Consider the following 120,496-nt stretch of genomic DNA (forward strand, 5'->3'; position numbering starts at 1 on the left):
TTCCAGGCGGCTCTGGTATTCACGTGGAGCTCTCAGCCGGACCTGTACTAAGCCCTCCCAGCGCTAAAGGCCTAGCTGCGCAAGCCTGTGGTTACCTCAGCTAATCTTAGAGCAACTCTGCTGAGGGCACTGCCTGGGTTTTGTTCTGATCTCTCCAAGGTCACAGCAGTGGGATGGGGCCTGGAATCCAGACAACTTCAGTCTTCTGCCCATTGCACAGCAGTTGCGCAGGTCTCTCAAGAATAGCGAGGGCCCCAGCTGGTCTATCAGGGCCTGATCCCGATGCCTGGTAGTCGGGCCTCAGAAAGGAAGGCTCTCCACACCTGACTGTCAGTCTGGCATCCCTCCCAGCACCCTGGGATGAGGATCATCTTCCCCTAGACAAATGAGACTGAGGTTCAGGAAGGAGACCAGGGCTCCCTAGACCCTTTGCACTTCCACACACCAGCACACTGGACTGCCAGCTTCTGCCAACAAAAGGTATTTCTAAAATGACCATCTATTTCCACCACCACTTCCTTCATAAAGCAAAAGTCCCCTTTAATGCCAAAACTGGGACAGGGAACACAATGGCAGACTAAGTCCTTGAAAATGAACAAGTAGCGGGGCAGTGGGGGTGCACACCTTTTATCCCAGTTCTCAGGAGGCAGAGGCGGGCAGATCTCTGTGAGTTCGAGACCAGCCTGGTCTATAGAATGAGTTCTGGAACAGCCAGGGATACGCAGCGAAACCCTGCCTCAAAAAAAAAAAAAGCAAAAAAGAAAGAAAGAAAATATATATAATCTTTGCAGTTATGTTTCTCTTCTGTGTAAGTCACAAACAGGCATGGGAAAACTGTGGTCCTTGTGGGCACACAAGGGATTTTGTGGTGTTTGCCAGGCTTCTGTCTGCTCTGCCCCTACAGGTAGTCAAATGCTGGAGTCCTATACATCCTCACTGTCCTGGCCTCAGGAATCCCCCTAGTCCCCTCCGTTCACACAGCTCATGACCTCCTCTATGACCTCAGTTCCCTTTGACTTGAGCCCTGCCGGTGACAGGCTAGTTCAGAGAAGTGTCTTGTCTGTCCACAGGAAGAGAACAGGCATTGATTCTTGACAGGTGCCATGCCATGTCCATACACTTGGACTGAATTGGTGGAGCGGTTTGCTTGAAAACTGTCAACACAGTGTGGTGGTTCACACCTGTAATCTCAGTATTCGGGAGGCTAACACAGGAGGGTCATGAACTCAAAGCTAGCCTGGGCTACATCGCAGTTCTTTTCTCAAAAAAAATTACATTAAGCCAGACATGGTAGCTCACAACTTTAATCCCAGCACGCAGGAGGCAGGGGTAGGTGGATCTCTGAGCTTGAGGCTAGCCTGTTGAGTTCAGCCAGTGTCACAAAGACCCTGAAAAAAATTCTACAGTCCTGGCTTCCATTACCCAGCACTGACACATGCGGACTGTTGCTTTGTGTGACGATTTCAACAATGAACACAACCAGTACCCAAGTATAGACACTATTCTCTGACTTGCCTCTTCTACCATGTAGGAACTGGTTCTTCTGCATTTAGCCTCGTGACAGCTACGTGGATCGCCACTTGTTTGCAGCTGGATGAATACATCAGTTTATCCTTTTACAAGACAGTGAACTACCCCACCCTCCTGCCAAATGCTGCGTGCCATGGTGCACACCAATAGTCCCAGCGTAGGCTGAGCCAGGAAGACTGCTGTGAGTTCAAAGCCAGGCTGGGCTACAGACTGAGGCTGTCGCAAAGGAACCAAAACACCAACAATTCTATGAGTTCTCACGTCCTTCTCAGAGCACCCACTTTGAGATAGGTCTGAAAGAGAGGGCACAACCCCAGACCGACCAACACATGGGCTAAGCTGTTGAGCAATGAGCGAGAAGCGTGATGCAGAAGCAGTCCCTGCACCTGGCCCCAGGGCTGCCCTCCACTTCCCCATTGTGTGGCTTCAGACCTCTCCTCTCTCCTCCAAGAGCCTCCCCCCACCCAGCCACCCCAGACCCTTCCCTGGGGCCCAGCCTTTCTTGCTCTGTCACCAGATGGAACGCCAATGTTTCTGACAGCCTGTAGCCCTGTCAGCTGCACCGCTGGTCTGCACCGCGCAGTTCCAGCTGTGACCCACTACGTTATCATGTATTTCCCAGTTCCCGAGTGTGCTCTGACCGCCTCCACCTGATCCGGACACTATAGGGCATTCTGGATGACGCAGCTTATTATAATCCATGACAGTTTTATATGTGTCCACCCATGCCAGGTCAGAGGCAGCCATCCCCAAATCAGGAAGAGGTGGCATGCTGCTCCTGGAGACCTCCTCCCTTCCCATGCAGTGATGACAGTAGTATTCCCAACACACCCACTCTAACCCAGTCCTAGTGAGCCTCCAATCCCAGACTTGCTGGAGAGAAGGTACCCTCGGAAGGTGGGCTTCCCCTCTCCAGTCACTGCCATCAAATCACACTTCCTGCCTGCTCCTAGACATGCTTAGTTGTTGGTGCATGGTATTGAGAAGGACCAGAACTGCAGACTTGGTAGCAGTCTGAGGTTCCTGGCTAACTCCTTCCAGATGTGTTCACCTGGCCACAGGAGTAGCAGCAGAGGGACCCGGTGGAGGGCTGATGTAGATAGATAACCCTTTGGAAGAGGCTGTGCTGAGCCGTGAAGTCTTCACTTCCTCTGTTCACTGTAAGTTCCCAACCACAAGTGCCAAAGCAGAGAAGCAGGCAGCACGCGACCTGACCCCAGCAGCCGCAGCCAGAGCGCCAGCCTAACCATGTACCTTGAGGTAAGTTCTGCTGCTCAGCTCAGCTACGTTACAGTACCAAGTGGCCAAGCTTCTGTGCCAGGGACAAGTCTGGACTGGCCCACAGCCCAGGCAGGGACACCAGAGAGTTGAGGAAGCCACATGGAATGAGTGCATTACTGGGATTTAGGAACCCAGCCTGGCCACTAACCACAGGCATGTCTCCTGCCTCTGTGGCTTGGATGCCTCACCAGCAAATGTCACATTGGAGAGACTCAACCTTGGTGATCTCTAGCTCGGAGACAGTTTGGGATGAGGTGAAGGGTGAAGAGGATTCGGGCTATCCAGGGAAGTGGAATACCCACATTGTTCTAGCTACCTAGGAGGCAGAGGCAGAAAGCTCACTTGAGCCCAAGAGGTTGAAATAAGCCTGGGGAGACCTTCCTACTGGGGAGCTCAGTGGGTGCCGACATAGCTGCACAAGCCTCTGGGTAGGGGACGGGGAGTGTACATGTGTGCATGGTGTGCGTAGGGTGCACAGGGGTTTGTAGGAAAGCCTTCTGTGAGTCCAGGAAGCTGGGGTCTCCAGATAAGGGCTGAGGGGGGAAAGGAGGGCCAGGGACCTGAAGATGAAGTGGGGAGGGATCACCTGGGGAGGCAGGTGGTTTTGATCCCGGTGTGGCCACAATATTGAGGCAGACAAGCCACAAGAGGGAAGGGAAAGAGAATAGAAGGCTCCAGACCTGGAAGGACATTCCTCCTGCTGCAAAGGACACCTGGCTTGTGTGATCATCCAGAAAGGGTCTGGGGGTCGCCAGCCTTTGAGACTACAAGTCACTGTTCCAGTAGGTGGAGTTAAGGAGGAGTGGGCCCGGGAGAAAGAAAGTGACAGCTCAGGGTCTGACCCTGACAGAGCTATTGCTAAGGGAAACACTCATCAGAATAAATGACAAGGCACAAAGGGGCAAGACAGTTGCCAGGCCTTTACAGAGAATGGCCTCCCTTCCCTCTTTCCCCTTCCTTGGGCAGGTTAGTGAACGTCAAGTGCTAGATGCCTCGGACTTTGCCTTTCTTCTGGAGAACAGTACCTCTCCTTATGATTACGGGGAAAACGAGAGCGTCTTTGACTCCCCGCCCTGCACACAGGACTTCAGTCTGAACTTTGACAGAGCCTTCCTGCCAGCCCTCTATAGCCTCCTCTTTTTGCTGGGGCTGCTAGGCAATGGGGCTGTGGCTGCTGTGCTACTGAGCCAGCGCACTGCCCTGAGCAGCACAGACACCTTCCTGCTCCACCTGGCTGTGGCCGATGCACTGCTGGTATTGACCCTGCCGCTATGGGCAGTAGACGCTGCTGTCCAGTGGGTTTTTGGCTCTGGCCTCTGCAAAGTGGCAGGTGCCCTCTTTAACATCAACTTCTACGCAGGGGCCTTCCTGCTGGCCTGCATAAGCTTTGACCGCTATCTGAGCATAGTGCATGCCACCCAGATCTACCGCAGGGACCCCTGGCTACGCGTAGCCCTCACCTGCATAGTTGTCTGGGGACTCTGTCTGCTCTTTGCCCTCCCAGACTTCATCTTCCTGTCAGCCAGCTATGATCAGCGCCTCAATGCCACTCGCTGCCAGTACAACTTTCCCCAGGTGGGTCACACGGCTCTGCGTATCCTGCAGCTGGTGGCCGGTTTCCTGCTGCCCCTTGTAGTCATGGCCTACTGCTATGCCCATATCCTGGCTGTGCTGCTGGTCTCCAGAGGCCAGAGGCGCTTACGAGCCATAAGGCTAGTGGTGGTGGTGGTGGTGGCCTTTGCTGTCTGCTGGACCCCCTATCACCTGGTGGTGTTGGTGGATATCCTCATGGACCTGGGAGTTTTGGCCCGAAACTGTGGTCGAGAAAGCCACGTGGACGTGGCCAAGTCAGTCACCTCGGGCATGGGCTACTTGCACTGCTGCCTCAACCCACTGCTCTATGCCTTTGTGGGGGTGAAGTTCAGAGAACAAATGTGGATGCTGCTCATACGCCTGGGCCGCTCTGACCAGAGAGGGCTCCAACGTCAGCCATCATCTTCACGGCGGGAATCTTCATGGTCTGAGACGACAGAGGCCTCCTACTTGGGCTTGTAACTCTGGAGTGAAACTGTAGCCTGTGCCACCCAGGTCCTAACCCATGCAGGTTCTTCTCCTCCTTGTGGCTGGGCTAGCTCTGACTCACACAGAACGTCGCTGCTGGGACCCACTGGCAGCCCAGCACCTCCAGGTCTCCCGAGAACTACTCTCCCAGCTGCCTCAGCTGCCACGCGCCCATCCTGCTATTTCAGAGCTAGCTGCCTGGAGCACCACTACCCTTTGAATTCGAATTCGGCAAGTAGAACTCAGCCTTCCCTGTGTGAGGGGAGTGAGAGGTGATGCACGGAGAGGGCCAGCCCTTGCTCGCCACTGAATGTGCCTGTGGTCCCCTGCATGTCAATATCCGCGCACTTTTATGCCTAAAACTCTGCTTCAACTTGCAATAAACGAGATAATGAGGACCAGGGTGTATTGCCAGTCATCATTTGGGCGGGGTCTGACTGGGCTCAGGAGTGCACTTCCTGCCTCATCCTGCCTGACCTAGAGTCTACCTTTTTGCCCTCCTAGGCTCTGCTGTGCCCTCTGCTGGACCCCCTGTTGTCTTAGTAAAGCTGCTAGACACCCTCATGGGCTTGGGTGATGGCAGTGAATAAGTCTAGGGACACTTTGGGGCTACTAGACATCAATAAGCCATAACTCCTGAGTCCCAGCAGCTCCGGCCAGCAGGGAAGGCGCAGTAAAAATGAACAAATGCCAATAAATCTATGCTACAAAGCAAAGGGGTGGCACACGCTGAGTCCATGACTGAGCTTAGTGGCAAGAGCTGTCTGGCAGAAGAGAGGGCAGCAGCAGAGGCAGAGAGGCTGAAAACAGCAATGCTTTGGGGAGTTGATAAGTGGTTTAGCTACGCCAGATGTGGTGGTACAGAACAGTGTTTGGGAGTCAGAAGCAGGTGGATCTCCATGAATTCAAGGCCAGCCTGGTCTATAGAGAAAGTTCCAGGCAAGCCAGAGCTACACAGGACTGATGGTGATGAGGCTGTAGGATAGCCTGGGATAAGGCAATGGGATCATAGGCCAGTCAGAGAACCTTGTATTGCTTATTTGGGTAATACCGGATCTTACTGGGGAGAAATAGGCTTGGGAAAAAGGTGGGGAAAATGGGGCTGAGGAGATGGTTCAGTTGGGAAGAATGCTTGCCGAGCAAACACGAAGACCCAAGTTCAGACCACCAACACCTTTGAAAAAGCTGGGCATGACCAAGTGTGCCTGTAACCCCAACACTGTGGGGTAGGTTGGCTGCCTGCGGGCCTGGAGTTGGGGGAAGATATAAGCTCCGGGTTCATGAAGAAATACGGTGGAGAGCAATAGAGCACACCCAATATGCTCCTCTGACCTTCACATACGTGTACACATGTACACACACACACACACACACACCAGCAACAGAGCCTGATGGTTTGCTAGCAGTAGTTAGCACATAGCCACCAAGAAGAAATGGTCAATAGGAGCATTTTCCATGTCTAAAGCGAAGTGGAAAAAATAACCAGAGCAATGGATAAGGAAAATGTGGTACATTTACACAGCGGAGTACTACACAACAGAAAAAAATAATGACATCTTGAAATTTGCAGGCAAATGGATGTATCTAGAAACATCATATTGATGGGCGGTGGTGGCGCAGGCCTTTAATCCCAGCATTTGGGAGGCAGAGGCAGGCAGATCTCTGTGAGTTCGAGGCCAGCCTGGTCTACAGAGCTAGTTCCAGGACAGGAACCAAAAAAGCTACAGAGAAACCCTGTCTCGAAAATCAAAAAAAAAAAAAAAAGAAAGAAAGAAACATCATATTGAACGAGGTAACCCAGACCCAGAAAGACAAATATCATATTACTCATAGGTGGTTTTTAAACATAAAGCAAAGAAAACCAGCCCACAAACCACAATCCCAGAGAACCTAGACAACAATGAGGACCCCAAGAAAGACTTACATAGATCTAATCTACATGGGAAGTAGAAAAAGACAAGCTCTCCTGAGTAAATTGGGAGCATGGGGACCATGGGAGACGGTTGAGGGGTAGGTGAGAAGAGGGAGGGGAGCAGAGAAAAATGTATAGCTCATTAAAAACAATTGAAAAAAATAACCAGAGCTTTCCAGAATGGCAGGTGACAGGGCTACCCACTGCACATCAGTCCTCCCAGTCAAGTCACAGATGTGCCATGACCCTCTGTGACAGGCTGGACTTTGTTTGAAGCTGCAGATATGCTAGAGCCCAGGAGAAAAGGAATGGAAGCAGTTAGCTGGGGAAGTTTGTCCTACGCTATATATGCCTACAGTCACATCTAGTCTCGGTGCTCCAAAGACTACTCCATCCTTCTACAAAATGAAAAGCAAGAGGAAAATGTTAAAATAATATACCCTGCTTATTAAAGTATCAGTAATGGTACACTGATAAAGATAAGCATTATTTGTAGCAGGCCTCAAAAACTGGACCCCTCAAGACATCCGTGCTCTAATCCCCAGAACATGCGATCAGGTCACTTTACATGGTAAAAGGGACTAGCTGTGCACTGTGGTACATGTCTGTAATCCAAGTACTTGGGGCAGGAAGAGCAACAATACAAAGCTAGCCTGGGAGACATAGTGGGTTTGAGACTAGCCTGGGGTGACATAAGGAAAGTCCTGTCTCAACAACCAAACAGAAGCGTGTGGTAGTATATACCTGCAATCGTAGCTTTAAGAGGCAGAAGCAAGAGGATGTCTGTGAGTCTGAAGTCAGCCTGATCTACCTAGTAATTTCCAGACCAGTCAGGGCTACAACACCGTCTCAAAAAAAAAAAAAGCCAACAAACATGGCAAAGGGGAACTGAGGTCGCTAATCTGTGACCCAACTGATTTTAAAATTAGATTTTGGCAGGTCATAGTGGTGCATGCTATAATCCCCAGTATTTGGAAGGCAGGCAGAGACAGAACTGGGAGTTAATGACCTACCTAGGCTACATAGCGTCCAAGGTCAGAGCTGAGCCAGGTGGGTAAGCAGATGAAGTTACTTGTCACCAAGTCTGACAACCTGAGTTCAATCCCTGGGATCCACAAGATAGAAGAGTACTGACTTCCAAAATTTGTCCTCTGACTTTATATGTGTGCTATGACACAAACATGGCCCCTCCCCCACAATAAATGTAATAAAATTTTTTTAAAGAATTCAAGGGCAGCCTAGGCTATATGAGACCTATCAAAAATAGTAATAAATAATAAAAATAATAATGATAATAATGGGCTTGAGAGAGGGCTCAATTTGTGAAGTACTAATCATGTATGTACAAGGAGCTGAATTTGGTCTTAGCAACCACATAAAAAGTTAAGCATGGTGGTGTGCACTTATAACCCCAGTCCTGGGTGGGTGGTGACAGGAAGAACACAGTAGCTTGCTGGTCAGCCAGCCTAGCCGAATTGGAAAGCACTACAACCACATGAGACACTGTCTCAAAAAACAAGGTGGACAGCTCTTGGAAATGAAACCAAAGGTTTGTCACTGGCTTCCACGTGCATATACACATGTACACATGTGTTCCAAGAAAAGCGCGCGCGCGCGCACACACACACACACACACACACACACACACACAGAGAGAGAGAGAGAGAGAGAGAGAGAGAGAGAGAGAGAGAGAGAGAGAGAGAGAAGAATTCTCTAAGTGGACCCCAAGTCTCTAGAAGTGAACAGAAAGTAAAAAAGATGTTTTGTCTCAAAGAAACTGTAAGTCCCAAGTCCCGGTCTCTGGCCTCCATCTTTGGAGACCCTGTCCTTGTGCCCACCAAGCCTTGACCCCTCCCTGGAGGAGTGTCAAGACAGCCTGCCAAAATCTTGACCACTCTTCCAGTCTACTTAAACTGCTTCCTCAGAAGGTCCCCTGGTGGTCTCTCCCCCACACACCGTGGTCATGTTCACGGTCTCCCGGTCGACCCCCCCCCCCCGTGGCCACCTGCGAATGCTGGAATCCCATTAAACCTGGATATTTTTAATTTGGCTTGTTGTGATTTGGCTTGATTGAGATTTTTGCATTGGCAGAGAGCTCACATTAGGAAAAATTCCTAACAGAAACCTTGAAACGGGTTGTGGAAGGCCTCTAGGTACTGGAAAAGAAATGGATTTCCAGAAGTTCCCATCAACACCTTAATCATAATCTAGGTGACTCATCCTAGATTCTTGACCTTATTATAATATAATAGAATATCCGTGCTGCTCTAAGCCACAAGTTGGTGGGCATTTTCTGTGGCATTCACAGGAGTACATACACTAAAACAATGTTGGGTCCTATCCACACCCTCAATAGCTCCCAGAGATAGGCAGTCTGCTCGAGCACTTGAATAGGAGAGCTGGAATGTGAGATGGAAACATTTATTTTCTGAATGATTGCATGCTTCACTCAAATCCATGAGCAGCTGGAATTCATGAAGCAGGCTGGCTCCTCACACCCGAGGAGGCATAACAAGCTAGCAGAGTACTCACTACGAGCCACTTACTCTGTTGTTCTCACTGCTCTCCCTCCCAAGAAACAGCCTTTTCTTCTGACTCATTCCAAGTTAAAACCCAATGTGGATCCAAAGGGCTTCGAGTATTGTCAAGAGCTGTATGGTTAGCAAAAGAACTCTTTATTAAGAACAATCATCAATAATAACAAATCAGAAAACACATTTAAACCCCAATACATAAAACCTTACAGAAATAGTTTTCTAGAACTTCTTGCCAGTAAAGGATTTGGCTCACATAACTATATTCCAGGCAAACCTTAAGGATTTGCCTTTTGTTTACTGGCAAAATAATCCTTGCTGAGTCTTTTCATCACATTCCCATGGCTGATTCCTGCCGTGCCGTTAAACACGGCTCTATAATTCTCCTGCACATATTTGGCAAATGGTCTCACATAGGGCACCATGGGGGTTCCATCCTTGCGAAACAATGGCAGCAAGACCAGATGCCCTTTGCATCTGGCACAGATGAAGCGTTTAGTGTTCAGCGATCTGGTGTAGCGGCCAATCCTGGGGAGAAAGGAGATACCACAGCACAATAACAAATTAATCACGACCCCTCAACAGCAGCTCCAACTCCTCAGCTTTATGCTCAAAGCAATTTTCTGTGAGTTCTGAGGAGCCCCAGGCAGCAGCAGAGTCAGGCCAGCTCAAATTCAGGGAGATAATGGAGAAAGAGAACGCAGAAATAGTGAGCTTGACTCCTTAAATTGGTCCATAGACTTACTAAAGATTGATTTGGTCCTGCCATAGTTCAAGGCTACAAAGCTAGCTCAAGACTAGCATATAGGCCGGGCGGTGGTGGTGCATGCCTTTAATCCCAGCACTCGGGAGGCAGAGGCACGCGGATCTCTGTGAGTTTGAGACTAGCCTGGTCTACAAGAGCTAGTTCCAGGACAGGCTCCAAAACCACAGAGAAACCCTTTCTTGAAAAACCAAAAAAAAAAAAAAAAAAAAAAAGACTAGCATATAAAACTTGCCAGGAGCCTGTTTCAAAAAGACAAAAACAAAAATCATAAGAAAGAGGGCTGGCCAGGCAGTGGTAGCCTTTAACCCCAGCACTCGGGAGGCAGAGGCAGGCGGATCTCTGTGAGTTCAAGGCCAGCCTGGTCTACAAGAGCTAGTTCCAGGACAGGTTCCACACCCTGTCTCAAAACAAAAAACAAAACAAAAAAGAAAGAGAGAGAGAGAGAAAGAGAGAGAGAGAGAGAGAGAGGGAGGGAGGGAGGGAGGGAGGGAGGGAGGGAGGGAGGAAGGAAGGAAGGAAGGAAGGAAGGAAGGAAGGAAGGAAGGGCCGGGTGATGGTGGCACACGCCTTTAATCCCAGCACTCAGGAGGCAGAGGCAGGCGGATATCTGTGAGTTCGAAACCAGCCTGGTCTACAGAGCTAGTTCCAGGACAGACTCCAAAGCCACAGAGAAACCCTGTCTCAAAAAACCAAAAAAAAAAAAAAAAAAAGGAAGGAAGGAAGGAAGGGAGGGAGGGAGGGAGGGAGGGAGGAAGGAAGGAAGGAAGGAAGGAAGGAAGGAAGGAAGGAAGGAAGGAAGAAAAGAGGGCTGGCTGATGATATGGCTCAGGCAGGGGAGCCATGTAGTGTTTGCCTGGCAGCCATGAGTCCCTTAGCTCAATTCCCAGTACCAGAAAAAGAAAACAAACAGCTATTGGAGGCTGGAATAACAAAAGAATTGGGAAAAATCTGAAAAGGCCTTACCTGTATTTGCACAGCATGCATTCATAATAGATCTTGTAGTGAATTGTGTAGTTATGGCAACGGGTGACCTTAGGCAGTTCTGGGTGTACGGAATTGCATTTTTTAGCATAATATTGCCATGAGATACCATGAGAATCCCGGATGCCATCAAGCAGCCAGGAGGCTGCATGGCATAGTTCATGGATCAAGGTGTCCCGGATTCGATCTTGAGAGAGAAATGAAAAGAAACTGTCAGCACTAAAATGAATTTTCTTCTGATCTACTATCCCATAAGCCCTTGACTTTCACCCCTACCACACACAAGGCTGTCTCACAGAAGCACAGTCAGCTGCAATTGTTGCCTTCCCAGGATTCGGAGAGTCAAATTTCTACTCACATACAAGCTAGTTTTGGTTTTGACTGCTTCTTAAGTGGTCAGGTCTTTGGGGAGCAGCTCCAGCATGTTCATCCTTTTGTGGGACATTGCTCGAAATGTACCTGGACGAGGCTTGCTTTCTTCACACTTGGGACAAAGGTGGGCTCACAGGTATGTATGGCCATGAGATTTGGTGAGCAGAAGTTTGGGGTAAGAGAGAGATCTGAGCTGGGTTCTTTTATGAAAAAATTAATTACATTTATTTATTGTGTGTGTGTGTGTGTGCGTGCACATACATGCGCATGCATGTGGGGACCAGAGGACAACTTGTGGAAGCCAGCTCTTCCCTTCGACTATGTAAGTCCTGGAGAAGAAACTCAGATCAGCAGGCTGGATGGCCCTGAGCCTTCTCACCCCCCTCCCACACACCCGGGAGCTAGACTCTTAACAGCTGACTAAATTTAGAATTAGAAAGGCTATTTAAGTCCATACATGACCTTTAACCCTAGCACTTGAGAGGATGAAACAGGTGGATGACCCTGGGTTAGAGATCAGTTAGCATTATATGGCAAGATCCTATCTCAAAACAACTTTGCTTTGTTTAAGTATTTTTTTCTTACTGATTTTTTTTGTTTCTTTGTTTTGATTTTAGTTTTTTGTTTTCTTGTTTTTTTTTTTTTTGAGAGAGAGAGAACACAGGCAAACATACATAAAGGTAGGTGGGAAGAGTTGGGGGAGGGGAAAGAACATGATCAAAATACATTGTATAAAAATATTTTTTAATTAAAAACAAAAAAACCAGCAGCCCACTTCTGTAATCCCAGCACTGAAAGGCTGAGGCAAGAGGACTCTACAAGTTCAGGGTCATCTTGAGCTATATAGTATGAGGCCAGCCAAGGCTACACTAACCTGTACCCTCACCCTCCCTACCAAAAGGCGACCATTCAAAGCTGAGTTGGGGGGCAGACACCTGTATGTAGTTCCAGTTACTCAAAAAGCTGAGACGAGAGGTCTGCTTGAGTCCAGGGGTTCAAGACCAGCCTGGACAACATAGCAAGACACCATATCAGAAACAAGACAAAACACTTGATTCTAAAAATCTGTTGTCGCTGCTATTCGATGGCATACTACTTACACGGCATGTGTGAGGCTATAGTCTCCAATATGGTGGGAGCATTCGGGAGAAGTCAAACAAAATGTAAGTAATGATTGGATCTACAAAACCACGGGCTGCCTTTTGAGAGCCAATGGGCAAAGAATGGATAAACCATGGGCTAGCAGCGAGCAGTGAGAAGCCAGATAAACCACATGAAGCAGGAGCAGACTACCATGGCCTTGAAAACCAGGCTCTGAGCAGGAAAGCAACATAGTAGCACACACACACAAACTGAGGGAACAGAAGGAGGGGATAAGTCACCAGACTTTGACAAATGAAAAACTGTCTGGCTAGAGCGGGCATCTTGACCCTTGGCAATTGAGAGAATGGAGACCTGGCTTTGGCAAAGGAAATGTGCAGATGGGCCTGGAAACTACGTTGAATTCCTAGGAAAGGTGAGCCATCTAATAATGATGTCCTCTAAGCAACATACAGAATGCCTACCCACATGGAAATGACAGTTCAAAGCTGTGACATAGGTTGCCGGGGATGAGTAATTTAACAGATCAGAAGGACAGGGTGCTAGGGTAAATCCACCATAGTCCTGGAATCACCTGCAGAGTCGCAGACTTTCGGAGAAATTGAAATCTTAGCATAGCGCTGCCTCTTGGGTTGTTGTATCTCATGGGTAGTGCATAAACCAGCAGTCCGCAGCATCTTTTTATTCCAAATGATTTCTATTTTCTCTGGCAACTGAAAATGAAAAGCAAACAAAAGTATCAGAAAGCAGTTCTAAAGGTTTACTTTTTTTAAAAAATGTATGTGTATGTGTATAAGCCTGAGTTTATATGTACCACATGTGTACCAGAAGAGAGTGTCAGGTTCCCTGGATCTGGAGTTATAGAGCAGTTGCAAGCTTCCAAGTGCATGCTGGGAACCAAACCTGGGTCTGTTGCCAGAGCATTAAGTGCTCTTAACTGCTAAGCTATCTCCCTAGAAACAACTCATATCAGAAAATAAGAATAAGAGTTTTTCTCCCTCTGAGAAAAAGTAAGAGGACATGCCAATGTGGACGAGGGAAATTTCACAAGGCGCCACCCCTAGATGAAACGCCACAGGCAATAACTGCCCTACAGAAATAATCAGTTTTCCAGTGATGAACTCTTATTGGCTATACAATCCCAAGAGGTCTGCTCTAAACACATAGGAACAACACTAAATGGACTCAGTAGGTTTTACACATAGCCAGGCGGTGGTAGCGCACACCTTTAATCCCAGCACTTGGGAGGCAGAGGCAGGCGGATCTCTGTGAGTTCGAGACCAGCCTGGTCTACAAGAGCTAGTTCCAGGACAGGCTCCAAAACCACAGAGAAACCCTGCCTCGAAAAACCAAAAAGAAAAAGAAAAAAAAAAAGGTTTTACACATACTACACACACACACACACACACACACACACACACACAAAGAGGTCATTAATTTGAGAAGTGGAGATATAGGAAGAACAGGGGTGGTAGAAATGACACAAAGATAGTAGTCACATATGAAATTCTCAAAAAATAAAAACAAAGTAAGAGGAACTGTCTCCTACATTCTTGGCTCTGAGTACATGAGTTGCTGAAGAAAAATTTATGCAAATAAAAAACAAATCTAAACATTGAAGTCCTGGGAATGACAATTAATAGGTTAATCAGGACACAAGGAAGGAGATTTTTTAAGGCCACACAAATGTAAGGATTTTGTGCACAGATTCATGGATCCAAGAAGGGGGCAGTCAAGGAGAGAAGTACAAGCCTATTGAGGTAGGCAAGCAGCTGCTCAACTCAGAATGCTTTTGGGTTCCACTCATGTGCTACAACATTGCTGGCACGAGGGAGGGTACCAAAGGCTACAGAACCTTCAGGATATAAGAATTCCCTCCACAAAGCCTCTTCAGCAGAAGACTGTAACACTGGATTAAACAACAACAAACAATCTACCGGTGATGGTACAGCTCAGGGGTAGGGTGCTTTCCTCACATGCAGGAAGCATGGTAACAAATAAAAGAGCCCAAAACAAACAGGCAAAACAAGTGGCCAGAAGGTCTCTACCTCTGCATTTTCTAATCCAGTCCATACCACCAAGCTATTGACAGATGGATGTCATTCAGCAGTAGCTTCCTGTCACACATTCCTGTGCACTGGTTCCTACCAATTTAAACTTAACTTCTCCTAACCTACTTGCCAAGGCCATCGAAGACCAGACAACAAGAGCTTGCTGTGCCTAGGCCCTGTTCTAAGCACTTTATGATTATGGAAATATTGCAGTCTAATAGTAACTCTGAGGTAGTAAGTAGAATGGGCCTGAGTTCTGTACCATGGATTCAACAAACTGCAGATCAAAAATGACTACAATTTATTACATAAATGTACAAAACTGTCAGATAATAAAAAATGACAAAACATGCATCTGCTAGAAATATACACAGAGGACGAGCAGAGGACATTTTATATAAGGGATTTGAGCACCTGTAGATTTTGCCATTTGTTGAGGGGTACCAGAACCCGTTCCCTGCAGGCACACAAAGATGACTGCACTATTATTGGCCTCATTTTACAAGAGACATGGGTAAAATGAGGCTAAGCAACTCGTCCAGCTCCTTCTCATCATCTTCTTTACCTTACCACATGTCCTTTCCCTGCTGCCGTTCTCAGTACAAACCATTTTTTAAGGAGCAGGAGCCTCATGTCTTTCAGGAAATCCTATTTTCTGACTTCTCAGACTTTTCAGTCATTCTCCCTGTGCTAATCTCCTACTGTAATAGCCATCTGCTCATATATACAACCCAAACAAGTTCTCTCTCACACAAGCATTCTCTCTCATGTTTGCTAAGTCCAAAGTGCCCCCCCCCAAATACGGCAGCGCTGGTGACCATGTCCTAAACAGAAGGACTCTAACTGGGTAAACAGACGATTATTGGGTAAGAGCATCTAGTTCCTGATTAATCTGAACAGCTTATATCAGCACAAAGACCACTACCTGCTGACTATCATAAAATCTGCTTGCTTTCCCACTGTTTTGCTTCTCTCTGCCCCTCTGAGAGAGAGCCTTGGCAGTTTGGCCCCCAATAAGTCTTTCTTTTCTACCCATGGAGTGGTCCAGGTCTACTCAAACTAGCACAGCTCCAAGACATGAAGTAGACATGCTTAGTACAGCAGCCAAGCATGCTGGTGTACAAGAGGTATTCAATAGAAACTTAGTCGTTGTTTCTACCTTTCCATCAAAGACAGTGTGGTTAAGTAGTGCGTAGATTTTCTGAGCCAGTTCTTCCTTATTGTGCTTGAAATTCCTTCCAGAATACTCTTTTAACTTCTCAATGTTATTCAAGAAACATCCAGGAATTTTGCACATACGTTTCCTACAAAGGTAAATTCAAGTGAATTTTTCATGGCTAAAGAAATAAGAGAAGACATGCATAAAGGTCTAAAAACTTGCTGTTCTTTCCTTCCGGCTCATCATATATTAACATTTATTTCCCAGGCTCCATTCAGTGTTTCTCTTTACTTTTGGCACACATTCTCAAACGTATGAGGCCAGGTTTCAACCTCAAGGCTAATAACCACACCTACAGCTTCAGTCTCTGATGTTTCTGATTTTTCATTTATTCAATGTAAATTCCCAACAGATTTATGAGTCTATCTTTAGCCTAACAGGCTCCATAATGAAAATTCTGTCACAACTGACAGAAAACCTTGGAGGCATTTTGAATGCATTTTCCCTTACCCTGTGTTCAACTGGGATGTGAACTGCTATCTTCTGACTGTGGGCTCTCCCGGACAGCATCTGCTTTGCAACTCAGGTTCACCTCTCTCATCAAGTCCTGCCTTCCCCTTCATACAACAGCACTCTCTAACTACCAGGCTCTTTTCATTCTAACCCAGTACCCACTCACCTCCAGATTCATTTTGTTTCCTTCTGGCTTTTCCTTGACCAGCTGGCCTGGTATTCAAGGCCTGAGTCAATGTGATTCTAGCCACTGTTTCTACTCTGCTCAAAGTGGGCAGCTCAAACATTCGCTGGAGTGAATGGGGATTTCCCATTGTTGTGCTGCGGCATCAACTCTTTCCCGTGATACAGAGTGACCCATCTCTGCCTTTCCTGAGAACCACCAGTGGCATTTTAGTATTTGCAAAGAACCTCTCTTTGCATCATATCATTGTTTGTTCCCATCTCTATCTTGCAAATGAGGATACTAAAGCTCAGGTGTCTGACCCAAAAGTCAGAGACAATGGATCTTCTGACCCAAATCCTCAGTCTTTCCATTAAACCATGATTGGGCCAATGCTCAATTACTACTGATGTAAATAGAAGTGGGTTTTTTTAATTTGCTTTTTAGTGTTTGGTTTGTTTGGGTTTTTTTCTTTTTTCTTTCTTTCTTTCTTTTTTTTTTTTTTTTTTTTTTTTTGGTTTTTCGAGCCTATCCTGGAACTAGCTCTTGTAGACCAGGCTGGTCTCGAACTCACAGAGATCCGCCTGCCTCTGCCTCCCGAGTGCTGCGATTAAAGGTGTGCACCACCACCGCCCAGCTTTTTTTTTTTTTTTTTGGTTTTTTGAGACAGGGTTTCTCTGTAGTTTTGGAGCCTGTCCTGGCACCAGCTCTTGTAAACCAGGCTGGCCTCGAACTCACAGAGATCCGCCTGCCTCTGCATGTGCCACCACCGCCTGGCTTTTTAGTGCTTTTTTAAAATTTATTTTACATCGCGACTGAAGTTTCCCCTCCCTCTTCTCCTCTGCCCCAATCCACTTCTCCTCTATTTATGTTCAGAAAGGGGCAGGACTCCCATGGGTATCAACAAATCATGGCATATCAAGGTAAGGTAAGACTAAGCACCTTTCCTTGTATGAAGTATGAAGAACAGGCTCCCAAGAGCTGGCCAAAGTGTTAGGGACAGGTCCTGCTCCCATTGTTAGGAGTCCCAGAAGTAAAGCAAGCTACACTGCTGTGGAATATGCCTTTACACTGTGTGAATATATGTCACTGTGATTGATTTAATAAGGAAGCTGACTGGCCAATAGCTGGGCAGAAAGAGATTGGGCTAGAGAGCCAGACTAGGAGACTGCTGGGAGGAAGAAGGGGAGAGCCTGGAGTCTTCAGCAGAGACAAAGAAACAACATGAGCATGCCATACTGAGAAAAGGTACCAAGCCATGTGGCAGAGCGGAGATAAGAAATACAGGTTAATTTAAATGTTAATAGTTAGCTGGTAACAACTCTGAGCTATTGGCCAAGGGTTTCCAACTAATATTGAGTCTCTGCATCAGTTATTTGGGAAACAGCTATGAGACAGGAAACTCCATCTATACTACACAACTGTAACATATATGTAGAGTGCCTAGGTCAGTCCCATACAGGCTTCCTGGTTGTCAGTTCAGATTCTGTGAGTCCCTATGAGCCCAGGTAAGTTGTTTTTGTGAGTTTTCTTGTGATGTCCTTGACCCCTCTGGTGTCTACAACCCTTCCTCCTTCCTCCCTCTGGAAGTGTTTTTTTTTTTAGGAGATAGGCTCTTGTCACATAGGCAAGGCTGGAGCCAAACTCGTGGGAATCATTCTGCCTTTTCCTTCTAATTGCTAGTATTTACCATATGTGCCATTATACCTGGAGGAGGCTTTTAAAAAATTATGGCTAGAACAAACCACAACCAGATAGAGAAGCCCACAGAGCTAGAAAAATGAACTGCCAACACAGTGAGTTTGGCTTCACAAGCTCACATTTTTGCTTTAACACTAGATATGTATCAGCAAAGGCAGATGACAACCACTACCATCTGTCAGATGCAGCAGAGAATGGGACCTCCGTGTCTACTCAGAGAAAGCTAGCCTTTAGACTTATTAGCAAACTTTTCCTCAAAGTTTGTGCACCCCACATCCAAACTAACAACAAGCAGCCGAGACAAGAGCTCCGGGCAGCAGTGCAGGAGGCTCTCAGAGAGATGGAGTACAGGAAGATAGTGGTAAAAATTCAAACAGGCTAGTCACCTTCAGATAGGGTAGTGACAGGACACCAAGAGGCAGCTTCTCCTTTCTTCTGTCAGTCTCTAGCAAAGCAACCTGGCTCTTATCAAAACAAGCATCCCTACAGACAAAGCAGCTTAAACGCATACATAGAAACTGAGTGTGGTGATGCATGCATGCCTTTAATCCCAGCACTTGGGAAGCAGAGGCAGGCAGACTTCTGTGAGTTCAAGACCAGCCTGGTCTACAGTTACAGGACAAGTTCCAAAACTACAGAGAAACCCTGTCTCAAATGCTCCCCCCTCCCCTGCAAAAAAAAGCATATAGAATCCAGAGATGAAGCCTTGTTGATAGGGGATCCAAGAGCACACGGTAAACTGTCTCAATCATCTCAGCTACCCAAAAGCACAGGGACACAGTCTTTTTTCTCAGATCTAAACTGACCTCCCCTACCCAATGCCTGGCATACCTTTCCCCCTTCCCCTCCCTGAAGACAATTTTTCTCCCAAAATATAAGCTTAAGAGTATCACCAAGCTGAAGTAGTCAGTTCATCCCCAAGCACCACAAAACAAAAAACCCACAAAAAATCAAAATGCTTACACACACACACACACACACACAGATGCTTCTTCAGATATACTTTCTCTCTTTTTTCTTTTTTATTCCACCAAGACAGGGTTTCTGTGTGTGGCTTTGGCTGACCTGGAACTCTCTATAGACCAGGCTGGCTTTGAACTCAGAGATCTGCGTTCCTTCTCTTAAAAATAATTCAGCTGTAGCCAGGCAGTGGTGGTGCACACCTTTAATCCCAGCACTCAGGAGGCAGAGACAGGCAGACCTATGAGTTTGACCAGCCTGGCCCACAGAGTGAGTTCCAGGACAGCCAGAGCTACACAAAGAAAGCCTGTCTTGAAAAACAAAAACAAAAGATAATTCAGATATAAGTGTGCATTACCCCTGAATGGAAGTAAAGCAGGAGATAAAAATTGAAAATCCTATTTTGAGGGGGAAAGTGAGATTTTAAGAATAGAAATGAGAAAATGTAACAACTTCTAGCTTAAGTATTAACATGTCTTTGACTCATACAATCACTTGTTTTTAAGGGCTTCCTGTGACTCTTAAAGAACTCCAAATAAACTGGGCAGTGGTGGCGCATGCCTTTAAACCCAGCACTCAGGAGGCAGAGGCAGGTGGATCTTTGTGAGTTGAGGCCAGCCTGGTCTACAAGAGCTAGTTTCAGGACAGGCTCCAAAGCTACAGAGAAACCCTGTCTCGAAGAAAAACAACAACAAAAACAAAAAACTCTAAATAATCTACTTCACCCTAACCTTTTTCTCTGAGTCAAGGACGCTTTGAAAATTCACAGGATAGCATTGATGCAGCTCAGTGACACAGTGCTTCACAGCATGCTCAAATCTAAGGACTCTAACCCCAATCCTGTCTAACAAAACAAAACCGAAGAATACACACAAAAGGGGAAATGTGTTCATGGAGAAACCTGGAAGTCATTTTTAACTACCTTCTCTTCGAACTCAAATCAAAAAGTAGGCTTTCTCCACTGTAATTACTTTCTTCGTTGCTTTTTGAGATAAGAGTATCAGGTAGCTTCAGTCTGGCCTTGAACTCGATTTGTAGAGGGTGGCCTAGAACTCCTAATTGTCCTGCCTCTGCCTGCCAAGTGCTGGTATTAATGTGCCATCACATCAACTGTATTGGCTTATTAACTACAAACTGATGACCATCAGGCTGTGTCCAGCCTAATACATATTTTGGCTAGATATCCATCTTTGTCCTGATTTTAAGGACGAATGAAACTTTAGAGGCCAGAGCTGCTGTGAGGATGAAGGAAGCACACTCTGCCAGGTAACTGCTAGAATTTAAGTAGAGCACACAGGCCTGGTCCTTTGGCTGGATGGCTGGGGGTAGAGGGGTATACCATGACAACATACAGGACCAGAAGATGACCTCATCACTCTGTATGTACATGCCCACTTAGGGTCAGAAACTTTCATCTAACCAGACTCCTGTTCATTCCCTTGGAGTCTCTAGTATCTCCTGGATACTGGAATCAAATCCCATGCAAGTGAGTACTTTAGCAGTGCACATATCCAGTCTTTGCAACTTTCAACTTTTGCTGCAATGGGTTTCTTCTGTAAGGCCCCCAATTTTTTTGTCCACTATCAGTTAAAAAAATAAATAGTTGATTGTACCCTGAACATCAGTACCATCAAGCAGAAAGAGAAGCTCAAAAAGAGCTCTTCTAAGCTGGGCGGTGGTGGTGCACGCCTTTAATCCCAGCACTCGGGAGGCAGAAGCAGGCGGATCTCTGAGTTCGAGGCCAGCCTGGTCTACAAGAGCTAGTTCACAGAGGCTAGGTTGCACAAGCAGCTATGATGCCTGTATGGTGTACCCCATATATATCCCCAGCAGCACCTTCACCTAATTTGCATGTCTAACCTTGCCTTTTGCCTTCTTCCAGAACCCACGCACGGCACCAGTAACTCCAGCCAGAGACTTCACTCATTTTATTTAACAAATTTATTAAACATCTGTTACATGCCACTCACAAGGCTCTAGAGAATAAATCATTAAGAGTCCTCTTATGAACAAACTACCAAGAGGACAAATTTGGCAACATGTTACAACACGAGAAAAACTCCAAAACTGGGAACGCAGGATGGAGGAGTTAACTTGTGGCTGCATAGAGGACTTGACAATTCGAGTAGTGGGGGCATGTCAAGGATGATGACCCAAGATATCATAGGGACAGGAATTCAGGGGAAAAGCACTCCATGGGGACTGAACTGTAAATGTTAACATATTGGAGCATAAGATGGACATGGGAGCCCCCACCCCCATTTGCAGAAAGATCCTTTTTACTCGTGTGTATGTGCCCTTTTGCCTCTGCGTTTCTTTAATGGCATGCATTTGGCAGGTTGGTCTGATGATGTGGGCTCATCAGGGGGACTAGACTCTGCAGAGGCACTTGGCAGACTGGGCACATCCTGTGAGACTACCCGACGCCGTTTCCTACGTGATTTAGGTGGAGCCATGCATATAAATCTATTCTTTCTTTTCTTTCTCCTTTGTTGGGCCAGCAGAGCGGCCGCCTTTCTCTCCTTGGACTCTTGGGCTGTAACAATTTGCTGGAGCTCTGGCTCCAGCTCGGGCTCAGGCTCAGGCTCCAGCTCGGGCTCCGGCTCGGGCCCAGGTTCGGGCTCCGGCTCGGGCCCAGGCTCGGGATCCTGCTCTGGCTCGAGATCTCCCTCTGGCTCTGGCTCGAGATCTCCCTCTGGCTCTGGCTCGAGATCTCCCTCTGGCTCTGGCTCGAGATCTCCCTCTGGCTCTGGCTCGGGATCCCCCTCTGGCTCGAGATCCCCCTCTGGCTCGAGATCCCCCTCTGGCTCGAGATCCCCCTCTGGCTCGAGATCCCCCTCTGGCTCGATATCCCCCTCTGGCTCGATATCCCCCTCTGGCTCGAGATCCCCCTCTGGCTCGAGATCCCCCACTGGCTCGAGATCCCCCACTGGCTCGAGATCCCCCACTGGCTCGATATCCCCCTCTGGCTCGAGATCCCCCTCTGGCTCGAGATCCCCCTCTGGCTCGAGATCCCCCTCTGGCTCGAGATCCCCCTCTGGCTCGAGATCCCCCTCTGGCTCGATATCCCCCTCTGGCTCGAGATCCCCCTCTGGCTCGAGATCCCCCCCTGGCTCGAGATCCCCCTCTGGTTCTGGCTCTGGATCCCGTTCGGGCTCGGGCTCAGGCTCAGGCTCAGGCTCAGGCTCCTGCTCTGGCTCGGGCTCAGGCTCGGGCTCGGGCTCAGGCTCGGGGGGATCCCGCTCTAGCTCAGACTCAGGCTCCCTCTCGGGCTCCGGCTCAGGCTCCAGTGGTGGTTGTTTGGAACTTTTTCCAGGGGCCCCTATTTCACAAACATCAGCAGATGAAGTAGCCCCAAGAACAACACAATCAATTTCTTTTTCGAGAACAGGCATTTGGCACTCATCACTAGAAACATCTTTTTTCTGCTCAGAACCCTTTAAATTGAGACTGTCATCTTCATCATCGATAACAATTACTTGAGACTTCTGATCGCTGGAGCCCTTAACGTTAGAAGACTCATCAGAAGAAGACTCGTCAGAAGACTCATCTGAAATTCAAGAGACATCTATAAATATACTCCTTCTATCCAACCCACTCTGTATATATACAGACATCAGCAGGTTATTGAGCACAAATTAAAAAAACTGAGTGTTTGGACATTCTGAATCACAGTTAAAAATTATACTTATAGATTGTTTTCCCTGTATTTTGTGTTTTACTAAGAGTAATGACAGATAGATTAGCAATGAAAGTATTATGTATGCTATGCCCACTTTAAAATCACATTGTCTAAACAACATGAAGTACTTGCTCAGTTGTTCCTAAACACAAACCTGCTGCCTTGTGGTTCACAGCAAAATGTGGGCAATTACATCAATAAAGTGGTATTTCATTTATATCAAGCTAAAGTTCTCTAGCTTAAAAAACTTCTTTATTTAGTCCTATGACGTAGCTGGACTTTTGGTGATTTCTACCTTATACAAATAGTGTATAGAGTAGATAGTAGTTGGCACCTCCCCCAGCTCCAGTCTCCACCAAGCTGGAAAGAGGACTGAGCCATGCCTCTCACCCTCTCCTCTTCCTTGTCATACCCACCTATAAAGGATGGAAGGAGAGGAAGATGGAGGAGTGGAGTCTAGGCAAATAGAACCCTAAGGCAGCAGAAGAGTTGCAGCTGTGTTAGGAAACAGATCAAGGTGAGGAACCCAGCCATAGTTGGGCAGTGGTGGCTCAGGCCTTTAATCTCAGCACTTGAGAGACAGAGGCAGGTGTATCTCTGTGAGTTTGAAGCCAGCCAGGACTGTTATACAGAGAAACCCTGTCTCAAAAAAAAAAAAAAAGAAAGAAAAGAAAAGAAAGAAGAAGGAAGCCAGCCATATGACATCCAGCACATAATGAAAAAAGAAAGGGGGGCACTGGCCTCAAGGTCATTATAAACTTAAAAATGTGCAGAGTCAGATCCTAAAACTGCCACTTGTGCCAAGGCTTCAGAGCAGTTATTTCTCTAAGCAAAGATGATACTTGCCTTCACTGCTTATTTCACAGATCTTAGATCTCTTTTCCTCATAGAGAGAGTCAGAGTCTGAGTCAATCACCACACAGCTAAGTGATAAGGTGGAAAAAAACAAAAGAAAAATATGAGCATAAATATTCTTTCCTTCTGGGCAGTTTCCATATTTTCTACAATAAGCAGGATTACTTGTTAAGTTTTGGTTGTTTCCTACTACACTAACGCTATTCCCCTTTATTGGAACTACAACCTTTCAATTATTCCAATTACTCTATACACCTTTCCCCTTTCTTACAAACTTCCCAAAGGAGGCGTCTGTCAGCTACGAAAAGTAAACTGGGTCTTGTTAGAGTGCAAGTACTCAAAATAGTTTTGGTGGCAGGGAAAAATTCATTGGGAGCTTATCATTCTTCAACTCTGAGATGAATTTGTGTAAGAGAGCCAAAGAGCAAAGGTTCTCACTGACCCCTTGTCAACTTGACACAAAGATATCACTGGTAAGATAAAACCTTTCCTTTCTTGTTCATCATCAAGATCACACATTAATAAACATTACAATATAAACATTACAAAATTTACAAGTCCCGCAGTATTTAAAATTCCAAACACTTAAAAAAATTTTAGTATCTTTAACATATCAAATCTCTTAAAATCCGAAGTCTTTGTAAATTTTCAAAATCTCTTTACAAAGTTCAAAGTCTCTCAACTGTGGCCTTCTGTAAAAATCAAAACTAAGCACTATCTTACTTCAAGAGGGAAGAACCTTGAAGAGGGCACAGTCACAATCTAAATAAAGCAAAACCAAACTCCAACTGTGTAAATAATTCAATGTCCAATATCTGGGTTCAAGTCACGATCTTCTGGGCTTCTCTAAAGGACCACTTTTCTGGCTCCACCCACTATAGCCCACACAGATTGTCTCCTAAGATCAGGACGACTTCACTCCACTACTGTTGTTCTTGGTAGTTGTCCTATGGTACTGGCATCTCCAAAATGCGGAGGTCTCTTGCTGCAACTGTACTTTCACCAATAGCTTCTCCTGGGCTCTCTTCAGGGACTTCAGCCCTGCCACACAGTGCCAAGTCTCAGCTGCTCTCCACGATACCTTCATAACTTCAAAACCAGTACCACCTGGGTGACTCTTATACACTACCAGGTTCTGCTGCCAACACAAGGTACAACCTAGGTCACCTCTGGAGTACCACTTGTGTGTGCTAATTCTGAGAAAACACTTCCCACAAGATTTCACCTCAACAATGGTGTGTTCTTAATCACTGCTCATTTCTCAGCTCTAGTTGTCCAGCATCAATTATCCCAAAAAAAAAGCAAAGGTTTTTTTTCACTTTAGTGGTTTTGGTATCTTGATAATCACAACCAATTCTTCCACACACAGATTCTTAACAGAAGATACGTTTAACAGCCCTAATGAGAGTCTTTAAGTGATTTCCAATCTTCCCTCTGGAACTTCAAAAACCACACCTCCATCATCTGCATTTCTCTCAACACTAATCTTCCAAGTTCCCATAGAACATTTCACTAGGCTTGAACACTCAATGAATTTTCTGGCCCCGAAGTTCCAAAGTACTTTCACAATCGACCCCCAAATGACATGGTCAGGTCTGTCATAGCAATGCCCTACCCTGGCACCAATTTCTGTCTTATTGCTGTGATGAAGCACCATAACCAAAGCAACTTGGGGAGGAAATGGTTGATTTGGTCTATACTTCCACATCAACGAAAAGTCAGGACAAAAAGTCAAAGGAGTTTGGAGTCCTGGAGGCAGGAGCTAATGCAGAGGACATGGAGGAGTGCTACTTACTGGCTTGCTCATCATGTTTTTTCTCAGCCTCCTTTTTTATAGAACATAGAACCAACAGCCCAGGGATGGCACCACCCACAATGAGCTGTGCCCTGCCACATCAATCACCAAGAAATGTCCTACAGGCTTGCCTGCTGCCCAATCTTATGAAGGCATTTTCTTAGTTGAGGTTCCCTCCTCTCAAATGATTCTAGCCTGTGTCAAGCTGACATAAAATTAGCTAGCACATACTCTTTAGCCCAAGATATACTGGAACTCAGAGAAACTCTGCCTCAGCCTTCCAAGGGCTCTGATTATAGCCACAAACCCTCTGTATGATATACTTTTTAAAAAGTCATCATTGTAGGGGAAGTATATAGTGTGTGTGGGTGTGTGCATGTACCACAGAACACAATTGGAGGTTACAGGACAACTTTGTGAAGTCACTTCTCTTTCACCTTTACATGGATTCTGACGATCAAACTCAAGTCATCAGGCTTCTGTGGCAAGTACCTTACTTAACACAGTGATCCATCTCCTGAACATGAAACATTTTTGTGATGAATGAAAAGCACTCCAAATACCTGTTACTATATTTTTTTGTATCCATTATAGATACCAAGGCTAATCTATTTCTACTGTACATGATCTCTCTCTCTCTCTCTTTTTTTTTTTTTTTTGGTTTTTCGAGACAGGGTTTCTCTGTAGCTTTGGTGCCCGGCCCGGAACTAGCTCTTGTAGATCAGGCTGGCCTCGAACTCCCAGAGTGCTGGGATTAAAGGCGTGTGCCACCACCGCCCAGCTGTACACGATCTCTTTTATGCTGCCAAGTTGATGGGCCTTTGCTATCCTATTTACTACTCTAACCTTAAAGAACCTTTCTTTGAGGCTGGGTGGTGCACATGCCTTCAATTCCAGTACTCCGGAGTCAGAAGCAGGCACTCACGTGGTAGCCTGTAACTGGTTGTAATTCTGGTTCCAGAGGGTCCAACAACCCTCCTCTTGCCTTCATGGGTACAAGGCACACATACATAACAACAGGCAAATGTTTATACACATAAAGATAAGTATTTTTTCTTTTTAGAGTCTTTTTCCTGGGCATGGTGGCACATCTTTAATCCCAGAATTCAAAAGGCAGAGACAGGTGGATCTCAGTTTGATGTCAGTCTGGTCTACATAGTGAATTATAGGACAGTCAGAGATACATAGACTGTCTCAAAAAAAAAAAACTAAAAACTAAATGGCTTCTCTTAATTTCTAGCACAATGTCATCCTTTGGTTCTCACCCGATTTCTTTGCATTCCTTACTCACTTCTTTTGCTACAATTTACTGGGCCAGATCATTGAAAGCTCTAACTGCTAGGTTAAAAACCTTGATTTTTATATGATGAGCTATTTGAATTGGGCATCAATATAATTTCAGTACACTCAGCATATTCACCTAGAGGCAAGATGCAGACTAGATCACAGACAAAACGTCTTTTTGACTGATGGAGACTAAAAAATCATGGTTCAAAGACATTTTAAAAATCAAACTAACTGAGCATGCATTTAATCCTAGCACTTAGGAAGCAGAGGCCACAAGTTCAAAGTCAACCTTATCTACATAGTAAGTTCCAGGTTAGCCAGGGCTACATAGTGAGACCCTGTCTCAAAAAGCCAAAAACTAGCCATGTGTGGTGATGCATGTCTTTAATCCCAGCACTCAGGAGGCAGAGGCAGGCAGATCTCTATGAGTTAAAAGCCAGCCTGGTCTACATAGTGTTTCTGGAAAACCAGGGCTACATAGTGAGATCAAGTCTTAAATAAGCTAAAAACTATAAATAAATAAAAGCAACAAACAGCTAAACAGTTAAAAAATGGCCCAAGACTAGAATCAGATACTTTAAAACTGGTTATAAACTCAAACAACCATCGTGATTCTGTAAGTACCATATAGTGTTTATTCTCAGAGAAAATGAAATGTTTACTCTTAAATTTTCTTACCCAGAATAGTGGATACTTCTGATAGATAGATAGATAGATAGATAGATAGATAGATAGATAGATAGATCGATCGATCATGTTTCAACAATTCTCCTTACCTGGCTCCTTTCTGTGGCAATTTAGTCACAGCTATAAATCAAAAAAAGAAAAAGCATTAAGAAGCATGATAAAACCTAAATAGCTCATGTCTTTTATTCCTGAAAAACAATTTATAAATTAGAGCTAGTAAAATTTACATTTTCCCAAAACTGGGGACATAGGTCAGTGGTAGAACATTTGCCTACTACACCTTGGGCTCTTTGTCCAGCAATGGAAAGAAGGTCAAAGAAAGGAAGAGGGGGAGGAAAATAGAAAAAAATAAAAGAATTTATACCCCCAAGAAAGACTGAGAGGAAATAAAAGATGACCCAGGAACCAAAAAGGAGTAAACAACACATTAAACACACACACAAACACGAAGATCTACTCTTGACACCAGGGAAATAACTTCAACAACCCAAAGAGAACAAGCCTAGGACCAAATCAAGCTAAGTATCCCAAACCTCATTTCAGTCATCTACAAAGATGCTCGATGTGCATTACTGTGGAAAGAGCGGGCTACTTACAGGTTTTGCTGCTGCTGCTGGCGCTGCTGCTACTGCTGCTGCTGTTGCTGCTGCTGCCGCTGGCGCTACTGCTACTGCTGCTGCTGCTGCTGCCACTGCCGCTGCTGCTGCTGCCACTGCCACTGCCGCTGCCACTGCTGCTGCTGCTTGAATCCATGTTAAGAATATAACTGGGGAAAAAGAGGCTTTTACAGTGAGGGCTAGGGAGGCAGAAGCAGGAGGATCTCTGTGAGCTCGAGACCAGCCTGGTCTACAAGAGCTAGTTCCAGGACAGGCTCCAAAACCACAGAGAAACCCTGTCTAGAAAAACAAAAATAAATAAATATAAAAACCCTGAACCTAATCTTCGGCAAAAAAAAGAAAAAAATAAAATGAGGGCTACCAATAGCACAGGCCATATAATATCAAAACTCTCCAATAAATGCTAAAAACAAGCAACTTCTGAAATGCAAGGGCATAAAATACTTTTAAGAGTTTATGTGCACTGGATGGTGGTGGTCCACACCTTTAATCCCAGCACTCGGGAGGCAGAGGCAGACAGATCTCTGAGTTTGAGGCCAGCCTGATCTATAGAGCAAGTTTCAGGACTGGCTCCATAGTTTACTGTCTCAAAAAAAAAAAAAAAACAAACAAACAAAAACAAAAAAAAAAGCTTTCATGTGTCCAGGTTGGCTTCAATAGCAAAATAATAATCTATTACATTAGATACTGAGGTGGCATTAAACCCCATGTAATATAGAACAAGACCTTGAAGTTTTTATCCTCCTGCCTCCTCCCTCTTGAGGATTGGGATTACAGTAGTATGCCTGCCATGCTCAAGTTTATGCAATGCTGGTGACTGAACCCAGAGTTACATGCATGCTAAGGTAAATACCAACTGAGCTAGATCACAGCCCCTATATGCACTTCTTTTTAAAAAGATTTTTATTTTTTAATTGTATCTGTCTGTCTGCCTATATGTGACTGCAAGTGCCTGTAGTGACCAGAGATATTAGAACCCTCTAGAGCTTGAGTTACAGGTGGTTGGAAGCCATCCAACACTGAGTTCTGGCAACCAAATTTGGGATCCTTTAAAGAGCAACAGGCACTTCTAACTGCTACAACATCCTTCTCAAGTCCCTATATGTATATATAACTGTCATCAAATGTAAGATGTGCAAATTTCAGAAATATGGAGATATTTCAGAACTGAACGGTGAAATAACTTGATTCAGACCTCTCCAACTATGCTAATAACAGTCTGCTGTAAGCCAGCTCACCTAGACTTTCACAAGACAGGCTCTTGAGCAGTAGTTATAAAAGAACTGTTTCTTTCATAGGACTACTGTAAAAAGTAAACCAGAAAATGGCTGTCCTCTCTCTTCTCTACCCCTATGGTACTACCACTTCTGCCCATCACATTTTCTTACCACAATTCACTGTAAATGCTTATATACGTATCAATCTGCTACCCTAAACGGGAAGCAACATAATTAGGAAGTATTATGTGTTTACTTTTGGTCACTACAAAGTCAGAATAACTGATGCATCAATATCAAGGAGTGGTTCTAAAATCAGGTGGCTCATGTATATAGTCTCAACACTTGGGAGGCTTAAGGAGGAGACTGTCACAAGTTCCAGCCCAGTCACAGCCATCAGAGAATTCCAGGTCATTTTTAGTTATGGAGAAAGAATATTGTCACAAGTTCCAGGTCAGCCTTTAGCTATGGAATGAAAAAAAAAACAAAAACAACAACAACAAAAAAAACTTAATACTTTTTTTTTGGATTTAAAACTTTTTTTTAAAAAAGTGATTAAAAATTTTTAAAGTCTAAAAAGAAAAATAAAAGTGATCCCCCTTTTTATTTATGATCTTCTAATCTTCATCACAAAACCTCAAGGTTTGAAAGGTTACTTTCAAGGTTTTTAAATTTTTATTTATGTCACTGTTTGCCTATGGCACAGTTTACCCACAAAGGCCAAAAGAACAGGTTGGATTCCCTGGGGCTGGAGTTAAAGTGGTTATGGGCTACCCAATTCTGGGGTTGTAACTGAAAAAGTAGCAAGCACCCTTAGCCACTGAACCATCTCTCTATCCCTGAGAATCTTTGCCTACTAGATTCTACTGAGTACTCAATTTTCTCCAGGTGAATCTTTGCACTTCTCACTTCAGAAACCCAGATCCTCAATCGTCATCAAATGCTGGAGGTATGCCTGGTGTGGTAGCACACACCTTTCATCTTAGCACTCAGGAAACTGAGCCAAGAACTCAGTTTGAGGTCAGTGTAATCTAAGTAGTAAATTCCAAGATAGCCAGGCTATACAGAGACCATGGCAAAAAATAGAACAAGTTGAACCTATCCCAGCACTCAGGCAGAAGTAGGCAGATTTCTCTAAGTTTGAGGTCAGTGTAGCCTATAGAGTGAGTTCCAGGCCAGCCAGTGAGACCCTGTCCCAAAAATACAAACACACACACACACACACACACACACACACACAAAAAAAAAAACAAACCCAGGGTTTCTCTGTAGCTTTTTGGAGGCTGACCCCTGGAACTTGCTCTATAGACCAGGCTGGCCTCAAACTCACAGAGATCCACCTGATTCTGCCTCCCAAGTGCTGGGATTAAAGGCGTGCACCATCACAGCCCAGCATAAATACAAATTTTTAAAAGTAAAAAAAGAAACGAGATAAAATAGCTTTTTGAGTTAAAGAAAAAGAACTAGTAGTGAAATTGCTGAAGAAGATTGTGAATATTTAAAGTGGGGTATGGTGGCCCTGATCATTAATAGTAGAAATAAGGAGGCAAAGGCAGGTAGATATCTGTGTTGAGGCCTGAGAGTTCCGGACCATCCAGCTCTACATAGTGAGATCCTGTACCAAAACTTGGGTAGAGGTATGGGTATTTAAAATACTGGAACTGCTGAACTATCCTCTAGAAAGCTCAGTTTATATTCCACTCAATTCTATGGCTATAGACTACATAATGAGACTCTTAGGTCTAACCTGGGCTACAGAGTTAAAATTCTCCAAAACAAAATTCCCCAAATTATTGATTTTAAAAGTTTTTGTATTTTAGGAAAATAGCCTATTATAATATATAGTGCAAAATTCAACTATCTTTAAATTTTTCTTTTAAGTCAAGGTCTCACACAAGTTCCAGGCTGGCCGGAACTCCCTGTGTAAGTCAGACTGGCTTCAACTACTTTAACAAGCTTCCCATCAACATAGCCTTCCCAGTGCTAGGAATTACACCATACCCATTTCCTTTAAGTTTTAGGGTTTTTGTTGTTTGTTTTTTAATATCTGTGTGAAACTTATTTTGGTATAAGGAGTGAATCAAGTAAGAATTGCAACTTTTTTGACAACTTCATACACAGAAATGTAATGCACTTAGACCACATTCCCCTCCATTATCTCCTCTCATCTCCGTCCTCCTCACACAGAACCCCTTCTTTTCCTCTCCTACTTCCACATCTTTTGGGGGCACTGTATTTAGTTAGGGTTGCTTGAAAAAGCATGAGTGTGTAAACTTCAAGTTAGCAGGACTAATTCCCCAATTCCAACTTTTTTGAGTTGCTTTGTTTTTCTAACGCTAGTGATTAAACCTAGGGCCTTGAATATGTTCTAATTTGTTTTTTTTCCCCAAACAGTTCATTGACTATCAAATTGCCTGCTGACTTATCTACTGCCTCCACTCCTTTCAAATATCATTTTCACCATGAACTAAACTTTCTTTGTATTTTATCTATTTCCCACCACTCTGCTCTGTACCTCCCTCCATATTTTATCTCCACGGACTGACATACTGCAGTATTTCAAATAAGAGCATTCAAAGAATGCTGAAGAGACATAGCTATTTTAAACACCCCTGTGATCATGATGAAAATCATTTTTCCTGAGTCTCTCTGGGGGCAGCACTATCAACAATGGAGTGAAAAAAATCAAACAACATTAGATATGAATTTCAGAGTGACTTTGCAGGAATTATTCATACTCAATAATATGTTGTATGACCTGGGCAGTGGTGGCCCACACCTTTAATCCCAGCACTTGGGAGGCAGAGATAGGTGGATCTCTCTGAGTTCGGGGCCAGCCTGGTCTATAAGAGCTAGTTCCAGGACAGGCTCCAAAGCCAGAGAAAGCCGGCCTCAAAAATATATAAACTGTTGCATGCTTCATAGAATTATGAGTTTCTGGCCACTGACAAAGATATGTAAAACTCTGGAATTATAGAACCCAAGATTCTTATTTCTTTACAATTTTAAGACCAACCAAGTCCAGGCAAGTGAAATGGCCCAGCAATAAATGGTGCTTACCACGAAATTTAACAACCTGAATTTAATCCTAGGGGCCTACATAGAAGAAAACGAACTCCTCTAAGTTGTCTATCTTCTGCTCTCCATACATCCACCATTGCACATGCACATCTACACAAAAATAAATAAATGCAAGTTTTTAAGAAGATTAACTGAGTGGTTAGGTGGTAGCACACACCTTTAATTCCACCACTGGGAGGCAGAGGCAGGAGGATCTGCAGAGTGAGTTCTGGCACAGCCAGGGCTAGCAAGCAGTGAAACCCTGCGTCAAACAAAAAATAAAATAAAAATTCAAAATATTGAGATAGTAGGGTATGGTGACTCAAACCTGCAACCTCAGTACTCAGGAGGAAAAGACATGAAAAGACATAAAGATCCCAAGGTAAAGGTCAGCCTGGTCTACAGAGCAAGTTCCAGGACAGCCAGGGTTACACAGAGAAACCTTGTCTTGAAAAAAACAAAACAAGACAAAAAAAACACAAACAAAAACCCCACACAGTCCAAAATAAAAAATAAAAAAAGCCAGGGTAGGCACACACCATTAATCCCAGCCTGGTCTACACTGTTGAGTTTCAGGACATACAGGGCTAGTGAGGCCTTGCCTCAAAAACCAATAAATAAATAATTCAGAAGGCAGAAGCAGGCCAATATCTGGCCTGGTCTACAGAGTAAGTTTCAATGAAACCCTGAACTACACAGGGAAACCTTATCTAGAAAAAATAAATTTAAAAAGCCAAAGGCATGTAGTAGTTAACCCTTAATCTACTTCAAGTGCCACTTTAATGAGGCATAAAGAGGAAGACAAACCTCAATTTAACCTAGTTTTATTTCAATACGGGTCGTCTTTAATTATCAATTTCTCAACCCTTAGTCTCTCATAAGCTGCTGTCATGGCCTCACATTCGCAGGGGCAGAACTCCCCCTGCGGCTCTGGCTAAGAGACTTCCTAGTCCTCACTAGTCTGATCCTGAGAAGTGAGCCATACCAGGTCTCACGACAGGAGGCCACAGGGTCGCTCCTGCTCCCACCGGCCCCTCCCACCCAGGCCAGGCGCTCCTGCCACCCCCCCCCATCAGTCACTCTGTTCCCCGCTATTCGCCCCTGCCCACCCACTCCCTCAGGTCGCGAGTCCCATCCCCGCCATCCGCTCCCCACTCCCGCCACCGCCCCCTCTTCTGGTGTTGCGCCCTCTCGAGGGGGGGGCCCTCCCCCCGGCCAGCCCTGCCCCCAATACTCCCTCCCCTTGCAGGAAACGCGCAGCCAGCAGCCCCCACCCCTGCTTTGGTGCCTCCAGTCCCCGTGCCTCACCAGCCAGCCCCGCCCCCGCTCACCCCCCCCATTGCAGAGATCGGCTTTGGTCCCTCCAGCCCCGCCCCCGTGCCTTACCAGCCAGCCCCGCCCCCGCTCCCCCTCCCCTCGCAGCAATCGGCTTTGGTCCCTCCAGCCCCGCCCCCGTGCCTTACCAGCCAGCCCCGCCCCCGCTCCCCCTCCCCTCGCAGCAATCGGCTTTGGTCCCTCCAGCCCCGCCCCCGTGCCTTACCAGCCAGCCCCGCCCCCGCTCCCCCTCCCCTTGCAGCAATCCAGCTTCAGTCCCTCCAGCCCCACCCCCGCTTGCCCCTCTCTTACATAGCTCAGGTCCCTCCAGCCACCCCCCCCTTGCAGTCCCTGGCGGCCCACGCAGCCCACGCACTCAGCCCTAACTCTGCTCCTGCGCTCAGCCCTAACTCTAACCCTGCTGCGTTGCCACCAACCAGTCCAGCCTCCTCCCTCCAATGCCTGTGCCCTCGTCCCCCCATCCGCTGTAGTTGGCATAAGTCGACCACGCCCCGCTCGGTCCGGGTCGCCTCCGCCACTATTGGACCCTGCCCTGTCCCCACTCGGGTCCGCCAACTGATTCCCACCCCATCTCCAGTGCAGTCCCGTTAGTCCCCTCCCATTCCCGCCAGCATCTGCCACTCAATGTCCCCGGGCTTCCGCAGCTTCCTATTGGCTGCACAGATAGGGGTTCTTTCAGGCTCCTCCCCCAACCAGCCCACGGGCCTGTTTTTTGAAAAAAATTAACACAATAGCTTCCCATTGGCTGAGCAGGCAGGGATTCTCTCAGGCTCCTCCCCCCAACCCTCCGACCGGCCTGCCTAGTATTAGTGGAAAATTCTAGAAATAGCTTCCCATTGGCTGAGCAGCCAGAGGCTCTCTCAGGCTCCTCCCCCCAACCCACCCAATGGCCTGCCTAGTATTAGTGGAAAATTCTAGAAATAGCTTCCCATTGGCTGAGCAGCCGGAGGCTCTCTCTCAGGCTCCTCCCCCTAACCCACCCAATGGCCTGCCTAGTATTTGTGGAAAATTCTAGAAACACAATAGCTTCCCATTGGCTGAGCAGACAGGGGCTCTCTCAGGCTCCTCCCCCCAATCCACCCAATGGCCTGCCCAAGTTTTGTGGAAAATTCTAGAAACAGAATTGGCACTCTTCTAGTTCTAGAAACTTCCAATGAGACTTCTTCGACCCCCTCCTTCTTTTCCCCACCTGCTAGGCCACTGGTCTACTGTCCATGATCCTCAAACATCTCCCCTCAGCTCACCAACAATCCCATACCCACTTGGATACCTCCAAGTGGGTGTGCGGCCATAACACTATGTGCAGACAGAGCTGCGCCATTTCTTCCACAGCATAAAAACTCTCTATGCCGCCGTTGTCCCACCTGTCCCAGACCCGACCTCCTACCTCCTGAACCGGCCACCATGGCACCTGTTTGGAGCCAGAACGGCCCTCTTCCCACTACTCACTTGTCCCACTTGTCCCTCCATCCTCCCACCCCGAGACCTTCTCCTCAAACCCCCTCAGAGGTTTCGGTCGAGGTCTCGGCACCCCAGCCCCACCGCCATGCTGGTAACAGCTTTAAGGGGAGGGGGGACCGGAGGACCTTTATGGCAGTGCCAGGGATGGTACTCAGCTACATTCCCGCCCACTCGACCCCTCTGCCCTTTTTCTGGGGGAAAAAGGGTCTAAGGGAACTTCAGTTCCATAGTTCCCGTGTTCACACACAGAAGCCGAGGTGAACAGTCGCGGTGGCGCTTTTAACAATCCACCACACTAAATGAAGCCGCTGACCCACCTAGTCCGCCTTCTCCGTACCTGCTCCGGCGGTGTCTGGCTCCAGCGATGTCTGGCTCCAGCGGTGTCTGGCTCCAGCGGTGTCTGGCTCCGGCTCCTGCGGTGTCTGGCTCCGGCTCCTGCGGTGTCTGGCTCCGGCTCCTGCGGTGTCTGGCTCCGGCTCCCGCGGTGTCTGGCGCACCTCACAGCAGACCCTCAAAGCAATGGTCCGGTCCTGATGAAATGGCCGCCAGCACTGACACAGCCACCACTAACGGCTCCTGCGCACGTCACAGCCACAACCAATGGCTCCAGCACACGTCACAGCCACCAATGGCTCCACCAATGGCTCCGGCGCACGTCACAGCCACCACCAACGGCTCCGGAGGCGCTCCCGCGCCGCGGAGTGGGTTTGAAACGGCTGCCAGGCACAGTGCCTCTTATAAGGGACAACCCTCCCCCCACAGGAACTGACGTTTTCCCGCCTTCCTGTGCCCACCTATCACAGCTCATCATTGAGCGAATTTGCATGTTACTATGGAATCCGCATACCAGCTTCCAGAATGGAATCCGGTACTGCGATCGAGTCAGTGCTTGTGACCGAGATAGCACTTGTGACCGAGATAGCACTTGTGACCAAGTAGCACTTGTCGTATATGTGCACCATCCATTTTGGAACAATTCTCACTGCCCCCATTTTTTTTTTTTTGCCCCCATTTTGTTTTTGCGATCTGATCTATGTAGTACGGGCTAGAGTAATGAAATTACAGATATATAGCTACCATGCCTGAATTCTAATAACTTTCTGAGTGCTAAGAAAAACCAAACTTAATTCTTTAAAAAGTGAGAATTTGAAGGCTGGTTCTACTTACCTTGCTTAAATTGCCAAAAAAAATATTTTTTTTTTGGTTGTTTGAGAGAAGGTTTCTCTGTATAGTCCCAGCTGTACCCGAACTCGCTGCCCTCTAACTCATTGCCTCCGCCTCCCGAATGCTGGGATTAAATGCGCCACCACTACCGGGTTGCCCAAATCTTTTAAACGTTTATCTACCTGGTTGGTCTTCCTACTACTCTGAGCGCTGGCTGGCAGAAAGGACCATCTAGTCCCCTCAATAAAAGCAAGAGGGAGCAACGCAAAAACATCTAGCAACAGAGATCTGTGGTGCTGGCATCCAGAATTGTCAGACCCTGGAGAAAAAAAAATGGAGTACAGTTACTTTAAGCTTTTCAGTACCCATTCAAAATGCAACAAGAAAAACAAGTGCTCCAAAGCTACACAGAGAAATACTATCCTGAAAATAAAATAAATAAAGCAAACAACAAACAAACAAAAAAAATCAAACAAAAAGTACACGAAGGGGCCAGGTACAGTGGTAAACACCTTTAACCCCAGCCCATGGGAAGCAGAGGCAGGCAGATCTCTGTTGAGTTCAAAGACAGCCTGGTCTACAGAGTGAGATCCAGAACAGCCATATAGTGATACCATGTCCTGAAAAGGGCTGGAGAGATGGTTGCTTCGGTGGTTAAGAGCACTATTCTTGCAGAGGATCTGGGTTTAATTCCTAGCACCAATACAGCGGCTCACAACCACCCATTAACTCCAATTCCAGAGAATTTAAGGCTCTCTTCTGACCTCCTCAGGCACCAGTGCACACATATGGTACACTGCAATACATGCAAGCAAAACCTCATACATGTAAAAGAAATTATAAATATAAAAAATTAAAATCTAAAAAAAATGTGTACATAAGCCTCCTAGACACTGGCATGCCACACCCTCGTCACAGCTACTCAGGAAGTGAGACCGAAGAACACTTTGGGGAACCCATGAGCGTACCTAAACAACAAAAGGAAACTATTGTCTCTAAATAATTAAAAATTCAACGTTAGGGTCCAGGAAGATGGTCGAGTAAGCAAAACGCATGCTGGACCAGCATGAACATAGAGTACAGGTGTCTCTTTAATCTCAGGGCTTGGAGATAGGGCCAGGTAAGTAAGGGATGGAAGATGGAAATAGTGAACTAGAAATAAGATGGAGCATCCCAGAGAGAGAAAAAACTGACATCCATACAGAAACAAACATATATTACACACCCAAATTTTTAAAAATAAAAATATGGGGCTGGAGAGGTGGCTTAACTGTTAAGAGCACTGGCTGCTCTTCCAGAGGACCCAGGTTCAATTCCCAGCACCGGCATGGCGGCATGCAATCATCTGTAACTCCAATTCCAGGAGATTCAACACCCTCTTCTGGGCTCTGTCACCTCACGAACATACAAGCAAAGTACCCATACAAGACCTAAAAAGAAATATTAAAATTCAATGTTAACACTCTTATTTTAAGAGGCCAAACAACTAGAAAGTGGCATAGCTAGAACTCAATTGTAACAGCTCTAGTTAGTTCCAAAGTGCACGATAGATAGATAGATAGATAGATAGATAGATAGATAGATAGATAGATAGATAGATAGATACTAGGTAGATGAGTAAATGAATACAAACAAGCAGGCTCCTTGAACGGAAAAACAGTAAGAATAATAGTAACTCTCCTCCACAAAAAATGAAGATTGCTTAACGATGTGGATTAGAAGTATAGGTCAAGAATCTAAATGCTAGGTATAAGAAACATAAGCCAAGAGTGTCTGTACACGCTATACTCCCAGCACTTGAGAGGGGGAGGAGAGGTTCAAGGCCAGCCTGAGAAATGTTGTGAAATTACCTCAACAACAAAAAGCTTCAAAAAAAAGTTAGAATTCAAATTAAACCTTCAAACAGTTCAGCCAGGGACAAAGACACATACCTGTAATTCCAGATCAGGAAGCTGAGGCAAAAGGATAAATGTGAAGACAAATTTGAAGCCAGTCAGTACTTAGTGATATCTTGTCAAATACAAAATACCAGTAGGATAAGAAGGCACATGCTTATAATCTCTTTAACATCAGCACCCGGGAAGCAAAAGCAGTAAAACCTGAAGTTCAAGGCTAGCCTTGGCTACACAAAATCCTCTCTAAAACTGCAAAAGAAGTTAAAATTCAGGCTGTTCAGCAATTACACAAATTTATTTAGTCTGTTCAAGGAATTTAGACTGAATGCAGGAGCCACCAAAGGAGATAAATGAAACAATCTTAACAATGAGGGTGAAAGACAGACTTACGACTAGTTGACTTCATCCCACACTACAGAGTGGTGAGGCCAACCTTTTTCCCATACCATCTTTTTTGTTTGAGACAGGGCTTCACTAGATAGCCTGGGATGCCCTTGAATCTCTAGTGCCTACCAATTCTGTCTCAGCCTACCAGTGCTAGGATTTACAGCTCTGAGTCAGAACACACACTCTAATACTATTAATCATTATGACCCAAAGTATTCAGATTCCAACAAACATAAGTCTCATTAGGTCTTTGGAGGTACAATAACATTGTTAATTATATGAAAATTTACTTAATATTATTTGAACAGTTAAAGTATCTTATGTGTATGGGTTTTGCCTGCATGTATGTCTATGCACCATGTTAATATATATATTTTTAATTTTTAAGTGTTTTGCCTGTATGTATATCCAATCTGTGCACCACGTGCATACCTGGTACCCAAAAAGGTCAAAAGAGGGTATCGGATCCCCTGGAACAGAGAGTTACAGATTACCAAGTAGGTGTTGGGAATCGAACCTGAAGCCTCTGGAAAGTGCACCCAAAATTCTCAACTACTGAGACATCTCCAACCCCAAACATTTCCCTTTTATCTCTGAAAAAACTGAAAGCCAAACTTGTGACTGAGTTCAACCATTGTCCAGAGTGAAGGGGAAAAAAAAACTGTAAGTACCATATTAAAAAATGAGATTATATGGGCTGTACCTGTAGCTCAGTATTTATGTACTTGACATGCATAGGGCACTCTGCTTAGTCCCCAGAATGGAATGTAAACAAAGAATGACCCACACACAAAAGTATATACAGGTATTTGGGGCTCTGCTGATCCCTTAAAGAATTATTTAATATCTCCAATCCTCCCATCAGTCTTGGCAAAGAAAACAAAGTTAATTTTTTTTTAAAAAAGATTTATTTATTTATTTATTATGTATACAACATTCTTCCTCCATGTATGCCCGCATGCCAGAAGAGGGCACCAGATCTCATTACAGATGATTGTGAGCCACCATGTGGTTGCTGGGAATTGAACTCAGGACCTTTGGAAGAGCTGCCAGTGCTCTTAACCACTGAGCTATCTCTCCAGCCCACAAAGTTAATTCTTAACATCACACCTAAAGTAAGGAAACACTTCCTGGTCATGCTGTTTTGAGCTATTCAAGCATAGGCTTCGCCAGTAATACTTAACATAATGAGACAAAATACATCAAGCCACATTAAGGGGAAATCATCCATTTATTGTTTAAAGATTGCAAGACATCATCTGAATTTCTGGAGCACAATTTAAGTGCTTTACTTTTTCAATAAAGCAGAGTATAATAGAAAAAAACAAATTAGTTTCCAGTAATATCTATAACTCTATCAGAATTAAGTCTTCCACAGACATGTTACCTGGAAAGAAAAGCCTGTTACAATATGCAAAGCTTCAACCAGAGCGGCTACTTTTCGTGCCAGGAAAAAGTTCATCCCTATAGGAGGAATGATGTGCTATGTAAAATGGCCACAGATCACAACCTCAGCGGCCCTGGACGTCTATCATCCAATCCCACATTTAGCAGTTCAGTGGTTTTTCAAAGTCAGTTTACCTGTAACCATGCTGGCAACCTTTAACTGAGATTTATTCAGTTAAAAAATAAATTAAGAAATCCCTTAACTGTTTTCCTTGATTTACATTACTAAAGGTACACAGTTCATTACAATGTAATTCTGCTTCAGAATTACACGCGAGACTCCTTGCTTAGGTTTTAACTAGCAGTAAAAAAAATCACAAATTCAAGTTCTTTATTATCAACAACTTGTCAGCTAAGGTACATTCAGGCAACAGCTGCAACTACAGAATAGGTGCACTGCCTAGGTGCTTTGGAAAGACATAATCTAGAGCGCTAACAGACAAAACTGGTCAGTGGCTGGAGTCTGAGTGCAGGGGAGCAGCACAGAGTCCTAGGGCCGCCTGTTTAAGCCTCAAGCCCTCTACCCTTTTATTGAAATGCAACTGTCCTTTATTACCAAGAACTCAAGCTCCAGGAGGGCAAATGAATGTCTAACTTGTCCTCTAAACCAAGTAGTGACACAAATTCACTACTATCAAGGCTGAATCCACAAACTTAGAGACTAAGTCAAGAAGATACACACACAGTCTGAAAAATAACTGCTTGTATAGAGATGGTCCTTTCAGAGCTTTTACCTCGAAATCTGTCAGTGAACAATATTTAATATACAGAAATAACTGCAACTTACTAATCAAATATTTGAATACTTATACTTACCTGGAATTTCATTTCTGCTGAAAGAAATAGGAAGAACAGGACTCACTTTAAAAAACAAACTTTAGAAAGGAAAGTAAAAATCTCATCACACACTAACACTTTTGGAAGCAGCATAGGAGGGGCAGTCAAGGGCTTAAACACTGGTGAAATAGCTAAAAATTAGGCAAAAAAAATCTACATTATTATCAATAACAGTACCACAACTGTGCCCTTCATGATTAATATTCACTCCTTAAGAATTTTCATTTGGCACCAGATGGCATGTTTAAGAGAAACACTCTGGGATGTTTGAAACAAGACTTAGTTTTGTTAGCAGTCACAGGAGAATTGAAAGGAAGTGGGGGGAAAGAAATGGGAAAGAGGCTGAAAAAATCCTAAGTCACTGTCTAAATCAACAAAGCACTGACAGTACCAAGCATTAGGTCAGACACTAAAACGACTGATATAGGCTCAAGTGGTTTATAAAACCTATAAAAAGACTACACCAGCACGGTCCCTGTCACCCTGTCAGAGTTCAGACACTAAAACAGGAAGCAACATTTTAGTTTAAAACCTTATCTCAGAAGAATCAAGATCACTTCACGTAAGTAAAAATACCTGAAAGCAAACATTTTTAAAAGCTCCAATACCCAAAATATAAAGGAAAAAAGGATCAGAAGACTCAATCTATCCATGGAATCACGAAATGGCTGGTCAATCTCTATCTCCCTCCAACATTAAGCATCCCATGGAAGACCAAGGGAGACCAGACCTTCCAGACCTCTGCACCACCTGCTTACTGCAAAACTCTGCAGAGATTCCTTGTGGAGTAGCAGTTTCTTATCTCTTGTATCTCCCTATCATGCAGGAAGCAAGTCTGGCTGTGCTATTCTATTATCGTTATATATCATCCATCTGCAACAAGGTACTGTACAGATAAGTACAAAGCATGTTATCTAGTTCCCTTTCCCCCAGAAGGTTGAGGCTCAGGTATAGGGGTAATTCTCCCGTGCGCAGTCTTTTATTCAGGCTGACTCAGTGACTTCAACAGGCTTAATCATGTGGTCAGGTTTGTTGCCGGCTGCATAATGCTCCCACATCTGCAGATAGAGCCGCTCTAATTCCATTGTGTACTGTTTGGTGTTGAACAGAGGACTAGATATTCTCTGTTTCCAGACTTTGCCACGAATTTTCTTCAGGCTAGGTAATAAAAACAAAGAGAACCTATTTTACAAATCAGAACAAAAACTCAGAACTAGACTCTATAGTCATTTTTATGGCATAATAATATAAAAAAAAATTTTCTGCTTGGCCTAGCAACTTGACACACATATCTGGGAAGAGGGAACCTCAAGTATTCATAAGAATGGTCTATGGGCATGTCTGTAGGTCATTTTCTTGATTCTTGATTAATGACCCAGGCCAATATGGCCAGTACCACCTCTAGCAAACTAGGGGGATCAAGCCAACAAGCAGTGTTCCTCCATTTCTGCACTTCAATTCTTGCTTCCAGGTTCTTGTCATGGCATCCATTCATGATGAACTGTGATATGGATATGTAAGGCAAATAAACCCTTTCCTCTCCAAGTTGATTTCGGTCATGGATTTTAACATATCATCAGAAATATACTGAGCTGGGTGGTGGCACACGCCTTTAATCCCCGAATTTGGGAGGCAGAGGCAGGTGGATCTCTGTGAGTTTGAGGCCAATCTGCTCTACAAGAGCTAGTTCCAGGACAGCTAGAGCTGTCACAAAAAACAAAAAGCAAATAAACAAACCAAAAAAGGAAATATATTGAAAGTGAAAGTTGGCTGTCCATTGATTAGGCTCAACTCAAATGTATTCATAGTAATATCAATGCTTCCTTTCAAAAAAACAAAACAAAAAGACCCTATGGACTATGTGTATTTGGGTATATATGCTTGTGTTTGTGTGTGCATGTAAAGTCCAGAGGACAACAGCTGGCCTTGAACTCAGAGAGATCGCGTGCCTCTTCCTCCCAAGTGTTAGGACTAAAGGCATGCACCTATACCACACAGAAAAGAAAATTAATGCTTTAAACAAACACCATAAAACAAAGGGACAAATTAGAAACACTATTTCATTGAATGGGAGAGGCTCCATTTACCTTAGCATGATCCCTCTAATTTCCACTCATTTTCAGTCAACTAAGCTTTTTTTTGTGATTTTTGTTGTTGGTGGTGTTTTTTTAAAATACTATGAAGAAATGGATACTAGGCTAAAACATCTGATGCTTTGAAAGTTCTTTATTAAAGTCTAGTGATTACTTGAGAGTTTAGATTATGTCCCCTTCTATCCATAGAGCATACAATTTAATTCATCTATTTTATATCATCCTTAATTTATGACTTTATTTTGTCACATTTTCACATATAGTTTGTTCCTGGCAGTTTACTTACTATTCTAGATCAGTTCCTAGTTTCACAGCTATGTCTTCATATTCTTGTCTGCTTTTAGCAATGAGCTCAAGACATCCTAGACAAGTGAGCTGAGAAGCCGCAACTCGAGAGGCAAGAGTCTCTCCTAGAAGGTAAAAATAGTAATTGCTCATCTTAGAACTATAGGTCACATAGTCGTCATTGGTAATTGCATTTAAGTATCCACACAGTACAAGACGAGGAGGATGGTCAAGTATTCAGGCTTGAGTAAGTCCCATTTTCTATTATCCTGCCTTAATTACTTCTAATACATATAATTTCACCTTCAAAAAAAAATTTTTCACCTTCAAGTACCCCTCGACCCAAAAGAAAAATGTTAATGAATAAAGAAGGATTCAGTGATTTGTCAGCCACTTACCTGGCATAGTCACCATGGGTGTTCCTGCCCAGAGAACATCCATTCCTGTGGTGTGTCCATTACATAAGGGAGTGTCCAGACAGACATCAGCCAGCTGACCTCTTCTGACATGCTCCTCTTTCGGAGCCACAGGTGAAAAAATGATACGGTTCTGGGGAAGACCCATATTTTGTGCATATTGTTGAATATTGGGTTCTCCTACTGCTGGAAAACGCAACAGCCAAAGCACGCTATTAGGTACACGTTTCAGAATCTAAAAAAAAAAAAAAAAGAGGAAAGGAAAAAGAAAAGATTAATAGCACATCTGCCCTTTCCCAAAACCACTCAGAAAGTGCGACTGACCCCCAACACCACTGGGCATTGTGGCACACACCTATGATCCTGGCAGAACTGAAGCAGGAGGTTTCTAAATTCAAGAAGACTCTGCCATAAACAAGTGAAGAAGCCTGTTTGGGACCTAGGTCTTTTCTTTAAAAAGATGAATTAAATCATCTGAGTTACTTCTTTTCTCTTAGCTGTCCCCAGAGAGTTTGAGGACAGAGAAAAGAATTAGAAGACAAAAGTCAAGTTACTAACAGGTACAATCTGAGGCAACAATATCTGGCAGGAACTAATATAGGAAGTGGTCTTTGTTAAAGATGGGAATATGGGTGTCTTTATGTTTGCTTTTTTAACTTACATTTCTTAAAAAAAAATCTTTTGACAATTCCATTATATATTTTTGGAAAGAGTCATTTCTACCCTCCACTATTCACCCCTTCCATTTTTACTGAACCCCTCTTACCTTCACCTTTACCGTTGTTATTTTGTGTTTATGATCCACTGAAATTAATTGGGATTGCTTGCATGAAAATGGGTGAGGTGAGTTACTGGAGGATGGGCAAATGCCCACCACAGAAAAGAACTCTCCCTCTGCAAGTAGCCACCAGGGAGCGCTGAGGCTCTGTAAGCCTCTACCCCTATTTTTGTTTTTAAGGAACAGGGTCTCATTAAGTTTTCCAGGCTGGCCACAAACTCATAGACTCTAGCAACTCTCATATCTCAGCCTCCAGAGTAGCTTGAAGTACCGGCACATTTTACCATACACAGTACTTCAAATTTTAAATCCCCCACCTCACCACATTAGAAGAGTAACTTAAAAATTTGCCCAAATTGCCTAATGTCGACCAGAAGGCAGCATAAACTTCTATAAATGACCAGGGAGAAAACAGTACTGGCTTTTTAGTCACTGCCTGTTTTGTAGCTTGAAAGCAGCCATAGATAGTAAGTGTATAAACACGTGTATGTGGCCATGTGTCAAAGTTTTATTTATAAAAATAAGCAATGAGAGGCTGGTAATGTACCTCAACGGTAAGAGTACTTGCTTAGCATGTGCAAGGACCTGGGTTCCACCCCAGCATCAAAAAGTACCAAGCAACGAGCCAAGCAGTGGATTTGGCCTCCAGACCAGTTTACCTACTCCTGATTCAGAAGTGCATTTATTCAACATATCACAGAACTTCACACTTCCTTCTCTGAAAAATTTGAGAATAGACAAATTTCCAAATTCAGACTATTTCACATTTTTAAACGTACAATGTACATACATTTATCTAACACTCTTGAAGCAACTCCTTGTTTTTTTTAAACACATTAGTATCTCTATATTGAGATACAGGAATATTCATAAGCAGAATTTTTTAAAAAGTAAAACTAGCCTACTGTTAGGTAAGTTTTGGCTAAAGCGAGGATTCAGGGAAAATAGAGGCTTACTCATCCACTTCCTCTCTTTCTACATTACCCTTCCCTTTCAAACAAATAGAACAGATATGGGGAGGGGGGGATCAAGCAAGGAATGATTTCTTTCTAACAACATTAAGGTAAAATATAGCATTTCACAGTTATACAAACTCAGGGCCAGCTGGCCGCATACACTCAGTATTGTACTTCTACAAACCAGGCTCACGAGCTGATTGCAAAATAGGGCTATTGACCAATTCTTTCCTGGTTAATGTCATAGAATTGCAAGGATGTTAAATATGGATGTCCACACAGCAAGTTTTGCTATCAGTTCAGGCCAGGGGTTAGGAAACTATGGCCTGTAAACCAAGTATGGCATACAGCCAGTGTTTAGAAATAAAATTTGATATGCTAAGCCATGGGTTAATTTATATAAGTGTTTTCATTATATATACTATAAATAAAAAGGAGAGATGACTAGATTACTTATTAAAAAACTGAAAATTTCATTTACTAACTCTTTAAGAAGAAAAAGTTCGCTGACATCAGGTTTGGATAAAACACTTTGAATAAACAAATAAATGTTTATTGCATGAAATTTAAAAAAAAAAACACAAGACTGAAACCAGGCTTGGTGGTACACAACTTTAAACCTAGAACTCAAGAGGCAGAGCAGGTGATCTAAGTTTGAAGCCAGCCTGGACTACATAGTGAGTTCTAGAACATTCAGGGCTATATAGAGACACTGTCTTCAAAAATGAAAATAAATACACCAAAAGACTGGGGATACAGCTCACTGGTACAGAGCTTGCCTACTGTGTATCACACCCTGACCTTGATCCCCACACACTGGAGGAAAATACAACAACAGTAGATAAAATCAAAACTGAAGATGACTGTGGACATAGCTCAGCTGGTAGAGTTATTTGTCTAGCATGAAGGCAGCCCTGGATTACTTTCTAGCACCACATAACCAGATGTGGTGGCAAACCTGTGTTATCCCCGTACTTGGGAAGTATAAGAATGAACAGAAGTTCAGTATTATTCTCTGCTATGTAACAAGGCCAGCCTGGGATACATTGAGACCTCATCTCAAAAACAATACAAGTAGCATTATACAGAATGAGTGGATTTCATTTATATATTTAGGAATACACATGAATACACACACCATTAACAATTACTACTACTAAAAAAAGAAACACTGGGCGGTGGTGGTGCACGCCTTTAATCCCAGCACTCAGAAGGCAGAGGCAGGTGGATCTCTTGAGTTCGAGGCCAGTCTGGTCTACAAGAACTAGTTCCAGCAATGAGGACTACTGAGAACTCAAGAACAATGACAATAGGTTTTTGATCCTACTGCACGTACTGGCTTTGTGGGAGCCTAGGAAGTTGGGATGCCCACCTTACTAGACCTGGATGGAGGTGGGTGGTCCTTGGACTTCCCACAGATCAGGGAACCCTGATTGCTCTTCGGGCTGATGAGAGAGGGGGACTTGATCGGGGGAGGGGGAGGGAAATGGGAGGCGGTGGCGGGGAGGGGGCAGAAATCTTTAATAAATAAATTAATTTAAAAAAAACAATAAATAAAAAAAACAAGTTCCAGGACAGTTAGGGCTGCTACAGAGAAACCTCTCGAAAGAAAGAAAGAAAGAAAGAAAGAAAGAAAGAAAGAAAGAAAGAAAGAAAGAAAGAAAGAAAGACAGACAGACAAATAAGCAAACAACAACTAAGGAAAAGAAAGCTGTGAATTTGAAAAAGAGAAAAGGGACTGGACCTGGGGAACTTGGGAGAGAAGAAAGGGGGGGAATTATATTGGTTCTATTATAATCTCAAAAAATAAAAATGATTTAAAACAGCTGAAAATGTCACAACTTTTGGAGCTAAGAAATGAGCATAATAGTCCATAAATGAAAGAAGCTTCAGCAAGGTAGCCCAAATACATAATCTTTACTCATCAATAGGCATTAATTAATAACAAATCTACACATACTCACATTTGCCCACATCTGCAGGGTAGAAGGGTCGATTTTATATAACTGATTAAAGTTACAGTACACAATGGCATCTTCTGGTAGCCCGTACTGGGAACGGGTGGTCACAATAATGGTACGGGGAACCTCCTCTCCAGTTGCAGCTTTATTATTGATCTAGAATAACAAAAAGAACATGATTAAATTTAGAGTTAGCACTGGCCAAAGGGAATTGCAGATGTGGTTCAGCTGGTCAAGATGTAAGAAGCTCTGGTTTTGATTCAAGTGTTGCATAAACCAAGGCACAGCAGTACCCAATTATAATTCTAGTACTCAGGAGATGGGGGAAGAAGGCTCAGAAGAAGGCTAGCCTGGGCTATATGAAAGCCCTACCCCGACAAGCCAAGAAATGGGAGTATATCTACATGGCAGAGTGTTTATCTGGAATGCACAAGGTCCTGGGGTTTCATCCAACACACACACACACACACACACACACACACACACACACACACACACACACACACACAACGTCCAAGAAGGCCTCACACTATGTACAGGCTTCAGTCAACAGTAAGACTTCCCAAATGCTAAGATTAGAGTGTTGTGTGTGTCCCTATGCCTGGCCTGTTTTTTTTGTTTTTGTTTTGTTTGTTTGTTTAAGACAGGGTCTCACTATGTAGCTTTGGCTGACCTGGAACTTGCTATGTAGACCAGGCTGGCATCAAATTTGTAGGTAGACAGATTTCTTATGACTCTGAGGACAGCCTGGTTTAACATAATCCATGGCTAGCCAGGGCAACATAGTGAGAGACAGATGCAGAGAGAGAGAATAAAAAGAGTGCCATGAGTCAGTGAGCTAGCTAGAGATGGCTCAGTTCTGTAAGAACACTAGCTGTTCTTCCAGAGGACCTAGGTTGGAGCTTCAGCACCCATATGGTGGGCAGCTCGCAAGCATCTATAATTCTAGTTCCAGAAGACCTGGTGCTGTCTTCTGGCCTCCCTAGGCACAAGGCACGCACATAGTACAGACATACGTTCAGGCAATATCCATACACATAAAATATTTTTTTTTAGAAAAAAAATCAATTCAAAATATATAAAATGGTATAAAGATTTTAACTTCTGTCCCCGAACTGTAATGAGAAAATATTTTTATATAGTTTACTTTTTTAAAAAAAAAGATTTATTTATTTATTTACTTATTGTGTATACAGTATTCTGCCTACATGTATGCCTGCAGACCAGAAGGGGCACCAGATTTCATTACAGATGATTGTAAGCCATTATGTTGTTGCTGGGAATTGAGCTTAGGACCTTTAGACGAGTAGGCGGTGCTCTTAACCACTGAGCCATCTCTCCAGCCCTATAGTTTACTTTTAAGACATAAAAAGTTACACCATTACTTTGACTTAAGAGTAACTGCCTTGGGGCTGGAGAGATGGCTCAGAGGTTAAGAGCACTGGCTGCTCTTCCAGAGGTCCTGAGTTCAATTCCCAGCAACCACATGGTGGTTCACAACCATCTGTAATGAGATCTGGTGCCCTCTTCTGGCGTGTGGGCATACATGGAGGAAGAACACTGTATACATAATAAATATTTAAAAAAAAAAAAAAAGAGTAACTGCCTTATGAAAAGAGGCCAGGCCGGGCAGTGGTGGCGCACACCTTTAATCCCAGCACTCAGGAAGCAGAGCAGGCAGATCTCTGTGAGTTCGAGGCCAGCCTGGTCTACACAAGCTAGTTCCAGGACAGGCTCCAAAAACTATGCAGAAACCCTGTCTTGAAAAACCAAAAAAAAAGGGGGGGGGCTTCCAAGTTTGAGAACAGCCTGGGTTACATAGCCAGATCCTGTTTCAAAAATAACCAGACATGGCTAGTGGTGTTAGCCTTTAATGCCAGCACTTAGAAGGCAGAGGCAGGTAAATTTCTCAGCCCAGGGTCAGTTTATTCTATAGAGTTCCAGGACAGCCAGGGCTCCAAAGAAAAACTCTTGTCTCATAAAACAACAACAAGTACTAAAAGCCCCATAACCAACAGTAAAGCTTCTGCTTTTTTTTACTCTGTTCTTCATGGATGAAATAAATGCTCTTCTCCAAATCATATCCTCTCTCCAAGGCAAATTTCAATTACTCCTCCCCAAAGGGTCTCTTCTCCCCAAGACTCAAGACTCCCCCTTACACTGATGGTCAACTCCTTCAACTACAGTTTTATTTGCAAATCCCATACTTGTTGAAGACTGCCTTATGCTGTTACATGAGTATGGACATCTCAATAAAGTTGTCAGCACCTAAGAAGTCTAAGATTCTTGCCCTATGTATTTGCCTCTTCCAGTATGCATATCTCTCTCTCTCTCTCTCTCTCTCTCTCTCTCTCTCTCTCTCTCTCTCTCTCTAAATGCATACTATATTATTGGGGCTAAGACATGAGTTCTAAAGTAATTCCATTTGCTGAAGGATACAAATACAAACATTACACTGCACTATGCTGAATGTAACAATATACCCCAAAACAACAGAAGCACAGGAGACAAGTACCAATGAGTATGGAAAGAGAGGCAAAAGATCAGTTCAGGAACTGGTTCCCATAAGAACTATCTGAACTGAAAGGCGAGGCAGGATTTGGCCAAGAAAAGGGTGAGTTTACAGAAGCAAGCAACCATATGGTGCCTAGAGGTAAGAGAATAAAGGCACAGACAGGCAAAAACAAGTATTAGCACAGTAGGCACTCACTAAGGAGCCTGATGGTTGAAGCCGAATGACTTTCAAGACCAGACATAGCTACAAGAGCAAGTTTCCAAGAAGCTTATTTCCTCCTCTGTAGAACAGAGTGGTTACAAGGCTTCAAGGAAATGATGCATGGATGGTGGACATAGTTAAGGTCTTTCCCACCTGTGTAGTTGCCAGTCCATTGCTAATACTGAATCCATTAATTGTTATCTGAATCTGTCCTCTGTTAATCATTTCAATAACTGCTTCTGCAATTGTATTCATGGGAATGACAGGCATATTAAGAGCTGTGTTACTGCTGTCTACATTGTCACCTCCATCAGGACATTTCATCTGAAAACAAAATCCAAACAGAAATGCATTATAAGAAAAAATTAACAAATTTAGTTCATTTCAGTAACAAATGCCGACTGGGTTCTGACCTTGACAATCTTCACATCTGGTAGGCTATCAAGAAATGCTTTGAGATCGATGCCATTCAGAACTATCCGATTGTCGTAAATGTGCCCATTGGATTTAAAATCGATGACTGCTTTTTTCTAATGGAAGAAAAGTTGACATGCCTGTCAGGGTGCATATGGACAATCCAAGGGGAAAAATGAATTAACCCCATAGCATTATTTTCTGCCTACCTTCAGGTGAGGGAACATATTAGCATGATCACCAATAAAAAAAGTATGAGGCATGTAAGCCAGTTTCTCAGAATACTGTTCTGCAACTTCAGCTGGGGAAGTTTCCTGATCAGTGATGATATAATCCATAAACAGTGCACCACTAGTCCCAGGGTATCCCAGCCACATTGCCTAAAAAACAATCAGACCGAAAACTAAGAACTTTTATCCATCTGTAAACCCACCAAATTACTCCAGTTTTTCAAAAGAGGATCTTCATCTAAAGGCTCCCAAATCACTTATATATATATATAATAAAGGAGGCTGACTTCTTTGACCAAGAGCAATCCAGCAGCTTTTCAGACTAACCCTGTAAGTGGTAAGGTGTTCTTCAAATATATTAGACAAAGGAGCTATTTATTATAAAACCATGAAATGCTAGTCTCCATTGACATTTTACCTGTGGGCACTGGGTCTACACCCAAAAAACTATCCTAGTACATACAAGAACACTCAAGAATGTCTATCCTGTTGTTTTCAAGGGTAGTTAGCCAGATGGAAGAAAACCAAAAACCACTGTCTTTTTAGTCCAATAAACATTATGAATGATTATTCTCTTACCTGAATAGGAGCTGGTCTGAGAGCAAAGAGCTCATTTCGAGCCCCCTTGGTATACCCATTCATATTTACAAGGATGTGAATTCCATCTTGGTGGATGCGGTCAGCTGCTTTTCCATTGCACGGAATCTACAGGATAAACAGTAAGAACTATGTAGAATTCCAAGATTAATTCGATTGGTTTTAATAGCATTAAACAGAATTCAGACCTAGATGCAAAAGAGGTGAATAAACTGGGTATAGTGGCTCACTCTCATAATCCCAGCACTTGGGAGGTAGAAGTAGAAAGATCAGTTAAACAACAGCATCAGCTACATGAGACCCTGTCTCAACAATAAAGGAAGCAGACTTTCCTTCTAAATTGGATGGATTAGTAACAGGGTTACAGAAGGGAGCGAGTATTTTAAATGGGCCTTCAAAGATGAACAAGAGGCTAAGCATATTGTTACAAGCCTTGAAGGCAAGGATTCAGGAAACCTGAGACAAAATCATGAGTTTCCACTAGCCAGAGCTAAACAGATTCTGTCTCAAATCAATCACAACAATTACTAGATGTTTGATACTCTATAATCTCAATGGGAAACAGTATAAATAAGATGAGAGATGACTCAGTGAGTAGGAGGACCTAAGTCTGGATTCCAGCATCCACATAAAAAGCCACATATGACCACACATGTGCACCTGGAACCTCAGCTCAGGTCTGTGGGGGTTGGAGACAGGAAGATGAGTCAGTTTCAGTCTTGAGAAAATAAGGCCAAGAGTGGAGGAGCAAGATCTCCACAGTTGGCTGGGTAGGAAGGCACACACCTTTAATCCCACAATCTGGGAGGCAGAGAGAGCTTACTTGGAGGCCAATCTACACAGTGAGTTTAGCTGACCTTCAGAACAGCCAGCCAGGGCTATGAAGATACCCTGTCTCAGAAAAAAAAAAAGAAGAAGAAGAAGAAGAGGAGGAAGAGGAGGAGGAGGAGGAGGAAAGAAAGAAAGAAAGAAAGAAAGAAAGAAAGAAAGAAAGAAAGAAAGAGAAAAGAAAAGAAGCCAAAGCTATCCAACATCCTATTCTGAGCAACATATGAACCTGCAAGTACACCTACATGTACACTAATCACAATACACATACACACATGCCAAAAATGGAAAAAAAAATACAGTGACAGGTGCCTATAATCCTAGCATCTGAAGACTAGATTGACTACCTAGTGAGACCGTATAGCAAAAAAGGGGTACAGGGCTAGAGAGATGGCTTAGTGCTCAAGAGCACTGAAGGACTGACTACATGTAGAACTCAGCACCTACATGGTTAACAACCATTTGTAACTCCAGGGCATCCAACTCCTTTTGACCTCCAAAAGCACCAGGCACAAACATAATGTACATATATGGTGCACATATAAACAAGCATAACACACATATAGATAAATCTATCAAAAACATTTAAAGCCAGGTAGTGGTGGCTCACTCCTTTAATCCCAAGGATCTCTGTAAATTCCAGGACAGTTTCAGAGGTCTACACAGATAGTCCCAAACCAACCAGGGACACATAGTGAGCCTGCCAAATCAATCAGTAGATGGCTGGATGGCCAGATGGATAAATAAATTTGATAGATAGATAGATAGATAGATAGATAGATAGATAGATAGATAGATAGATAGATAGATAGATAGATAGATAGATAGATAGATAGATTGATTGATTAGATAGGCAGGCAGGCAGGCAGGCAGGCAGATAGATGAGGGAAGAGTCGTTCAAGATATCTCTCATTTGCAATTCTAGGACTAAGAAGGCTGAGTTCAAGGCTAGCCTAGGCTACACTGGGAGTTTACAGGCAGTTCTGATCACATAGTTAAAGTTCTGCCTCAGAAAGATAAAAATCAAAGCTGGAAATGCAGCTCACTGGGTAGAATACTGCCCTAGTTAGTATGTACCAGAAGTGTATGAGACTGCTCATATTAAGAAGGCCAGCCTGGGGTACCGTGAGACTCCGTCTCAAAAATCAAAAGCAGACCAGACATATTTTTGAAGTAGTAACCATGCTACAAAAGATACTGGTATGCAAACTTTATTAAATGAGATAACTCTCCCAACCCATCTAAGAAAATGTCTATTATTTACTCATTCAGTTAGTTATTTATTGGTTATTTGAAACAGGGTCTCCCTATGTAGCTCTGCCTGGCCGGGAACTGCTAAGTATATCAGGCTGGCCTCAAACTCAGATCTACCTGCTAGGAGCTACACCATCCCTAGCCTTGTTTTTGAAACAGGGTCTCTAGCCCAGGCAGACCTTGAACTCTACGTAGCCAAGGATGACCTTTCACCCTGATCCTTCTGTCTCTGTCTCCACCTCCAAAATGGTGAGATTATAGGTATGAGTCACAACACCCAGTTTATACAGTACTAAGAATCAAACCCAGAGTTTTGTGTATAATAGACAAGCCCTGTACCAACTGAGCTATGTCCCCAATCCCATTATTTACATTTAGAAGTGTGTCTACATGCAAACATACTTATTCATATTCATGTCTAAATATGTGACTAACAGAACCCATAGCAAATTTAATTCTCCCATAGGTTTCAACTTTAACTCATCATAAAATTTACAGAGGAAAAAAAAAATAGAAACAAAGACAAACAACCAGTAGGGTATGGTGGCTGAAGCAGGAGGATTAACAAAAGTTCAAGGCCCACTTTGTGAATTACAAAAGAATAAAACAAAAAGACCATACACACACACACACAAATGCAAAAACTCAAAAATAGATGGGCTTTTTGCTGCAGCCCCTCCTTTAAAAAAAAATGAGATGGGGGGTCTCACATAGCCTAGTCTGTCCTTAAACTAGCTATTTAGCCATTTACCCTTCTTGATTTTGTTCAGTATGAATTAAAAGTATCTAGAAAAGTTATATATCAAACAGAGCTATATCACATTTCTATTTTATGTACAACTTAAAAGTCATGCCAAATATAAATGTAAATGACCAAGGAAACAAGGGCAAATTGCCCAAATACAGTAGTTACTCCTTTTAATACCCATCATCAAAAACTATAAACATGAGACCCTCCATTCAACTCCTAATACAAAAAAAACCCACTTTGTACCAAAAGGGTTTTTCTTTTTCAAATTTACTCAAAATTTAAAACATAAAGGCACTTGCTGTGCTTGCAGAGGACCTGCATTTGCTCCAGCACCCACGTGACACCCCTGTAACTCCATGTCTGGGCGATCTGACACCCTCTCTTCTGGCCTCCTTGGGCACCTGTCTTCATACAGGCACACCCCCACATACCATACCAAACACATATACTTAATTATGAAATCTTAAATCTGAAGAAAAGGATCTGTGTTTTGGCTACCTGAGAAAGATCAATGAAATGATTGGCTTCTGCCATGACCTTCACTCGGAAGTTTGTACCGTCATCTGGGCTCAGGGCATAACAGAACACCTAAAAGACAGAGGAGGGCATACTTAATAACCTTGGCTCCAAGCCTCTCAAAACACTGGGCTTAACATCAAAGATGACAGAAGAAAGTCACCAGAACCTACTCTTACCTCAAATTTATCAGGATTGTGCATGCCTGGAATAGACTGCATAAGGTGAGAAGTAGGGTGATTCCCAAAGTCAGAACTCACATACCCTACACGCAACCGGCCATCACTGAGCTTCAAGTCTTTTGGATGCTCATATGGTGGTTTATGAAGGACATTAATCTACCAACAGAATACAATGGTCGTTAACAAAGTCAAGTCATGTGCAAATTTTTATCTCAAAGAAAAAACCGATAACAGGGACTTGTGATTAGTAGTGTGTTTTGACTAGCATGTATAATGCCCTAAGGGTTCTGTCCCCAGAACTACATAAAGAACAGGCATGATCCCAACCATTAGGAAGTGAGGCATAGTTTGAAGGCTGAGTTTGAAGTCAGCCTGGTCTATGCACTGAGTTACAGGAAAGCCAGTCTGACATAGTGATCAAAACAAAACAAACAACAAAAAATAAATGGACATGTTGGTGCACTCTTGTGACTCCTGCAATTGGGAGGTGGAAGCAAAAGGGATCAGAAGTTCAAGGTAATCCCCATCTACATAGAGAGTTTAAGGCCAACCTGATATACATAAGACCTGTCTCAAAAAAAAAAAATTTTAAGTAAAATAAATGAAAGTAGAATCTAAAATCATATAGACCCATAATTATGAAAAAAACTTTAGTGGCCGGGCAGTGGTGGCACACACCTTTAGTCCCAGCACTCGGGAGGCGGAGGCACGCGGATCTCTCTGAGTTCAAGGCCAGCCTGGTCTACAAGAGCTAGTGCCAGGATAGGCTCCAAAGCTACAGAGAAACCCTGTCTCGAAAAACCAAAAACTTTAGACAGCAAACTTCACTTATGTGGCCAGTTTAATGGTAAACAGCTGTGTATGGTGGCTGCATAGTGCTCATGCTTCGTATCTGACCTGAAGTGTAGAAAATATGCCTGAACAGACTCCAACATGAAATATGAATAGAGTATGATTATTTTAGGAAATTCGACAAAGAAACATTTTTGTATTTAAAAAGGAGGAGGAGGAGGTGGCTGCGGCGGAGGCGGTGGCGGCGGAAGCGGAGGAGGCAGAGGTGGAGGAGGGCTGGTGAGATGGCTCAGCGGTTAAGAGCATTGCATGCTCTTCCAAAGGTCCTGAGTTCAATTCCCAGCAACCACATGGTGGCTCACAACCATCAGTAATGAGGTCTGGTGCTCTCTTCTGGCATGTGGGCATACACACAAAGCAGAATATTGTATACATAATAAATAAATATTTACAAAAAGAAATCTTAATTTACCACTGTTTCCTAGAACAGAACCCAAACTCTATCAATTCATATTCTAATTCTGAAAGTTGAGTATATAATACCATACACTCTGTATTTAAACCCTATTGGGGCTTTTGTTGTTGTTGCGTTTAGTTTGGTTTTTAGATGTTCGTATTAGGGGGAGGTTTTTGTTGAGATTATAGATTTATAATCTCAACTGGGATTATAGGTTTGCATCATCATGTGTAGCTGTGAGTTTCACCTTAAGAAAAATACCACTATTAAACTTGTTCAGAGTTTGAAATAAAAAGTCTCTCCAGGCAGTGGTGATACATGCCTTTAATCCCAGCGCTTGGGAAGCAGAGGCAGGCGGATCTCTGTGAGTTCGAGACCAACCTGGTCTACAGAGATAGTTCCAGGACAAGCTTCAAAGCTACAGAGAAACCCTATTTCAGGGGGAAAAAGAAGAAATAAAAGTCCCCATCCTTTGGATTGAAGGGAGTTCAGTTGAAGACAGGACACATTAGAAAGTGACTTCTGGAATAGCTAAGAAAGCTTTATTTCTTAACTTGGGTGATGTTGACCACATGCTGATTGGCAAAACCATACTATACGTTTGATTTGTACAATGTTTTTATTTGCATTTGAGTTTATAACAGAAAAAATGAAAGGACAAGTCACCTTATCCAAGCAGAGATTCCCATGCCTCTCTGCAATAGCCTTCCTGAAGCCATGAGAAAGAGGGTACAGCATGCTGTGATGAGGATGCACAGAAGGCAGCCTATTCTTCTCTAGCTGCTCAGCTACAATACTAACCAATTTCTTCATTCGCTCATCATAGTCTGTCCAATCACAGACAATCTAGAGGAAGCAAAAAGAAATGATCACCCAGAAAACCTACCAAAGGATTTATTTTGCAAATATTTGACTTCCTAAAAGTGTTAGATAACCTACTAAAAATATGATCTTGGGGCTGGCTCAGTGAATAAAAGACAAGAATAAAAGGCAAGCCAGACAATTGGAGTTAATGCCTGGGACCCACGTGTTATGAGAGAAATGACTCCTGAAAACTGCCCTCTGACCTCCACTTGCTAAAAAACAACAATCTCCAGCCAGGCTTGCATTATTATGGCACATAAAAATTAAAAAGTGGTAACAATACAGAAAGAAAAACACTAGACTATTGTTCCTTACCTGTAGGCAATGAGCCAAATTACAATAGGCATCAGGAAAATCAGGCTTAAGTTTCAGAGCTGTGCGGTAAGAAGCTATTGCTTCTGGGATATTCCCTGAATCCTGGAAAGAAAGCAACCTTGTAAGGAGTTTCCTATAATGAAACTTCAGTGCTAAGGTGCCCATGTCACAATAAGCAGCATTACCTTGTGAATGGAAGCCAGATTGCTGTGTGCATCTGCAAAGGCAGGATTAATCTGGATGGCACGAGTATAACACTGCAAGGCTCCCTGAACATCCTGCATCTCCTTTAGAGTGTTTCCCATATTAGAGTAAGCATCAGCAAATGTAGGACTGATTCTGAAGGAAAAGACAAGGGTTTGATTATCTCGTGTAAAATCCTTGTTGTTGTTAAAAGCATTGGAGGAGGGAGGGGGGTTAATGTGGTTTGGTGGCACAGTACTTGCCTACCAAGCATGAGGCCTAGCTTGAATCCCAAAGGCAGGGAATCATTTCAGCAGCTGCCAAATGCCAACCTTTAATTATTAATTAATAAGAATAAATTATTAAATAACAATAAATTATTTAATAGTTGAGACTCAGCAGTTAAGAGCTCTTAATATTCTTTTAGAACTGAGTTCTCTTCCCAACAACAATGTCTAGCTACAGAGAATCTAACACCTTCTGAATTCTGAAGGGATTTTATATACATACTTAAAAGTAAGATAAGCCTAATCTCAGCACTCAGAAAGCAGAGACAGGCAGATCTCTGAGTTCAAGGTGAGCCTACTTTACAGAGTAAGTTATTTTTTTTTAAATATTTGTTTATTTTGTATATAATTTTCTGTTTACATATATGCCTGTAGGCCAGTAGAGGGGACCAGACCTCATTACAGATGGTTGTGAACCACCATGGGGTTGCTGGGAATTGAACTCAGGACCTTTGGAAGAGCAGGCAATGCTCTTAACTGCTGAGCCAACTCTCCAGCCCACAGAGTAAGTTCTAGGACAGCCAGGGATACACAGAAGAAACCCCGTCTTGAAAAAACAAAAGAACAAAAAAGTAAAACAAATCTTTTTCAAAGATGACAATAAAATTTTAAACCACAAAAGAGATGGCTCAGCAGGTAAAGATACCTGCAATCAAGCCTGACATGAGTTCAAACCCCAGAACCTATAACAAAGGATAGAAACAATGCCAGTAAATTGTTCTCTGACCTTCACATGGGTACCACAGTATATGCCCACATTGCTTCCATGATCACAAAATAAATAAAATATATTAAATAATGTAAACCAGGAGCCAGGCGGTGGTGGCACACTTTTAATCCCAGCACCTGGAAAGCAGAGGCAGGCAAATCTCTGTGAGTTTGAGAACAGCCTGGTCTACAAGAGCTAGTTCCAGGACAGCCAGGGCTGTTACATGGACAAACCCTGTCTCAAAAATAAATAAATAAATAAATAAACAAACAAACAGACAGACAGATAGGAATCAATGGGTAGATGAATGGATATGGATTCATGAATGAATAGGGACATTAAATTATACACACCTTTAATCCCAGTACTTGGGAGGTAGAGGTAGAAGGATTTCTGTGAGTTCTAGGCCAACCTGATCTACAGAACGAGTGAGTTCTAGGACAGTCAGGGCTATGTAGAGACCCTGTCTCAAAAAAATTAAAAATAACTAAGTGAATAAATAAATAACAAAGGGCTAGAGGTGGCTCAACACTTGAGAGCACTGACTGATCTTCCAGGGGACCTGAGTTTTTTTTTTTTTCAGAACCTACATAGTACAGCTCACAACTACCTTTACTCCAGCTCCAAGGTTTCTAATGCCCTCTTCTAGCCTCTGTAGCAGGTATCTACATGTACTACAGAAACCAGGCACTGAGGGGCTGGAGAGATGGCTCAGGAGTTAAGAGCACTGGCTGCTCTTCCAGAGGTCCTGAGTTCAATTCCCAGCAACCACATGATGGCGCACAACCATCTATAGTAGAATCTGATGCCCTCTTCTGGCATAAGGCCAGATATGCAAACAGAGCACTCACATACACAAAATAAATCTTTTGTCAAGTGGTGGTGGCAGCGCACACCTTTAATCCCAGCACTTGGGAGGCAGAGGCAGGCAGATATGAGTTCAAGGCCAGCCTGGTCTACAGAGTGAGTTCCAGGACAGCTAGGGCTGTTACACAGAGAAACCCTGTCTCAAAAAACAAGAGGAAAGGGGGGATGGGAGGAAAGAAGAGAGGAGAGAAAGAGAGCAGAGGGGAGGGGAGGGGAGGGAAGGGGAGGGGGTAGAAGAGGGGAGGAAGAAGAGAAGAGGGGAGGGGATAGGATGCTGAAGTGGATTAGGGCAAGCCTCAGTCCAACACAAAGAACTACAGGGCATCTAAGGAATGCTGAGAGCAGGAGAAATATTCTTCCCCAGGGAAGAGTACATCAATTGGTTATCCAATCCCAAATGGTCAGTCCTGAAAATATACATCTGAGTAACATTATACATAACAAATTATGTTTAGAAACATATCTGCATATATATATATATATACACACACACACACACACACACATCTCGCAAGAATTAATGGAAGAGGAGGTCATGAATTTGAGAGCAAGGAGAAGTATATGGGAAGGTTTTGCAGGGAAGGGAAGGGGAAATGATGTAATTATACTATAATCTCAAAACTGAAAATAGAAAAAAGAAGCTATAAACTTCTTACCGTATGGCTTCCTTATAATGCATCAGTGCTTCCTGCAGCTTCCCCTGTTGTTGCAGTACACTTGCTAAGTTGGAATGTGCAGCAGCAAACTCTGGGAAGACCTAGAGAGTCACGATCACGGCTGACATTAAATAGCAGAATCTCCCAATTATCTCCCACAACTCTTTTTCCAAGTTTACTCATTCTTCAGGTCTAGTAGCTTAAATTCTACTGCTTCCTCCATTTTATACCTATCTTCATTTGAAATGTGAAGTAGGCCTCTCTTCCTGTTACTCACACTGAGTAATGCAGCCTCTTTTCTAAACTCCTACCACACCTACCAATCACTAGACACTGACCTGAGCCCTTCATTGTAATAGCTTTACTCAGTTTACTAGTCATTGGCTTTGTCCAGATCTCATCTATGCACAAAGTAATGAACTCAATGTAGGGACGTCTGGCATTGTCATAGGACCTTACATAGGTAATGAAGAGGTGAACAGCAGGCAAACTTAATTGCTTTCCCTCTACCGTCAAACAGGCTAGACACCCAGTCACAGTACTCAACATACTTCTAATGCTTTGCGATATAGGCGGACCGCCTCTTCAATATTGCCCTGTTCCCGTTTGATATTGGCAAGGTTATTCAAAGAGTCTGCATGGGTAGGACACAGACGAAGAGCTGTGTTATAACAATCTTCTGCTTCAGCAACCTGGAAAATAAAACAAATCATTCAGATACTACAGAGAAGAATCAGAGAAACCACTTATGTTCTAGTAATTTAAGTAACTGCATCATTGAGCCTAATGGCTGGTAAATACACCACAAAATGGATACTTTCCAGTATTCTCCTTCCCATCAACCAAAACTCCAAAGAAAACCAATATTACTTAATATGTACAATGAAGACTTTTCTACCATGTAACAAAGAAATAAAAATAGACTGAAAATCCTTACACTGCCCTTCTCTTTGAGCGCATTTGCTAGGTTGCAGTAAGCATCTGGGAAATGTGGCTGCAGTTCTATAGCTCGTCTGTAGGTATCGATGGCCAAGTCTATTAGGCCTTGCTCGTAGTACACACAAGCCAGGTTGCCATGCACCACCGCATGATTTGGGCTCAAACTTAAGGCACGAAGATAAGCTGCTACAGCTCTGTGAAAAGCAAAAACATACAAACACATATACACAAATGCCACTAATATTAAATATATTATTATTATAAGTTTGTCTGTGACATGAACAGATTGGTAAATGGCAAAAACCACGGTACACATGTGGAAGCCAGAAAACAACTTTCTGAAGTTGGTTCTTTCCTTCCACTATGGGTTCCAGGGATCAAATTCAGGTCAATATGATTGCATGCCAGGCACTTTTACACACTGAACCATCTCACCTGCGCAAATCCAACTAACTTGAATGTGTATTTTGTTACAATTAGTTCCAGATACACTATACCAAAAATGCCATTAACTAATAACAATTAACTTATGATATATTTTACTGCATAACAAAAATATCACCTTTATAAAATATATTTTTTGAGGTGCCAAGAACTGAACCTAGGGCCTCGTGCATGCTAAATAAGGGCTCTACCACTGAGCAAATTTCTCGGCCCTCCACTTTTGAGTGTGTGGTTCAGTTTGTTTTTGTTGTTGTTTGGTTTTTCGAGACAGGGTTTCTCTGTATAGCTTTGGAACCTGTTCTGGAACTAGCTATAGACTAGGCTGGCCTTGAACTCAGAGATCCACCTGCCTCTGGGATTAAAGGCATGTACCACCAAGAGCCACTTGTTTTTTTTTTTTTTTTTTTTGTTTTTTTGTTTTTTTTTTGGTTTTTCGAGACAGGGTTTCTCTGTAGCTTTAGAGGTTGTCCTGGAACTAGCTCTTGTAGACCAGGCTGGCCTCGAACTCACAGAGATTCACCTACCTCTGCCTCCCGAGTGCTGGGATTAAAGGCATGCGCCACCACCGCCCGGCTGAGCCACTTGTTTTTAAGACAAGATTTTACCCTATAGCTTAGGCTGGCTTGAAAGTCTGAGCAAGCCCTTCTTCCCTTGGCCTCTCAAGAGCTGGTATTACAGGAGAAAGCAACTACAGCCAGGCAGGCCCCTGTTAAGTTTTTTAAGAGAAAGTATTGCTCTATACCCCAGTCAGGCCTTGAACACACAGCAGTCCTTCTGCTTCAGACTCCCAAGTGCCAGGCTATAAAACATTTTCACAGGAAAACAGTTGTCTATTCCCACTCAAGATGTACATTTTCCTTTGACAAAAAAAAGTTAAAAGTCGGGGCTGGAGAGATGACTCAGAGGTTAAGAGCACTGGCTTTTCTTCCAGAGGTCCTGAGTTCAATTCCCAGCAAACACATGGTGGCTCACAACTACCTGTAAGATCTGGTGTCCTCTTCTGTCATGCAGGCAGAACATTGTATACACAACAAATAAAATCTTTTAAAAAAAAAGTTAAAAGTCAAGTGCTAGAAAAAATGGCTCAGAGGACAAGACCATTGGCAGCTCTTCCAGAAGACTGTGATTTGAATCCTAGAACCCAAATGGTAGCTAACAGCCATCTGCAACTCCAATTCTAGAGGATTTGATACCTCTTCCAACTTCTGCACATAGTTCACAGACATACATGCAGGCAAAACACCCATATACATAAAATTTTAAAATCACAGGGCTGGGAAGCTGATCGGTGATCAAAGTGCTTGGTGTGTAATTATGAGGACCTGAGTTTGGATTCCTGCCCCCATCTACCAAGCTTAATGGTCATGTACATATATGCAACTTCAACACTGGGTGGAGGGGCTGTGGCAGAAGGACCACTGAGGCTTACTGACTGCAAACCTAGCCCTGATGTGAGCCCCAGGCTCCAGGAGAAACTGCCTCAAAGGCAGAAGGTGGCAAAATAACAGGATTGAGAAGGATACCCAAAGTCGTCTTCTGGGTGGACTCCAATGTGCATATAGCCCCTCTCACAAACACACACAATTAGAAAAGCAGTTTCTTCAACAAAACAGTTAAAAGTCAAGTTTTACTTAGCTTTCTGAATCAAAAACAAACAAAAAAAAACACAAACAAAACAAACTTAGCCCAAAAGGTAATCATCATTTCTAGCAGTTTACAATAAAGGAAATTTCAACAGAACTAAGTGGAAGGATAAAAGCATTCAGGAAAACCAACAAGGAAAAGTCAGCCAACAACATCTATAAGTAAAACAGAAGAAAACAGCTATCAGGAGGGAAAAACTATACTCTAGGAAAATGTACTTCAAGAAGCTGTTGTCACACTTTAGTTCAAACTCTGAAAAGACAAGAAAATTCATCAAACAGAACATTCTCACCTGTCAAAAATGCGTGCCTCTTTCAAGACATTTCCTAAATTGATATAAGCATCCAGAAAATTTGGGTCAAGGGTGACAGCCTAAAAATTACAAGACAGTTACTTAGAAAAAGATAGGCTTTTGTCAGATTAACTTCTCATTAAGCTTTTATTCTAAAGTCATTTTAGATATCCAATTACATTTTCTAGAAAACTCATTTTGTTTTTAAAAACAGTCCTCATTTAGTTCCCTTTCATCAATAAGCCTCCTTAATATCAAAATAACTGAAGAAAGGGGCTAGGCATGTAGCCCAGTGACAAAGCACTTCCTACTAGGCTCCATTCCCTGCATCACAAGAAAGGAAAACCTCATGAGCAAAATAAACCCAACTTAACTAAGCACAGTACTTCCTTCCTTTTATCTGTTTATTTGTTTGGTTGGTTGGTTGGTTGGTTGGTTGGTTGGTTTTTCGAGACAGGGCTTCTCTGTGTAACAGTCCTAGCTATCCTGGAACTAGCTCTTGTAGACCAGGCTGGCCTCGAACTCACAAGGGATTCACCTGCCTCTGCCTCCTGAGTGAGCGTGCCACCACGGCCTGGCCCCCTTCTATCTGTTCTTTGAAACAGGGTTTCACTATGTAGCTCTGGCCAGGCTGGCCTCAAACTCAGAGATCCACCTGCCTCTGCCTCCCAAACGCTGGAATTAAAGGAATGAAGCAGCATACAAGCAGACTATTTCTAATGATTGGCCCAATTTTATTCAGTCAGTCAGGCTAACATTTCTAAAAGACGGGAGCAGAAACAAGCAATGAGCTCATAAGTATGTAACTCTGTTACATAAACACGACCCAGCAAGTCCTTACTAAGATATGTAATTAGAGCTGTAACATTAAGCCAAGCAAGGCACAGCCTCTAATCCAAGCAGTTGGGAGGTGGAAGTAGGAAGATGTGGCGTTCAGGTCATCTTCAACTACAAAGTGAGTCTGAAGGCAGCCTGGGGCTATATGAGACACTTTCTCCAAATAAGCAAATGATAGTCTGGTGCTCATTGGTAGAATGCTAGCCTAGTATACCTATACCAAGAGCTCTAGAAAGATATCCCTCTAGAATGGTAAGTGTAAATTTAACCAAAACACTGAAAAGATAAATATAATAATTTTAAATATTTTAAAAATTCCTAGAAACACTTCTTTACATAGATAATAAACAAGTCTCTTATCAGATAAAGGCATGACACACTTAGCTTAGATTATCTACAGTCATAGATATCTAGCCTGAAAACTTTAACTTTTGCTTTGAGGAAAGGTCTAACTCTATTACTATCCTAGAATTTACTTTGTAGCCCAGTGTGGCCCAGAACTCACAACAATCCTCCTGCCTCAGCCTCCCAAGTGCTAAGATTAATAGGCATAAATCACACCTGGCCCTCTTAAAAATTTCTTGTAGGCAACAAACATGTCATGGCTCATCATCTTTATAAATTCAACAATCATGCTGGCTTTCATTTATTATGTATCTACTCCCCTTTTCTCCAGATAATTTTGAAGCAAATCTCAAACATCTCATCCCATTTAAAATTATAAATTCTAGCCGGGCGGTGGTGGCACACACCTTTAATCCCAGCACTCGGGAGGCAGAGGCAGGCGGATCTCTGGGAGTTCGAGGCCAGGCTGGTTTACAAGAGCTAGTTCCGGGACAGGCACCAAAGCTACAGAGAAACCCTGTCTCGAAAAAAAAAAATTATAAATTCTAGGGAGGTGACAAGAATGTTTTCTCACTCAAACATACCACACTATCATTATCTTAAAAAATGAACTGGACTTGGTGGCAAGTGCCTTTAATACCAGCACAAAGGAGGCAGAGACAGGCATGTAGGTGGGGTGAAGAGACAGCTCAGAAGTTAAGAGGACCAGAGTTCAATTCTTAAATTTCTAGCAGGAGGCTCAACAATCACTTATAACTTCAGGAAACCCAACACTTTTTTCTGGCCTCCAATGGCACCTGCACATTCGAACACACAACCACACACAAACACATAATTAAAAAGTAAATCCAAGCAGTGGTGGTGCACGCCTTTAATGCCAGTACTCAGAGGCCAGCCTGGTCGACAGAACTTAGTTCTAGGATAGCCAAGACTACTCAAAGAAACCCTGTCTGCAGCATGATTAATTTAAAAGAGAGAGAGAGAGAGAGAGAGAGCGAGAGAGAGCGAGAGAGAGCGAGAGAGAGCGAGCTAATAGGGTTCACCCTGAAGGTTAGAAAAGCAAAACAGAGGGGGCTGAAGAGATGGCTCAGAGGTTAAGAGCACTGCCTGCTCTTCCAAAGGTCCTGAGTTCAATTCCCAGCAACCACATGGTGGCTCACAACCATCTGTAATGAGGTCTGGTGCCCTCTTCTGGTCTGCAGGCATACACGCAAAGCAGAATATTGTATATATAATAAATAAATAAATGAATAAATATTTTAAAAAAAAGAAAAGCAAAACAGAGCCAGGTGGTGGTGGCGCACGCCTTTAATCCCAGCATTTGGGAGGCAGAGGCAGGCATATCTCTGTGAGTTCGAGGCCAGCCTTGTCTACAAGAGCTAGTTCAAAGACAGGCTCTAAAACTACAGGAAAACCCTGTCTCCAAAAACCATTAAAAAAAAAAAAGAGGAAAAAGCGGAAAAAAAAAAAAGAAAAGCTAAACAGCCAGCCACTGGCATTCATCTCTACCTCAGTCTGAAAATGGCAATCCTGCCTCCAGGAATCTCAGAATGAGATTGTGTGTGAGAGCTGTCTCTTCCCATTTTAAATTCCTCTCTGGAGGAATTTAAATTTCTGTCTGGGATTAAAGACAGGACTATACATATACCTGAACTCACAGAGATGATTGCCTCTGCCTTCTGAATGCTTGGACTAAAGTCATGTGGCACCTGGATATTTTTTTTAAATGCTTACAAAAAAGAAAACACAGGGAGATAGGTCAATGGTTAAGGATGCTTGTTGGTCTTTCAGAGAACTGAGTTTGGTTCCCATGACCCATGTCAGGTGGCACACAAGAGCTTATTAACTCCAGCCAGGGGATCCTACACCCTCGTCTAGCCTCCATGAGTTATCTGCACACATGTGCAGGCAAGTACACAAATACATCGCCAAATGAATCTTTTTGTAGGCCGGACAGTGGGGGGGGGAGGCACACCTTTAATCCCAGCACTCGGGAGGCAGAGGCAGGTGGATCTCTTTGAGTTTGAGGCCAGCCTGGTCTACAAAAGCTAGTTCCAGGACAGGCTCCAAAGCTACAGTGAAAACCTGTCTCGAAAAAACCAAAATTTTGTCGGGCAGTGGTGGCGCACACCTTTAACCCCAATACTAGGGAGGCAGAGGCAGGTGGATCTCTGTGAGTTCAAGACCAGCCTAATCTATAAGAGCTAGTTCCAGGACAGGCGCCAAAAGCTGCAGAAAAACCCTGTCTCGAAAAACCAAAAAAAAAAAAAAAATTGTAAAAACAAAAAAGCAGCAAGCTGGGTGGTGGTAGCACAGGTCTTTGATCCCAGTACTTGGGAGGCTGAGACAGGTGGATCTCTGTGAGTTCAAGGCCAGCCTGGTCTACAAAGCAAGTTCCAGGACAGGCTGCAAAGCTACAGAAAAACCCTGTCTCAAAAGAAAAAAAAAAAACAAAAAAAGAATAAAAGCAACTTTATTTAGAATAATGTAACAAGAGCAGTAGGCAATGTACTAAAAGAAGTACCTATCTCTTTCAATCATCCAGATTTAATTTAAATCTTTTAGTCCTGCACCTTGCTGAAAAGAAAACTCAGATCAGTGTCCTATCAGCTCATAGTTGACATTTTTGATGATGAAACCCCTCAGCTATCTTTTAACATGTCTATCTGTTCCATACATATCCTAGAAACTTTTTTTGGTTAGTTGGTTCGTTTCTTGTTTTTGTTTTATAGAGACAGGGTCTCACTATGTGACTCTGGTTGTCCTGGAACTCACTATGTAGACTAGGGTAGATTCGAACTCATAGAAATCTGCCTGCCTCTGCAGGATTAAAGGCATGTGCCACTAAGACCAGCTCAACTTTTTTTTTTAATATGTATGGGTGTTTTGTCTGCATGTATCTCTTCTACTTACATGTGTGCTTGGTACCCTCGGAAGCCAGAGAGGGCTTCAGATCCCCTGAAACTGGAATTACAAGAGGTCATATACTACCATGTGGGTGTTGATAATCGAACCTGGACCCTCTGGAACAACAGCTAATGCTCTTAAACCCCTTAGCTATTAAGTTGGTCTCTCAAAGACTATAGTTCCAGGGCAGGTTCCAAAGCTACAGAGAAATCCTGTCTCAAAACACCCGCCCCCCCAAAAAAACCAACCCTGTTTCAGCTCACAGCACCCACATGGTGGATCACAATCTGTAACTCCAGCTCTAGTGCCTCTGCAGTGCACACACACATGGTGACAGACATACTTCCACTCACACACATAAAAGTAAATGAGTCTTTAAAGAGTTAAACTGAAAGCTTTACTTAGCTATTGAGACCTTTTTAAAAAAAAAAATAAAGATAGCCGGGTAGTGGTGGCACATGTCTTTAATCCCAGCACTTGGGAAGCAGAGACAGGTAGATCTCTGTGAGTTGGAAGCCAGGTTGGTCTACAGAGTGAGTTCCAGGACAGGCTCCAAAGCTACATGGAGAAACCCTGTCTCGGGAAAAAAAGAGAAAGTCAAGTGTATGAATAAGTGAATAGATACTTCCTTGCCTTCTGGTATGACAAGTTATTCCAGACAATGCTGCAGTGTGTCCTATTCTAGACTTGGAAACAGCTTTTTCAGCAGGATACTCTGAACCCTCCAGTATTCTCCCTCATGTGGCAAACATCCCTCTATAAGCCGTACTATCGCTTCACTCTGAGGAAAAACAGAGTCATTTTAAAGCCAGATGTGGTAGTTCACTTGTGCACTCAGGAGGCTTAAGAACTGCCACTAGGTTAAAGGCCAACCTGAGCCACAAAGTAAATTCCAAGCCATTCTATACAGAGTGAAACCCACTCTCAAAAGAAAAAAATTATAATAAATAAAAAAGCATTTTCAATATAAATCTCAAAAACCTGTCATATTATATGCCACCTGCAAATGCTGCAATACTATCAAGGAAACAATATTACACAGCTGGTTAAGCAAATGCCTACTGTTTTATTCTAGTAAGAACATTCTGTACACATAAACATTTTATAAATATCAATTATTAATAACTAACCTTTTCAAAGTGATGAATTGCTAGCCAAATCTCCCCTTGTGCATTGAAAACACAGCCGAGATTACTCCAAGCTACTGCAAAGTTTGGTTGCGTCTCAATTGCTTTCAAATAACATGCCTTAGGAGGGTTTAATGAAAGAAGACGAGAAGGGAAGGAGATAAGGGGAAAGGGGGAAATTTTAAAGGGGAAAAAAAAAAAGATTGGGGAGGGGGAAGAAGGTGATATCATTATTTCTTCCCTGACCAGCCAAAAGTGACCCTGCAGCATAGGCTCGCTTGCGCCAAAACTAATGCGCTGCCACAGCTGGCTGCTCCTGCGCCTGCGCCACCAGAACCCAAGTGCAAACCACCATGTTCAGTTCTGCCAACCAAAGAGTAATCCTCATAATAGGACTCATCTGGAAGGTTGGGTGCTGCTAAACACTAACGCTATACTCCTCTTATCTGAACACCTATAGGCTCTAGAGACTGATGATACTTGACAGGGCACCATGAAATCTAGGCTTCCCCAACCCACATTTCCCAAAATGTGTTCTGTGAAATGCTAAGACATATCACAGAAAAAAGCAACACCAAAAAAGGCACCCAATTTTATAATCAAATAACAGGAAAATAGAAAACAGGTTTCTTAAACTGGATATGGGGGGCACAGGCCTGTAATCTGAGCACTCGGAAGATGGAGGCAGGAGATCATAAATTTGAGATCATCCTCAGCTAAAAAATGAGTTGGAGGGTGGGGGAGGAGACAAAGCAAACAACAAAAAGTTTCCTAGAGAACTTCCCAAAGCCTTCAACCTCTAATCAAGCATTAGAAAACCAAAAGAGTTGAGGGAAATGCTTCTCACAACATAATGTTCTCTTTCCTTAAGATTAAAATTAAGCTACTGAGCCATACAAAAATGTTTCTGCCAAGTCAGTCATCATTCAGACTTCAAGTTTCAGAATCTGCAGACTCACAACACACGCCTCTCTTCTGAGGAGGAAGAAAATAAAACCTCACATGACAGGATTGCACCTAGGTTGAGGTCCCTGTAATGCAAGCGCAAACATCGCTGGCGCCACCTAACAGCATCGCACTGCGCAAACGCTGCGAACTGCTGCGCTCCATGGAACACCCCTAGACGCAGCAAACGGCCAACCAGATCCATTAATCTACTAGACAGGCCCGTAGAGAATATTTGCTTAATGAGATTAGTTGGACTCGAGGTATGTTAAAACCCAATTTTATCCAAAAAGGCTACAGAATAGGACTGAGAGAGCCAGTCAATCAGATTACTCATCTAGTCAACCGTTCACAGGGGCTCATTCGCACGCAATGCGCATTAACGCTGCGCAGCCTTTGCGCTACTGCAGGGTCACAGCGCATCATCAGAAGAGCAGAATGCTGCAATCCAAACAAAGAAGAAAAAGGAAAAAAAATGAACAACAAGAAGAGTTAGAAGCTTTTACTAGTAAATTATCTAATAATTTTAATATCTTAATTAAGTTTTACTTATTTTTCACAGAATTGTGGCTATAGTATAAAACATTCTTTTACAAAACTTGTTGTAAATAAAATTATTTTAAGCTGTTTCTGAAGCCACAAGACAGAAGATTCAGGCATGGAGGCAAATTGTTTTGCTGTGGCAGTTACAAACCCGTTACCATATTTCTCATCATGTGACTTTTCGGTGCGTTCCTTGCTGGAAGAGGAGGAGGAGGAGGTTGTGTGTCTGCCCTAGATCCAGGCCTCGAGCTCCCTTCAGCGAGGCACCTTACGCATGGAATAGGAGGTTTCACCCACCTGAAACCTTCTAAATACAATATCAATGGTGAAAAACCAAAAACAAGAGAGAAAATAAAAACAAGATCATTAGTAAAAGTTCAACAAAGCAATTGAAATTCTTTGGATGTCTATTACATATGGGAATGAGGACAGTCTCAAGTCTGTAACATGGGAAACATGCAGAAGGGAGAGGGTTAATCAGGGCTATTGCATACAGCAGGGATTTTTGCTGGAAGAAAGGCTCTTCGTTTTCTACAAAGACAACTTAATTTTGCTGCCATCTACTAGGAATGTATGCTGGCTTGAATTTTCAAATGCACTGATTACAAAAGAAACACATTGCATTTCACTCAAGAGTATTTTCTGGTTTACTAAGTTCTCACAAAAAAAAAACAAAAAACAAAAATAAAAACAAAAATAAAAACAAAAAAAAAACCAGAATGACATTTTTCAAACTAGGTGTCTCCAGAGCTCTGAAATAAAGAAGTCAGCAACCTAAGGCAGGCGCAACGTCTCAGCCTAAACCGATGTCTAAAGCTGCAGTGAAGTGCAATTCATGTTAGCTGTCCGCTTGGTGGAGTGACAATTGATAGGAGCGTATCAGATATTTGTTCTAGAAATTACCAATTGCTTTATCAGCTAAGATTGAAATCAACATAGTTAATCAGCTGGAAACCTACATAAGGTTAATCCATAGTGTTGGTAGAATTTATGAGTTTTGCACTTAAAACTAGTGCTTTTAACATTAAGTGGTGCTGCAAAGCCTTCTCCCTCCCTGGATGAACAAACAGACAGCTACGCTGCGCATACACTCCACGCATTAGCATGCGCGTGGGGCTCAGAGCAACAGGTGGGAGTTTCAGAAGCTTCTGGTTTCTCCCCACTCCTCACCCCTGCAGCGCGATTGCGTAAGGTGGCTTGTAACAAGACAACTGCATTTATAAATTTAATTGTAAATTATACCAAAAGCTTTAATTAACCCAACCTAGAGTTCAAATTCATTATTTGGAAACACAGAATGCTAAAAGCCACCTTTCCACTTTGGCAAGTTTTCTTTCGATCAGTCCATTTCCAAACAAACCAGCTTTGTCCTTCTCATTTTTTTTAAGGAGGTGGGTGGGGAGGGATAAAAGAAGGAAGTGAGGAAGAAAAAGAAGGTAGACAACTAGGATTGGGGAAAAAGGAGGAATTTGGGGAGGAAGTGGGGACAAGAGGAGCAGGAGTTTCCAATTATTAATTTGCAATATTTTAACAGCCTTTCTTCCACTGTAAAAAGGGTGAGGAAGATGAAGGGAGGAAGGTTAAATAAGAATTTTAAATGCCAGTATTACAGGGTAACATTGGATGAAATTCTTCTCCACTTACAAGCCACAAAGGACTTAGAAGAGCAGCGTTTTCAATGGCACCTGCATTATATAGGCGTCTTGAGCCAAAAATCACTAGCAGGCAAGCCTCAGATTTGAAGGAATGTTATTGATTCCCACATAGGTCATGACGGAGCCCATTGTTATAAAGATGATCTAGCTCAGCAGAAGGCTCCACAATGCTCATGTTCTTGCTTTACCCCCAGATTTAGAACAGATATGCCAAAGCCTGGTCCTGCTCTAGTCTGAGGCAAGTCATGCTGACGTTTTCCTCAGTTTCATAGGACTATTTTATGAAGATAGCTTAATGAAGAGTTGAAGACTTGGCAAAAGGTACAGGTTTTCAAAACTAATGCTTAAGTATGTTCTAGCAAACACCTACCTTGGCTTCTTCCAAGCGACCCAGGGCTTTGAGCAGGTTCCCCAGGTCACTACGAACACAGTACAAATCCTATAAACCCAGAGATAGTAGTATTAATTATATTGTTTTCTCAAAAAAAAAACAAAATCCCAACATCACTTCTACACATCTAGCGCTGCCATTTTCTTGTCAGTTTAATGCAGCACTTAAACTTAAGCACAGGCTCCCAACTCCTCCTATTCTAATTCCTAGAAAATACAAAAGGAGCCTGAGGGGGACAAATCCAACCAGAACTTATAAGATATTTACAGAATTTATTGCTCTTCCTAAGTCTGAATACTATCTTTGGCTGCACAAATATGTGTTTTGCTATCAGCTGCTGCTCCAGTTCTGGCTGGGAGATCTGTGACACTATTGTCTAACATTCTTTCAAATGCATTTGGCCTCATCAGTTTCAAACACAAGACTACAAGACCTTTCTAGAGCCTCTCTCCTCTCCAAATGTCACCCGTAGGAAAAAATGATTGAATATTTATTCAACTGTTTTATTCAAGGTTATGATGAATCATTCCTGTTATCAAGGACCAGAAATTTTCCACAGCAGGAAAAACAGCACTGCACTTAGCAAGTGATTACCTGTCAACAAACCTACCCTTTGGCTCTCAGGCTTATTTAGAAACCTTGATTTCATTTCATGCCTAGGCAGAAGGATTACCATCCAACCATAGCCTCAGTCCTGCACCTGCCACTAGATTACTCATTAGTATTAAGTACCATCAGAGCTGAGTGGGCGAATAATGAAAAGCGGCTGACTCTGCGTTTTATTAGCAGCTCAACTGTGCTGCTAGTCCGACTCACCAGTCCGTTCAGCAGGAGGACATGCTCAACAGACAGTAAGAATCTATCAGTCAATAACAAGCAGAGATAATGGCAATGAGTTACGTTTATCATCCCAAACTGTTATGTGGGTGAAAGAACCTTAAATTAAATCCTACAAAGTAAAATTTTATTAAATATTCCAAAGAATTACCATGCATATTGGTTTCCAGAATTAGTAGTTAGTTTTACTGATAAACTGACTCTGTATTGTTTACTGGCATTCACTGGATGAACTGAAAGGTCTGCCAATAAGGTAATGACTGGCTAAACTGGGACAATTCCACGATCTACTTGAGTTAGTGCTGTCCCTCAATCAGTGACTGATGCTTTGGAAAAGTATGGTTATCTTCTAGTGGCCTTAAGCACAAGCTGATAGTAATCCTCAAAGCCTCTCATGTAGCAGGCACAGTAACACACACCTGTAATCCTAGCACCTGGGAAACTGAGGCAGGAAGGTGGTCCTAAATTCAGGTGCCCACCCCCACCCCAGTTATATCATAGGGAGTTCTAGACCAACCTGCACTACAGAATCAAGACTCTTGACGATGAATGAATGAATGAATGAATGGATAGATAAATAGTGCATGAATAAATAAAAAAGCAAAACACAAAAACAATTCACAGGTACCAATAATCTTATTACCGACTAATCGCCTTCTGTAATTAGTCTAAGTACTTTGGAATACTATTTGTATTTTGAGAAATAATGAATTCTATAATCTTGCTATCTACTTTGTATAGGTTTCCTCCTCTGAACCTTAACAAGGTAGCCCTCTGTCTGATGGGCTATGTCTAAAAAACCTAATCTGCTTCCCCAAGCTCCCTCTACCATTTTTTAGTGGGTGGTATGTATCTTTAGACCTTCACCAATTTCTATGGCTGTTCTAAGCCAAAAAAATCAGAAACACAACAACTGACTAAAAGCTGCATTTTTAAAGATATGTTTTATTATTTTTAATTTCAAATATGGGGTGTGCACATCAGTGCAGGTACCTTCAGAGCCTAGAGGCTTATTGCATTCTCCTGGAGCTGGAGTTACAGGTGGCTGTGAACTGCCTGATATTGGTACTGGAATTTGAAATTGGGTCCTCTGGAAGAGCTGAGCCATCTCTCCTGCCCCACCTATATATTTTTACCCATCATTACATAATTTTACCAGCTAGTTTCCATGAACTCTTAGATGCATGACTATATTTAGTCATATCATCTAGATTCATCATTATCTTATAGACTGGCAACGTAGGTCAGTTGGTAGAAAAAAATTAACCAGTATGTCAAAAGCCCTAGGTTTGATCTCCAGAAAATGATAATATAAATACCTTCAAGATTACAGTGAAATAATTAGTCCACTTTAGGAAAAGGCAAAACATATCCTATTAAGTGGACTAGTAGAGTGACTGAAAGTAGAGCTCCACTTGCCCGGGATACAACAAGGCCTTGCGTACCTAGTACCACAAACACAAACGAAACAACTTTCAGCTGGCATGGTGGCATGTGTCAAGTGGCATGGTGGCAAGTGCTCCCACTTGGGAGGTGGGAGCAAGATAATCAAGAATTCAAGGTCATTCTCAGCTACTCAGTCAGTTCAAGGTCAGCCTAGACTAAGTGAGACTCAGTCTCAAAAATGCCAAAATAGGGCTGGAGAAATGGTTAAGAGCACATGCTACTCTTCTAGAGGACTTGAGTTCAATTCCTAGTACTGTAAGCTGTCTATAACTTCAGCTCCAGGGGATCTGACACCTCCTCCGGGCCTCCATGTCCACAGATACAACAACACAGATACATAACAACAACATTTATTTTTTTTTAATTTATTTCTTTATTAAGGATTTCTGCCTCCTCCCCGCAACCGCCTCCCATTTCCCTCCCCCTCCCCCGATCAAGTCCCCCTCCCTCATCTGCTCGAAGAGCAATCAGGGTTCCCTGACCTGTGGGAAGCCCAAGGACCGCCCACCTCTATCCAGGTCTCGTAAGGTGAGCATCCAAACTGCCTAGGCTCCCCCAAAGCCAGTACGTGCAGTAGGATCAAAAACCCACTGCGACATTTAAAACACCAAAATAATAAAATAAAATCATGAGATCCAAATCTACACACACATGAATACACATAAGATTATTTAAATGTCTACAAAGTACAAGAACACTACAATTCTACAAAAGTCCATTCAAAACCTTGTGTCAAATTCTGCTTCATGTCAAATCAAAATGGTATCTAAGAGAATTACTTTGTTTAAACCTTACTCCTCTGTTCATCCCTAATTAATATTTATGGAAACATTAACTTAATAATAGACCTAAAACCAAGAAAAATAAATTAGACATACACACTCAAAGGACAGATTTAAGCTGGGCCTTCATAGATGAATAGAGACTTAATAAAGGAATAGGGCATCAAAAACAAGGAAAACACTGTACGGTTAAAGGAACCAAAAGTTGTTCCTATGTAACCATCCCTCCTCTCCTAGTCTAACAACTGCTTCCCGACTTTCCTCTTAATGTTCCACCTCTGGACCCCCTTGACATCACTCTGCATATGCACACATTGAGGAAAATCAGGCCAAGAAAAACCTACAGTGGTTCTCAACTGCCTCTCAAATTAACTTCAAACTCCACAGCCTCTATTCTTCTGAAATCTTCCAATTGACTCTGCCCTGCTCCACTCATTCCTCACTACTACTTGACTCACCACTTCAGTCTGGGAAGTCTACTTGCTGTTTACCTTCCTACAGAATGCTGAGGTCCTAAGCACCCTCTCAAGGGAGTCTTGTGATTAATACTCTCCAACAATAATCACCCGAGGAGCTTACATCTTTTTCCTTTATGGATCAGGTCTGTCTCATGATAACCCCTCCAGAACACATTCCCCATCTCCTCACCAAGCACTGGACACAACAATAAGCACTTGAATATTTAAATGTGACCCTTGCCAGACAACCTTAACAAAAAGCAGAGTGGAGAGAAGTAGATAGAAACGGAAGGTTTTCTCATACTTCAGCTATCTGGGACTCTCAAAACAACAAAATCAACATGACAGTAACACATGATGGGATGTCAGCCACTCTCAGCACTGTGTTATCTACCATTCAAGCAGAAACAACTTCTCAACAACTTTCGCACTCAGGCTCACGGCTATCACACAAAGGAGAACTGTATGCATAATTTGTAAAGGGATTGCCAAGTATGGGTAATTCTAACAAGCAACATGAGAAAGAACACCAGAAGAAATAGCACCTTAAAATATGACAAGCTAAAGTTTCAGCAAATGTATTAAGCCATATAACATTACAGAAGGCAGCTCCAAATAGAAAAATATAAAGTAGCTCTATCTCAAAACTCCTGGCAGGGCAGTGGTGATGCACGCCTTTTATCCCAGCACTCGGGAGGTAGAGGCAGGTGGATCTCTGAATTTGAAGCCAGCCTGGTCTACAAGAGCAAGTTCCAGGACAGAGAAACCCTATCTCGAAAAACCAAAGAAAAAGAGAAAGTAGCACCTCCTCCTACAAAAAAGAGAGCCAGGTGGGAACACACCAATGTCATTAAGAAGTAAATTCATTGTTTTAGTGCTATCTTGCTTTGAAAGTACATGACGCTAAGTTTCCTGTTAATAGGTTAGACATTTAACAATACAAACTATGCACAGTATATATTTAGATAGTAGCACGACTTTGTCTATCATTTTAATTTTCCTTTCACAATATAATGCTGTGATATACTGTCTGCAGAGGTAACGCCCTACTACACATACAAGCAACTAAAAACCTGAGCCAGGGCTGGGGATCTAGCTTAGGTGAAGAGTGCTTATCTACCATGCACAATGTCTGGTTTCTATCTACAGTACTACATAAACTGGGCAAAGTGGGACATCCTATAATATAATCTCAGCACTGGGAAAGTGGGGCAGGAAAATCAGAAGTTGAAGGTCATCCTCAGCTACTTAATGAGTTAGAGGCCAGCCTAGGCTACACAAGACCCAATGTCAAAATAAATTAACAAAATTAACCAAGATTACAAGTATGCTAGAGAGACAAGCTAAATTTACAAGTCAGCAAGTAAAGGATAAACCTAGCCCTAATTACTGAAGGAAAAGAATGTACTATCCTGGCCCTTAAAAGAATCAAGTTCAAGCCTTGCAGGTAGACCTTTCAAGGTTAGCCGCCTAAAACTGTTAGTAACTAGATAGGACTGCAATAAAAAATTACAAATGCACTCTAATTTCTTTTTTTCTTCTTCTTCTTTTTTTTTTTTTGGTTTTTTAGACAGGGTTTCTCTGTGTAACAGCCCTAGTGTGGAACTCACTCTGCAGACCAGGCTGGCCTCGAATTTTAACTCACAAAGATCCACCTGCCTCTACCTCCTGAGTGCTGAGATTAAAGGCATGTACTACCACCGCCTGGCTTCACTTTAATTTCAAATATGCATTGAGTACCTCTGAAAGAATATGTAAGAAATTACTTTCATGGGGTTAGAGAGATGGCTCAGTGGTTAAGAGCACTGGCTGCTCTTCCAGAGGACCCAGGTTCAATTCCCAGCACCCACATGGCAGCTCACAACTATCTAAAGATCCAGTTGCAGGGGATCTGACACCTTCACACCAATGCACATAAAATAAAAGTTAAATAAACCCTAAGAAATTACTTTCATTATCTACAAGCCTATGTAATTTCTCGCTAGATTAAAAGTAGAATGAATAAAAATCATTTATTATAATAAACTCACAAATTAAAAGCAACATGTAGCTAAGCTAAGGTAGTCATTCCAATGAGCAACTGGCCCAGATCCAAACTCTATACATCGAAATGAACAATTAAAACAGCCATTACATATAGTGGGTTTTTTTAATCTTTTTTAAAAACTAAAAGAAAAATTTAAACTTTCAAAATTAACTTTAAAATTGTTTAAACCGGGTGGTGTTAGCACACTCCTTTAATCCGAGCACTCAGGAGGCAGAGGCTATGGATCTCTGTGAGTTCAAGGCCAGCCTGGTCCACAGGAATTCCAGGACAGCCAGGACTGTTACATAGAAAAACCCTGTCTGGGGGGGGGGGGACTGTTTAAAAGATATTATGATGGAAAATAGTTAGAAAGCTTTGGCAAACTACTAAAATAAGCTTCAATTTGCTTATTTTATAAAACTGGAGTTAAGAGCCAGGCAGATAATGCAAAATGATTTCCAGGCTGTGCACAAGGGCAGCCTTTGGCCACAGAAGGTCCTTTTCAGATTTCATTTCTTGTTCATGTCAACATTTACTTCAATAATTCAACTTCAAGCCGGGCGGTGGTGGCGCACGCCTTTAATCCCAGCACTTAGGAGGCAGAGGCAGGCGGATCTCTGTGAGTTCAAGACCAGTCTGGTCTACAAGAGCTAGTTCCAGGACAGGCTCCAAAGCTACAGAGAAACCCTGTCTCGAAAAAAAAAAAAAATTCAACTTTAAGTTTCAACATCCAGTTCGCCATTGCTAGCTACGTGATCTCAAGAAAATTACATAACCCTGAATCTGTTGGGGTTTTTATATTGGTGAAACTGGAAACACTGTCCTCTTCGTGAAAAGGATCATGGTAAAGATTCAGAAAGACTTATCTGAAGCAGCAGTGTCTGAGCCTATAGAAGACTTTCGATAATGGCAACTGCAGGAGTTAATCATTAAGCGCTTCCCCAGGGTGGTTACAAAGTCAATGTTGATGGAGCTCAAGTATATGCTGATGCTGCCAAGACCCACCCCATCCCTAACACTTATCTCTTAAAAGTTTATAGCCACTTTCCCTTAATTACATCAACAGTTTCCAGGGCATGTTTTACATCCCTGTATTTTACTTAAAATTTTTTTGTTCTGCATTTTGAACGTTCCCAGACTGTAATACAGTATGAACTTAATGTCTGTCAACCAGGATACACTTGCTCCCTGAAAACATATGCAACTCAAATCAACAAAGAATTAAAGAACTAATGCAAAATCTAGTCTGAACATGCAATTGCCTTAATTCTATTTCTAACTTGATCGAGGGAGGGGCTATATTGAGATCATTCTGTACTCTAGTTTTCATGTCACTAATATACTAGCAACAACTTTTAAAAACCATTTTATACTACAGATTAAGATCTTTAACCCATCATTCCTTGAAAATCAAGAATTGTTATAAATACCCATCAGAATTTTCCCAAAGTTCACTAAAATAGCACACAAAAAAACGTGTCTTGTGCTTTATTAGTATTACCAAAAGAATTGATGGGAGTTTTTTGGTAAGGATAATTTTATGCTATTTAAATAATTTTTTTAATAGGGCAGACCTTTATGCAGACCAAGTAAAACCAATTTCATCATTTCAAGTGCATAAACATATTAAACATCTCAACTATTGACTTTCTTTCATTAAAAAAAACCTATTGTCTAAAGTATCAAACGATGTTTGCTTGTTTGCTGGATTGCTATAAAAGGAAAACAACTGATAAACTTTTACTTACAGGATTGTACTGAAGAGCAGAGACGTAAGCTTGTACTGCTCCTTCCATGTCACCTGCTGCTACCAATGCTGCTGCCAGGTTAATATAACCATCAATGAAATCAGGCTTGAGCCGCAAGGCATGTCGATAATGCTCAATTGCTTCCTGCAACTGCCCTCTTTCCTTGTACACATTCCCCAAATTCGAATAGGCTTCTGCTAGGAGGGGATTCTGTTTAATTGCCAAGGTGCTAAAGTGAGCAGATCTGGAATAGTAGAAAGCGTTGACACATGAGGATATGCACGTTAGAAAAAAGGAGGCATGGCTCATATGCAACCGTTAACAGTTCCTGAAACCCTGTGATATGGAACATTAGCTTTTAACCAGCAAACACCAGCAAAGTTTGAAAACTAAAACTTTGCTAAGATGAGAATATCCAGATTTCAAAAAGGAAAGTTGGTTCTTATATATAAGAAAATTCTTATTAGACTCTATTACCAAACTGCCACATTGTATAATGTGATCATTAAGATCAAGAATAAAATCTATGTACATGAATCTCATTTTCCATTTGTTGTTAATATGACACACATCTTCAATGCCTAAGTGTGTCAAAATGACAATTTACTAAAAGATCTAAAGCACAAATTCTTCTTTTCATTAATTCAACTGATTAGCTAAAAGCAACAATTTAGTGAGGGTATTTCTAACTTGAACTACATATGCCCCTCCTTACCAGTTTCTCAAGCTGACAGGTCTAGATGCCCAAATTTATACCAAGACTAATTATCTGAAAAGAATTAATAAAGCAGTAGCCCCAAATGATAAAATCGAGAAGAAAAATCTAGCCATGCTGATAATATGCTCACCCCCACAAAACGGGGGAGAAAAACTAGGAGCTAGGCAAGTCAAAAGGGAGCAAAAGAGCACCTGTGTGTTGGTGGCTCAGATGAAACCCAGCAATGGAAAGCTCTGAAATGCAAATATTTAGTAATCACTTTTTAAGTTCAGCACCCAGAGGCAGGTTACCCCGACATCTCCTACCTGTCCAGCCTTCGACACTGGAAGTGTATAGATGAAAGTAATAAAAGGACACCAGTATTGTCAGGCTCTTGTCTCCAGAGCTGCATGCAGTGTCTCTCAGCTGCCTCAAAATCTCCTGCCTGATATTCTCGATGTGCCAACTCAGCTAACCCTTGGAAGGAAAGCATACGTTTCGTTGGTTCTGGAGAATCATCAAAACATTTGAGGGAAGGAGGGGGGAAAACAAAAAGTTAGAAATGCAAACCAAAAAAAAAATGTAAAACTATGGTAAATTAAACTTAAAGATGAAAATGCTTGAAACTATGTAAAGCACTAGAGTGTTCTGCATATTATTAAAGCCCCATCTACAGAATCCATCTCTTCAAATTCACCCATTCCTAAAGCTTCCTTTTCTAAACTACAGTAAGTTACTGCCAAATGAGGCCCTTAATTTTGTAGTTTTAAACTATAAATCATAGGCATAGTCACTAAACTAAGTTAACACAAAACATTAAACATGAAACCTGCAAAAGTTACAAAGATTTGTGAGAATAACCTAGTGCTAACAATACTTCATTAAACTACATTTCACACTGGGTTTGTAAGGGCTGGGGTATTCTTAACACTTTCTCAGTGGATGGGACACCAGGTGTCTCCAGAACTCTTTATATTTACGTTTTTGAGTTTTACAGCTTTATCTTTTTAGGAGCACCGATAAAAACAAGCCTAAGGAAAACAACTCAAAGTGCTGCTTTCACTTTTAAAGCAGCTGATAAACAAGAGTATCTGTCCAGGGCTAAAGCACAGAACAGGTTCACCACACATTTTAACTAAACAAAGACCCAAAGGTTGCTCCTCTACTGAGGACCACTCCCCGAGAAGACCTAATTAGCTAAACCCCACCCCCCATCCCACCCCACCCCCGCTGCCTTAGCGCTAACGTTTTGCGCTCTTTCCCTTGCTCTCACGGAAGGACTGGGACATTGAAAACAACCCTGTACAATATCCAGGCAACCAACCATTTCAATAGTTTAAAAATGCTATAATATAAAATACTGAGTAAAATATAATAAATGACAAAATTATTTTGTTCTATGAAACTTGGTTTGGATACATAATGAAATGCTGAAGCCCAGGGACAGTTCTATGGCTCAGCTGTAAGCATTTCTTTTCTTCATGACACAGTAGGAATTCAACCAGAACGAACACCCTACCCTCTAGTCTAGATGGTTAGAATGGGAAACCACAGACCGAGTACATCATCTTACCAAGGTCATGGGGACAGGCTCAAATTTAAGGCAAGCTTCCCATATCAGAGCTGACGAGTGCTCTGGATACTCTAGAAAGTAATTTCCTGACAGAAGGCAGCTGACCACAAAAACAAAGACCGGGAAGATTTGTGTCCAAATCGGAGGTCGGAGTTTTAAGATAAACTAGAAAATTAGATTTGAGACAAGAATGCTGCACTTGCTAGCTCCTAAATTTAGCACAGTATTTGTCGGCACTTTTCCAAGCCGCTTATCTGCTCTTTTAAAACTGGAAATGGCCATTTCCTCAAAAATAGTTAACAGTCAGAAAAGGGCAAGCTCTTACAAAAATCTAACACGGAATCTTCAATCTTTGAAAACCACTGTGGGAAAATGGGAAGGCGGGGATCGGACTAATTATTAATCCTACTCCCGTCAATTATGGATGAGATATTACTGAAGATTCATCTATTTATTGCAGTGCCCAAAGCCAGCAACTAAAACCTTGACATACCGCAACTACGAAACAACAACAGTATATATACTCTCGGAAACCTTAGAACCGCAGCCCAGTTCCTCACTCCATCCCTCCCCAAATAGCCTCAATCTGGAAAGGCAGTTGAAGGACACTCCTACAATTTGGTTGTTTTCTTATTTTTCAGTAGCGAAGGCTCGGGAATGAATTGTCGGAAAAAAGGGGGGGGGGGCAACCTCTTTTCACTTGTGCAGCTACACTCCAGGTGCTTTACAAACTCTTCAAGCAAGGATGGAAACTTTAAAAAAAAAACACCCTATGAATAAAGAGATAACTGGGCTAAAGAATGGGGATGAAAACCTAGAGGTGGCGGCGGAGGAATACATTCAGAAAGTAACACAAAGAGAGAATTGGGCGGGCAGGGTGGTCAACGCAAGGCACCGAGGTGGTTTCTTCTCCAAGGATAGAAAACGACCGTGGGGCTGGCACACTTGCGGAGGAAGGGTGTGGTTGCCACCAGCGGGGAGGGCCGACGGGGTGGGAAACTCGGGACGGGGGCAGCTGGTGCAACTGGGCGATGGCTAAGAGAACCCCTGGAATTTTCCAACCTAAACCGGGACCGCTCAACCCAACACCAGAAGGCGCTGGCCCGCAGGCGTGCGGGCTCAAGGTCCCCTCTTCTTGAGGTTACTTGGAAGCACGTCGACGAGCTTTCGCTAGTCTTTGCCTACGCCTGATGCAAAGTGAGGTTAGAATTACATCAAAATAGCACCCCGCCCCAGACTAGCAGAGGGCGACTAAAAGTAGCCAAGGGGAAAAGGCTGGCGGGGGAAGAGGTGGGAGTGCGTGCGTGCACGAGGGGTTTACAACGAGCTGCAATTGAGGAAGAAAGGAGTTGTGATGGAGACAGAAAGAGTAGGGATTCCAATGCAGCCCATTCCAAGACAGTCTAGGCGCGCACGTGGACTGGAAGCGTCCGGAGAGAGAAGGCTAGAACACTGGTGGGAAAAAAACAAGGAAAAAGCCCAAAAGCAAGCAAAATGCAAGCAAGCAACGAGGAAATGTTTACGGAACGGACGACAGCACCAAACCCGATCAGATGGCAGTAGAACTCAAGAGAGTTCAGCAGTGCCACTGATGGGGATGGTTAGTGGGAAGGGAGTGATGAGCAATACAAGACGGCGCCAGACCCCAAAGGGACGTCTGCCAAAGTAGAATGGGACACTGGTACCTGTGCTGTCGGCCACGTTGCCCACGGAAGACGCCATCTGGAGCTTCTTGAAATAGAGCAAGGGGGTAATTGACTTCTACTGCCGCCACTACTGGCAAAAATGTTTCTAGAGGTAGCAGGAAAAGGGCAGCAGCCGTATCAGTGTTTTGGAAGGCTTAAGGGGCGGCAGCAGATACTGGACTCGAATCTTAGCAACTCTTGCTAGACATCTACCTCTCACTGTCTTGAAATGGCGGCGACTGCTCCTCGACCGAAACAACACGGGCCGGAACTACTTTCGGCTATAATCAAGTGCCCCGCGGAGGTAGCGCGTAACAAGACTACCGACGAAATGACTGTAATCAAAGTCACTTGCTCTTACGTAACCTTCCGCCCAAGGTCCATTGCGACAAACACGACTATAGAGAGCGCATGCGACAACCCTGTCAAGGCAACTCCGGGTTAAGGGCACCCTGTGGGACAAGAGGCTGCAAGTTTTTAAGAGTGAGGCGGAAAGGCAAAAAATGCACGTCGATTACATTTTTTCTTTTGCAAGCGCTAAACTAGGAGTCTAGTGTACCTGGTCATTGATGGCAGGAATGCCAGAGACGTCTAGAAAAGTTTAATCAACTCCATTCGTAAGAAAATGGGTAGTTTACGTGGCCAGTTTGTCAGTTCTAGACAAATAAACAAATAAATGCGAAAAATTGTATTTCTGAGTCGGAACTGTTGAAAACGATGGGGGAGCCGGTTCCGATTTGAATGCTTCTTGATTCGAACTCCACCCATGAATTTAAGTACTTTGATGAGAAGGAATGATACTTTCCCTGAACTGAGTGAGCCCAAACGTGTCCGATATGAACCATATAGCCCGAAAATTCAAAATCGTTGTGGTATTCGGGAGAGTAATAGTCTACAGTAACAGGGTAAATGCTCACTTACTCAGGGACCTGCTGCGAGTTTGCATGCCAAAAGCAACCATAGAGATGTTAAAGATGATTCGTTTTCGTCAAAATTCCTGATTCTGAGTTGTGACTTCGTTTAGCCAAACAGCTCTGCCAATCATTACGGTCCGCGAATACCTTTGAGCTTAAGGCAATTCAACAATGCTAAATGCGTTCATTTGCCATCTGCCTAAACTACACATCTACATTGACTCCCGAATTGCCTTCCTTTGACTAAAGAGCTCTTAGGAGCCTCCTGCGGTTCCAAGTGCCGCGTTCGGACATTTTGTCATATTGTTAATTTATATTTCGTGCCTTGTTCCTAGAAAATTTTAAGATAACTTGTCACATCAGCAAGCAATTATTACAAGCCATTAGCGGCTATAGATAGATCTTTTAGTCTTTAAAAAAAAACTCTGATCTAAAAAAAAAGCAGTGAGCTTGTGTAAAAATGTTTGCTGGCTAGTCCCTTGGCGACTTAAATAAATAAATAAATCCTCAAATGCTGCTTCAATTTCTTGAAATCACTGACCAAACTGTGAACTTTGGATATGAGTGCACAGAAAGTTGATAATATTATTAATTTCTTTCGTCCCAAAGAATCATAGCATGTAATGCTAAAGTTCACCACACAAACTCTCCTGGGCACCGGCCTTATCTTTTCATTTGATTTACCTGGCAAGCCTCTCCCCCGCCAAGTGCGCCGCCTTCGGTGAAAGCGCTCAGCTTTTCCGCTTTAAGAACAGGCGGCTCAGAGCCCTTCTAGCAGCAGATGTTTAGGCCTTCCTGATTAGTGCAAGTTAGTTCAGTAAGTAAAGCTCGCTAAATGTCCCAGTTGGACAGCTATTTGACTCATAGAAAGCTGGTCCCTGTTTCCCTCATCTGAGAGAGAGGTCTCAGGCTGTTATTAGACACTTTGCTGCTATGGGGAAAAAATGTTTTGTGCGGCTCATGTGGCTCAGCAAGGAAAACCCTTTCAAAGACTCTGCCCAGGAACCGGCCCAGAATAGCGCCTGGGTGGCGTGGTTCCGAAAATTTAGCAGTCAAGCATACCTTCTCCAGCCAATAAAGTAACATTCACTAAAATCTCTATATTCGATGCACTGTTTGAAACAAAATGAAAAAGACAAAAATCTTTGCCCTCAAGGAACTTCAAGTCTGGTTAGCTAAACCCCAAAAGTCACTTAACAGTAATACTGAGGATTGTTTTAATGACGTACATTTGACTCTGCTGTCAGGAAAAGGGAACCTACACCTCAGACTAGAGGGCATTGCGGTGAAGGTGGTGTTTTTGTACTCTGACTTTCCCTTTTTTTTCTTTTCTTCCTTTTATATGCAGAAATTCTAAATTTGGAGTCATTTGTAAATATATCAGCTGCTTCAATTCTAATTCCAGACACCGCCACACCAACACCAATGATGGTGAATTACTTTCCTAGCCCTTGTAACAGCCCCAGAAATCTACTGGCTTAAAATCCACTTTTTGCAGGAGGAGGGAGCCGAGAGAAGCGCTGCCATTTGCAATCACTGGAAGAGTGTTCCAAAGGTTAATGAAGCTGAATAAAATACATTGATGAAACACCCCAGGCTCTCCGGATGTCTGGGGATACTATTCTAGAGCCCCTTGGATTCTGCAACCAGTCACAGTGAAGAAAACTGGTCTTGAAACCTTCCAGAAAGAAAAAAAATCTTCCAAAATCTTTTTTGTTGTTTTGTTCTGTTTGTTTTTCGAGACAGGGTTTCTCTGTAGCTTATGAAGCCTGTCCTGGAACTAGCTCTTGTAGACCAGGCTGGCCTCAAACTCACAGAGATCTACCTGCCTCTGCCTCCCAGAGTTCTAGGATTAAAGGCGTGTGCCACCATGCCCAGCCATGTATTATTTTGGGTTTTTTTTTTGTATTTTTAATGTATTATTGTTTTTTTAATGTATTATTGTTGTTGCCTGTATGGTGTGTGAGGGCGTGTATGCCACAGTGTGCGTGCAACGGTATTGAACTCAGGCCATCGGGCTTGCATCGTCACCGGCTGAACCGTTTCCCTGGTCTCCCCTAGTTTTTTAAAACTGGAATAAAATTAAAGAAAAACAAACTGGTTTTATGGTAGTGTGGCCTTCATTAGTGAGTGAACTTGGGAAGGGAGGGTTTCTGATTTGGTGCCTGCTGTGTTGAAAACTGTGACCAGCTGGAAAAACACCGGGAATGGAGGGGAAACAGCACAACTGTTGACAATGAATGCCTAAGAGATACATTATGAAAGGCAACAATCTGCAAAACAAAAGCTGAAAGGCCTGGGAAGGCACCCTCCTGAGCCCCACCTAGGGAAGGAGTTTTCCTTGGGGCCAGGAGTCTTTAGAGTCTTGAGAGAAATAACACCGGGGCTCAGAAGGCCAGTTAGGTTTACGTACTTCTTCAAAAGGGATCACTTGGTTTCCTTCTTAACCTAAAATTTCTATGGAAATGCACATCAAAATGAAGGCAAAGCCGAGCCTGATCTTGGTCCTTCAGGCCTGGAATCCCAGCACTTGAGAAGGGCTCCGTGCAGGGCTATATGAATGTGTTCCAAGTTAGGCAGAACTACAGTGTGGAACGCCTTCTCAATGAAAAGCAACAACAAAAAGAACAAAACAAAAATAAAGTGGGAGGCCAAAACCTTGGTTTATCCTTCCAAGCCAAGTCTACCATGTAGTGTGGTCTGAAAAGAGGTTCGCAGTCTACAGCCTGAAACCATTTGCAAAGGGTGGGAGCGAGAAACTAAATAAATCAATCCACAGAAGAGCTCGGGATTTCAGAATAGAGACTTGCTTCTTCTCCTGTGACTATGAGCCTGTAGCACTATTTTCTGTGCTTGTAGATAAGAGGCTATTGTCTGCTCAGTTCTCTTCCTATTCTTCTCAAGTGGGAGCAAACTCTTCCCCAGAGAAGAGAATCGTGCTTTACTTATTGGCACCAACAAGACTCACTGCAGAGCCCTGGAATGAGTCACGCTGTCCCACTAGTTTGCCCATTGCTACCTCCAACGCAGAATAAAAAAAAAAGAAAAAAAAAACCTCCCAAGGAGCTCTGAGGGCTCTCCAGCCCTGTCTGTGTCTGAGAGGACAAGCTGTCCTCTTCCTGTGGCTTCGGTGCCTAGCAGTCATGTGGCACTGAGAAGCCCTCCAGAGGGGCCAAACAACACTTGTAGAGAACAGGGGTGGTAGTGGGGACAAATCAATCTAGAAGACAGAGGAGACAATAGCACAGGTGCTAGATGGTGTTTTTGTTGCTGTTCTTTCTGGGTGGCTCTGATGACCACTATTTTTTAAGCGTGAGCTTTTGTGTCCGTGCTAAGCACTTCACAGTAGAATTGAAGACTCAAATGGCGGATTTGGCTTTTATGAATAACCAGATGTAGAAGGACAATGGTTGGTCTAATTGAACATTCAAAAAGGGGCTCTGGAAATAGAGCTTTTTGTTATTCAAGGTGTCCTTTGTCTGAAGATGCAATTTCCTCTGTTAGATTGACCAATCCAGTATCATCGGTCCTGTGCCATTCACATTCTGTCAGTACATCCTAATGGACATATTTCCAAGGCTGTCTTACCAAACAAAGTGGAGAATTTTTTGGCATTGCTGAGAGATTATGAAAAGTGCACCTTGTGGGCTGGAGAGATGGCTCAGTGGTTAAGAGCATTGCCTGCTCTTCCAAAGGTCCTGAGTTCAATTCCCACATGGTGGCTCACAACCATCTGGAATAAGGTCTGGTGCCCTCTTCTGGCCTGCAGGCATATACACAGATAGACTATTGTATACATAACAAATCAATAAATAAATATTTTAAAAAAAAGAAAAGTGCACCTTGCCCTTTGTAATCAAGAAAAAGAGGTTAAAGCACAAGTTAACAGACTACTTTTTTTTTCTTTCTTTTTTTCTTGTTTTTTTGAGACAGGGTTTCTCTGTTGCTTTGGAGCCTGTCCTGGAACTAGCTCTTGTAGACCAGGCTGGTCTCGAACTCACAGAGATCTGCCTGCCTCTGCCTCCTGACTGCTGGGATTAAAGGCGTGCATCACCACCGCCCAGCAAGTTAACAGACTTTCAGTGCTATAGAAATCTTTTGCTGAGCTCTGTGAGTTCGAGACCAGCCTGGTCTACAAGAGCTAGTTCCAGGACAGGCTCCAAAGCAACAGAGAAACCCTGTCTCGAAAAACCAAAAAAAAAAAAAAAGAAAGCTTTTGCTAGCTGGGCAGTGGTGGTGCACATCTTTAATCACAGCCCTTGGGAGGCAGAGGCAGGCATATCTGAGTCCAGCCTGGTTTACAGAGGTCCAGGATAGTCAGGGCTACACAGAGAACCTCTATCTTGCAAAACCAAAAAAGAGGGTTGGGGAGATGGCTCAGAGGTTAAGAGCACTGGCTGCTCTTCCAGAGGTCCTGGGTTCAATTCCTAGCAGGCACACCGTGGCTCACAATCATCATATAATGAGATATGGTCTCCTCTTCTGGCCTGTATGGATAAATTTAGGCAGAACACTATCTATGTAATAAATAAGTCTTTAAAAAAAAAAAAAGAGCCGGGTGGCAGTGGCGCATGCCTTTAATCCCAGCAGAGGCAGGTGGATCTCTGTGAGTTCCACAAGGCTGCATAGAGAAACCCTGTCTCAAAAAAAACCAATCCTGGAACTTGTCTTAAACTCACAGAGATCTTCCACAGTACTGAGATTAAAGGTATCTGCCACCACACCCAGGCCACAGCCTGTTTTGTTTTTTTCCTTGGTTTTTTGTTTTTGTTTTTGTTTTTGTTTTTGTTTTTGTTTTTTTTTGAGATGGGGTTTCTCTGTGTAACAGTCCTGGCTGTCTTGGAACTCGCTCTGTATGTAGACTAGGCTGGCCTCAAACTCATAGAGATTTGACTACCTCTACCTCCTGAGTGCTGGGAATAAAGGCGTATGCCACCACTGCCCAGTTGAGCCTTCTTTTTTTGTTTTTTTGCTTTTTCGAGACAGGGTTTCTCTGTGTAGCTTTGGAGCCTGTCCTGGAACTAGCTCTGTAGACCAGGCTGGTCTCGAACTCATAGAGATCCGCCTGCCTCTGCCTCCCGAGTGTTGGGTTACAGAAGGAGACAGGTTCAAAAACGGTGGGGGCGGGGAGGGACTGGACTGAAGAGATGGCTCAGTGATTAAGAGCATGTGCTGCTTTTCCAGAGGCCCAGAATTCAATTGCCAGCACCCATACCAAGTGGCTCTGTGTAGCGCCTGCTCCAGGGCAGTCAACTCCTCTGGCCTTCATGGATAACTGCACACACGTGCAGATGCAGGCTCACATACACACACACACACACACACACACACACACACACACACACACACACACGCAGGCTCACACACACACAAGTTTATATAGATTAAAAAGTGAAAAACTTGTTCTTGATTCTTTTTAAACTAGTAATTTGGGATCTTTTCTTCCTATGACTCAATCATCAGGAGGATAGTCTCCCCCACCCCCCACCCCCACCCCCCACCCCTACAGTTATTTTCAAAAGCGCAGCCTTGCAATTTAGCGCTTTGGGAGGCCTGGCTCAGAAATTGTTCTAGTTCCCCCAGCTTTAAAAGCAAATGTTTCCTTTTCAGATGAATAAGTAACTCTGACAACTTCTCCCTCCTCCCTGTCCAATCGCTCCCACCCCCTCACTCCCAAATCCCAACAAAAAAGACTGTGAAGAGGCTGGCTTCCATGAAATGGGATTTTAAAAAAAATTACAAAGAAAAAAAAAGCAGCCCAGCACTCTGAGTTCTGCCTTCTTCTCCAGCAAGCCTCAGGACGGGAACAAACAGCTGCTGCAGCTGCGCAGCCATTGCTGATTTCCCCAAAAGCTGTTTAGTATTCCTAGCAATTAATTTGGATAGCCCTTAAGTGAAGAGTCTGAACCACACTCAGGTGGTCCTATTTATTGGCAACAAAAGGAATTTTCTACCAGAAGCCTACTTCTCCTTTTATTGTTGTCTGTTATAATACTTTAATTGTATATCTGACAATACGGCCTCTTTTATGTTATGCTTGGAAATTAGCCCACTTATAAAATTAAGATTGAATAGCCAAATGTGAATTCTAGCTTTAAAAGCGACTGTGGGTTTTAGTTTTCAGATATTTATGATTTCCGCACCTTAGCTAGGAGAAAAAGGTTTGGATTGTATATCACTCGCAGTTAGTCTCTGGTTATTTAAACGGAAAGGTACGGGTCAATCTTTGGTGTATTTGTAACTTCTAATTTTTAGAACGGCTCAGGAATTCCGACACTTTTTCTTTTGGTTTGTTTGCATAAAAAAAAAAAAAACAGCCCACAAGCTGCTAGGGTCTCTTGGGAAAGGACCTTGCCATCTTTCAAAAAAAAAAAAGTAAATAATAAAAAAACTGAAAAAAATACTATCCTAACCATTTTTTAAGGTTTAGTTTTATTTTATTTTTGATTTTTCGAGACAGGGTTTCTCTGTGTAACAGATCTGGTTGTCCTGGAACTAGATCTGTAGACCAGGCTGGCCTCGAACTCAGAGACCCAAGTGCTGGGATTAAAGGTGTGTGCCGCCACCACCAGCTTTAGTTTTATTTTTAATTGTGTGTATCTGTGTGCATGTGACTATGTCAGCTCCCCTTAGAGCTGAGGATACAGGTGCTTATGAGCCACTACGTGGATGCTAAGAATCAAACCCTGGTGTAACTCCTGATCTCCTAGCGGGGCCTCCAACTGCAACTCCTGATATCCCAGCTGTGTCTTCAACTGTAAGGCCAGCACCTGCATTACTCTCAGTACAGTTCGCAAACCACTGTACTGTAACCGCCACTGTATCATACACAAGCCGGGCAAGGGCCTGGAGATTGAAAGAACACACAAGAGACCTGGGTCATTGGAAAGGAGATCAGCGGAATGCCGTTAATTTAAACTTACAGAAAAAAAAAAGCTTTAAATACCTAGCTGCTGCACAATGGAATCCCCCCCAGGCAGGTGGAAAATTACCAGCCCAAGGTGGAGTCAACAATGCCCTATAGCTAATCACCAGGCAGGGCCGAGGGAGCACAGGAACAAACAGGAAATGCTGGCTGGCCAGAAACTGTCCTCAAAATGAACCCTGGGAGCAGGGGTAGATCCATGGGCCCTACACCCAGGTCCTCCAAACTCCAGTCCTCTCTAGAGCAGTTTGTACTCTTTCCACTGCTGAGGCATCTTTCTTTGCACCCAAAACAAAACTTTTTTTTTTAGACAGATTCCTGGAACTCACTTTGTAGACCAGGCTGTCCTTGAACTCAGAAACACCCAGCCAGCTTCTGCCTCTCGAGTGCTGGGATTAAAGGGGTGTACCACCACTCCTGGTTTAACCATTTTTAATACATCGACTCACAAATTACCCCCGACATTTGCAAGCACTGTGGTACAGGCTCTTGTCCCGCCTCTCCATCCCTATCCCCAAACACACAGACACACAGACACACACACACACACACACACACACACACACACTGGAGGTCTGGTCTGGGCCCCTTTTCAGGTTGTTGGTCTCTTTATCCAAAGAACTGAAAATAAGGGTTCACCCAGACTTACAGAAAAAACAAAATAGCTTCATTCAGAGCAAACCTATAGTGTAGATTCTAGAGGGCCACCAGGTTCCAGCACCCTCTCCACTACTGCTTAGGTTCTTAGCTGGGGTCATCCTTGTGGATTCCTGGGAATTTCTCTATGACAGGTTTCTTTCTTTCTTTCTTTTTTGTTTTGTTTTGTTTTTTGTTTTTCGAGACAGGGTTTCTCTGTGGTTTTGGAGCCTGTCCTGGTATGACAGGTTTCTTGCCAGCCTCAAAATGGCTCCGTCAATCAAGATATCTCTTTCCCTGCTGTCTCTGTCCTTCCCCATCTTGGTTAAACTGCATTGCCACATTTCCCAAATACTCTTTCAGTCCAGTTATGAGTAACGTTTTTGGGAAATAACTTCTGTGGTAAACCAAAGGTGTTATGAACACACAGAGTTTAAGCATAAATTCCTACATTTTATTAATAAATAGTAACTAGAATTTAAAAAGACAGCAACAAATCCTCTCCAAGACAGGTGGGGTGCCAACCAATAATCTCAGTAGTCAAGAGGTGGAAACAAGAAGATCTCCAAAATGTTAAGGCCAGCCTATATAGTGACACTCTGTCAAATAATAACCGCATCTCTCTTCATAGCCCTTTGGAATGACCCTTCTACTTTCTGGGTTCTTATTATTATTTTGATTTATTAGATACCATGTGTGTGCACACATGCTTGTATGTGTGGGTGAGAGAGAGAGACAGAAAAAGAGAGAGCTTCTAGTCCTTCTGCCTCCTGAGTTAATAGGCACGTCACTACGTTAGACTTTCTGGTTTTATGTGGTGCTGGGATTGAAGAGGACTCCATGCATGTTGGACATACACTCTTATTTTTCAAGACAGGGTTTTTCTATGCCTTTGGAGCCTGTCCTGGCACTAGCTCTTGTAGACCAGGCTGGCCTCAAACTCACAGAGATCCGCCTGCCTCTGCCTCCCAAGTGCTGGGATTAAAGGTGTGTGCCACCATGCCCAGCCTAGATATATACTCTTAAACAACTGAGCTATCCTCAGCCCCAGTATTTATATATTTATATCTTTACAGCCTCATCCTATGAATTACCCAAGTTGGGGCTGGGAAGATGGCTAACAGTTAAGAGTTCTGATTGCTCTTCCAGAGGACCTGGGGTCTGATCCCCAGCACCCACAAATGCAGCACACAACCATCTATAATTCCAGTTCCAGGGAATCTGATACCTTCTTCTGACCTCAGCAGGTACCAGGCGTGAAAGCAGTGCACAAACACACATGCAGGCAAGATACCCCATATCAGATCCCTTGAAATTCAAGTTACAGGTGGTTGTGAGCCACCATGTGGGTACTGGAAATTGAACTTGGGCCTTCTGGAAAAGCAGCATGTGCTTTTAACCACTGAGCCATCTCTCCAGCCCCCACATATGGAACTTTAGGTGATATAGCACTGAAAAAGATAAAAATAGCTTGACTCGACAATATTCAGGGCATTGAGGTCTTAACTCAAGAATTTAAAAGAGAGAAACAGAAAGCAAGTTCAGAAAACGCAATTACCTGACACCTGAAGGCCTTTGATTATTTGTAGACCGGCGATATTAGTGATAGAGACCCCATTCCCAAAGATCCTAACAGCTACTTCGGGGTGAAGAGCTGGACCATAAAATAGCATCTATGGAAAAAAAAAAACAGGCCAGGCCTGTTTGCATGCTGAAAATAGGTGAAAGGGTGTGGAGCCAGAAGAACACATGCAGGGTATCAAAATAGCTCTGGAATCCAGCCTGCGCCTCCATCAGCCTTGCTCCCTGTAGTCTTAACCAACTACAACTGTTCTCTCTCTCTCTGGGCACTACCTGACTGCTCTTCCACACTTGATCTTAGGCTACCTAAAAGGCAAGCCAGGATGAAGTCAATACCCTGCATAAAAGCCGTTGGTGGTCATATATCATCCAGTTTCCTCGCACAGGGCCCTCCATATGCCAGTGCCGCCTACTAATCCAGCCTCATCTGCTACCACAGCTCCTTGTGCTCACACTTGGCATCGCTCATGCAGATTGCACTTCCCCAAAAAGATCTTGCTACTTCACATATCTAGCCGTGCCTTTTCCCTAGCTTCTCCTCAAGTCAGAATACCCATCCCCTCCATCCTAGACTGCTTAACATTTTTTTTTTGGTCTTTCAAGATAGGGGTTTTCTGGAGCTTTGAAGCCTGCCCTGGAACTTGCTCTTATAGGCTAGACTGGCCTTGAACTCACAGGTATGAGCCACTATACTTTCTCTCTCTCTCTTGGTTTTCTTTTAAGTTTTATTATTTTGTGTGTATGGGTGATTTATTTTATTTTTTTTAATTTAATTTAATTTTTTTTTTTTTGGTTTTTCGAGACAGGGTTTCTCTGTGTAGCTTTGGAGCCTGTCCTGGAACTAGCTCTTGTAGACCAGGCTGGTCTCGAACTCACAGAGATCCGCCTGCCTCTGCCTCCCTAGTGCTGGGATTAAAGGCGTGCGCCACCACCGCCCGGCCTGGGTGATTTATTTATTTAGGTTTTTCAAGACAGGATTTCTCTGTGTAGCCCTGGTTGTCCTGAAACTCACTCTGTACACCAGGCTGGCCTCAGATTCACAGAGATCTGCCTGCCTCTGCCTCCCAAGTGCTGGATTAAAGGCATGTGCCACCACTGTCCGGCAATTTATTTTTATTTTATGTGTATTGGTGTTTTGTCTGCATGTATGTCTATGTGAGGGTGTCAAATCTGGGAGTTATAGAGTTGTGAGCTGCCATGTGGGTGCTAGGAATTGAACCCTGAATACAAATAGCAGTCAGTGCTCTTAACCACTGAGCCATCTCTCCAGCCCCGTGTATGGGTGCTTTGCTTGCATGTATCCATGTGCATGTGATGCCCTGGAATGCAAGAAAAAAGGGCATCAGATCCCATGGAGCCAGAGTTGCAGACAGTTGTGACCCACCACGTGGGTGCTAGGAACTGAACCTGGGTCCTCTGCAAGAGAATAAGTGTTCTTTTTTGTTTGGTTGGGTTTTGTATTGTATTTTTTTTTCAAGACAAAGTTTCTCTGTGCAGCCCTGGCCATTATGGAACTCACTCTGTAGATCAGGCTAGGCTTGGACTCAGAGATTCACCTGTTTCTGCCTCCTGAGTGCTGGGATTAAAGGTGTGAGCCACCACTGCCTGGCTAAGATGCAAACTTTCTGAGTGGCTAAGCCCATATGAGAGATAAAGGGCAATTTTCTCCATTCTATCAAAAAGACAGTCATCCTGTTCCCTTAGGAAAAAAGAGAGAAAATCTTTTCGTACCTGGAGATGGGACTGAAAAAAATCCTTGTTCTTTATTGATTTTTTTTAAAAAAAAAAAAAACAAACACACCTTTCCAAAGACTTGAGTTTCACGCACACTTTTAGAGCCTGGAGAAGTCCCCATGGTGTGGGTGCAGTCCTTCTAGAGTGAACACCTAAGGAAACAGTGCTGAGCCTGTCTGGCATCTAAGAATCTAGTACTCACTACAGTCATTCAGAGAGTTTTACTCTTTTTTTCTTAATTACCTGTTTTACTTATTTATTTGGTTTTTGTTTTGTTTTTCTTTCTTTTTTCTTTTTTTTTTTGTTTTTTTTCGAGACAAGGTTTCTCTGTGGTTTTGGAGCCTGTCCTGGAACTAGCTCTTGTAGTCCAGGCTGGTCTCGAACTCACAGAGATCTGCCTGCCTCTGCCTCCTGAGTGCTGGGATTAAAGGCGTGCGCCACCACCGCCCGGCTGTTTTGTTTTGTTTTTCGAGACAGGGTTTCTCTGTGGATTTGGAGCCTGTCTTGGAACTAGCTCTTGTAGACCAGGCTGGCCTCGAACTCACGGAGATCTGCCTGCTTCTGCCTCCTGAGAGCTGGGATTAAAGGTGTGCACCACCACAGCCCGGTTTATTACCTATTTTATAGAGTTTTTTTTTATCTGTTTTGTTTTGAGACAGGATCTCAATGTGTATCCCTGGGTAGCCTAGAACTAACTATGTCGACCAGGCTGGCCTGGAATTTAGAGATCCACCTGCTTCTGCCTCCTAGGTGCTGGGACTAATGATGACTGCCACCACATATGGCCAGTTTTTATTGTCATGTTAGTCATTTTTATTGTTGCTTGGGGGAAAAAATGCTGACAAAATCAACAGTTTGAACTTAAGGAAGGAAGAGTCTAGTTGGCTCGTGGTTTGAAGATACAGTCCATAGTGCTAGGCAGGATATGCTGGTGAGAACAGGCTAGGGCTGCAGCAGCAGCAGGAGCAGCTGTCACACTTCATAGTCAGGAAGCCGAGACAGACTAGTGCAGGTGCTTTGGCTTCTGGTTTCCTCTCCTTTCTTTTATTGTGTGCATTTTTCTGCATGTTTGTTGAAAAGTTTTTGTAGCCAGGCGGTGGTGGCGCACGCCTTTAATCCCAGCACTCGGGAGGCTGAGGCAGGCGGATCTCTGTGAGTTCGAGACCAGCCTGATCTACAAGAGCTAGTTCCAAGACAGGCTCTAAAACTACAGTGAAACCCTGTCAAAAAAGTTTTTGTGGCCTAACCGCTGATGCAATAATCCAAATCGAACCAAATAAAACCAAATTAGAAAAAAAAACAGATTTAATGAATGTCAGTGCTCCCAGGTGGCCTTCCAGGCTCACGGAGAAGAGATGAGGGGAGAAGAGATGTGGAGGGAAGACTGGAAAATCTCATGCTCCGTCTCTGGGGAGTCATTTAAATAGCCTGTGGGAGTGGTCTTCAGCATCTCTGGGGAGGGGGGTCATCATTTGGCAGGCTTCCTCAGAGGTGGAGTCTGACTGAGGCAACTCCCAGGGGAGGGGCCTGGGATGGAACTTTCCACCCAGACATTTTAGACTCTGGATATAGGGATACCAGGGGCTGGGGTGGAGCTTTAACCCAAACATTTGTGTGGGGCATGCATGTGGAGGGGGGTGAATGTGGCAGGCTGGAGGCCCATGTCAGATGCCCTTTTCAATTACTTTCCACTTATTTATTTATCCATTTATTTGTTTTGTGAACCTGGGGCCTACTAATTCAGATAGACTGAATGGACAGCAAACCCTGGGAATCCTCCTGTTTCCCTCACCCCAGGCCTAAGATTATAGGAGCTCAAGATGGAGCTGAGTCATGCCCTCCTGCCTAGTAAGCATTTTGTTGACAGCTTCCCGGCACTCTTTTATATTTATGGGTTGTTCTAGTTTGCTTTCTATTGCTGTGCTAACCCTGAGTTGGTGAGGAAAGACTTTATTTTAGCCTATGATTACAGTTCATCATCAAGGAAAAACAGGGCAAGAACTCAAAGCAGGAAGCTGGGGGCAGGAACCGAAGCAGACACCATGGAGGAGTGCTGGCAACTGGCTTGCTCTCCATGTTCAGCCTGCTTTCTTACACACCTGAGGACCACTTGCCTCAGGGTGGTACCATCTACAGTAGGTTGGGCCCCGCCATACCAATCATTAGGCAAGAAAATGCCCCACAGACACACCCACAGGCCAATCTGATGGGGGCAATTCCTCAATTGAATGTATCTCTTCCCATGTATCTCGACTTTGTGTCAAATTGACAAGGAAATGAACCAGATATGTAAGAATGTATTTAGCATATCCCTCTTCATATACGTGTGCATATATGTGCACGTGGGGGGGGTGCATGTGCTGATATGTGCATATGTGTATGGAGGCCTGAGCTGGACAGCAGGTATCTTCTTCCTCCACTACTCTCCACCTCACACTTTGAGGAAGGGTCTCTCACTTGAATCCAGGGTGCCCTAATTTAGCTCGTCAAGCTAGGCACCTTGCATCCCACCAGGCCATCTCTCCATACCTTCCACCCTGTTTTTGAGACAAGGTCTCACGGTACAGTAGACTGGCCTTGAATTCCTATCCCCCTACCTTCATTTCCCCAGTGCGGGGATTACAAGTGTGCATCCCACACCCCATTTATGTGCTATTGGGGATCGAGCCTAGGCCTTTGTGTATGGTTAGGTCAACTGAGTTTCATCACCAGCTCTTTTTTGTTTTTTGTTTGTTTGTTTTTTTGAGACAGGGTTTCTCCGTGTAACAGTCCTAGCTGTCCTGGAACTAGCTCTGTAGACCAGGCTGCCTCAAACTCACAGAGGTTCGCCTGCCTCTGCCTCCCGAGTGTTGGCATTAAAGGCGTGCGCCACCACCGCCCAGACATCAGCTCTTTTTATCCTTTCTTCTCTTCTGTTTTGTTTTTCAAGATAGGGTTTCTCTGTGTAGCCCTGGCTGTCCTGGAACTCGTTCTGTTAGACCAAACTGGCCTTGAACTCAGAACTAGAGACCCACCTGACTGCCACCCTAGTGCTTGTATTAAAGGTGTGCACCACCACCACCCGGCTCCTTTTGTCCTTTCCACTATTCGGTCTGGGACCTGAGCCCATTGGATGGGTGCTACCCACATTCACAAGGCATCCTTTTTCTCAGTTAAATCTCTCTGGAGACAAATTCAAGGCAGGTCAAGAGATGTGTCTCCTAGGTGATTCTGTTTTTAAAAGATTTTTTTCTATATAATTGCGCGTGTCTGCGCGCACACGGATGCGTGTCTGTGGGTATGTGCATGTGTGAATGCAGTTGCCCAGGAGTCCAGCAGAGGAACTTGGCTCTCCTGGAGCTGGAGTAACAGGAGGTTGTAAGGTGCCTGATATGGGTACTGGGAACCCAAATTGGGTCCTCTGCAAGAGCAGTATGTGCTCTTAGCTGCTAAGCTATCTCTCCACCCACTCCTTGAGGGATCTAAAAACAGTCATTGACAATAAAGGTCCTTTACAGGCTGTCCCTTTAGATCTGGACAAATCATTTGAAACAGGACTAGAGATGCTGTTCCTATGGTCTATGAAAATGAAACAGTGAGCCAGGCAGTGGTGGCACACACCTTTAATCCCAGCACTTGAGAGGCAGAGGCAGGCGGATTTCTGTGAGTTTGAGGCCAGCCTGGTCTACAGGAGCTAGTTCCAGGACAGGTTCCAAAGCTACACAGAAACCCTGTCTCAAAAAACCAAAAAAAAAAAAAAAAGAAAAGAAAAAGAAAAAAATGAAAGTCATTGAAAAAATGAAATATACCTATGGAAAGTGAAAGATAACATTCTCTAGTTTATGCATGTAGGCAACTAGGTCTTCTTCCAGGGGCACAGAGAATGGCAGGCAAGTTTTCTTCCCAAACACAGGACTCTTTTTTTTCTGTCTTCCCATCTCATGTGTTGTGTTAGCCTTGCCCTACCCTATATTCTTAACCGCTCTCTCGCTCTCTGAAACGCTAACATTCAGATATCCTGCCACCTACTAGACATCTGCATTCTTTCTCCACACACTGGAAAGGGTACATGCCTCAAATGGAACTCTCTCCACACACACACACACACACACACACACACACACACACCTATTCTGTGTGGAACTTTTCCCCATCCTCCTCATCCTCCTTTCTCTGTCTGTCTGTCTGTCTGTCTGTCTGTCGGTCGGTCTTTCTCTCTTTTTGGTTTTTCTTTCTTTTCTTTTTCTTTTTTTGGTTTTTCAAGACAGGGTTTCTCTGTGGTTTTGGAGCCTATCCTGGAACTAGCTCTGTAGACCAGGCTGGCCTCGAGCTCACAAAGATCCGCCTGCCTCTGCCTCCCAAGTGCTGGGATTAAAGGTGTGTGCCACCACCGCCCAGCTTCTTTTTGTTTTTTCTAGACAGGATTTCTCTGTGGCCCTAGCTGTTCTGGAACTAGCTCTTGCAGACCAGGCTGGCCTCGAACTCACAGAGATCCGCCTGCCTCTGCCTCCCGAGTGTTGAGATTAAAGGTGTGCACCACCACCGCCTGGCTTCCCCTCTCTCATCTTCTTTCAGACAGGGAATTTCCAATGTTTTCAAGGCTGCCTTCTTGAAGCAACAGAAGCAGTTTCTTTCTTGCTATCCTCTGTGTGGGTGAATGTGTATCGTTCATTCTGCCACTTCTGTGATGCTGGGGGAGCAATCTTCCTGGAAGCTGAGCCTACAATATGGTTCTTCTCCACATTCTGCATTCTGGGAGCCCACTGAACACGTTTTTAAAAATGTCTTTTCTACTTAGTCAGCCTTATTTTTGCTGCTGTCCACAAGCAGCTGTGGTGAATGTAGATCTCATTACGAACCAGGAATGTGGACTCATTGTCTCCTGTCCAGAGACACAAGGGACCAGTTGGTCCTGGGGCCCTGTTACTTTTGTCTTCCAGGCATTTGATTCTTATCCTCCCTCTTTATGCCAGTTACCATTTCCCTGACATTTTTTTTTTCAGTACTAGGAATTCAATGTAGGTCTTTGGACATGCTAAGAAAGATCTGTAACACTAAGCTACATATAGAGATCTTTCGTTATTTTATTTGTGCTGTGTGTATGCGTGTGCTTGAATGTGCGTATGTGTCAGAGTGCGTCTGCTACGGTGCACATGTGTAAGCACTTCTCATCAGGCAGTGGTGGCACATCCCTTGAATCCCAGTACTTCAGAGGCAGAGGTAGAGGCAGGCAGATCTCAGTTCAAGGCCAGCTTGGTCTAGAGAGCAAGTTCCAAGACAGCCAGAGCTTCTTTTTTTGTTTGCTTTTTTTTTCAAGACCAGGTTTCTCTGTAGCTTTGGTGTCTGTCCTGGAACTAGCTCTTGTAGACCAGGCTGGCCTCGAACTCACAGAGATCCATCTGCCTCTGCCTCCTGAGTGCTAGGATTAAAGACATGCCACCACTAACTCCAGGCTGAGAAACCCTTTATTGAAAAACCAAAAAAAAAAAAAACCAGAGGCAGAGGCAGGCAGATCTCTGTGAGTTGAAAGCCAGCCTGGTCTACAGAGCGAATTCCAAGACAGGCTCCAAAACTACAGAGAAACCTTGTCTCGAAAATTGAAAACAAAACAAAAGAGTTGGTTCTCTTCATCCTCCACGTGAGCATCCCAGGGGATGAACTCAAATCATCAGGTAGATCAGTAACACATCTATTGCTGTGACAAAGCAGCATGACCAAAGCAATTTACAGAAGGAAGGCTTTATTTGGGGTTTACGATTTCAGAAGGCTAGGAGCCTGACCACCGTGACCAGTGACCACCGTGGCAGGGAGCACACAGCAAGGAGGCTGGCATGGCCCTGAAGCGGCAGCTGAGAGCTCACCTCCTCATTCACAAACAGGAAGCAGAGAGCACACTGGAAATAACTCATTTCTTTTGAAACTTCAAAGCCCCTACTCCCAGAACTGGAATTATAGATGGTTGTGAGCCATCATGTGGGTGCTAGGAATCAAAACCAGTTCCTCTGGAAAAACAGCCTGTGCTCTTAATCTCTGAGCCATCTCACCTGGCCTCTAGGATTACAGATTCCTTTGCTAAGGTCTGTGTCTGGCTTTTACCTGCATTCTTTGGATCCTAGTTCAGGTCATCAGACTCATGTGCCATTTACTCACTGACTCATCTCCTCAGCCCAGGGACTTACAGTCTTTCTTACAGACCGCCCCCCCCCACCCCCGGACTTCCATACTGCTTTCTCCAGAGGCCAGGTCTTCTGCAGTGAAGTATGAGGGCATCCATTGCTCCACACCCTCACCCACACTCTTTAGTTTTCTCTCTTCCCGTTTGCTTTTTGCTTTGTTTGCTATGTAACCCTGGCCTGATTTGAACTCGTGGCGATTCTACTGTCTCAGCCTCCTCTTTCTTCCTTCCTTCTTTTCTTTTCTTTTTTAAGATTTACTTGTTAATTATGTATACAGGGTTCTGCCTGCATGTGCCCCTGCAGGCCAGAGAGGACATTAAATCTCTTTATAGATTGTTGTGAGCCACCATGTGGTTGTTGGGAATTGAACTTAGGACCTCTGGAAGAGCAGCCAGTGCCCTTAACCTCTGAGCCATCTCTCAGCCCCTGAACGTTTCTTTTTTAAATTACGTTTTAAAATTTACTTTGTGGCCCGGCAGTGGTGGCACACGTCTTTAATTCTGGCACTGGGGAGGCAGAGGCAGACAGATCTCTGAGTTTGAGGTCAGCCTGGTCTACAAGAACGAGTTCCAGGGCAGACAAGGCTACACAGAGAAACCCTGTCTCCAAAACAAAAAAGCAAATTCTGTCTGTCTGTCTCTGTGTCTGTCTGTCTGTCTGTCTGTCTGTCTGTCTCTCTCTCTCACACACACACACACACACATGCATATGTAGGTCAGAGGACAGGGTCTGTTCTCTCCTTCCTTCTGGGTCCTCTTCAAGAATAACAAGGGCTCTTAACTCCTAAACCATATATCTACAGCCCCTCTGGATTTTTGTGAGTTTTTGTTTGTTTTACAGTGTTGGGGCCTAAATCTTGATCCTTGTGCTTGCTAGGCATCTGCTCTACTACTGAGCTACACCCCAACCCTTGTTTCTGATTTTTTTGTTTGTTTGTTTATTTTGAGATCGGCATCTTAACTGTGGTGCTCAATTTGGCCTCAAACGCCTAGGCTCAAGTGATGATCCTACTGTAGTTGCGCTCTCTCTCTCTTTTGTTTTTCGAGACAGGGTTTTTCTGTGTAACAGTCCTAGCTGTCCTGGAACTAGCTCTTGTAGACCAGGCTGGCCTCAAACTCACGGAGATCCAACTGCCTCTGCCTCTGGAGTGCTGGGATTAAAGGCATGTGCCACCACTGTCCGGCTCTTCTTTAGTCTCTCGAACAGCTGGACTTCAGGCATGTGCCACACGCCCATCTCAGTGATGTTAAGCGTCTTTTCATGTGCTTGTTGATTGTCTGTCTTCTTTGGAGAAATGTCTAATTAGTCCTTTACATATTTTAATACATATATTTTTAGTACAGCTTTAGATTTACAAAAATAACAAAAGCAGATGTTATACAGACTTCAGTATACCCAAATAGTACAGTATGGGGCAAAGGAAGACTTTATAGAAGAGAAACTTTTCTTCATTAAAAAAGCAAACATTTATTTATTGAAGCTGGAGCTGTGACTTGGAACCCACATGTTGGCTCACAACCATGTGTAACTCCAGTTCCAGGGGATCTGACACCCTCTTCTGGTATCTGTGAGCACTGCATGCACATAGTACACAGACATGTAGACAGAACAACCATACACATAAAAATAAATCTTTTTTTAAGTTACACACACACACACACACACACACACACAGAAGCATGTCAGCTATTGTGGTTCACACTCATAACCCCAGCACTTAAGAGGCTTAGACAGGAGAACTGTTTCAAATTAAAGATCTATCTGGGCTAAATAGTGAGTTCCAGGCCAACCTTGGATATGGAATAAGACCCTAGATCAAAAACAAAACAAAAGAAACAAGACCACTGTCCCTGGGGACAGGCATATTGCTGCGCTCTTTTAATCCTAACACTTAGGAAGCATAGACAGGTGAATCTCTGTGAGTTTGAGGCCAGCGTAGAGTATATAGACGGTTCCAGGCCAGATAGGCCTACAAAGTGAGAACCTGGCTCAAAACAAAGAAAAAGAGCCTATTGTGGTGCTCTTAAATGCTGAGTCATCTCTCCAGCCTCAATAAATGTGGTATGTTTCTTGTTTTGTTTTGGTTTTGGTTTTTTGAGACCGGGTTTCTCTGTGTAGCTTTGGAGCCTGTCCTGGAACTAGCTCTTGTAGACCAGGCTGGTCTCGAACTCACAGAGATCCACCTGCCTCTGCCTCCCGAGTGCTGGGATTAAAGGCGTGCGCCACCACCGCCCGGCGCAGAGCACTGTTCTAAGGGGAGTCATGGTGCACAGCCCATACCCAAGGATTAGAGAGTAATGTCCAGCTCTCTGAGGTCAGTGTCCAGTCTCCACAGTTACTTGGAATGCCTCAGAGCTGGAGACTGCTTCTCTCATTTTTTAAAACATATTTGTTAATTTATTATGTATACAATATTTTGTCTGTACATATGCCTGCAGGCCAGAAGAGGGCACCAGACCCCATTGCAGATGGTTTGAGCCACCATGTGGTTGCTGGGAATTGAACTCATGACCTTTGGAAAAGCAGGCAATGCTCTTAACCTCTGAGCCATCTCTCCGGCCCTCTCATTTGTTTATCTATTTCTTCAATCGCTATTTCTATTAATTAGGACTCAGGTGTATATTTTTTATCCATTGTTTACTCTCATCAAGCAACCAGTAATCCCTGACCCTGGGAAATCCTTTGCCGGACCTCCATTGAGCTTTCCTCCTTGTCGAGGGCCTGACAGCTCAAGTATCCCTAAGTACTCACTGGAACTGAGAGCAGATAAACTGAGCAGGTGACACACACTGCCTCCGGTGCTTATCAGGAGAATGAAGTCCTGGCTTGGATGGAGCAAAGACTTTGAAAGATGTGTCAGGGGTCATTCAGAGAAACAGAAATAGCAGAAGACACATAACACACATGATCTATTCCAAGAAATGAGTTCACACAGCTGTAGGGGCTAGCAGGGCAAGTTCACACAGGGCAGGGCGTGAGAAGGGCAAGCTAGAGTTCACAGGAGCAGGGCAATGAGGCCATTTATAGGGGAAATCTCTGTCTCTCTCTTTTTGTTAGTAGGAGCAAAGGGTTTATTTGGCTTATATTTCCAGATCATAGTCTGGGAGAATATCTCTTATAAGGGAAACCTCAGCTGGGGATAGTGGCTCAAATTTGTAATCCTAGTATTTAGGAGGCTTGCTTTTAGTTTGAGGCTAACCTGAGCTACCATGTTGATACCCTGTCTCAAGAAAGGAAGGGAAGACACACCCATGGTCCCAGATAATCTTCTTTACTTAAAATGAACTAGGTTAGGGACTTCAAAAAACACCTGAAAGCTACCTTCATGTTTGGAGGTATAGCTCAGTAACAGAGGGCAGTACTGCAATGTTAACAACCAGCAACTTGAGAGATGGATAGTGAGACCTTGTATTAAAAAACCTAAACAAGCAAAGGAACTTCATAGCAATGCCTAGATTCAATTGAGCGACCAGCCTCAACAAGCTGAAACCAAAAAGTATAATGAAGGGAGAAGGGAGTGGGGGATGTAAAGAAAGTGTGTAGGCAGAAGAGAAAAAGAAAAAAGGAAGAAAGGAAGGAGGAAGGAAGAGAAGACGAAGGGACCTAGTAGGAGGTTGGGCAAGCAGCAGGGTGAGGACTAGTAAGTCCAAGAATAGCTGAGCCTGAACATTGAACAGCACACACAAAGCATTCTGTTCAAGGATTTGGATAGCCCCACTAGACAAGATGCTGATCACACTACAGAGAGAGAGAGAGGGCGTGTTTCCAAGTGGAGACACTTGCCTTCTGCTGCCAGGAAGCGCAAGTTAAAAGTGAATGGCTTGTGACAATGCCTAAGAGGTTACTGGAGGGGCTGAAGAGATGGCTCATCCGTTGAGAGCACTTGCTGCTTTTGTAGAGGAAACAGGGCTCGGTTTCTAGCACCCATGTATTCGCTCACATCTATCCATAGCTGCAGTTCCAGAAGATCTGATGCCTTCTTTTGACCCCTGCCAGCACCCAGCTCCAAAATGCATGATACATAGACATACATACAAGCAGGCAAAACTACTCATCCATACAAAATTAAAATTTAAAACTTTTAAGGACCCTGGGCAGTGGTGGCGCATGCCTTTAATCCCAGCACTCGAAGAGAGTTCCAGGACAGGCTCCAAAGCTACACAGAAAAACCCTGTCTTGGAAAACCAAAGGAAAATAAATTGAGAGGAGTCCAATGGGCAATGAAAAGTGAATTCATGTCAGTGCTGGGAAAATGGGTCCACAGGAACTTTTACTTTTACTTCTTTTTTTCTCTTGCAAAGGACCCAAGTTTGGAGTCCAGCATCCACATTAGGCAATTTTTCACTAGCTGTAACTCTGGCTCCAGAGGATCCAACACCCTCTTCTGGATTCCGCAGGCATCTGTACTCATATGTGCGCATACGGCCTCCCAAATGGACACAGTTAAAAGTAAAGTAATGGTGCTAAATTCTACATTAAATGGATTTTAGCTGGGGGTGGTGGTGCATGTCTTTAATCCCAGCACTCAGGAGGCAGAGGCAGGAGGATCTCTGTGAGTTTGAGGCTGGCCAGCCTGGTCTACAGAGCAACTTTCAGGACAGTCAAGGCTACACAAATAAACAAATAAAAAGTGAAAAATAAAATTAAAAAAGAAAGAAGGTGGTTTGTTAGCATGACCTCTATTGTAACAACAGTAGGTTCCCCTAGAGCATATGACCTCCTCAGTCATGGTAAGCCTGGAATTTTAAAAAATGATTTACATGTTTATGTGTGTCCTCCTGAGTTTACGTGCACCATATGCATGTAGGTGCTCTTGGATGACAGAGAAGGTATCAGATCTCCTGAGATGGAGCCAGAAGCAATTGTAAGCTACCTGATGTGGGTGTTGAAGATGTGTAAGCCACATCCTCTGTGGGGTGGTATACAAGTGCTCTTAACTGCTGAGACATCATTCCAGCCCCTAAGCCCCAGATTTGTAACATTTTTCTTCTTTATTGGAGAGTTGGAGGGAGGACAGGGAAAGGAGATATACTGTGACTGTATTATAATCTCAAAAATAAAATTTGAAAAATTTTAATATATTTATTGTGTGTGTGCTGGTCTTGAACTTGGTTTATAAGAGTAAAATATTAGCCAAAAGATGGTGGCACACACCTTTAATCCCAGCCCTCAGGAGGCAGAGGCAGGTACATCTCTAAGTTTGAGGTCAGCCTGCTCTACAGAGTGAGTTCCAGGACATCTCAGATTACACTAAAAAAAGCCTCTCTTGAAAAACCAAAAAAAATAAAAGTTGTTTATTTAAAAATTTTCAATTTGCTTTATTTTCACGTTGCATGGCTGTTTTTTTTTAAATATTTATTTATTATGTATACAGTATACAATATTCTGTCTGTATGTCTGCAGACCAGAAGAGGGCAGCAGACCTCATTACAGATGGTTGTGAGCCACCATGTGGTTGCTGGGAATTGAACTCATGACCTTTGGAAGAGCAGGCAATGCTCTTAACCACTGAGCCATCTCTCCAGCCCCGCATGGCTGTTTTTTGTGTACATATGTGTATGCACTGTGTGGATGCTTGGTGTCCTCGGTGGTCAGAAGAGGGTACTGGATCCTCTGGAACTGAAGTTATAAATGGTTGTGAAACACCATGTGGGTGCTGGGAATTGAACATGAGTCATTTGCAAAAGCAACAAGTGTTCTTAACCACTGAGCAATCTCTCTAGCACCACCTCATTATTTCTTGCCTCTCAATAACATTAGTCATTAAATGTGTGCAAATCTACCTCCTCAAATCTCCCAAATGCATCCCATCCTCTCCAACTCCACTGCCAGCACTTCAGTGATGTCCTTGTCAGTTTTCATCTGGCCTCACCCTAGGGGCACGTTTTTCTTTCCTCACGCCTGATTTCTTTGCTGCATCACCAATTCAATATATACTCTAAAGCCAGAGTTAATCTCTCTAAGCCTAATGGCAGCCTACATCTGTTTACAATTCTGGATAATCCAGCAAGATCAAGACAAATTCCAGACTCCTTACCATGGCCTCTGGGGACTTGTGGCGTGCTGTGCTTGCTCTGAATTCCTTCCCACACCTCTTTGCCCTTGCTCATTCAAACATTTCAACACTTTAGCTACAATGGGCCACTTGCACTATGCATACATTCCATACTGGGTCCTGGCTCTGAGTTTTGTACGTGTATTATCTGTCTGGCTTTATGTGTGCTGGGGTTAAACCAATTGCTTCTGACTTGATAAACAAGCTTAACCAGTAAAACTACATGCCCATCCCTGTAAAGTCAACTTGACAGAAGCAAAACCTATGGGAAAAAAAGCTATATTCTTGGAAGTCATTACTGTATTATCTAAAATTGGAAGCTCAGCATGATGGCTCATACCTGTAATGCTAAGCACTTTCAAAGGAAGATGAGGCAGGGCTCCCATGATTTTGAGGCTAGCTAGAGTTACAGTGAGTTTCATATATATATAGTTTTTTTTTTGAAACAAGGTTGCTCTGTAGCTTTGGTGCCTATCCTGGAACTAGCTCTTGTAGACCAGGTTGGCTTCAAACTCACAGAGATCCGCCTGCCTCTGCCTCCCAAGTGCTGGGGAGTTTCTTATATTTATTATTTATTATCATGTGTGCATGACGTGAACATGTGGAGGTTAGCGGACAAGTTTATGGAGTTAGTTACAGGGATTGAATTAAGGTCATCAAGCTTGCAAGGCAAGTGCCTTTACCCACTGAGATGCTCACTAGCCTTTAAGTAACTAGTAAAAGTGACCACTGGGAGACAGGAGAGATGGCTCAGCAGTCAAGAGCACTAGCTTCTTGTGCAGAGGACCGGTGTTCACCTCCCAACACCAACATGGCGGCTCACAAAGCATCAGTAACTCCAGTTCCAGAGATCAGAAGCCCTCTTCTGACTTCCATGGGTACTGCACTCATGCAGTATATTCAGGAACAACAGCCATGTGTAACTTTTGAAGGGGGGGATGACTGTATAGCCTTGGTTAGCCTGAAGCTTGCAATAAAGATCAGGCTGAACTTGAACTCACAGATCACAGAGATCTACCTGCCTCTGCCCCACAAGTAAGTACCTGGTGGAGGGTTTTTTTTAGAACAGGTATGTGGCACAGGCTATCTTTAAACTCAAAGTAGTCCTCCTGCCTTAGCCTTAAGAGTGTTGGGATTAGACAGGTGGTGGTGGCAGTGCTCACCTTTAAAATCCCAGCATTCTGGAGGCAGAGGCAGACAGATTTCTGTGAGTTCAAGGCCAGCCTGGTCTACAAAGTAAGTTCCAGGATAGGCTCCAAAGCTACAGAGACCCCTATCTCAAAAAAAAGTGTGTTGGGATTACACATGTGCACTATAACAACATCTGGGTCACTTGGGAAGCTTTTAGTACTAGTTTCTGGGCAGATGAGATGTCTCACCAGGTAAAGGTGCTTGCTGCCAAAGCCTGATGACCTGAGTCTAACCCCCACAACTTACTTTGTGGAGGGAGGGAACCAACTATCAAATTCCTTCCTTTGACCTCCACAAGTGTGCCACTGAATGCATGTACACCCACACACAAGATCAGTAACTGAAAAGTTTCCAAGATCACATGCCAGACACACTAAATAACCATAGCGGGTTTTTTTTTGTTTTTTTCTTTTAAGATTTACCTTTATGTGTACTGGTGTTTTACCTGCATGTATGTCTGTGTACAATATGCACACAGTGCCAGCAGAGAGCATAAGAGGACATTAGATCTCGTGGAACTTGAGTTATAGATGGTTTTGAGCTGCCATATGGGTGCTTGGAACCAAACCTGCACCCTCTCAGTCACTGGTCTTAACTATTGAGCCATTTCTCCAGTCCTACTACATTTGGTTTAACATATGTCTAACACCTTCTTTTAGGAGGCTGACATTAATTTTGCTTCCTAAATGTGACCTGTACTTAGTCACATGCTTCTAAAGAACTGAGTATTCTAGGCTGGGGTTGTAGCTTAGTCAGTGACAGAGCATTAAGCTAGCACATGCAAGGTCCTAGGTTCAATTCTTAGTAAGTACTCTGTGTGTGTGTGTGTGTGTGTGTGTGTGTGTGTGTGTGTGTGTGTGTGTGTGAAGCAATGAGAAACATACTTCAGCTCTGACAGTCACTAAAATGTATAACTCCAGTGTAATAATATGGACAGCATCAGACAAATCTACAAAATACTTGGTATGTACTCTTCCAAAATAAACTAGTCATGAAAGACACAATATTAGGCTGGGCAGTGGTGGCGCATACCTTTAATCCCAGCACTCAGTGTAATGGTCTGCTCTGTCCCTTTAAGAGACAAGCCATGCTCACTCCCTCCCCCATCAGCCAAGGCAAACTGATCTTCAGCTTCCAGACTGAGTCCTTCCTTTTCAGTCTCCCTCTCAAAGAGGCAGCTTCTGTCTTTCCCTTCTCCCCACTTCTCTCCTTCCCCCCTTCAGTTTCCCTCTCTCTCTGTCCCTCTCTCTGCTCTTCTCCCCTTTTTCTTTCCCCTCCATAACCCACTAAATAAATATCCAACCTCACTCTGCATGGCATGCCTATCCATGTCTCTGTCTCTCGCCAGCCATGTGGCTCCCTGCCTGGGACCAGCTGCCTTTGGAGACCTGCGGTGTGGTCTCATGGCGTGCTCATCTGTCTGTCTCTCCTCGTGGGACTGGTTGCCCCATTGAGGTCTCTCACCCACCATGTGGCTCCCTGCCTGGGACTCATGAACCACTGCAGCCACTCCGGGAACTGGGGAAACTGTGCTATCCCTGCCTGGAATTGGCTGCTCTTGGGATCTGCTACCCACTGCCTGCAGCCACTTCGGGGATCTGCAGCATTTTTACCTAATCTATTACACTCGGAAGGCAGAGGCAGGTGGATCTCTGTGAATTCAAGGCCAGCCTGGTCTACAAGAGGTAGTTCCAAGACAGGCACCAAGACTATACAGAAAAACCCTGTCTCAAAAAAATGTTTCCCCCACCCAACCCCAGACAAGGTTTCACCAAAATGTGTGTAGCCTAGGCTGTCCTCCTGCCTCCACCTCCTTCAGCAAATTCTGCTGGCATGCACCACCACAACCATAAATCTTTACTATGAACCAAACATTATCCTAAGCACTGAACAATGCATTTTTATTTTTTCTTTCTTTTCTTTCCTTCTTTTTCTCTCTTCCTTCTCTTTTTTCCTTCCTCCCTCTCTCTTTCAACCCCTTCCTTCCTTTCTTTTCTTTTGAGACAGGGTCTCCCTTGCTGCCTGAGCTGACTTCAATGCCTAGACTCAATCACTTATGACTCAGCCTTCCAAGAAGCTAGAACTATAGACACTAGTCAAAGTGCCTTGGGTGTTCATGTTTACAATGATCTTATCATCTTACACTTACAGATGATAAACTAAAGCCCAGGGGATTTGCCAGAAGGGTGGAGTGTGAACAGAGGATCTTCCCTCCAGGGTTGTGGCCTCCAGCATGGAAAGCTCCAGGGCTTTTAAAACTTGTTCACTTTTTTTTAAAGACAGGCTTACTCCTGCCTGTCCTGGAACTCCATTTTAGATTAGGCTGTCCTGTAACTCACAGAGATCTGCTAGCCTCTGCCTCCCCCAAAACTCCTACTAAAATAAAGGATGCAAGGAGTACTAAGAGAAAAGGTGCACACCATTACACCAGGATGTATTCTCTATGTTTCAGTGTTTTGCTTGCATGTATATGTGTGCACTGTTTATTTGAAAGATTTATGGCAATACAACTCTGGCAGGTCCCCTGGTGGGTGGGAGACCTGGGGGGGGGCAGACAGTATGCCATGCAGAGAGAGCTTCGGTATAATATATTTAGTGGGTATCAGGAAGGGCATAATGGTAAGGGGTTATGGGGGGGGGAAGAGGGAAGAGGGAAAGAAAGGAAAGAGAAAGGGGAAAGGGAGAGACAGAGACTGTCTCTTCAGAAGAAAGACAGAGGAAAGAAGAGAAGGCGGGAGATCAGCTTGCTTCAGGGGGAATGGGGAGATTGGGAGTGGGTGAAGCTTGTCTCTTAAAGGGACAGGGTACCCAAGTGCCAGGGAAGGTCAGTAGAATTACAACACTGTTCATATATGATGCCCGTAGAGCCAAGAGGGTGTCACTGGAACTAGAATTAGACAGCTGGAAGCTGCCCTATGGGTGCTGAGAACCAAACTTAAGTCCTCTAACAGGAAACAGGAACAGCAAGTGCTTCCTTCCTTCCCTTCCTTTTTCTTTCTTTCTGTTTTTGTTTTTGTTTTTGAAGGCAGGGTTTCTCTGTAGCTTTGGAGCCGGTCCTGGAACTAGCTCTGTAGACCAGGCTGGCCTCGAACTCACAGAAATCCACCTGCCTTTGCCTTCTAAGTGATGGGATTAAAGGTGTGTGCTATACTTAACCAGTAATATTTTTTTATTTTTGAGATAGGGTTTCTCCTTAGATTTTTGGTTCCTGTCCTGGAACTAGCTCTTCTAGACCAGGCTGGCCTCGAACTCACAAAGATCCACCTGCCTCTGCCTTCCAAGTGCTGGGATTAAAGGCGTGCGCCACCACCACCAGGCTAACCAGTATTTTTTTGTAAGACAGGGTTTCTCTGTAGCTTTGGAACATGTACTGGAACTAGTTCTTGTAGACCAGGCTGGCCTCGAACTCAGATCCACCTGCCTCTGCCTCCTGAGTGCTGGGATCAAAGGCATATGCCACCACTGTGTAATGGTAAAAATAAAATGCCACAGGTCCCTGAGTGGTGGCAATGAGCAGCGGGCACAAAACCACAGTGGGCCATGAACGCAACCATCCCAGGCAGGGAGTCCCCGAGTGGTGCGTGGGCCATGAGGGCCAGTGGGCCCTAGACAGGGAGCCATGTGGCAGGTGATAGACCAAGACAGAGGAGCCAGTCCCATGAGGAGCTGGAGCTGCAGCTGCGGCAGGTGAGAGACAGATAGGCATGCCATGCAGAGTGAGGTTGGATATTTATTTAGTGGGTATGGAAGGGAAAGAGGAGAATGGGAGAAGGGGAAAGAGCAGAGAGAGGCAGAGAGAGAGAATGGGGGGAGCCACGGCAGCAGCTACCTCTTTGGAAGAGATACGGAAAGGAAGAGACTCACAGGCTGGAAGCAGAAGGAAGTCTGCTTGCCTCAGTGGATGGGGGAGTGAGCAGGGCTTGCCTCTTAAAGGAACAGGATAGACCATTACATTCCCATCTCTTTTTTTTTATAATAAAAGGCAGGAGATTAGGCTCAACAGGTTAAAGGAATTGGGACAGCGGATTCTCAAGGTTGCTTCCTGCTTATTTGTGGGTGTCGTCTTGGGGGGGGGAAACCTGAGAAAGCTGGGTGGTGGCTACATCCTGGGGTAGCTGGTCTCTTTGCTCCTGTTCAGTGTTTGTGGTATGGAATTGTCTGGTGTCTCTTACACCTGTTTATGGCATTGACAGAATAAAGTTAAGTTTAGGAAAAAAAGCCGGGCGGTGGTGGCGCACGCCTTTAATCCCAGCACTCGGGAGGCAGAGGCAGGCGGATCTCTGTGAGTTCGAGACCAGCCTGGTCTACAAGAGCTAGTTCCAGGACAGGCTCCAAAACCACAGAGAAACCCTGTCTCGAAAAACCACAAAAAAAAAAAGAGGAAAGTTTAGGAAAAAATTCAGGGAATTGAGAGGGGTGTATCTGACCTGTTTAAGGTGGATCCTTCAATTCGGCTCCCTGGAACTTATAAGAATTTTTTGGGTTTGTGAAAACGTAAGTTTTAAAAAGTAGCACAGTGATTGTGACAGATGTTTTTGCACAATGAAAAGTATTTTTAAGACTATGGAAGGCAGCGTGAAAGAGATTTGATAACTTGTACTTGTTGAAATTTGTTTGGTGAGGTTGTCCTTTTAAACTGACAAAACCTCTCAGCTGTGAAAATACATCAGAGATCTTTGAGAAGGATAAAATTTTACTTTAGTTATTGATTAAAAAACAATAGAGCACTTACTTGGTTGGCACCTAGAGCTACTCCTCAGGGTCCTCCATGGTCGCTGAAGGTCGTATTTGCCTTTTGCTATTTAGGGCAGGGCCTGCTATGCTCCAGAAGATCCTGTGGGTTAGAAATCTGTAGGAAGACAAGCTTACCTTGACCCGAGCAGCTAGGCTGTGATTCCAGTGATTCTGTCCACTGCCTGGTGATCTTCAGTTTAGATGAAAGGCAGTTTGTCCCAGTGATCAGTGCTTGGCAGTTGAAGCAAATTGTGGAAAGATGTTGTTTTGTGCCCATCTATCTTCTGTATTCTTTGGCGGAAATAGAGTGCTGCTGCTAGGAACCAACCTGTCTCTTTTTGTTATGAAAAGTTTTTAATAATTAAGCATTTAAATGCCATAGCACTTGAGGGCTGTTTACCGGGTATAGATGAGTTATAACTACAGTACAGAATCTGCCTGGAGAGCTGGGGACCAAATAGGGAATACCGCAGCAAAGATGGTGGGACTTGGTCACCTGACCTGGCTCTCAGTTAAGATGGCAGTGAAGTCATCTGACCTCAGTGAAGATGTAGTAAGGCCACCTGACCTCAGTCAAAATAGCAGCGGTCACATATTGTATGGAGAAGCCACGTTTTTTTGAGCTGTGGGAGATTTAAACACAATAACAAGAGAGACCTAGAGGCATGATTTGCCCTGTTGCCGAGCTGCCATGCCATGAGCTGCTGTGGGGAGCAAAGAATGGAATTGAAAACAGCTGTCTCATGGATCCAACCAATCTGGTTGGCAGGGGTGGCAAGGGCAGTTTGAGGAGAAGTGGAGCTGGCGGGACACCAGTGGAGCATAGTTTGAGGGTTTATAGCATAGCTGAAAATGTGAAAACCCATAGAAAACACCACAGGGCCTATAGAAGAGTGTCCTCTCTCTATAGGCGGGGTGTGAAATAATGGCGAACACCACAGAGCCTGTAGGAGAGTGTCCTCTCTATACAGGCAGGGTGTTAAAGCTGGACCAGCTCTGGTCAGGGCAACTCAGAAGCCAGAGAGGCTAGAGGCCGCTCCAAGTGGTTTCTCATGGCAGGGACCACTTACGAGTGGTCCAAAAGAAAATAAAAGAAAGAAAGAAAAATCCAAGGAACCCTGAGCCCCCAAATCGAATGCACTGCATTTTTGTGCAGTGCTAGTGTGATAGGACCAACCCTGGGTTGTCTGGTCATGTTTTTAGCTATGGAAAGCAACCAGAGATAAATGTCAACGAAGGGCTCAACCATAGCTGTGAAGGCTGTGGTTGGGAACTGCAAAGGGAAAACTTACCACTGAAGTTGCTGGTGTGCATAGAGGTCGGCATTGAGGCAGATAGGATGCAGACCTGTTGTAAAGAAACCTAGTTCCAAAGTCCAGTGTTTCACTTGTCCTCAGCCAGCCTGCCCATGGGCAGGAGGGAACATGGAGAGCCTGGCTGAGTCACAAGTACCAATGTAATAGTAAAAATAAAATGTTGCAGGTCCTTTTGAGTGGCAGTAATGGGCAGTGGGCATGAGACCACAGTGGGCCACGAAGGCAACCGTCCCAGGCAGGGAGCCCCTGAATGGTGCATAGACCATGAGGGCCAGTGGGTCCTAGGCAGGGAGTCAGCCGTGTGGCGGTGAGAGACCCAGACAGAGCAGCCAGTTTCACAAGGAGCTGGAACCCCAACTGCAGAGGATAAGAGATAGACAGATAGGTATGCCATGCAGAGTGAGGTTGGATATTTATTTAGTGGGTTATAGAAGGGAAATGGGAGGAGAAAGAGCAGAGAGAGACAGAAAGAGATGGGGGACAGGGAGAAGAGGAGTCACGGCAGCAGCTACCTCTTTTGAAGAGAGACAGACTATTACACACTGCCTGGCATAACTCCTAATTTTTAAAGACTTATTTATTTATGTATTTTATGCATATGAGTGCTATATTTACATCTAATCATTTGTATGCCAGAAGAAGGCATCAGATACCATTTTAGATGGTTGTAAGCTACCATATGGGTGCTGGGAATGAACTGATGACCTCTGGAAGAACAGTCAGTGCTCTTTTAAGCACTGAGCCACCTCTCTAGCTCTTCCTTCCTTTTTTGTATTTTGCTTTTTGACACAAGGTATCTACATAGTCCTGGCTGACCTGAAACTCACTATGGAGACCAGGCTGGCCTTGAACTCAGAGTCCTCTGGCCTCTGCCTCCCAAGTGCTGAGTATGCCATCACCCTTGACTTAAAATAAACCTTAAAAAAGATTTCATGTTAGCTGGACGGTAGTGGCACATGCCTTTAATCCCAGCACTCAGGAGCAGAGGCAGGCAGTTCTATGTGAGTTCGAGGCTCTACAAGAGCTAGTTCCAGGATGGGCTCTAAAGCTACAGAGAAATCCTCTCTCAGAAAAAAAAAAGATTTCATGTTGAGAATAGAATAACTCCAAGTCAGACATTATGGTATTCACCTGTCATCACAACACTTGGAAGGTGAAAGCAGGAAGAAGGAATTCAAGGTTTGAGCTACATGACCTCATGTCTCAAAGAAAACAAAATATGGAAAAACAAGAGCAGAGTAACTTCAAGCACAAAAGTGTATGAACTTCTGCTTATCCTGAAGAGCTGCAATAGTTGACATTTACTTGCTATCATGCTAACAAAATATACAAAGCTACATAGTTTTCAAAGAAAACAAGTTTATTTAGTTCCTAATTTTGGAAGAAAGCTCAAGCTTGGGTAACTCTATGAACTCAGCCTCTGGTAAGGATCTCCTTGGCTGTGTCAGATTAGAGAAGATGGCATCATGGTGACAGCTCATGTGAGGGGTAGAGATCACGTCATAAGGTAAGAAATCTAAGAGTGGGGAGGAGTTAGTCTCACTCTTTTATAATAATTCACCTTCTCAAGAACTGCCTGGTGGCTGGAGAGATGGCTTAGAGGTTAAGAGCACTGACTGCGGGGGCTGGAGAGGTGGCTCAGCAGTTAAGAGCACTGACTCTTGGCATAAGAACAGACAGGAGAACCAATGGAACCAAATAGAAGACCCGAATATCAATCCATACATCTTCGAACACCTGATCTTTGATAAAGAAGCAAAAAATATCAAATGGAAAAAAAAGCATATTTAACAAGTGGTGCTGGCATAACTGGATATCAACATGTAGAAGAATAAAAATAGACCCATATCTATCACCATGCACAAAACTCAAGTCCAAATGGATCAAAGACTTCCAACATAAAGCCAGCCACGCTGAACCTCTCAGAAGAGAAAGTGGGAAGTACACTTGAATGCATTGGCACAGGAGATCACTTCCTAAATTTAACCCCAGTAGCACAGACACTGAGACAATTAAAAAATGGGACTTCTGAAACTGAAAAGCTTCTGTAAAGAAAAGGACACAGTCAACAAGACAAAACGACAGCCTACAGAATGGGAAAAGATCTTCATCAACCTCACATCAGACAGAGGTCTGATCTCCAAAACATACAAAGAACTCAAGAAATGGGACACCAAAAGATCACATAATCCAATAAAAAAAAATGGAGTACAGACCTAAACAGAAAACTCTCAACAGAGGAATCTAAAATGGCTGAAAGACACTTAAGGAAATGTTCAACATCCTTAGTCATCAGAGAAATGCAAATCAAATCAACTCTGAGATTCCATCTTATACCTGTAAAAATGACAAAGATAAAAAACACCGACGACAACTTATGCTGGAGAGGTTGTAGGGAAAAGGGAACACTTCTGCATTGCTGGTGGGAATGCAAGCTGGTACCAGCCTCTTTGGATGTCAGTGTAGCGACTTCTCAGAAAATTAGGAAACAACTTTCCTCAAGACCCAGTAATACCACTTGTGAGTATACATCCAAAGGATACTCAATCATGCCACAAGGACATGTGCTCAACTATGTTCACAGCAGCTTTGTTTGTCATAGCCAGTACCTGGAAACAACCCAAATGCCCCTCGACTGAAGAATGAATAAGGAAAATGTGGTACATTTCTACAATGGAGTACTACACAGCAGAAAAAAAATGACATCTTGAATTTTTTTTTTTTTGGTTTTTCGAGACAGGATTTCTCTGTAGCTTTGGTGCCCGTCCCGGAACTAGCTCTTGTAGACCAGGCTGGCCTCAAACTCCCAGAGATCTGCCCGCCTCTGCCTCCCGAGTGCTGGGATTAAAGGTATGCGCCACCACTGCCCGGCCTGACAGCTTGAATTTTGCAGAAACGTGGATGGAGCTAGAAAACATCATTTTGAGTGAGGTAACCCAGACACAGAAAGACAACTATCACATGTACTCACTCATAGGTGGTTTTTAAACATAAAGCAAAGAAAGCCAGCCTACAAACCACAATCCCAGAGAATTTAGACAACAATGAGGACACTAAGAGAGACTTACATAGATCTAATCTACATGGGAAGTAGAAAGTATAAAAAGACAAAATCTCCTGAGTAAATTGGGAGCATGGGGACCTTGGGAGGAGGATTGAAGGAGGGAGGGGAGAGGCAGGGAGGGGAGCAGAGAAAAATGTAGAGCTTAATAAATATCAATTAAAAAAAAGAGCACTGACTCTTCTTCTAGAGGTCCTGAGTTCAATTCCCAGCAACCATATGGTGGCTCACAGCCATCTATAATTAAATCTGGTGCCCTCTTCTGGGATGCAGGTACACATGCATGCAGAATATTGTATACGTAATAAATGAATAATCTTTAAAAAAAGAGCACTGGGTGCTCTTCCAGAGGTCCTGAGTTCAATTCCCATGAACCACATGGTGGCTCACAACCATCTGTAATGAGATCTGGTGCCCTCTTCTGGTGTGCAGGCAGACATGCAGTCAGAACACTATATATAATAAATAACTAAATCATTAAAAAAAATAAATAAAAGAGCCGGGTGGTGGCGGTGCGCATACCTTTAATCCTAGTACTTGGGAGGCAGAGGCTGGCAGAACTCTGTGAGTTTAAGGCCAGCCTGGTCTACAGAGTTAGTTCCAGGATAGGAGTGTTACACAGAAGAAACCCTGTCTCAAAACAAAACAAAACCCCAAACTGTGTGGAGTTTCAGGGCAGGGCCCCTAATGAACTAGTAAGTCTTGTCACAATACCCATGCCACACTGAGATTCAAGCTTACAAGTGAGCTCTTTGGGAGCACATTCAACTCACATACAATCCCAGCAGCCGTATACTTTTTTTTTTTTTTTGGTTTTCGAGACTGGGTTTTTTTTTTTTTGTAGCTTTGGAGCCTGTCTATGACTGTCCTGGAACTAGTTCTTGTATACCAGGCTGGCCTTGAACTCACAGAGATCCACCCGCTTCTGCCTCCTGAGTGCTGGGATTAAAGGCATGAGGCACCATTGCCTGGAAACAGCCATATACTTTACTGACAAAATCACCTATGAAACTCGAACTCGGCCAGAAAACTGAAGAAAGGGAACCAGAGGGAACTACTCAAGGTAGTAAAGCTATTCAGTACAAGACTGCAACATCCTAAACCCCACATTACAATTCTAAGGCCCTTGGATCTGAAATGTGGATTTTTGCTAAAATGTTTTCTTCCTTCTGGTCCAGAAAGCTCTTCAGCCGCAATCTGGAGTCCCAGCTGGCATTTCACTTAGAAGGCTGGAGGAGGTGGAAAGAATAGAAAGTTTTCTTCAAGCAAGGAAAATGTGTTGGCCTAAATCATGTTATTAAATCGGCAAGCTCAGCCTGAAAATGGCTTATGATACTTAATCTCAAACTATAGGCCTATTTAACTGGAGATGTGTGAGTTTCTGTTACCATGACCACCTAATACTTGTTTTTTATGGTCACCTAGAACATCTGTTCTTTTGGTTTGTTTTTGTTTTCTGAGACAGGCAGATCTCGTTGAGTTCAAGGCCAGCCTAGTCTAATTTCAGGTCAGCCAGGGCTACACAAAGAATCCCTGTCTCAGAAAAAGCAAACAATAACAAAACTTTGACATTACGAACAAGAAACAAAAGGCTCAATCTGTAATATATGCATCTTACAATTTCAAATTAAGATTTTTAATGATCTATTTAATTTTATGTACATTGGCATGAGGATTTTAGATCCCCTGGAACTGGAGTTACAAACAATGGTGAGCTGCCATGTGGGTGCTGGGAGTTGTGAACTCAGGTCCTCTGGAACAGCAGCCAGTGTTCTCAACTGCTGAGCCATCTCTCCAAGCCCTCAAATTATGATTCTACAGTACTAGAGAGATGACTCAGTGGTCAACTATACAGACTGCTATTCTGAAGTCTCAGTTCAATTTCTTCCTCCCACATCAGGCAGCTTACAGTTTATACCTGTTAACTTCAGTTCCAGGTACATCTAACACCCCCCTGTCCACACATAGACACACACACACACACACACACACACACACACACATATAATTTAAAAATATATATATAATTTAAAAAATAATCTAAAAAGTGGGGCTAGAGAGATGGCTCAGCAGTTAAGAGCACTGGCTGCTCTTCCAGAGGTCCTGAGTTCAATTCCCAGTAACTACACATGGTGGCTCACAACCATCCATAATGAGATCTGGGGCCCTCTTCTGGCATGGAGGTATATAGGCAGGAGGAACATTATATGCATAATAAGTAAATAAATCTTTTAAAAAGAATATTAATTTTAAAAGCTTTTACTTGTTTTTGGTTTTGCAAGACAGGGTTTCTCTGTGTAACAGCTCTGGCTGTCCTGGAACTCAATGCATGCTGAACTCAAACTCATAGAGATCACCTTCCTCTGCCTCCAGAGTGCTGGGATTAAAAAAGTGCACCACCACTGCCTGGCTTTCACAACACTTTTGAAAACATATTTGGGGGGGGGGGGGTTTTAGCAGGTAAAGGTGCTTGAAGTCAAGCCTGACAACTTGAACTGAACCCCTGGGATCCATGTGATAGAAGGAGGGACTCCTACAAGTTGTCCTTTCAGAACACACACATAAACATGTGCGCACACACACACACACAAAAATACAAAATTATTTAAACATTTTTTTGAGACAGGGTATTGCTAATATACCTCAGAGTGGCCTCAAAACTGGTATCACAGGGCTGGAGAGATAGTTCAATAAATTAAAAGAATTTATTGCTCTTGCAGAGAACCTTGGATTGGTTTCCATCACTCACATGGTGGCTCACAACCTTATCCATACCTCCATAGGTGATATGATGCCCTCTTCTGGACTCTGCAGGCATCAATCAGGTACACTAACATGCATGGAAATAAAACACTTACATAAAATAAAAGTGGTGCGCCGGGCGATGGTGGCGCACGCCTTTAATCCCAGCACTCGGGAGGCAGAGGCAGGCGGATCTCTGTGAGTTCGAGACCAG

The 120,496-nt window shown here is 43.6% G+C and overlaps 3 protein-coding genes across 5 annotated transcripts; 1 reads left to right on the plus strand and 2 right to left on the minus strand.

Annotated features, from left to right (window-relative positions):
* Positions 1-2,602: 2,602 nt before the first annotated feature.
* Positions 2,603-5,262, plus strand: Cxcr3 (C-X-C motif chemokine receptor 3). Its single transcript, XM_075957390.1, has 2 exons — positions 2,603-2,790; positions 3,778-5,262. Exons 1-2 carry the CDS (start codon positions 2,779-2,781, stop codon positions 4,864-4,866), a joined length of 1,101 nt encoding a protein of 366 aa, XP_075813505.1. The 5' UTR covers positions 2,603-2,778; the 3' UTR covers positions 4,867-5,262.
* Positions 5,263-9,450: 4,188 nt separating this feature from the next.
* Gcna (germ cell nuclear acidic peptidase) lies at positions 9,451-39,613 on the minus strand. Its single transcript, XM_075956810.1, has 8 exons — positions 37,517-39,613; positions 35,419-36,564; positions 27,988-28,157; positions 27,481-27,511; positions 15,749-15,893; positions 13,113-13,251; positions 11,048-11,252; positions 9,451-9,846 (listed from the first exon to the last, which is right to left on the minus strand). The coding sequence occupies exons 3-8, from the start codon at positions 28,142-28,144 to the stop codon at positions 9,597-9,599; spliced, it is 927 nt and encodes a 308-aa protein (XP_075812925.1). The 5' UTR covers positions 28,145-28,157; positions 35,419-36,564; positions 37,517-39,613; the 3' UTR covers positions 9,451-9,596.
* Positions 39,614-39,739: 126 nt separating this feature from the next.
* On the minus strand, positions 39,740-83,546 carry Ogt (O-linked N-acetylglucosamine (GlcNAc) transferase). 3 transcript variants are annotated; one of them, XM_075956808.1, is made up of 22 exons: positions 83,239-83,546; positions 80,307-80,457; positions 79,284-79,527; positions 71,966-72,034; positions 68,456-68,572; positions 63,237-63,316; positions 60,855-61,050; positions 60,469-60,609; positions 59,918-60,018; positions 57,401-57,554; positions 57,216-57,317; positions 56,703-56,882; positions 54,785-54,943; positions 54,588-54,677; positions 51,239-51,364; positions 50,639-50,809; positions 50,429-50,545; positions 50,169-50,339; positions 47,303-47,455; positions 43,587-43,839; positions 43,190-43,313; positions 39,740-41,968 (listed from the first exon to the last, which is right to left on the minus strand). In XM_075956808.1, exons 1-22 carry the CDS (start codon positions 83,273-83,275, stop codon positions 41,794-41,796), a joined length of 3,111 nt encoding a protein of 1,036 aa, XP_075812923.1. In that variant the 5' UTR covers positions 83,276-83,546; the 3' UTR covers positions 39,740-41,793. The 3 variants fall into 3 exon arrangements, with proteins under 3 accessions (XP_075812923.1, XP_075812922.1, XP_075812924.1); XM_075956807.1 differs by having other exon boundaries at positions 80,307-80,487; positions 83,239-83,497; XM_075956809.1 differs by lacking the exons at positions 79,284-79,527; positions 80,307-80,457; positions 83,239-83,546 and having other exon boundaries at positions 68,456-70,247; positions 71,966-72,024.
* Positions 83,547-120,496: the final 36,950 nt, after the last annotated feature.

The sequence above is a fragment of the Microtus pennsylvanicus genome, chromosome X (assembly GCF_037038515.1).
Source record: "Microtus pennsylvanicus isolate mMicPen1 chromosome X, mMicPen1.hap1, whole genome shotgun sequence".
Lineage (NCBI taxonomy): Eukaryota > Metazoa > Chordata > Mammalia > Rodentia > Cricetidae > Microtus > Microtus pennsylvanicus.

Excerpts from the sequence above, each read along its gene's own strand:
- Gcna (XM_075956810.1), bottom strand. The coding sequence starts at position 28,144 with ATGGATTCAAGCAGCAGCAGCAGTGGCAGCGGCAGTGGCAGTGGCAGC. Across the intron at positions 15,894-27,480 it reads TTGCCACAGAAAGGAGCCAG|GAAACGTATGTGCAAAATTC; the intron begins GTAAGGAGAATT and ends TTACCTTTGTAG. Across the intron at positions 9,847-11,047 it reads TGCATGCTGTGCAAATACAG|GATTGGCCGCTACACCAGAT; the intron begins GTAAGGCCTTTT and ends CTTTCTCCCCAG.
- Ogt (XM_075956807.1), bottom strand. The coding sequence starts at position 83,275 with ATGGCGTCTTCCGTGGGCAACGTGGCCGACAGCACAG. Across the intron at positions 56,883-57,215 it reads ATTTGGCTCATTGCCTACAG|ATTGTCTGTGATTGGACAGA; the intron begins GTAAGGAACAAT and ends TGCTTCCTCTAG. Across the intron at positions 43,314-43,586 it reads ACCCATGGTGACTATGCCAG|GAGAGACTCTTGCCTCTCGA; the intron begins GTAAGTGGCTGA and ends TTTACCTTCTAG.